This window comes from Pogona vitticeps, chromosome 5 (assembly GCF_051106095.1).
Source record: "Pogona vitticeps strain Pit_001003342236 chromosome 5, PviZW2.1, whole genome shotgun sequence".
NCBI classification, from domain to species: Eukaryota; Metazoa; Chordata; class Lepidosauria; order Squamata; family Agamidae; genus Pogona; species Pogona vitticeps.
This window is the reverse complement of record NC_135787.1, coordinates 193332501-193471864: the sequence shown is the minus strand read 5'-3', so window position 1 is coordinate 193471864 and position 139364 is coordinate 193332501. Positions and strand designations below refer to the sequence as shown.

Here is a 139364-nt window from a genome sequence, read left to right as displayed (position 1 = left end):
TGGGATGAGCTCCCCTTGGTTGCTGCGGCCTGCAAATGAACTGGGCCCTAAAGGCCATTAAAAGTGGAGTTTATGCCTTAATCTAGGCAAAATCCAAATAAATAAAACATTTTTTGAAAAGAGAAAAGCATGTGGGACTTATTTTAATGTGAGCTTCCATAGACACATCCACTTCATCAGACATATGGGGGGGGGGATTAAATGCTGGATGAAATACTGTACAAATTACCCAAGTACAGTAAAACATAATAAATATTTATTGTCTCTAAGAGTCTTGGGTTACACCTCCCGTTCAGCGATTCTGCCTGATAACGCTTGCACAGACGAATAGGGCTCCCTCAAAAAAGCAATTAGTAGACCATGGGAGGATTCTGGGAGTCGTAGTCCAAAGAAGGAATGCTCTTGGTCTCTGTTGTTGACCAAAAACGTGTAGTAGGGATCTGGGTGCGAGGGGCTCTGCTCTTACTTCGACATACTGTAAGACCCACTGAGCACTCTCAGATTTACTCCAGAAGTAAGCAGCTAGAGTAGGCAGTGGATCTGTGGTAGCAGGTCTACTCAGAGGTAAAGGCCTCCTGAATAGGATGGATTTGATTTGGATCAAATAAAGTCAAATCCTAAAATCTTCCTTCTACCCACCCGTAGGATGGCCGGGAACTTTTCTCTGGAATATTCTTCAGATGTGGTCCAATGGGGACCACGTTGGCCAAGACGGTGGATGTCTCAGTCCAGCCCGTCTGAAGGGCAGCGGAGGGGGAAAGCGCCTGGCTTGGCGCCTGGCAGAATACTCCTCCTAGTAAGCTCACCAATGTTAGCCTGTTGCGACAAATAAAAAAAAACCACCTTAAGCAAATTTTATTTGGCTTATTTATAAGGTGGTGTGTCGTGTAGGTCATTTCCTCAAATGTAGGGAGCGCAAGTAGCTGAAGAAGGGGACTATGGTGGAAGAAAAAGTTGGTCATCTTCAAGGTGGCACAAGACTCTTTGCTATTCCTTCTTCTCCATTGGCGGTTCACACCTGGCGCCTACTGGAAGATAGGTTGCTTCAGCTCTGTGGCATTAAACTGATCTGTGGAAATGAGCCATCATTTAATCCCACTTAGCCTGGAGAAAAGAGAACTGAACCCTGAAATGGCAGTCATCTTCCCATATTTGTGTTCTAGAGGGTTTTTTTTTCTTTTGTTAATTTCCACAAGCTAAACAGCAGAAGCGCAGGGATTCCCAGAACTAGGGTTGCCAGATACATGTGTACGAAAAGGAGGACATAGAAAGCCAAAAAGGAGGACAAAGGAGGACATATTGAGGGGACTCTGTGCACAGGGTGGGGTGGGGTGGGGGGCATGTCACTTTTGGAATTAGGTATCGGGGAGACTAGCTCTTTGATCATGGGGCAATACCATAACCATTCAACCTACTCGGTCCTGAAAGGTCAAGACTGGGAAAGTTACATTTTTTGGACTACAAAACTCAGAATCCACTGGCCACTGTGTTTTCGTGTTTTAAAAAATGTTTAAAAATAAAAACAAAACAAAGCAAATCTACATATACACATACTGGGCTCCCAGGACCAATGGAGACAATCTATTCCTTCCTTTAATGGAGACCCATCCCCCCTTGTTTTATATATTGATTTTTAAAATTTTAATAAAAGCATAATAAAGTGAAGTAAAAAGTTTAAAAAGTTGTGTGACAGATTTGAAACACTTTATAAAAACCAGGAAAGAAAACAGAAGGCGTGGATTTCTGTCAGCTTGAGAAATACAAAGGGTGGAGAAAATGGATGTGTGTGTACACACACACACACACACACACACACACACACACACACACACACACACACACACACACACACACACACACACACACACATACACACACACACACACACACAGAGCCATTTTCTCCACCCTTTGCAATTTCTCAAACTGAGAGAAATCCACTTGTGTGTGTGTATGTGTGTGTTCCAGCTCCCACAAGCATAGGGGATAACTCTGCATATGCTCCTGGACCTGGAAACGCACTCTGCACATGCCCCAGGGTCAGGGGGGTCAGGGCAGAAGGGGGGGATAAAAGTGCCTCCTATTCCCCGTCTTTAGGAGGAAGGAGGGATGGGACTGGCCCCTATTTCCCTGGCTTTGAATCACCACCCCCTTCAAACCCCAGACCAGCCTCCCCACCGGCAGGCAAGCAAGTGCACACTCTCACTTCACTCCTGTCCAGGTTTCCATCCATCCATCCATTTCTCTTGCACCTCCCTGCCTTATTCAGCTCCAGGCAGAAGCAGCCATCCACAAGCCGGGGATTGATTACCCAGGGCTGTCAGCCCTAAACAATCAAGCCACCTTATCTCCGATCTCTTTGAAAGAACCGGAGGATTTACAAGGGACTCAACCAAGGAAGTAACAGGGAGAGGTTCGGCTGCAGGGGGTGGGGGTGGGGGTGGAGATACAAAAGCCGGACATTTTGAAGTTTTTTAGTTTTGCCTGCCGGACAAAGGACATGATCCTGAAAAGTAGGACATGTCCTCCTTTTGCCGGACGTCTGGCAACCCTACGCAGAACAGAACATCTTCAAGTCCTCCAGTTTAGTCAACCTCTTTTTCTCATTAATTGGCACCTCTAGTCTCAGTAACTCACTCAGAGACATTTGTAAATGAAAGACTAAATGGTTTCACTTACTTACAGTCAAACAGATTAAACAGCAAACTAACAAACGTGACTGCTTTCAACAACAGAATTCAAAAGACTCACCGACTGCTTCCAACAGACAAGAGAAAGGAAAAAGACCTGAGCAGAGAGGCGGGCTCTCTTTGAATTCCAAGGCGGGAGGGAATGAATGGTTAGTGCTGGATTGATTGACATTTCCCCCAGCCCAGGAAAAGTCTCTCCCAGCCAAATCTACTAAAGGCAGCATGCGAGGTTGTAAATAGTCCAACAGTTTGTAGGGCTATGATTTGGATGGTGGAGCAAGCTTGCTTTCTGTAGCTTCAGGGGAGAATACAAAGTCATGAGTTCAAATTGCAAAGAAGGAGATTTCAGCTGAACATTAGAAAGAAGGTTATCGAGGTATTGAGGACAAGAACTGCTTGACAATAGAACAGATCACCCCAGAAGATTGTAGACTCTCTTTCTGTGGTGGTTCTTGAACAGTGGTTGAACAACGGTGTGTCCAGGTTGTGTCAAGTTGTGGATATCCTGTTTTGGAAGCGGGTTGGACTAGATGACCTTTGGGGTCCTTCCCAACTCTGCCATTCAGCGATTGAGTGGAAGAATTAAAAATGCCAGCCTGTCTGGCTGTCAGACCGTGTCTGAGCGGAGTTTCACCCAGGCCCTTGCTGGGCTTCTGCCTTCCACCTTGAGCTTTTTCCATGTTGATTTCCTGCCCAGGGAAGGGCACCCACGGGGTTTAGGCTCCTGTTCCATTTGTAGAGAACCCACAAAAGCCAAGGCAGGAAACAGTTGCGGCCCGCTTTGGAGATGGCCCTGCTCTTTCATCCCAGAAGCCTCTTGAAGCGTTAGGAAGGCCGAGTGCCGTAAGGTAGATCACTAAGCCAGACTTTGGCTTTCCCACCTCGCCGTTCGTCTTAGCCACAACAAAATCTAATCTGTTGGCTCCAGCTTTCTTCCCGTTGGCCACAAAACAACAACAACAATATGCCGTTGGAAGCCACCACCACCCCGCTCTCCCCCAGAACCACTCCGTTTCTCCTGAGTTGATCTCTACTGGTTTCCAACTACACCATTTTTTTATTCCAGCTGCCCCTTTTGTGCCCAACTGCACACTAAAAACCACCACCATCCTGGTTGGCTTGCTTAATTCGATCTCGCCACCCTGACCCTTTCAAGGGTTACCAGGTCTCAAGGCACTGAAGGCTCGGGGAATGAATGTGCTTCTCGGGGTCTCCATGCAGGGAGACAAATCTCAGGGTTAGTGGTTTGAAGTGTTTGCAACCTTGCATGCTGCCTCTATTAGGTGTGACTGGGAGGGACCTTTCTGGATTGGGCTGACTGTCAATCACTAACAGCACTAACCAATAGGTCCTTCCCTGCCTATGAATTCAAAGAGAGCCCCGCCTCTCTGCTAAGAACTCTTTCCCCCTCTTGAGTCTGTTGGCAGTCAGTTAGTCTGTTGAGGTCTGTTGCTCAAAGCGGCCATATTTTTCGCATGCTGTTATCTGTTCAAATTTAAGTAGACTTTTTTTAATTCTTTCTCTTACTGATGTCTCAGAGTAAGTTACTGAGGCTGTGACTGCCAAGTGATGAGAAAAAGGGGTGGTGTAATCTGGGGAACTATTCTACAGCTAATCGAGGCTAATTGATGAGGTGCTGTGGCATGTCTCAGTCATGTGTCTGGTCATGTGCCTGACTGCACAACTGAAAGGCACCTCACTGCAATTAATTCACTGCAATTAGCTGCAGGAAGTGGCACTTCAGGCACTAATAGGATTTTGGCTTCTTTGTGATAAAACATTTACTTATGATATGCATGGACCTGAACACCAACAGGATTCTGGCTAATAGGATTACAAGGGAAATTGAATAAAGCAATGCTTTTTCTCCCATTTGATGGGGGAAATAACACTTTTAATATGAATGCATAAATTTCAACATGGTATTTCCAAGGTTTCATTTAGAGCAAAGAAAATCATGGACAGAAGAAAGAGGTTATGCCTCGCTCCTCCACCACAGGGCTAAATCCCTAGATCGGTTGAAGTGGCCTCTCCACAGCTCCTTCACACAAAATAAAACTAAGCGTTACGCAACCCACAAATCCGTGGGAGAGCCTGCTGACGGCGGATCTCCTCCATCTTGTATAGCTGCGCCCTGAAAGTAAACTTTTTTTTGTCTGCCCAGGGATTAATGGTGTTCTCTATTTTAATTCAGGGGTGGGGAAATATTCCACCGCAACCACTGAAGCTGGAGGTGGGGACCCCCCCAGCTCTGGAAATGTTAGATCCGTCCATCTAAAATCCGAAAAGAAAAGCAGAATTGTGCAATAGCCATGCACAAAGAATGAGCGTGAGCTGCTTCTGGGTGGGGCCGGTGGAGAAAGCTGCTTAAAAAAAAGAGGGCAGGAGAGCCACAGCAGTGGCGACAAATTAATTGTGCTGAGCTAATGGGAAGCCCACGAAGACATGGAAATAGAGATTTTGTGTTACCTCGGTCCAATCATCCATCCAAATGGAGACTTCAGCCAAGAAATCAGAAGCAGACTTGAGACTCAGAAGGGCAGCAATCATGGAATTATAAATTAGAGTGTAAGGATGTGTCACTGGAGACCAAGATCATGTATTTTTTATTTTATTTATTTTATTTATTTGATTTTTATCCCACCCATCTAGACCAAGGGTCTATCATTCGCACACTTGTCCTTCAAATCACCGTGGATGGGTGTGAAATCCGGATAGTAACGAAAGCTGAGAAGGGAGGGGGGGGAAGTAAATTTGAAACGTGGTGCTGGAACAGAGCTTTGCGGATCCCCTGCTCTGCCAGAAAGAGGAACAAGTGGGTCCTAGGTCAAATCAAGCCTGAACTCTCTTTGGAGGCAAAAAATGTTGAAGCTGAGGCTGTTCTACTTTGGGCACATCTTGAGAAGGCAAGATTCTCTGGAAAAGACACTAATGCTGGGAAAAGTGGAAGGCAGCAGGAAAAGAGAAAGACCCAACATGAGATGGTCGGACTCCCTAAAGGAACCCACAGGCTTGGGTTGGCTGGAACTGAAAGGGGCTGTTGAGGACTAGACCTACTGGAGATCGCTCACTTATGAGGTCACCGCGAGTCACCGGTGAATTGATGGCAAGTAACAATGTACGGAATTTTTTCTGTGTATAAGATCCCCCAATGTATAAGATGACCCCCAATTTTGACCCATGTCGGAGGCGGAAGAGCTGCCACACTTGGCCACCCCTCGCAGGTGTCCCTTGACTGCTGCTGCCACCGGTACCACACAATCGCCTCCTCCAGCGCTGCTCATGGCAGGGGACAAGGCGGTGGCGTGAGCTAGAGGTGAGTCCCAATGCTGGCACTGGAGGAGGTGATTGGGTGGCGTTAACAGCCGTGAATGGGCAGCCACGAGGGACGGCCCAGCGCGGCTGCTCCTCCGCTTCTTTCTGTGTATAAGATGACCCTTGATTTTTCCTCTAATGATTTTAGGAAAAAATGTGTCATTTTATACACGGAAAAAATACGGTATCGTGGCCAAAGCAGACAGCGGGATTCTAAGACCAGCCATACTAGAAATAGCTTTTTGCAAACCTTTATAACAGTCTAATGCCTTGTGGCCAGTTCTGGTAAATACATTGTGAAAATACGTATTTTTATTTTTTTTTTCTTTTAATACTTTTAATATTTTTAGACTGCTGATCTGTGACACCGTGGCTACCCAGACCACGGATATGAGGATCCTACTGTACATTGTATTAACAGTCCAATCAAGAGACAACAGCAGGAGATGGTGGGAAGGAAATAATTTAATTGTCTTCACAACAAGCCAGTTTCATGAAATATCTTCAGCCTCTTTGAAAAGCTCACGGAGGCTTGGTTTCTTCGCAAGCTGCCATGCGTACGTCCCAGTTTGGTCCGGAGAATCCTGCAGCCCTGCCTGCAGGAGGATTTGCACGCAGGACGCATGCTGCCCGGCGCATGCCACGTGCAAGGCTGTTGGGAAAGGGGGGAGAGAGAAACAACAACAGATTAATATGGCCGTGGAGTTGAAAAAGGGTTTGGTGTTGGGTTGATTTACCATTTGTTCATTAAAGGCATGTATAAATTGCTTTTCCAATGGACAGAGTCGACCAAGTGATGTACCGCTTGGAACAAATAAATACAGTAACCTTGCCGCAAGTGAAAACAGCAACAATAGTGTGATGTAGAGTTATTGTGTAGAGTTGTCGCCGCCAGACTTTCCCTACAAATAAGATTTTCTGTTGAGACAACATGGATGTCCGAGGCTATGCCAGAAACATGCACACAACGGCTTGGGTCCCAATTTCACTCCGCCAGACGACAGAGCCGGAATCCCCCTCCCGATTCTTGCTTTCTTCAGCAACCTCCCCAGATCTGTTCTTGTGGGTTGGGAGCCCGCGGGCTTAGGAAGGGGACCTTTAGGGGATTAGCAGAGCTGCAGGCTAGCAATTTCAGCGTCATCTTAGAACGGCAGAGCTGGAAGGGGACCCTCGGGATCATCCAGTCCAGCCCTTATCAAGGAAGGCCCAGTGGGGGATTCAAACTCCCAACCTCTGGCCCTGCAGCCAGAGACCTAAACCTTTGAGCTATCCCATAGTGGGCCAGGCTGGGGCTTTGGTATCCTATTGGTTAAGCTGGCCTTAATGGGAAATTGGGATACATAGGAAGAGGATGGAGAAACAGGGCTGAAGCTCAGGGTCTCTCTATTTCGTGTTCCTCTCTGCCTGGCCAGGAATGGCTAGAGGAATGTTACGTTTTTAGTGTGGGATGCTGTGAGGTGTCTGTGTCCTTTCCAGCTACAAATTTTGGCACCCTATAAATGTTATCACCTGGGAACAAAGCTCTAATTGTCCTGCCCTAAATATAGCTCTGGAAATACGGTTTAAAGGGGGTGTAAATGGAACTCCCTCCCACTGGATACCTGGTCAGCCTCGTCTTTGTTGTCCTTCCGCAAGCAGGCAAAGATATTTCTCTTCAAGCAGGCTTCCTTTTAATGACTGGTGAACTAGTTTGTATTAGTTTTTTAAGAGACTACTATCTTACTGTTTTTCAATGTGTTTTTAATACTGCGTTTACTTACAAGTTTTAACGGGATCACTGTTTCATTCTTGTTTTAACTTTCAGCATTGTTTCTTTTAATAGTGTAAGCCACCTTGGGTCATTTAAGGAGAAAGGTGGCATATCAATATTTTAAAGACGAAAATGCTTGCCCAAAGAAGATCAGCGGAAGAACCTCAAGAGGCCGATCTTGAGCGTGGGTGCGACAGATTTTAACAAATGGCTTCCACAATCTCGTTAAGAAACAGGAAATAGAGAGTCTTTTTACCAGTTCGGTTTTTCCCATCCTTGGCGTTCAGATCAGCGCCGAGGGACAGAAGCGTCTCAATGGTGCTTGTGTGACCTTCCTGCATGAGGGACGAAAAGATGTCATTTGCGTGTCCCTTTTCCATTCTGCGGTTCCATCATCCCACAACCCAACACCCCTCCAGACGAGGTGGCCCTCCAGACCTGTAGTTTCCCAAACAGCATGGCAGGTTGCATGTGTTGTTGTTTAGTCATTAAATCATGTTTGACTCTTCGTGACCCCACGGACCAGAGCACACCAGGCCCTCCTGTCTTCCACTGCCTCCCGGAGTTGGGTCAAATTCATGTTGGTCGCTTCGATGACCCTGTCCAACCATCTCGTCCTCTGTCGTCCCTTTCTCCTCTTGCCCTCACACTTTCCCAACATCAGGGTCTTTCCAGGGAGTCTTCTCTTCTCATAAGATGGCCAAAGGATTTGAGCCTCATGATTGCGTGCATAGCAGACACTAAATCCCAAAAATGTCATTTCTGATCTCTCGCCTTAAAAGGGGTATTGAACAGAAAGGCTGTGGGGAAAACCTTCTGGGCAAAACATGAAGATCGGAAAACTCCTGAAAAAGGAACGCTCTAAACATCTTTGTGTGATGAATGAGGCTGGCAGGCAATTTAGTTTCATGCCCTTATGGATCTCTTGCAAACCACCTGCTGGCAGTTGAAGATGGATTGAGAGAATCACATCCCATTAAGATAAAAAGTTGATTTCTTAGCCATAAATCTGTTGGGGTTTTATCAAGCTACCATCAAGTCCAGATTAAAGCAGCTGGAGGCTCTGAGAGCTGCACCCACAATAGTGTCCCTTCTTTCTTCCACGGAACGGGATAAAAAAAAATTGTTGAGAAATTATTGTATATTTCAAGCACTGTTCTTTAGCTTTAAAATTTTTGACACTCCTTCCTTGTGTATCTCTGTAAATATACAGGGGAAATCTTGTACAGCACTGGCTTCCAACCTGGGGTCAGAATCCTCCGATGTCAGAATGAGGTCACAATCTGGCCTGTATCTCTGCAAAGTGAGAGGCAGTTAACAGTCAGGCTGAGCCTTCAACTGGTGAGGACAGATCTTCCTGTTAGGTCCAGATGAGGGGTGAAGGTGGGCTATATGACCTGTTGACAGATATGGTGTCATAGTGGATAGAGTGTCAGGCAGGAATTCAGGAGGCATTCAGCGAGGATACTAGAGTGGGCAGGAGCTTAAATAATAATTTTATTCTGAAAAGCGTTAAGGCCCCCTTGTACTAATAGTCAACTACCCATTTTCTTTAAAGATGCTCCTGAAATTATTACCTATTTTCAATTAAGCTGTTGACAGGGAAAATATGTCCTGTGACTGAGGATGTCACACTTCAGGTAATGAGTAATCCCAGGGTTTGGCATCTGTGTCTTTGCTTTTCTACTGGAAGCAGGCTTTCGGGTCACGCCAAAGTTTGCTTTGGGTATTGTTACAAAGGCTGTTTGTGGAGCAAGAGGTTGGGAGTTGGATTTCCCTCTGTGCCTTCAGGTAGGAAGAGCTGGCCTGTGTCACCTTGGGCAAGCTCATCACATGACAAGCAGATAAAGTTGCTTTCTTTGACTGCAGCTCCCACATTTCTCCTAACCATCCTAGCCATATGTCAAAATCCTCCGATGTCAGAATGAGGTCACAATCTGGTCTTTATCTCTGCAAACTGAGAGGCAGTTAACAGTCAGGCTGAGCCTTCAACTGGTCAGGATGGATCTTCCTGTTAGGTTGTGACCTGGCTAGGCTTGTTAGGAGAATGGTAGGAACTACAGTCAAAGAAAGCAACTATAGATATCAAAATACAGAGATTGTGGTTGGTTGCTAAGAAAGTCAGTGGGTCATTAACATTGTGGTCATAGTGTCTTTGATATGCAAATATTTAATTGAAACTTGTGACCGCGGAAGAATGGATGCTTTTGAATGGTGGTGATGGAGGAGACTCTTGAGAGTCCCCTGGACTGCAAGGAGAACACATCCTCTGGAGGACAGCCTTTCAAGCATTTGAAAAGTGCTCTCCTGTCTCCTATCCGTCGTCTTTTCTTAGGGCGAAACAGGCCTGGTTCTTTCCACTTTTCCTCCAAGGGCTTGGTTTCCAGACATCTATTGCCTTAAGAAAGCTTGGCTGGAAGGGACCTTTCTGGGCTGGGCCAAGTGTCCATCTATCCAGCACTAGCCCATCGCTCTTTCCCTGCCTCTGAATTCAAAAAGAGAGCCCTGCCTTTCTGCCGCGTGTCTTTTCCCCTTTCCCTGAATCTGCTGGCCGTCAGTGAGTTCTGTTGAAGCCTGTGGCTCTGGATCCTGGCCACCAGCCAAAGGAGAAGTGCCTGTTCGTATGAATTTGTCCTGCTGTTAAGCTAACACTTCCCTCAATCCTCTCTTAAGGAAAAAGGTGGGGTGACCATATTTTAAATAAAAACAAACAAATAAAACTTCTGCCCGTCTCCTCTCCTTCTTAGAATTGCTGAGCTAGAAGGTAACCGACGGATCATCAAGGCCAGCCACTGAGGAACTGAACTCCCAACCTATGGCTCCAAAGCCAGAGACCTCAACCATGGAGCTTACCCAGCAATTCTTCTGATATTGTGGATGACAATTCCCATCATCCCCAGTGAACAGGGCTCAAGCGGCCAGGCAGGGTGGGACTCATAGGTCCTGTAGTCAAAGAGAGCTGGAAATGCACCAGCTTGGAAAGAGGATTACATACTTAGTCACAGGGAGGATTCGACCGATGGATGTTTGCTTGCTGTCTCTGCACTCAGGAGAAAACGACGGAAGGAAATAAACTTCTCTTGGGAAAGGGACCTTGGGAATTAGCAAAACCCAGCTGACTGTCGAAGAATGGATGCTTTTGAATTGTGGGGCTGGAGGAGACTCTTGAGAGTCCCCTGGATTGCAAGGAGATCAAACCTATCCATTCTGAAGGAAATCAACCCTGAGTGCTCACTGGAAGGACTGATCCTGAAGCTGAAGCTCCAATCCTTTGGCCATCTCATGAGAAGAGAAGACTCCCTGGAAAAGACCCTGATGTTGGGAAGGTGTGAAGGCAAGAGGAGAAGGGGATGACAGAGGACGAGATGGTTGGACAGGGTCACCGAAGCTACCAACATGAATTTGACTCAACTCCGGGAGGCAGTGGGAGACAGGAGGGCCTGGCGTGCTTTGGTCCATGGTGTCACGAGGAGTCGGACGCGACTTAACAACTAAACAACAACAACAAGACCAGTGGCAAGCTTTGAGGGGGAAGCGGGAGGGAGAAGAGGAAGGCACCTTAGCAGCGTAATGCAGCACGCTAAGCTGCTGCGAGGTGGCTCTCGCGTTGACGTCAACTCCGAGCTCAGAAACGAGGAACCGAAGGGCATCATCCTGCGCCGTGACGGCCGCCTGGTGCAAGGGCTGAGCGCCGAGCAAGTCCCTGGCCATGGGACAGGCCTCAAGGGGAGAAAGACAAAGTCTGGTATGAGAAGCCTCCTAAAACTCTTGCATCACAGTCTGCTGGTAGAGGTTGGTAAAGGATCTTGTTTTGGACTACATGTCCCAGAATTCCCCAGCCAAGCCCGACCAAGGCACTCATGAGCTGAAGTCCAGCGTCAAGCACTGGGTTGGTTTTTTTGTTTTTTGTTTTGCAAAACTGTGGCTGAAACAACTGCCCCAGTTTATTCTTATAACAACAATAACAGTGTGCCACGAAATCCATTCTAAAGTTATGGTGAGCCTTTCCAGGCCAAATCTTTAACACAATTTCAAGAAATTGTGCCTAATAACAGGGCTGTACAAAATTATCCACAGCAGATAAAAGTAAAAATGTGTTGTCTTTAATGTGCTTTGAGTACAGTGGTGCCTCGCATAGCGACGTTAATCTGTGCAGCAAAAATCGCTCCAAAGCGATTTCGTCGCTATGCGATTTTTAAAAGCCCATAGGAATGCATTGAAACCCCTTCAATGCGTTCCTATGGGCAAAAAACTCACCTTAAAGCGAAGATCCTCCATACGGCGGCCATTTTCACTGCCCGGTAAGCGAGGAATCCGTCCCTAAACACAGCGGGCGGCCATTTTTTTTACACGGTGGCCATTTTGGAACTGCCGATCAGCTGTTGGAAAATCATCACTATGTGATGATCGGTAAGCGAAACAGCGAACCGATCATCGCAAAACGATTTTTCCCCATAGGGAATATCGCAATGCGATCGCTTTTGCGATCGCAAAATCTTCATCGCTATGCGGTTTCGTCGCTAAACGGAGCGCCCGTTAAGCAAGGTACCACTGTACTGCTTTTCATAGAATTATAGAATCAAGGAGCTGGAAGGGCTCTATAAGGCCATCAAGTCCAACCCCCCTGCTCAATACAGGAATCCAAATCAAAGCAGATCGGGCAGATGATTCTCAAATTTTCCCTTGAAGGCCTCCAGTGTGGGAGCAATCCCAACCTCCTGAGATCATTGATTCCATTGTCATACTGCTCTAACAGGAAGTTTTTCCTGGTATTCAACCGAAATCTGACTTCTTGTAACTTGAGCCTATTATTGTGTGTCCTGCACTCTGGGATGATCAAGAACAGCTCCCGCTCTTCCTCTGTAAGACTGACTACCTTTTGCTCCTAGTTTTTAATATTATATTTAATTCTTTTTAAAGGCTGAAATGATTTATTGTTTTTAGCTCTTACTTTTTAATACTGTAACCCATCTTGAGTCCTTTTTTTAGGAGAAAGGCGGGGTAAAATATCTTGAATAAACAAATTTTTTAAAAATCTACATTGGTGATTTTTAAAGGCACACCAGACCCTGGATATGCAAACATACCTTATGTTTTTCTAGAAGCAGTCGGGCGATATTGATATGCCCGCTCTGTACAGCATCCATAAACGGCGTGACTCCGCATTTGTCCACACTGTCTGGTTCATAGTTGCACCTTGGAATAGACAGAACACAGCTTTTTAAACCTCTTTGGACTAAAACTCCCTGAATCCCCACTGGCCACGATGGTTAGGGGATTCTGGGCATTGTTGTCCAGAAGGAAAAAGTTACTCAAGCTCTAGCAGAATGAGTTCTGGAACCAGCCAGCTTCGTTTTAACCAGCAAACAAATCTGGATGATACATAAGTGACAATAAAGGCCAATCCTTGCACACAAAATTGGGTGGCACATGGGTCCCATTTTACCAAAGCCAGTCCTCTTTTTGAAGGTCTGTTCTGTTCCCTCCAAACCTGCTTTAAGGATAGAACACCTATAGGAAGAAACTGCAGCCGAGAGCCAATGAACAGCAGTATGAGCTGGCACATGGGCCTCTTAGTCACAGTCCAAAATCCTGTAAGCAAGCTTTCTCTCGGTGTGATTTTTAGATGGACTGTTATGCATTAGTGCTCCGACTAGGTCTTTAGTACTACTTGTGTTTACCACCTCTCAGAGTGGTATCTGTTTGTTCCTTTTAAATATTTGTACAGTATACTGATTGTTTTTAGCTTTAATATTGCCTTTAAATGATGTAAGTCACCTTGGGACCTTTTTAAGGAGAAAGGCAGGGCAACAAGATTTTAAATAAACAAATACAATAAATATATCCCGCCACAAGTCAAAGGGTGGAACGCACAGCTACAAAACGCCGCTTGTTAAGTACAGTAGCTGATGCTTGCATTCCTTGTCTTACACCAGTCACGAGACTTGACCTATGATCAAGAATACAAGCATCAACCCCTTAAAAGCCATTTCCCACCACGATCTATGCTCCTTCACTTAGGCTAATACATGGAAGTAATAGGATTCTGGCCATAGTTTTCTTCCCTTCCTCTGGAGAACTGTAAGCTGCCTTGCATTTCCATTTAATTTGGAGTCATTACTGAACAGCTAGTGAGAGCCGATTCATAGGGGGAATGAGGAGAGGAAGTTGGTTTACCTTTCAAGAAGCATTTTCACTACCTCCAGGCACCCGTGCATCGCTGTGGGGTAAGAGCAGAAACGAAGAATGAACCATACTGATGCCCAAGAGAAACGCCCCCCCCCAAAGCAAATGCTGCATCCTGTTCTTTTGTTAATTTTTCTTCCTGTTGCTGCTTTGATCAGATATGAACGTTTTCAGTATTGTTAGTAATATGTGTTTCTCAGTGGCGCCCACTGCTCCGAGACACCCACTGATCTCTCACACCTCACTTTTGATTTGTGCCAACACAAAAAGAATAAATCAGAACTTCGAAGTGTGTTGAGCGGCAATGTATTGCTCTCTAGGGCTTTCTTAATCAGGTCCCACTTTTAGGATCCAAGATCGTCTGGACACATGGACTGAACTGGCTTATCGACCAGATGACTGGTCTATGGACTTGGTTACTGACCAGTGGAATGGCCAGCTTATGGAATGGCGTGGAGGAAATCTTTGGTTTGTTTCATAATCAGCACCATTGACTGTTTCCTGTTGGCCAAAGGGGCTTGAGGGTCCCTTCCAGCCTGGACGTTGGCATGATGGAATGAGCAGAAAAAGACAGACCCAGCTTTGCTGAGGCTCTGGCTGAGCCGGAAGACAAGGGAACCATGTGGAGAGGCTACCCAGGCTGGATCCGATCCTATCTGCGGCTCCAGGTCCAGCGTGTTCCCTGAATGAGATGCTACGATCACATCGTGGGCCGCAGGAGAAAGGGGCGGTTTACTTTCTGGGCATAAAGGAAGGTGGTGCAATCAACTTTGCGCTTTGCCATCAACCAAGGCAGAACTGAGTTTTAGGGGCAAAAGGAAGGAAGGAAGCCAATCAGAAGGCAGGGAAATGAGACGCACTGGAAGAACAGGAAACAACGGCCCTTTGGGTGAAAGGAGATCAAAGCCACCTTTGTTCCCATGCTAGTTCACTTTTTCTCTTGTAATCTTTACCTTTGCAGATATTGACTGCTCTGGGGCCTTTCGGCCTCAGTGTGTCTTGATTCTAAGAAAACAATAGTTTTTTTTTTTTTACAATAAGTTAGATTGCTTCTTCTGGTAGGTTCTATGCCTCCCTTATTGCTTCCATTTATTTATTCCTGTTACACACACACACACACACACACAGAGCGAAAGATGCACACATACAGTGATCTTACTATTTAATTTTACATTTTTTTCTTCTCTGATTTTTCCCCCCACCTGGATCAATTCTCATGCACATTCCCCGGAGTCTTCAGGAACCTGCTCCTTGAGACAGGTAGCTATACATCTTTCTCTCTCAATGCTTAAGGCAAAGGTTGCTGAACATTGTGAGCTTCAACTAGAGGGCTGGTAGAAGATCCAGAGCAAATACTGTGTTCCATAAAGGGCTAAACATGGCTGATTTTGCATAACTATAATTTTATCTAACACTTTCCTACAGGTTGTTCTGCTTTGCATTTTTCATTTCATCACTGCATTGCATTAGAGATCCACCAATTTTCCTTTGGCTTCTTTTATATGGTGTCCCGCACCTGGCAACTATAAAAAGTCTAAGAGCCCCATGGCACAGTGGTTCAACTGCAGTACTGCTGTCAAACCTCCACACATAGCCTGAGTTCGAACCCAACGGAGTCAGGTAGCTGGTTAAAGGCTGACTCGGCTTTCCACCCTTCTGAGGCTGGCAAATTGCACACCCAGCTTGCTGCAGGCAGGGAGGGCGACATGCAACCTGCAGAAATAAATTGTAAACCTTCCAGAGAGTGTTTCAAGCTCTATGGGGCAATCTATACGGAATACAGTGGTGCCTCGCAAGACAATGTTAATTCGTTCCGCAAAAAACGCTGTCTTGCAAAAACATCATCTTGTGAAACATAGTTAACTATTGGAATGCATTGAAATCTATTTAATGCATTCCAATGGAAAAAAACATCGTCTTGCAAAAATCGTCCATAGAAAACATCATCTTGCGGAATGCGGTTCCCCAATGAATGCATTGAAATCTACTTAATGCGTTCCAATGGGGAAAAATTGTCGTCTTGCGAAAATCGTCCATAAAAACATCGTCTTGCGAAGCGCAACAGCGATTGCAAAAACCAATCGTTTTGCAGATTAATCGTCCCGCGAGGCAATCGTCTGGCGAGGCACCACTGTACACTTTGCTTTTTTTTTAAAGATTGCCACCAATATTTTGGGTGGGCCAAAGTGGAGGGCCACCTAGGTGCTCAGAAGGAGGTGATGGGTCCCTCTCTGGATTTGGCACCACCTGGCGGTTCAGGAATCTCTCTACCTGCTGTATGGAGAGGCGTCCTTTTGATCTTGCTCTCCGTGTCCCAGATGCCAGGAGAGATCTCCAGCAAGTACTGGACGATGCCAGGATCCCCCTCCCGGCTGGCGATGTGGAAAGAGTTCCAGCCGTCTTTGTTCTTCAGCCGCGGGTCCGCGCCATGCTCGACCAGGGCTCGGATGATCTCCACGTTCTTCCTCGTACAAGCCATCATCAGCGGAGTCCTGGGGGAGAGATGAGCAGGGTGAAGCCTTTCCCCCCCAAAAAAACGTTTAAGGTGTCATATTCTGTGACAATGCTGTCTTGCAAAAAAAATATTTGTGTACCGGTTTATATTGGGAGGCATGATCGATGGCCAGGATCTGACCGGCAGTTATAGGTTGCGTGTGTACCAGCAAAGACAATTAAAAGAGTTGAGGGGGTGAGGTGATGCAATATTTGTCAAGGGAACGATGAGTGGATGGACTGAATTATTCCCAGCAGGTGTGGATGAGTGAGTTTGTGAAGGAAACATAAGAGCAGAGATATGAAAAAGATCAGGCACATTTGGAGCCAGAAAGGGAATTTTACGAGAAAGAGCTACGATTAAGGCGAGACGGGTTTGCGTAGTCTGGAAGAACCAGGCACAGAAATTTGAGCATCAGGAGAAAGAGTAAGAGAGCTGTGGAGTTAAAGAGATGAGAGAGTCTGTACTGGTAAGAAGCTATGGAAAAACAGCATGTTCTTGTTGGAACTTGTATAAAAGCAAGCATCCATTAAGCATACCTAATGGATCAAATGTGTTTAAATTATAGAGGAAACAAAAGTAAAAAAGGTATTTGACTGTATAATAACAGCTTGTCATTTTGAAACTGCTTATTCTTTTGTGTGTTTGTTTTAGATACAACATATTTGGGATTTACAAATCTGCTTTGCATTTTTGAAGGCTGCCGTCACAAGACATCACGTCCATTTGTACTGCTGGTCAGGGCTGATATACACGGTTTACGGAGTGTCACCAGAGTCACAAAGGAATTGCGTTGCAATTAATGCATGCTAACATTTTTTAACATTTAACATTTTTTATGGGGGGACGTGGTGGTGCTGTGGGCTAAACCGCAGAAGCCTGTGCTGCAGGGTCAGAAGACCAAGCAGTCGTAAGATCGAATCCACGCGACGGAGTGAGCGCCCGTTGCTTGTCCCAGCTCCCGCCAACCTAGCGGTTCGAAAGCATGCAAATGCAAGTAGATAAATAGGGACCACCTCGGTGGGAAGGTAACAGCGTTCCGTGTCTAAGTCGCACTGGCCATGTGACCACGGAAGATTGTCTTCGGACAAACGCTGGCTCTATGGCTTGAAGAGCGGGATGAGCGCCGCCCCCTAGAGTCAGACACGACTGGACAAAAATTGTCAAGGGAAACCTTTACCTTTAACATTTTTTAAAGGAATCTAACAGCGGTGAAAAGAGAGCACCAGCTGTTTGGTAGTAGAGATAATCCAGGAGAAGGATCCTAATTGACAAGTTCAAAGCTCAACCCCCAAATTAGCACAAGGGCTTTATGGCGGTTGTTATTAGATAACGTGGAGGCACGCACCAGCTGCAGAAGGTGGATGAGCACCAAAGATCCTCTGGCTAACAAGCAAACTTATTTTCTAGGTGAGGATGTTTACATGATCCTCACAATTATAGCAGACTCAAACGAACCCCAAGGTCTGCAGAAGTCCAGAAAACTCTAAGCAGCTCAAATACTGTACCGTACCCAAGACAGCTAATGAGGACTGGATGTGCTCAGTGAGCCCAGAATGCCGGCTACCACTTGGAGAGAGAAATTAATTAATTAACTGTAGGGCAGAAGTGAGGGCTTCCAGTGAGCACTCAACCCTGAATACTCCCTGGAAGGACAGATCCTGAAGTTGAGGCTCCAATACTTTGGCCATCTCATGAGAAGAGAAGACTCCCTGGAAAAGACCTTGATGTTAGGAAAGTGTGATGGCAAGAGGAGAAGGGGACGACTGAGGATGAGATGGCTGGACAGTGTCTGCGAAGCAACCGACATGAATTTGACCAAATTCCGGGAGGCAGTGGAACACAGGAGGGCCTGGCATGCTCTGCTCCATGGGGTCACGAAGAGTCGGACACGACTGAATGACTAAACAACAGCAAAGGGCATAAGGAGAGTAGAATGGAGTTTTCAAAACTCTGAATGGAAACACTCCATGCTGCAACATTTCGTTGCAGGCCTCTTTTGTAAACACTGAACAACATGAATGAGAATGACTGCTGGAGAACCACCACCCCCAACGCACCAGTCTGCTTTCTTCAGGCAGTCAACCGTAGCTCCTCTGTTCAGCAGATATAAGACGCAGTCCCGGTGACCCATGGAGGCTGCTTCATGGAGAGGCCGCTTGTAATCATTATTCAACAGTTCAATGTCCATTGGGAGGGTCTCAACTAAGTAGCGGAGGATGCTCAGCCGGCCGTGCCGGGCCGCGTAATGGAGCAACGTGTCCCCCGACCGGCCAAAGTGCTTCCTCGTCACATCCCTGCCGAGATCTTCTACGCTGGCAATCTCTTCCTTCAGAAGGGCAAGCTGTCCTTCCTGAATTAACCGGGGAAGCCATTTCTGGGATTCTCCTTCCCCCATCGCTTGAAGTGCAGTCAGATTTTGTGGTTCCTGTAAAAGGAGAAAAAAGAAATAAAAGAAAAAGAATTAGGAGGGAGAACAAATAGAGGTCCAGGAAGGAATATGGATACACAGATTATTTCAGTTCCAAGTGCTGGTTCTCACCTACAAAGCCCTAAATGTCTTGGGTTCAAAGTATCTCGAGGACCGCATCTCCCTTGATGACCCTGTTAAGGTCATTAAAGATATTTAAAATAAATAAACTGTAGTTTACCAAACAAACATAATAACTCACCAAAGAATAAACATACTGGCCAGAATAATATTATGTGTTTATGACAGCTTTAAGTGGTATTATGTAAATCCTGGTGGCAAATCGCCGCTAATAAATGAGTTGCCAGTTGGCATTCCTAGTTGCAAAGCCAGGAAAGCAAGCAGTGACTCAATAACTATTGGCAAATTGCAGGCAAGACGTCTGCAGTTCTGTTTATGCTGGTGCAAATCTGCAGTAGGATACTGGCCATGTTAGACTACACCACCCATCATTCTCAGCCAGATGGAAGGGGTAGTCGAACAGCACCAAAATGCTTCCAAGCAGCTTTCCCCGCTTGCACACGGGTTGGACTACACCACCCATCATTCTCAGCAAAATGGAAGGGGTAGTCCAACACGACCCAAACGCTTTCCCCGCTTGCGCACGGGTTGGACTACCTCTCCCATCCTCCCCAAGAGAGAAGGGGAAACTGTTCCCGTGCACGGCTCCCCCCCTCGGCCTTTCCCCGCCTCTTACCCCGCACATGGGGGGCGCCGAAGAGCTGCGATGGGAACCGGAAGTGAAAGCTGCGCGCAAGGCGCGGCACCTCTTCTCTTTCTTTCTTCCCCAGCCTCTGCGGCTTCCTTTGGGGAGGGGCGGGACGGGAAGACCCGTCAATCCTCCTCGAGAGGCCATGCCATTCGTCAACGTCAGCCAACGTCTTAAGCCACTGCGACCCACCTCGGGCTGACGATTAGCTAGCTGGCGCGTCCATCGTAGGAGGAGGAGGGCGGGCTTCCTCGACTAGGCTGGTAGTCAGGGTAGGTGGCGCCAGCAACGAAGTTTAGGTGGCGCGTGCAAAGAAGAAAGTGAAGCCGGTGGGGGGAGGGGAGCTTCCCGCCAACTCCCAGGATCACAGTAAGTAGGGGGGCGGGGTCATCCCAGCCCTAATTGGATGCTAATTAACAGCTAACGACCCCGAGGGTCCTTCTTTTGGGCACCTAAGGCAGAGCTCCCACGACGTGCTTCCAGATCAGGGGCTGGGCTCCTCCCAAAGGTATGGGACTCTGGTCCCCATCATCCTGCACCTTTAGGCGCAGGCAGATGGGAGTTGTCGTCCAACCGGAGGCGGAGGGCCGCAAGTGCCAGGTCTGAACGAGGAAGCCCTGGGCTTTTTTTTGGGGGGGGGGGGGGTTGGCTTTTCAAGACCAAGAAAGTTAGCAAAAGTTTTTTTTTGGGGGGTGGAGTTGGTCGGTCGATTACCTCGGTTTGCAATGGATCCCTTCTTGGCTGTAGATAGGGATCTCATTGCTCTCTCTCTTCCTTTGGCTGCAGCAGCAGCAGCTCACCCTCTTGCATCTCCCAGGAGTTAAGTCATTGGGTGCTTTTAAGGGCTGAAAGCCTGGGGGAAAATATATTTATTTTCTGTGCATGCTTTTTGGAAAAAAAATATATTTATTTTCTTTGCATGCTTCTTGGAAAAAAAATATTTTCTGTGCATGCTTTTTGTTTTCCGGGATGGGGGGCAACCTCGGGTCTCAAACAGGGCCAGAAAGAAAAGCTTGGATAATACAGGGTCGCTTGTGTGACCTTTGCTCTGGGGTGTGTGTGTGTGTGACCTGGATCATCCTCATCCTGATCATGATGATGTGTCCTTAAGTGAAGTCTCGCTGACGGCAACCCTTTTTCAAGGGGTTCCAGATAGAATCGGTTTCCCCTTCCCTCCTTCTGGTGTGCACAGTTTTGCCCAAGGCTCCCCAGGCTGGCTCCCCTCGAAAGAGGCACAGTCGGGAATCGAACTCCCAACCTCAGGTCTCCACAGGCAGAGACCTAAGCCACTGTGCTGTCAAGTCCATTCTGACTTAGGGAGACCTTTTTCCAGGGTTTTCCAAGTAGAGTTTATTCAGAATTGCATTACCATTCCCTTCCTCTAGGGGTGCCCTGGGACTGTGTGCCGCTGGCCCAAGGCTACCCAGGCTGGCTCTTCTCCATAGAGTCCCAATTGGGGGAATCAAACTTCCAACCTCCAACTTTGCAGACAGAGACCTAAGCCACCGAGCTGTCCAGCCAGCTTAATAATTGCATGCCATCAAGGTGATTCCATCTTGTGGCAACCCTTTCCAGTTTTTTTTAGGGCATGAAGACTCAGGAGTGGTTCCCCATCCACCCTAGGACTGTGCCGTTTGCCCAAGGCCACCCAGGCTGGCTCCTACTCCCAGGGAGCCCCGTGGAGAACGGAATTCCCAACCTCCGGCTCTGCAGCTGGGAATCATAAGCCATGTCTGTGTATCCTCTACCTAGAAAACCCCAGGAAAGGTTGCCGTAAATCAGAAATAAAGTCAGAATTGACCTGGAGAAGTTCTGAAAAATTTGTCTTTAGAGCCGCTATTTGGGTCTGAAAGTAAAACCTAGAAAAGCTATATAGCATTTATTTTGTCCTGTTTTTTTCTGCTGAAACCTCTATGGGCCTTAGGTTATATATTCCCTTTTCCATTTATCAAGTAGCCTATCCTATCCTATGAGTTCTTATCCTGTGCTTGTCTATTCTATACCTCTTTGCTAGGATAAACTGAATGCATCTCTCTGTTTGAGAAAAGGTATATGGTGATTTTTAAAAATGTGCATCACTAAACCCAACATGCATTCATGCGTGCTGCATGCTTTCATCTCGGAAGCTCCTGCTTTTCCTTGGTGGCCTTCCGTGTGCAGGATTTTAGACAGAAATATGTTCAGCAGAGAAGGCCTGTCGTTTTGCGATAATCAGTTAGCGAAACAGGGAACCGCTCATCACAAAGCGAAACAAGCACATAGGGAACATCGTTTTGCGATTGCAAAATCTTCAACGTTATGCAATTTCGTCGTCAAAAGAAGTGCTCGTCTTGTGAGGCACCACTGTAAATGCAATGAGTAAAAGATGCAAATTTAACTGGAGCTGCCTTAGCTCAGTGAGTTGGGGCATCTAGCTACGGAATGGCAGGCTGGGAGTTCAAATCCTTCTGTGCTTCCAAGGAGGGGGAGTCAGGTGTGGGCACCTAGAGCATATGTGGCTGATGGAGTTACATGCACTACTAGCTTACGTGGCGAGCTGACTAGGAATCTCAGTGCATGACTGGAAGGAGGGGCTGGAAAAGCACTTCTGAGTATTTCGTCCCCGGAATGATCTCCATAAGCTGGATGTGACGTTCTGGCACGTATTTAGTGTTCAGAATGCGGCTGGATATTCATTCGCCGGTGTGCCGGGCAATCACAGGAGTGGCTGTGTCTGATTCACCAAGTTCTGGTTGTAGGTCAAGAATATGTAAAATGACTCGTAAAAGAGATAAATAAAGTTTTGATAGATAGATAGATAGAAATATAGTATCTGGTGAACTCTGTACCTCGAGTATTTTATTTTTCTTTCTTCAGTCTTTGGTTTTGTTTTATGTTTTTTCCCTTTTCCTCTTTTTTATATGTGTTATCTATTCTGTTTTGAAGCAAATGAAACAAAATGAAGTGAGTTGTTAACAACAACATGCCTGATTACAGGCAGGGTGCCCAGGTTGCATGCACTCTATAACTTGTCTGTTAGCCACAGTAGTTCCTCTTGCATGCGTATAAGTGTCCTTAGGATTCTGTCTTTTATTATTAAGATTATCTGGGAGACGGACATCAGTCTCTTAGTCACTGCATCAATCTGAGGTTGAGAGGGTCAATTGTCTTTCATGCTCTGAGCTCATTCAAGGGAAAGTGAGAGATAAATATAAATGATTTTTCAAAAATCCACATGGGCCAGAATCCTATTGCTTATGAACTCTGGCCTAAGTGCAATGAAGTAATTCACGGAGGTAAATCATAGCTGGTTAAGGAGGTGCTTGTCCTATTCCTTGTGCAGCGGCCAGTCACACCACTGGCTCGAGACAAAGAATGCAAGCGCTAACTCTATCTAGTGGCAATTCACTATTGTGATTTGCCCTCACACCTGTAAGTTACAGGATTTTGGCCTCCCGTTTGAGCAAATGTTCTTTCACTTAGTGGACTTTCTTAAGGTGAAATAAGCTAAAGCAAAGTGCCATTTATTTCCTTTCGGTGGTGGCAGTGAGGCGCTTCAAGAAAGTCCACCTGACAGCCAGCGAATGCGAAGCTTTGAGCCAAAGCCAAGAAGGCATCGCGTCCTTGACACAGCCTTTCCGTCCGGGGCAAAGCGGCCGAAACAGCCACAGAAGCCTCTACCCCACGCCCAGGAGGAAGAAGCATCCAAGAGGCACATCAGGTATGTGTCTTACCTTCCCTGAAGCTGTGCGAGGTCTGACTGCAACAGCCGGGCTGTAACGACATCCTGGTCTGTCAAATTATCCCACCAATGTCCTGTTAGGTTTAAAATTCACATGGGCTCAATTGCCTATGCTGGTAAAATTAAAACCTAAAAAAATAACGGTGGCACTGTAAAGGTTTTGTTGCTGTGGTTTAGTCGTTTAGTCGTGTCCGACTCTTCGTGACCCCTTTATGGACCAGAGCATGCGAGGCCCTCCAGTCTTCCGCTGCCTCCCGGAGTTGGGTCAAATTCATGATGGTCGCTTCGGTGACCCTGTCCAACCGTCTTGTCCTCTGTCGTCCCCTTCTCCTCTTGCCCTCACACTTTCCCCACATCAGGGTCTTTTCCAGGGAGTCTTCTCTTCTCATGAGATGGCCAAAGGATTGGAGCCTCAGCTTCAGGATCTGTCCTTCCAGGGAGCACTCAGGGTTGATTTCCTTCAGAATGGATAGGTTTACTCTTATATCCATGTGACCTTTCTTGGGGACATCTGCTTCTTCAGACGTGAAGTCTTTAGAGTGTCCCCAGATGATGATGATGATTTTTATTTAGTTTTTTGTTTCTACTTTTGCTGTGCCATACTTTCAAGACGAACATGGCTACTTCTTTGAAAACCTTTAAATAACGGGTTGACCAAGGGATTTTTTTAAAAAGGGACCTTGTTATTCTGTGTTTTACTTGTGTTTTTAATTTTGTTCTTATTGTAAGTGTTAATACAATACTGGTTGAATGTTTTTTTAAATCTTGTAATCATTTGTTATTTTCGCTTTTTAATTTTATTTCTTTTAGGTGGCATATAAATATTGGAAGGAAGGAAAGAAGGGGAAGGGGAAGGGAAGGAAGGAAAAGTTGCAGCTTGGGAAAAGTTCTTTTTCTGGACTGTATACACCCAGAATCCCCCGACCCTTTCCTTATGGTCCGTGACTTCATGCAGGATTGCTGGGGTGGGGGAAAAAATTAAACCCTCTTCCCAGCTGGTACTTTTGTTTTGGTAACCCCATATGGGGGGGGCAGAGTCGGACCTTCCTTCCCCACCAATGTGTGGAGGTCTGTAGCCCTCCTGCCCCTCCTCCTGTGGACCCAGTTGTGCTCCTCTGGATTGAACATTTTCATAGAAGAGAATCGTAAAATAGGAGAGTTGGAAGGGGCTCCTAAAGCCATCGTGTCCAACCCCCTGCTCGCAGCAGGAATCCAAATCAAAGCAGACCTGACAAAGATGATTGTTCCATTTTGTCTTGAAGGCTTCCGGCAGTTGGAGCCCTCACCACCTCCTGAGGTCATGGGTTCCGTTGTCATACTGCTCTTAACAGTTAGGAAGTTTTCCCTGATCTTCATAGGAAATCTGGCTTCCTGTAGCTTGAGCCTATTATTACATGTCCTGCGCTCTGGGATGATCGAGAACGGATCCTGCCCCTTCTCTGTATGATCACCGTTCAAGGATTTGAAAAATGTGATCCTATCACCCCTCCGTTTTCTTTCCTCAAGGCTAAACAGACCCAATTCTTTCAGCCTTTCCCCATAAGGCTTGGTTTCCAGCCCCCTGGTCCTCCTTGTCGCCCTCCTCTAAACTTGTTCCAATTTGCTAGCATCCTTCTTGAAGTGTGGCGTCCTGAACTGGACACAACACTCAAGGTGAGGCCTAACCAGTGCTGAATGCAGGGGGACTAGCATCTCACGGGATTTGGAAACTAAACTTCGATTAATGCAGCCTAAAATGCCATTTGCCCTTTTGGCAGCCGCACAGTACTGTTGGCTCATCATATTCAGCTTGTGATCTACGACCGTTCCAAGATCCTCCCCATTTGTAGTACAGTGGTGCCTTGCATAGCGACGATAATTCGTTCCGCAGAAATCGCTGCAGAAAGAAAATGTCACTATGCGATATTAAAAAGCCCATAGGAAAGCATTGAAACCCCTTCAATGAGTTCCTATGGGCTTCAGACTCACCCTTAAGCGAAGATCCTCCATACGGCGGCCATTTTCGCTGCCTGGTAAGTGAGGAATCCGTCCCAGAAAACAGCGGGCGGCCATTTTTTTACCTGGTGGCCATTTTGAAACCGCCAATCAGCTGGGGGAAATCATCGCTTTGCAAGAATTGGTAAGTGAAACAGGGAACCGATCATCGCAAAGCGAAAAAAACCCATTAAGACCATCGCAAAAGCGATTGCAAAATCTTCGTCGCTATGCGATTTCGTCGTTAATCGGGGCGGCTGTTAAGCAAGGCACCACTGTATTACTGAGTCGAGTATCCCTCATTTTGTAACGTGCCGTTTTCCTCTCCCTAGGAGTAGAACTTGGCACTTATTCCCTGTGCAATTTCATTTGTGCCCCTCTGTTTTAGAACAAGGTTAGCAAATCCACTAGTATATTCTGTCGTCTCCTGGCTGGCGCTGTCTGCCATTTTCTTCCTTTCTGTCTCTGTTGGAGGAGCGGGCCGCCAAAGCTGCATCACCGACTACTTCAGACGCAGAAGCGCCTCCTCGAGATGCCTGCCTGACATGTCGAGAATCCGTAAAATCAAAGCCGAGGAGCCGCTGGAATCCTTCAGGCCTCAGGATGAGGAACTCTTGAGTGACGAGGATTCGTGCTCCCTTCTGGAAGGCTACGTGGCCCCGGAGACTTCTAGAAAACGGCCGTGTTTCTCCCCGAGAAACCACCACAGCCACACAGGCGATGGCCAATGGGACCCGAGAAATCAAGGCTTTTCGGAGTGCCTGCTGGGTGATGGAAATGTTCACCAGGAAGCTGACGGCGTGGATATTCACCCGCTTCCGGATGTATATTTTGGGCTCCTGGGAACGAAGAACTGGGACGTGCCCCGGGGATCCATGGACCAGCTGCCCGATGAAGTCCTTCAGGAAATCTTTGCCTTGATGCCCGTTGTGGATCTCTACCGGAGCCTTAGCCTGGTGTGTCATCGTTGGCATCGGATCATCTCGGACCCACAGGTAAGCTACCCCCTTCTCGACTTGTTCGTGGCTCGTGGCGTTGGGTGCTGAAGGAGCCCACAAATTCTATATGGGAGCATCAGCTTGCTTTGACAGGATGTTGCTTGTGGAAATCTGTTTCGGACTACAGCTCCCAGAATCCCTGAGGAGAGACCATGAGGGCTGGAGGATGCCGGGAGGTGTGGTCCAAAACGTGAATCATCCTAAGCCAGCCCTGTTCTAGATTTCCTGCAAAAACAACGTGTTGTACATAAAAATAGGTTAGATGCATTCCTACCTCTCTGGCAAATGAGATAAAGATAATGTGGCATCATGAATTAGTCACCTAGAGTGGTCGTATAGACCACCTGGGCGGGGTATAAATCAATCAATCAAATAAATAAATAAATAAATAAATAAAAGTGAAGAAACTGATGGTCATTCCTCTGTTCCCCTTAGACCCAAAGAAATGGAGAAGGCCGGGTTTGTGTGATCTGTTTACGTTTCTTGCATCCTAATTATTTTTCCCCTGCTGAAGAAAGAAGATGGAGCGCTCTGAAGGACTCTGGGGCTGGAGGCCAAAAATCATATTTTGGGAGAGGGCGTAATGGCCCCCTTGATACTGGAGGTTTTCTACGCTTGCCTTACATTTCACTGTTTTTTTTTTAAAAATCATGCCCCCCGTGCGGGAGGTATTCCAGATGAATTACATCCCTAAAAGAGATAATAGGTCCATTAAAAACAGTTTTCAAGGTAATGAATTTATTTGACATTTCAGTTCATTCCCTGGAAGAAACTGTACCATCAGTATACGAGGGAAGAGGCTGGGGCGGTTTCTAACGTCATGGCAATTCTGGAGCAATACGGCTTATGCCGAGTGCAGAATCAGCCCATTCTGGGATTTATACGGTGAGTCTTGGCTTCCTAAATAGTTGTATGACAAGATATTGGCTATGTTGTCTTGTTTATCCCATTAGTATCGTATTCTTGTGCTAGACAAAGGCAGCTCTTATTACCATATATACTCATCATTCTCTTTAAGGCATGCCAAATGGTTAGCCATCCCTTGCTAGGCTTTATTCTACCGATATACAATGGGTGTGTGGAATATAACCACCCTCTAGGTATTGCCGGACTGCATCTCCTGTCATTGTACAAAGCGGTGGTAAGGCCGCACCTGGAGTATTGCGTACAGTTCTGGTCGCTAACACCTCAAAAGAGACATGGTGGAACTGGAAAAGGTGCAGAAGAGAGCGACTCAAATGGAGACTGGGCTGGGGCACATTCCCTGATGAGGAAAGGCTACAGCGTTTGAGGCTCTTGAGTCTAGAGAAAAGGCCCCTGAGGAGGCACAGGATTGAGACGTCTAAAATGATGCAGGGGATGGAAATACAGTGGTGCCTCGCTTAACGATTGCTTCGTACAACGAAAAATTCACTTAACGATGGCTTTTTCAGAGTGATCTTGTGCTTCACTTAACGGTTTTCCCTATGGGCGATTTTCACTTAACGATTTCAGGACCATACTTCACTTAACGATGACAGTTTTAAGTCCCCTTGTTTCGCTTAACGTTTTTTTTACAGCCCCGTTTTTGCTATTTTTAAAATATTCTAAAATGTTTAAAAAATGTTTAAAATGCTTGGAATCGTTAGTGCACCTAATAAAACCTTCATTAACTTAATTTGACTTTGTTCTGAGTCTTTTTGAATTTTTTTGAATTTTTTTCCCCCATTGAAATAGGCTTCAATGCATTTCAATGGGTTTCACTTAACGTTTTTTCCTATGGGGATTTTCGCTTAAGGATGGTAATCCGTTCCAATTGGAACGGATTATCCGGTTTTCAATGCATCTCTATGGGAAATGGTGTTTCGCTTAACAATGTTTTCACATAGTGATTTTTTTTTGGAACCAATTAAAATTGTTAAGCGAGGCACCACTGTAAATTGGAGAGAGGGAAGCTCTTTTCCCTCTCACGCAATCCCAGAACCAGGGGACCTCCACTCCAATGGAGGGTTGGGAGAGGGAGGACAGACCAAAGAAAAGATTTCTTGATCCAGTGTGTTGTTAGTTTGTGGAACTCCTTGCCACAGGATGTGGGGACGGCATCTGGTCTAGATGCCTTTCAAAGGGGATTGGAAAGATTCCTGGAGGAAAAGTCCATTGCAGGTGACAAGCCATGATGGGGATGTATCATCTCCAGGCTTAAGAGGAAGGGACTTCAAAATGCCAGATGCAGGGGAAGGGGGACCAGGAGACGGGTCGCTCGTGTGCTCCTAGAGGCATCTGGTGGGGCCACCGTGAGATCCAGGAAGCTGGACTAGAGGGGCTGTTGGCCTGATCCAGCACAGGGCTCTTCTTAGGTCCTTATATTATCCCAGCCTGCATGGTGAAGGATGATGGGAATTGTAACCCAGTAACCTCTGGAAGGCCACAAGTTCCCCAGTCCTGTTATATAGGCGCAGTAACCTTTGAAGCATGGAACTAGGATAATTGGCCATTGTTGTTTCTCTTGAGATCGAAAGAGGGAACCGTTGGCTTCTCTCGCGTCCTCCTGGCCTGCTTGCACGTCGGCTGAATAGGGTTTGCAGAGGGTTTTGCATAAGTTCCAAAAACCTCCGAAGTCTATTGAACCCTGATCTTGGAAAAAGTTTCTTTTTGGATTATAACTCAGACGTTGGCTGTGTCTTCTGAGGCTGGCTGTTCAACAGAGTCGATTTTCCAAATCCTCGTTGGGCCAGGGGCAACCGTCGGACGTAAAAACAGGTCTTTTGGACCGTATCGGCCAGACGAAGCGAACAGACCCGGCGGTCTGTACCTCTTCCTCTAACCTCTGCTGATTTTCACACAGCTGTGTTGCGGCGTTGAAGAGCCAGCGCTGCCGGGACCCTGAAGCCATCCTCCAGTGTCTGAGAAGTCACTCTCTGTTTCCCATGGCAGAGCTCTGTGTGACCAGAAGGCTGCCCAACATGCAAAGTCCCCAGGTAAGAGTAAATGCAGCATCCTTTCCAGAGTGTCGCTTCGTACGTTCCCCTACGATCAAGAACCGGATAGAGGTCTGGTCTTCCACTCCTCCTCCTATGTAGGGTTGTATTTATTTATTTATTTATTTATTTTAGTTTTGGGGTGTCGCTGAAAATGCCTTTTTGAGTTGGAGGTGGTGCCATGGCCTGGCAATGCATAGCAACTCCCATGTGTGTGTGGGGGGGGAGAGGCCCAGATTTAGGTTGAATACCAGGAAAAACGTCCTAACCGTTAGAGCAGTACAGCAAGGGAACCCATGACCTCAAAGGGAGGTGGCGAACTTTTCAACGCTGGAGAGGCCTTCAAGAGAAAGGTGGACCAACACCGGTCAGATCTGCTTTCATTTGGGATTCCTGCCTTGAGCAGGGGGGCTGGACTGGATGGCCTTGGAGGCGCCTTCCAACCCAGTTATTCTAGGATTCCACGAATCTCTTCTGCAAACGGTCTGCGTTGTATTGCAAAACCTTGGAGGGGGGGGTTGGTTGTGAATAGGCAAGGAAGAGCCATTAGCTTTGCAAAAGACCGGGTTTTCATATGTGGATCAAGATCCACCCCTGCCTTGTTTGATTCTCCTTTTAAATTTACCCCTAAATTTACCCCTGCACTTTTAAATTTACCTCTGCTTCTGCCACTGGCATGTGGCTTCTACGACCTTTTGTGAAATTGATTTCCGCTGTTTTCCACCATGAAGGTATAAAGTGAATTGTGATGCACACCTTGTCCATGTTGAACTGAGCAGTTCATGGGATACAAGCCCTCCACTCACCGCCTCTCCTTGCCCGTCTGTGAAATGGGTAAATCGCAAAGCTTGTCGGCCCTTAGTAGCCGTGCCTTGGAATTCTCAAAAAGCTCCTTGGAGTTCCTTCTGCCGGAGGGTTCTTCCGCTCCGTGCTGGCACCAGCCGAATCTTGTTCCATTTTGTACAATCTGTCTCCAAAACCTTCTCTGCCCTAATTGGTGGAACGTCCTTTCCTTGCCCTTTCCAGGTGTCGTACGTTTGGGCCGTGATATCCACGATCGTGCTCTTATCCGGAAGTGTTCGGGAGATCCAGGAGCTGGCGGGTTGTCTTCAGAGCCCCAGCTCAGCTCTCTCGCCGAGGGACGTCATGGAAGCTTTGTATTGTATGGCCACCCTGCTTTTTGCCATGCGAGTGAAGGAGGTGCTCGTCAACAACCGGTAGGTCTCCAGAGCAGGGATGGGTGAGCAGAATGTGTAGCCCTTCCCAGGTGCTCTGTAAACTCTCCCTGCGTGACATCACTTCCCACCATACCTGCATGTCAGAACAGGAGGTGAACGTCCAACCCTCTCTGGCTTTGCTCCTTGTGGGTCTTGGAACTTACACATCTGTCTAGACTCTAGAGCAGTGGTTCCCAAGCTTGGGTCCCCCCGTATTCTTGGACTTTTGGACTTGGGCTTTTGCGACTAGCTGCGCTGGCCAGGATTTCTGGGAAATGCAGTTCAAGAACATCTGGTTACTCAAGGTCGGGAACCGCTGAGCTAGGCCGGTGGTTCTCAGCCTTGGGTCCCCAGATGTTCTCTGGAAGCATCTCAGAACAACCCCTGGAAATCCTGGCCGCCGCAGCTGGTGGTAAAGGCTTCTGCCCTTGCAACCAAAGTTATTTTAATTGTGTTTTTATTATTAATGTCTTGTAAGCTGCCCAGAGTAGATTCCCGATAGTATTGAGATAGGTGGGGTAAAAAAATGGAATAAATAAATAAATAAAACAAAAATTCTCGGAGTTGCAGTCCAGGACCCAGGGTTGGGAACCACTGATCTAAGCTACTGATAGAACACCTGATGACCTCCAGATGTTTGGACTACAGATCCCATTAGCCTTCAGCCAGGTAGCAATCATGGAAGCTGGAAACCTTCTTCCCCCTTAGTTCATTTTCAAGCAGAAATCTCAGCCACTTCGTTTGTGAGTCCAAACTGCCGGCTGCACCACTACAATATTTTGAGGGTTGCCTGATAGGAGACTCACACACACGCACCATGTTCCAGACCAATGCTAGGCATAGGTATGGCATGACCCCAGAGAGAGAGGGAGAGAGAGAGATTTGGCTTCATGGGAGAGTGTCCGCTTGGCATACAGACGATTCCTGGTGCCAACCCCTGGAGTTGGCAGGTGAGGAAAAGAATGCTAGGTTGCAGGACTGGAGAAATTGCTCAAAGTCCTGGAGAGCTACCATTGATCAAAAGAAATATTATTGGTTTTAAAGACCTAAACTCCTGACCTTTCTCTAGAAACACTGGCAAAGTCCTTCTCTGCAATTCCATAGGGTCGGCCTTTCCCCACTTCATTTAGAGCCCCGTTGTGTTGCCCTTTACCCAAAAAAATTACAGTGTTAGGAACCTATCGGGATTTATCCATTTTCTCTGTTCTTGCAGGATCCATTACAATATTTTCTACTGCCTGTATCTCCTGGAGAATTCGAACTGGAGCCCCGCGATCATAATGCCAGAATCATCCAATGCCATCTGTGAAAGACGCGCCAGGTCCTTTCTCTTTCTCTAATGATGGATGGAAATAACCAGGGCTGGCTGGCTGCATGCCTTCTGTTGATTAGCTGTGGCATCATGGAATGTTCAGAAATATTCTAACTGTGCAGGGCGATGTTAGAAGCAGAGGTCATTGTATGCCCTTTATACGAAGAGCGGGTTGGCACAACTCTTGCCTCCTCAACTGCTTGTGTGCCTTTCTGCACCCTTTGAAAGGACCACTTGCTGAAAGTGAGGTCTTTTTTACCCTTGTGGTTAGGAGGGCAGAACCAAAAAATGACACTAGGTCACTTGAAGGTACAATTAATGGGAAGATTTATTTACATTTGACACAGAGGACGGAGAGAGATCAGGACTGTCTTCTGCTAGTTCATTTTCAAGTAGAAATTGGAACAGCAACATTCCCTTAAGAAAACGATCACATTCACCAAAAAAATCAAGCCAGTTGTTGAATGGAGGAGTTTTCCCACGCAAAGCAAACTGTCATTCCATTTTTTCTAAAGCCGTTCGAATAAGTACAGGGCCAATCAAATGAAAGTACCCTGTTTCCCCGAAAATAAGATCTAACCTGAAAATAAGCCCTAGTATGGTTTTTCAGGATGCTCGTCATGTAAGCCCTACCCCAAAAATAAGCCCTAGTTAAGTGAAACCCCTGCCCTCCAACCTTGTGAAGCAACCGGAAGAAGATGACATGACTGTAAAATAAAACATCCCCCAAAAATGAGCCCCAGTGTTTTTTTGGAGCAAAAATGAATATAGGACCCTGTCTTACTTTCGGGGAAACATGGTAACTCTTTGAATAAAATTGTTGGCAGGCAAGATCTAGGAAAACAGCAGCTGCTAAAAATCCCAACTCTGTGGCCGCAAAGCTGGCAAACCGAAATATGATTCAAACAGAAGCTAGAATATAATATAGAATCAAAGAATCATGGAGTTGGGAGGGGCTCCTAAGGCCACTGAGTCCAAACTCCCCCCCCAAGGCAGGAATCTAAATCTAAAGCAGGTCAGACAGAGGGTTCTCCAATTTTGTCTTGAAGGCCTCCAAGTTTGGAGCAGTCCCAACCTCCTGAGATCATTGGTTCCGTCATCGTACTGCTTTAACAGTTAGGAAGTTTTTCCTGAGATCCAGCTTCAATCTGGCTCCCTGTTGCTTGAGCCCATCCTTAGCTATCCTGCACTCCGGGAGGATGAGGAACAGATCCTGTCCTTCCTCTCTCGATCTACCTAATCCAGTGCCAGGGTGTGGAGAGCTCATTCCCGTAGGTCCAGATCGGTGGGTCCCGCTCAGCCTCATTCTAGATCACAGGTAGAGGAGCTCGGAGAGGCTCAGGAGAGAGGTGGGTTTGAAGGGTGGGTAAGGGAGAGGGAAAGGCCTTCTCCATCAGAACGGGAAAGTGGCCCAGAACCGAGATAATTGGGAGAGAAGGTTGAGGGAAGAAAGCTGCTTCTCTCAGGGTGCGGTGGCGTTCTGTTCCATGGACACCCCTAAAGTTTCCTGCCCTTCAAGAGAAAATAGGACAACCGTCTGTCAGATCTAGATTCCTTCCTGCTTTCAGTGGGAGGGACAGGGAATGGACTCCATTATTCTGTGTTTCTGAACAATGCCGGCTACCGGCTGGCCAGCAGAGCCGGACGAGATGAAGAAAGCAGTAGCCACTTACTTTGCTTTGTTATGCTGGGAAGTCGTCCGAAGGAAGCCTGCAGAACACTTCTGTGTCTTCCTGGTTTGGGATGGAGGGGAGAGGGAGAAGGGGCTGAGGACCTTGGCCTTACCCCTCCGCCCAATATTACTTCCAGCCGAGGTTTTGGGACTTCAACTCCCAGAATCCCCAGCCAGCGTGACCACGGTCGAAGGGCGGTGAGCGGTGTCATCGGACAGCCATCTGGCCGGCTGTTCCTCATCTTGAAATTTGAGTGTAATCTACTGGATTAATTTGGGTTTCTCTTTAGCAGCCGGCCGGAGATACGTCCCACCTCGGAGCAGCAACAGATCTTGAACCATGCCATCAAACCGAAGCAGGTTGTGAAAATCATGGCGTTTGCAGGTAAGGCCTCTCTGAGGTGGGGCCGTCTTCGCAACTCAATCTGGGAAGGCGTATTTTTAAAAGGACCTTGCCTGTCTTTCAGCTGTGACCTTTTCTCTCCCACTCTAAAGAGTCAGGGTCAACACGAAGCCCGCTTGGATCTCTTAAGAAAACTCTCGTTCTAATTGTTGGGTTCTTTTAACACAAGGCACCCATTTTTTCACAGTTTTGCCTTTCTTTATGGAGGGTCAGCAGGTGTCTGCAAGTGGAGTGTGCAGACCCTGCAGCTTTGAAGGAATGAGGCTCAAGAGGGGCAACGTTGGATTACTTTCTGTAATCTCTCCTGTCGTTTAAAAACATCTTCTCTGCTCACGTTCCCTTAGAGACCCACCAGCCTGAAAATCTTTCCAAAACAGCTACGATTGGTGGTGGGCGTGATGTTGCTTATGAGCTACATGTGGCTTCCAGTGGCTCAAAGGTGCCCAATTAGTGGGCTCATTTTTAACATCCTCCAACTTAAAAAAATATTTTAATGGCCACTAGAGGGCACAATGCAGCTTTTTCAATTTAAAAAAATCCATTTTAGAGAGAAAAAATGGAGTTCAGGATAATGGGAGCAAGTGCCAGCCCTTCAGGGCCTTTGTGTGTGAGTGTGTGTGTGTTTTGGATTACGGAGATCACTTACACCTCCCCCAAGTTCTATGAGATGCCACCCCGTCTCCCACTTAGAAGGGAGTTTCCCAACCTGACACTTTCCGTGTGTGTTGGGCGATGGGTCCCATCGTCCCCTAGCCAGGTGACATGATAGAAGTTGTAGTCCAGTGACTCGGGAAGGCGCAATGTGGGCATCATAAGTTGCGTTACAAAGCCTGACCCAAAAGACTCGAGATTCTCCTCCTCTTCCTCCTCGCCCTAGGCACCGGGAAGACGTCCACTCTGATCAAGTATGCCGAAAAGTGGTCCAACCTCAAATTCCTCTACTTGGCGTTCAACAAGACCATTGCGGAGCAGGGGTTGCGTGCCTTCCCCCGGAACGTGACTTGCAAGACGGTCCACTCGTTGGCCTTTGCCGAAGTGGGCAGGAAGTAAGCTCCTGACTTTACTCCCTGTTTCCGAAGTATAGGGCCGAGGGCTGGTTTGTTATCCCTTCCTTCTCTCCCCTCCACCCGATTCTAGTTACCACGTTCAGCCAGAGGGATCGAAGAGCGTCCCGTCATCCCACGGAGGTGTAGGCAACCCATTTCCGCATTTAGAGCGTTAAGAGTGGGGTGGAGCCGGTCCAAGTTTTCTGACTTTGCCACCGTCTGGGACCTTCTAGACCCCCGAAAAGGCAGTAAAACCCAGAAGTGCTCAGAAATCAGGGTCTAAAAAAGGGACCCCTTATATCTGTTAGCGATCAGTTCCCTGCCCCTGCAGGTGCTGAAAAAGAATACTCTTTTGACAGCGAACACTATGCATAGCATGTCCTCTGGCTCTCTCTAGGGGGCCAGTTCTAGCGATTTCATTGTTAAAAATAGACGTTTGGGGTAGATTTTTCTTTTAATACAGTGGTGCCTCACTTAGCAAGGTTAATCCGTTCCGGAAAAACCCTCGCTGAGTGATTTCATCGCTATCTGGAAATGAAAAGCCCATAGGAACGTATTGAAACGGGTTTAATACGTTCCTATGGGCTTACAACTTACCTTTAAGCGAAAAATCTCTATTGCGGCGGCCATTTTGGGTGCCTCGTAAGTGAGGCAAAACAGCGGTCGCCATTTTGTTTTTGCAGTGGCCATTTTGGAACCGCCGATCAGCTGGGAAAAAATGGGGGCTTTGGGGGCAAAGCGATTTTTCGCCATAGGGGCCATTGCTAGACGATCCCTCCAGTGATGGCCCAAAACCCCTCGCTAAGCGGTTTCATCGCTCCACGGAGCGCTTGCTAAGTGGGGCACCACTGTATTTGTAAATGTTTTCAGATCATCTCTAACTGAATCAGCGGATAATCATCCTGTGGATAAGGAGGTGCTACTGTTTTTTTCTAGTGTAAAACTGTTGGGAGGCCTGTGGTCTATTTAAAAGATGAATCGGCACACCTTGAGGTTTTCAGGGGCACAAAAAAATTTCTTATCCTTGCTGGAGGACATAAATTTTTTTTTTTGGTATTTTTTATTTTTTATAAGGGATAACAAAAAGGAAAAGGGAATTGGGATTGATGAGGAAGAGGGGAGACAATAACATACTTTCATCCATTCTGTACCTATTGCCATATCAAGATTTTAAATTATTCTATTTACTCTTTTCTGCCTTCTAGATTCAGTTCTCCTTTCAGTATGTACTGTTCACAAGCTGCCTGTTGATTCTGTCCACTTGTTAAATAGATCCCATCTTTCTGTTGCCTTTTGCAAGGGATAGTCCTTCATGACTTCTGATAAAATGTCCATTTCGGCTATTTCTCTGGAGGACATAAATTTGTTGGGAGGGATCACATTAGCTTTTGCCTGACGAATTTCCGCTCTCTGATATCCTCCATGCCACAGACGGTAGGCAGACTGGGAAGCCTTGTTATTGTTTCACTGGCCAGAGAGAAGGTCAGTCCGTCTGGTTGATATTGGACCTGTTATTAAGCAGACCACGGAGCTGTATTTCCCCTGCATTCTTCCTCCGTGACGCCATGAGGAATAGATCTCCTGTTCTCGGCCAGACAAGGCCTGTTTTCATGTTTCCAAATGTGTTTATAAATCCCTTGATTGCTGTCAGGTTTCTCTCCTGACACCCGCGCCACCTGTTCGCCTCAGGCTTTCTGGTTGCAACTGATTATCCCCAGTGAAGCCCAGAAAAAAAACACACACTGGGAACTGGGCCTTTTCCGTGGTGGCTCCAAGGCTCTGGAAGGCTTTACCTGTATTAATGCACCAGGTTTCCTCTCTCCTTACCTTTAGAAAGCTCATAGAATTTGTTTTTTTTTTTTAAAGAGTCCCTTAAGAGCGTCCTGCCCTTTGGAAGGGGCTGGCTAATTTATTGTTCGATGTCATGTTTTTAAAAGTCATATACAGTGATGCCTCGCTTGACGAGGATAATTCGTTCCGTTCAAATCGCTGTTAAGCGAAATCCTCGTGAAGTGAAATTATAAAACCCATTGAAATGCATTGAAAACTGGTTCAATGTGTTCCAATGGGCTAAATACCTCAGCGTCCAGTGAAGATCATCCATAGGGCGGCCATTTTCCGGTGCATGTAAAGCGAGAATCCGTCCTAAAGCACAGCGGGGGGCCATTTTGCACAGCGGGCGGCCATTGTAGAGCCACCAATAAGCTGTTTTAAAATCGTCGTCTAGCGAAAAATCGGTTCCTGAAGCAGTTAAGTGAAGTAAGATAATCGTTAAGTGAATTTTCCCCATAGGAACATCATTTTGCAATCGCAATAGCGGTCACAAAAACTTCATCGTAAAGCGGTTTTGTCATTTAATGAGGCAATCGTTAAGTGAGGCATCACTGTATTCTACTTTTACAGCTGTCTTTTTTGTGGGGCCTGTTTGGTGTGTTGGTGGGTGCAGGGTGGGAGAGAATAAGATGTTATAGACCATCTGGGGATGGGGGTGGCTTGGCACTAAATCGGTGGTATATAAATGTATCCAGTGAATGAATGAATAAATAATACACAAAGATGCCTGTATCTGCAGGTGATCGGTTCCAAACCCCTTGTCCGTGGATGCTGAAAAACGTGGATGATAGTAAATGCTGTTTAATAGCAAATGCTATATATACTATGGTCTTTGGGCCCCTCTAGTGGTCAGATTTGATAATGACATGATGGAAATATATTTCTCTAGTTATGGTCTCTGGTTCCCTCTAGTGGCCAGTCCTGATAACGTCATCTTTAGAAATCTAGATTTGTAGGATTTTTCTTTTAATATTTTCAGACTGTAGATAAACGAATCAGCGGATACCGATCCCGCAGAGAATAGGGTCCTGCTGTGAATAATTAAATTAAAAAAATTACTGCTTTTTGTCTGTCTGTTTTCCCTGACACCCCATCCCCGTTTTTCAACCTCTTTCAGTTATAGACAAAAAGGCAAACTCAACTTAAGTTTGCTTTCTTCCTACTGGGTCAGTATGGCCCTCCAAAACCGGGAAGGGCAGTCGCTGTTCATAAGAGGCAAGACGGTCCTTCAGACGCTCAGCACCTTTTTTGCCTCTGCGGATGACGCCATCACTGAGGAGCACACGCCCCTCTGGTGTAAGAACACCAAAGGAGAACGAGTCCCTGTGGGGACGGAAGAGAAGAGGGTGAGTACCCGAGTGGGTGGGTTTAAACGGGGGCCGTTTCGGTCGGAAAGGCTTGAGAAAAGCAGGAGCCACAGAAGAACCTTATGGTTCCTCTAAAACTTACAGATTGATCTCAGGGTAAGCTTTGATTAGGGGACGTGGTGGCGCTGCAGGTTAAACTGCAGAAGCCTCTGGGCTGCAAGGTCAGAAGACCAGCCGTCGTAAGATCGAATCCATGCAACGGAGGGAGCTCCCGTCGCTTGTCCCAGCTCCTCCCCAACCTAGCAGTTCGAAAGCGTGTAAAAATGCGAGTCAATAAATAGGGACCACCTCAGTGGGAAGGTCACGGCGTTCCGTGTCTAGTCGCGCTGGCCACGTGACCACGGAAACAGTCTACGGACCAACGCTGGCTCTCTATGGCTTGGAAACGGAGTTGAGCACCGCGCCCTAGAGTCGGACACAACTGGACTAAAATATCAAAGGGAACCTTTGCCTTTACTTTTAAGCTTTGATTGATCACCATCCCCATCCTCAGACCTTCTTTACCTTGAAATAAATGTGAGGATCTTTAAAGGTGTGAAACCTCATTTCCTTTTCCTTTTTGTTATAGACGCTAGGTCAGTGAGTTAGGTCTCTGACTGCAGGGCCAGAGGTGGGGTGTTTAATTCACTGTGTCTCCTGGAGAGAAAAGCCAGCCTGGGTGGCCTTGGGCCAGCTGCACAATAGTCCCAGGGATTCCCCCCTCCCAGAAGAAGGGATGGGGTAAAACCACTTCTGAGTACTCTCTACCTGGAAAACCTGGAACACGGTCATCCTAAGTCAAAATTGGAGTTACAGCATGCAGATATTATTTAGCCAGCTGGATAGCTCAGTGGGTTAGGTCCTGGATTGCAGAACCAGAGGGTGGGGGGTTCGATTCCCCTCACGGTGCATCTCCAGAGAGAAGAGCCAGCCTGGGTAGCCTTGGGCCAGCTGCACACACAGTCCCAGGGCGCCCCTAGAGGAAGGGGATGGTAACACACCTCTGAATAGGCTCTACCTGAAACCCCCCGAAAAGGGGCCCCATAAGTCAGAACTAACTGAAGGGCAAAAGATGGTTGGAATGCAAAAACAAGCTAATGTGGCTACCTGTTTGGAAAAGAAATAGTTGATTTCAGCCTTAAAGTTTAAGGCCAAGTGTGCATTCTTGAATTTATTGTTATTATTATTGTTTCAAAGATCATTGTTGAAGAAGCAAGCTTATTATGGGACAATATGAAGAAGCTGACTGCAACCAGAGAGATGGCGTACAAGATGACCCATGATGGTAAGTGGCAAGGTTGTGTGTTTGTTAGAGAGAGTGTGTGTGTGAGAGTGTGTTTTTATGTGTGTATCTATTTTTAAAGTATTTTAAAACCCCTTTTCTGCCCACTAAGGTGCCCAAAGATGGCTGGATAGCTCAGTGAGTTAAATATCTGTCTGTGGAGCCAGAGGGTGAGGGTTCAATTCCCCCCCACGGTGCATCTCCAGAGAGAAGAGCCAGCCTGGGGGGCCTTGGGCCAGCTGCACACACAGTCCCAGGGATCCCCTCCCAGAAGAAGGGAATGGGGAACCCTTTTGGAGTTCTCTCTGCCTTGAACACCCTCCCAAAAAAGAGTCTTCATAAGTTGGAATTGACTTGATGACTCCCCCAAGTAATGTATACTAAAACATATATAAAATATGTGCTTAAAGATGGTTAAGAAAACCATTTTAAAAAAACACACCCCATATTCAGCAATTGGAACTGCAGCTCCCGGAAGCCTTCGCCACCTGCCGGGGTTTCTGGGAGTTGCAGTTCCAAGAACACTTGGTTGAGCCAAGGTTGGGAAGCCCTAGTCGAGAGGGTGTCGTAGCAGCATCTCTGGAGGAACTTGGGAATGGTCAGAAAAATTGGCAAGTGCGTTTGGGAACATCCAATCCTAGTTGGAAAAAAAAACACTTAGATTTTTGTTCGAATGCATTGTGCCTTTCTGTGCGTGCCTCCCTTCGGCAAAGAGTTTAAACATCTTGTTCTAGAGGAAAATCGCTCCTGGTCGACAGTATCAAGGCGTAGGTATATTCGCCGTTTTTGGGCACGGTAAAATAGCTTTGGGGATTCAAAGCAGAACTCAAAAGCTGCCAGCAATGGCCGTGCAGGGAGGAGAGCTCAGATTCCCACCTGTGGTTTAGCCCAGCCATCTCCAAAATTATGCCTTCCGGATGTATTATAGTTCAACTTAAAATCTGTCTCCCTTTGTGAGTTTTTGGGTTGGAATGCAGTAGAGAGGGTGGCCTTTTGAGAAGTCAGCTGGGCTATTTGTCTGTTGTCTTTTAAGCTTGATAGCATGAACCTATTCGGGGATGATAGGAAAGGATTGTACCACGGGAGGACCCCTGTATCTGCGGGGATCCATCCCAAGGGCCACCACTGTGGATGCCGAGAAACGCGGATGATAGCAAACACTATACCTAGTACGGTTTCTGTCTCCCTCTCTCGTGACCAGATCTGGTAAATTCATCATTCAAATTAGGTATTTCTAGGATTTTTCATTTCATGTTTTTAGACAGCGAGTGAGTGAATCAGTGGATACTGATTTTGTGGATAAGGGGAGTCCTACTGTATTTGTACTGATACATATTTTGCTGAGTAAAAAATGTTAAAAAATTAGAAAGACATGTTGTACTCCAAGGCCCATCATTTTGATCTAGCACCCATCTTCTGAAGCGAGGGGAATGCACTATGGGAGTTGTAGTTAGTGCAGAGATGTGCTTGACATCTGTCTCTCGTCATCGTTTTTGGTTTCAAACACTCCTTTAATCTCCTCTCTAGGGTATTTGAAGCTGTGGCAACTCCAGAAGCCTTCTCTTTCTGCCTACGACGCGATTTTTGTAGATGAAGCTCAAGACTGCACACCAGGTGAGTCATGGAAAAGGCTGGAGGGGGGGACGCTTAGGCCACCTGAAGCGAGCCGAAAGATGGCAAAGAGCTGCTTTAAATAGAATGTGATACAACTGCGCTAAAAAGAAGGGGTTGCGGCTTAGATCAGGACCGTCTCTGTCCCTGTAAAAAGGTTCCTTAATTGAAAAACGGGCCGAAAGGTTTAGCTCCTCTGAAAATAGTCAAAACTCTGTGTGAGCCTTAGGTCAATTGTTTCTGGGACAACACCCTCAAAATTCTTCCAGTCCAAAACAGTTGTACGGTAGGAACCCCCCCCCCCAAATATCTGTGAGGGATTGGTTCCAAACTGCCCCCCCCACAGAGGTTGAAAACTGCAGATAATAGCAAACGCTATACATAGCAGGGTTCAAAGGAAAAAATCCAGAAATTCATATTCTCGCTGTGTATGACCAGAGCTGAGCCCTTCAACTACAGTGGTACCTCGACTTACGAACTTAATCCGTATTGGAATGTGTTCGCAAGTCGAGAAGTTGGTAGGTTGAGGCACCATTTCCCATAGTAATGCATTGAAAACCGATTAATGCGTTCTGGGGGAAGAAAAAAATACAAAAAAAAATTTAAACTAAAATACTGCAAGTCCCACGCTGGGACTGCAAAAAATAAAATAAAATAAAAATTACAATTAAAAAAATAAAAACCAAAAAGACACAAATCCAAAAATAAACATTGGAGCAAGTCCCATGCTGGGACTGAAAAAACACACACACACACCAAAAACAAAACAACGAAGGACAGAAACATAACCCCCTCAGCTGAAACCCACCCTGTAAAAGCCACCCAGAACAGTTTAAAAAAAGAAAAAAGCAGCACTTACCAGTCTGAAACCTCCTGGGGGGTCCTCCACTGCCATGATCGGACCCCCAGGAGGCCTCCGGAGACCTCCTGGGGGTTCAATCACGGTGGCAGGGGACCCCCAGGAGGTCTCCGATCATAGCGGGGAAGCTGTGGGAGACCTCCCCGGGGACCCCTGCCGCCATCGGAGACCTCCTGGGGGTCCCTTTTCCTACCTGTAGGGGTGAAAGAGCAGCCTCTTCGCCACCAATGGTTTGAATGGAACAAAAAAAAAAGGCAGGGGAAATTAGAATTTCCCGCCCTTTTCCCCTGCCTTTTTTTCATTTGTGGGTCGAGGCTCCGTTTGCAAGTCGATACAAATTTTTGCGAACGGAACCGTTCGTAAGTCGAAATGTTCGTAGGTAGGGTCGTTCGTAAGTCGAGGTTTGACTGTACAAGAAGGTTCTGCGGCTCCCTCTAGTGCTCAGTTCTGGGAAATACATTTTGAAAATAGGTCTTTCCCCCCTTTTTTCTCTTTTCATATTTTTAATATTTCCAGACAATGGATAAATGAAATGGTGGACAACGATCCCACAGATATGGGGTGTGTGTCTTACTGTACTCCCGAAAAGAAACTTGTCCATATGGTCCTCTTGTTTAAATTCCTCGTATTGTTTCAGTGGGGACACGGTGCGCTGTACTGCCGTGGTTCCCAACCTTGGGTCACTCCGGGGTTCTTGAACTACAACTCCCAGAAATCCTGGCCAGCACAACGAGGGGTGAAGGCTTCTGGGAGTTGTAGTCCAAGAACATCTGGGTGACTTAAGGTTGGAAACCCCCTGCTGTGGTGGGAAAAGTATAGAACCCGGGAGAGCTGGGTTCGAATTGCAACTTGGCCATGATGCTCTGGGGACTGGCCGTGGGAAAATGACTCTTCCAGTATCTCATCCCTCAAAAAGAATGTTGATACAGTATATGCAAGAAGCCATTTGACAGGAGATCACAACCACGCAACCTGTTTTAGTGAACACACATCCTAGAAATTGTATTTTCGAAGGCTTTCACGGCCGGGATCCTAGAAATTGTTGTTTTGAAGTAGAAAGCTGGTCACCTTGCTTCTTTTTGCGGGGCGGGGGGAGGTGTGGAGCTCCGTTTTTGGAAGAAATCTGTTCTCTGCTTCCTGATTTAATAAACAGCATCTTCAGTGGGAAAAAATTTACAAAATGATCTCCACTGAAAACCAGGCGAGATTGGAATACAGTAGATATGGGGGGGGGACAGGTTTCAACCCCCCACCCCACCCCGCGGATGCTGAAAAAAGTGAATTACAGTGGTGCCTCGCTTAACGAGCGCACCGTTTAACGACTGATCCGCATAGCAACGTGTTTTTTGTGATCACTAATGCGATCGCATTGCGATGTTTTAGGTGGCAAAACGTCACATTGCGATGATTGGTAAGCGTTTCGCTTACCGATCTTCGCATTGCGATGTTTAGAAAAGAGCTGATCGGCAGTTCCAAAATGGCCACCGGTGCAGAAAATGGCCGCCCGCAGCGTTTTCGCGCCCTGCCCTCGCTTACCGAGGCGGCGAACATGGCGGCCGGATGGGGAATCTTCGCTTACCGGTGAGTTTTCCCCCCATAGGAACGCATTAAACGGAGTTTAATGCGTTCCTATGGGGTTTTACGTTCAGTATAGCGATGTTTCCGGATAGCGACGTTAATCCTGGAACGGATTAATGTTGCTATGCGGGGCACCACTGTATAGCGAATGCTATTTTAATAGCAGAATCCATATATATCACGGTCTCCGTTGCCCTCTAGTGACTAGATCTGGTAAAATCATCTTTGAAAATACTGTAATTTTTTTTAGACTGTGGATAAATGCATCAATGAATACTGATCCTGTGGATAATGGGGTCCTACAGTACATGTTGTCTTGTCAGGACGGTTAGCTTTGGGATTCTTGCAAAGGCAAAGTTCTGGTCTTTTATTCCCAACGTCTCATTCCTCTTTCTCTAGCAATTATGGACATTGTCCTCTCCCAACCGTGTGGCGTGATCTTGGTAGGCGACCCACACCAGCAGATCTACACTTTCCGGGGTGCTGTCAATGCCTTATCCGAAGTGCCTCATACCCACATTTTCTACCTTACCCAGGTGAGTCCGGGCATCCGCCTTCCTTTTAGACCAGGTGAGATCCTTCGGTCCTCTTTAAGGAGAACACCGGGGTAAAAAAATATTTCAAATAAACAAACAAAAATACTAGGCAGGTAGGTGCAATGCCGAGTTGATAGATATGAGATCCCAGAAGGAAGACTTGAATCTTCGCTTTCCTTTGTTTGAATTTGGAGCAGAACTTGGGGGGAAAAAAAATCTTTTTTCAGGGGACTCTTAGCAGCCCTTTAAAAAGCCACTTTTTCCAAGATCTGCAGCTGGCTTTCCCTTTTTCTGATTCTCCTTTTGAAATCTTGCCCTTGTGTTTCCCCTTCCTTCATTTCTTCAGAGTTTCCGATTCGGACCTGAAATCGCTTACGTCGGTGCCACCATCCTGGACGTCTGTAAAAAAGTCCGGAACAAGACATTAGTGGGCAGTAACCAGGAGGGTGAGAAGCTAAAAAAAAATCTATAGCATTCCCGTGACTTTTCTGAGCCTTCTTTCTGTCTTTATGTAATGCAGGGCTTTCTCTTGATTTTGTCTTCGTTTCCTTTTTTTTTTTTTTTTGGACAGGCGACGTCACTGGGGTTGGCGTGACAGGGAAGGTGGCTCGCTTGTCCAGGAATAACCAGACGGTCTTTGAGGATGCGGTCAGTGTTACAAACGAAGAGGTGCCAGTTAAAATCCACATTCTTGGGGTAAGTATGATGTGCAGCCAAGGAGGGTGGAGAAATAACCTGATCAGGTGAAATAAATTGGCTTTTTGGCCCCTTGATTCTGGTTTTGACAACTAGGCATGTGTCTGCATTATGCCGTTCCTGCAGTTTGCAACTACTCATAGGGAATTATCTTGTTTTTCTGTTTATCTTCTTTCTTTTCCATCCTGTCTCTCTCCCAAAAAAAAGGGACCCAATGTGGCTTACACAGGGCTGGGAACACAAAATTTTAAAATACAGTAGAACCCCCTATTCATGGGGGATTAGTTCTGTGCCCAAGCGGATGCTGAAAACCATGGATAATAGCGAACACAATGCATCGCATGGTAAAAGAAAAGAAAAGAAATCCAGAGAAAAGGATTTCTCCCCGGTTCCCTCACTTTGACAGCCATATAAAGAGTTAAGCAATTTTCCTGGGCCTCTCGGCGAAAGACTTCTGGTCCAGCCTGATTCGCTAATGCTGACGAATCATCCTTGACTCCACATTGTTCACTGTCCATGCTGTTATGTTAATTATTTTGTAGCATTGTGGCAGTCTGTGACATGAAGGACAAGTAACTTGTATTTTGCGATGTTGCATAATGAAACACGGCCGAATCCGCCATCCTGCCACGATGACCGATTTGGCAGTAAGTCAAAGCAAAGCCAGTCCACTATCCATGCGGTTATCTTGATCCTGCTTAGAAAGTCCAGCAGTGCAACTGGGTGCAAGATCCCTCCGTCGATGGCACAGAATTCTTCAGCGGAGCCGAGAAGTCTCTTAATGTCTTCTGTTTTTTTAGGGGCTTACTGCCTTTGGCCTGGAGAAGATACATGACGTCTGGAAGCTGCTCCACCCGGAAGGTGAGCCTCCTGCGCAGTCCGAGAACATCTGGGGACCCCAGGTTGGGAACGATCCGTTGAGCCGTCCGTAAATGGCCTCTTCTTCCCTCTTTGTTTTTCCGGACACTGTTGAGAGGAAGAGGGCTCTGGACTCTAGGTTGGCCGTTTCGGGCGCAGCCCCGTGTGGCTTCCCGCATTTTGTTCTGCCTTTGCTTTATCCCCCTCTGTGTGTGTGTGTTTGTGTTCTCAGAAAACCTGGAGGTGCAGGATCCCTTTTTCAGGAGGTGGGTCAAGAAGGGCTTCGGACGCCTCAAAGATTACGCCGTGAAGGCGGAAGACAAGCAGCTGGAGATGAAGATCGCGATTGTGGAGAAATACCGAGACCGCATTCCAGAGTTGGTGGAAAGGATCTCTCGGCACCACGTGCCTGGACAAGAGATGGCAGGCAAGGAAAATCGGGGCTCTGACTTGACCGGGAGGAAGAAAGGGGATCGGCGGTGTAACGGTGGAAGCATTGAGAGGACAGCTGGCCTTTCCAAGCTGCTTCTGGGCCATTTCCAACTCCAGAATTCTAGGACCATCTAGTTTTTTTTTTTACCTAGTCTATTGATTGGTCTGGAATTTCCATCCGTTTTTATCTTTTTTTTCATCCTGCGTTGATTTTCGTGGCTTGAGGGGTGAGGTGGGGAGGTTAGGGTTGGAGGGATGATGGATGATGAGATAGGTGGATAAATAGGTAGATGGGGAGGGAAATAATAGACATTTTAGATTTCGTCTCCTGGGACACGCAGCTGCTTCTGCTAACTAGGGAAGTAACTGTCAACTCACTGGGCTGTTCCCATAATTTGTGGAGTCAACGTCTGTCAGTCTCTTTACACCACTCTGCAAACACACCCCCTACAGTATTCTGTTTTGTGTGCTGCAGATTGCATCCTGGGTACTGTGCATAAGGCCAAGGGGCTGGAATTCGACACTGTCCAAGTCGCCGATGACTTCGTGAACGTCCCGTTTGCTCGGCACAACCTCAGAAGGCTGTCTGTCTTCCGGACGGGTGAGCCAGACCCCCCCCCCGCCTTACCCGGACCCCTTTACTCCTTCCTGCAGCCGGCATTGCATGGGGCTTAAGCTGGGCTTGGTAGCTTGGGTGGGGTGGGGATCCTGATCCATTCAGAGAGTGCCAGCGTCACCTGCAGCTCCCGAGAAGGTGCTTCGCTCTGCTTTGGCGCCGGGAAGAGCAGTATGGAGAACATGTTCCTCATGCTGGCAGGAGTCTGAGAAACGCAGCAAAAAAAAAAAAGAGAGAGAGAGAGGTTAAAGGATCTTCCCATCCCGTTTCCAACTAGGATCAGACCTTGGAGAAGTCCCTTCCCCCCCCCCCCCCAGCTTCCCGTCCTTCAGAGTTGAAATGTTTGGTCTCAGACTTACGGCAAACCCTGGTTTGTTGGTTTTATCTGAACCAAGGAACTGTGGCTTCTTCAAACGAGGTTTGCAAACTACCGTTTCCATTGTGGACCGAATACCCGTACAGACCTTAGATGGGCTTGGGGCCAATGTATATCCCACCAAACCACGTAAAAACAATTTTCCAAGTTATATAGCCTCTCCTTCGTAGATCACAAAATCTGCAGCAATGACCGTAGAGCTAATGGGTTTCCACATTCCTGTGCAGACAGAGGGGCTTTAATGGGAGTTACATGAACATCCAAAGTGTCAGGTGAAAATGTCCCTGGATTGTGTCCAGGGAAGCTTACAGCCATTCCTTGGGTTGCTGGTTTGCCCTTGAGGCTGTTTTAAGACCGAGGCTCATGGCTTCTCACTGGGAACGTCAGAGGAATTAAACAGAAACTTAGACAGCAGATCTCCTTTGATTTGGATCCCTGCCTCGAGCAGAGGGTTAGACTAGATGGCCTTAGAGGCCCCTTCCAACGTCACGGTTCTACAATGATTCTAGGAACATGCTGACAAAGATGGAAGCCCGCAGAAGAGAAGAGTCGGAAGCGGTCATCCGCTTTCTGAGCGGTCTCCTCCCTTCTCATCTTAGTTTCCCTCCTTCTCTAGAAAGGGTCCCGGAGGATGAATGGAACTTGTTGTATGTCGCCGTCACCCGGGCCAAGAGGCGTCTCATCATGCCCAAAGGTCTAACCCATCTCTTGACGTTGGCTGGGGTGAGTCGGCCGAATGGCCTCTTCTTGCGTCAACCTTGCGAGTGTCTTCCGAAAGGACCTGTCATGAACAGCCCTTCTCGAGTCCTGCGGAGTTAACAAAATGCAGCTCCCATGTTTTTTTGGTTTTTTTTTTTTTTTACAGTCCTGCATGTTGCCATTAGTAGGTTGGACTGGGAGGGAGATGGCTGAGCTAGGCTGGCTGTCAATCTGTCTGGCCCTGGCCAATCCCCTGTTCCTTCCTGCCTCTGATTCAAAGAGAGCCCTGCCTCTCTGCTTTTTTCCCCTCTCTGGAGGCAGTGAGCCTGGGGAGGCCTGTTGCTCAAAGCGGTCATGTTTTTGTAGGGCTTGTCTGCTGTTGGGTCTGTGCAGCTGTAAGTAAATGAAACATTCTTATGGTTTCTCCGACTAAAATCTCAGAGCGAATTACTGAAACTGCTAATGAGGAAAGGGGTGGACTGCTCTGGGGAACGTGAAGCTGATTCTACACTGTGAACCCCTGCACTTCTGCTGTGCAGCGAGAGAAATTGTATTGGAAGTTCAAAACACTGCAATATTCACAGCCCTGGCCACACTACTGGGGGAAAAATCACATTTATGTGACTTTCCCTCCAAAGAGCTTATTTATTAGATTATATATCTAATTTATTAGATTTATATACGGTTTACCATATTTTTCAGTGTATAAGACACCCTGATGTATAAGACGACCCCCCACTTTTCTAACCCCAAATTAGAAAATTTGATGGCTGCTTTGCCCGCCACTTCCTAAGCCCTGCGGGGCTTAGCAAAAGGAGGGGGGAAACAGCGAACAAAGCAATCCTGCAGCTCTTTGATCCCTGCTTTCCCCCTCCTTTTTGTTCTCTCCTCAGCTTACTTCTGTGTATAAGACTACCATCAATTTTTAGTCTAAAGATTTTAGACAAAAGTATTGTCTTATACATGGAAAAATACGGTAAATGCTGTACATAGGAATGTCTCTGGCTCCCTCTAGTGGCCTGTTCTGGTAATGTCATCATTAAAATACATATTTTTGGGGGGGCTATTTCTTTTAATAGTTCCAGACTGCGGATAAGTAGATCAGCAGATAGTGATCCTGTGGATAATGACACCCTACTCTCTCTCTCTCTCTCTATATATATATATATATAGACAGACAGACAGACAGACAGATAGATAGATAGTCAGTCAGTCCCAGGTTTTCCAACTGCTAATTGCTTTCACCTGCAGCCTTTACTTTTTGTCTTCTGAATCTTGGTTTATATTCCTAATGCCATTTGGGTACAGCCTTCTCTCGCTGCAAACGGACCCCATGTAGTTTATGGCATTAAGCGGTCAAGGAAGCCCACCTTTTTTTTTCTTCCTCTCTAGGAATATTATTTGCAACCTGAGCTAACAAGCAAGGTCTGTGCAGATGTGCCGGTCCAGTGCTCGGTGCGCGGCTGCTGTAACTCCATTCCGACCGAATCCTTCTTAACCATGAAGAAAAAGCCTTTTGTTTATGTAGGTATCCCTTTTGCTAAACCGAGCAGCGAAGCTTTGTACAGATACAACTTGATGTTTATTTTTCCCCTTTCATCCCTTCCTCTGTGGTTTGTGTCTCTGTAAAACCATTTCTAGTTCTGTTTAAAATATTGTCTGGAAAGCGTTGTTTCCCTTATGGTAGAGAATAACTGGTTTGTTCAGAAACTTTGTTTTCTTATTTTAGGGTCTGTTTTAGGATGGTTATCCATTGGGGATACTCACACTCGGTGAAGTTTATTCTGCTGCTTCCGTTATAATATAATATATATATATATATTAAGGCTGTATGAAGTGCTGTGGCACTACCTGGTGGCAGAACATAAGTATTACACCAGCACTAGATTCGCAATATCAGTGAGCAGCTACAGTGGTACCTCGCTAGACGATGATCGCGCTGTACAATGAATCCACAGGACTGTGACTTTTCCGATTGCTATAGCAATCGCAAAACGATGTTTCCTTTGGGGGATTTTCGTTTGACGACAATTAGGTCTGTGCTTTGTGAACTGTTTGTTCGCAAGACGACAATGTTTTCTGGCTCCGCAAAATGGCTGCCCTGTGTTTTCCGGACCCATGCTTCGCAGGGCAGCCATGTTAACAGCTGGTCAGTGCTTGGAAAATGGCTTCCCCTATGGGCGATCTTTACTGGACGACGAGGTAGTTTCCCCATTGGAACACATTAAATGGATTTCAATGCATTCCAATGGGGAAACTGTTTTCACTGGACGATGTTTTCGCTTAACAGCGATTTCAGGGGAAAGGATTGTTGTCGTGGTGCGGGGCACCACTGTATTTTGAATTCCGGATAACAATTGTGCATAGCGTCTGTTTTGGAAGATTATATGCAAACTGAAGCAACAAATATTAGGAAGAGAAAAAAAAAGATCATGTAAACCATAGTTCTCCACCTTGGAGCCCTGGATGTTCTTGGACTACAACTCCCAGAAGCCTTCACCACCAGCTACGCTGGCCAAGATTTCTGGGAATTGTAGGCCAAGAACTTCTGGGGACCCCAGGTGGGAAACCCCAGACACAGACTCAACTATGCCAGCCATGTCTTGCCTCCTCGTTGCAAGATGTTCAGGCTCTGACTCTGGTGACCCTCCGGCAGAAATACATTCTCAGCTTGAGGCAGAACCTGGAGGCGTTATTGCCGTTCCTTGTGGCTGGTTCCAGGATTCCCAATGGCAAAGGGCGTGACGGTTCCCAACCTGAGGTCCTCAGATGTTTTGTGGACTGCAGCTCCCAGAAGCCTTAACCCCTCCAGCTGTGCTGGTCAGGATTTCTGGGAGTTGCAGTTCAGTAAGATCTGGGGACCCCGGGCTGGGAAGCTCAGCTGTAAGAGAGCAACGTCCGCTGGAAGAGACGGGCATGAAGACGACTCATGAATCCCGCCTGCTTTCCATCTCGGTGGGTTAGGCCTCTGGCTGCAGAGCCAGAGGTTGCGAGTTCGATTCTCCCCACGGCCTCCTTGACAGGGGCTGGAGTGGATGATCCTTAGGGGTCCCTTCCAGCTCTGCCATTCTAAGAGGATGATGATGATTCATTGAGCTGTTGGCTGTGTGGGCTTAGATGTGATCCCGCCACTTAGAGAAAAAGGAAATGACTTTTCAGGATGGCAACTGGTGGAGTTTTCTTGCAGTCCCGTAAGAGAACCCTTCCCGAGCTGCAGAGGGGGAGGGTTCGTGGGAAGGTTTCCCTGCAAACGTCACGGTTTCTTCTCCGTCTTTTTCTGCCAGAGCGACGGCACCCGAGGCTCGGAGGGATTCCTTTGCCACGCCTGCGTGGAACAGCGCCTGGGCCCCCTGGTCGGCCTGACCGCCTCCCCTGAGGTGGTGCAAGGCATGGATTACGCCGAAGAAGCCCTGGACTTCCCACAGGTGGTCCTGTTCCTCCTTGAGCATTTTTGACTGGGGAGGAGGAGGCTGGGGTCTCTCTCCCCCGGCCCCCGCTTGCCCCCACCTCTGAAAAATGAGAGAAGTGCAACCGAGAGACTCAGGGAGCTAAGAGGGCATTGAGGCAGAAGAGCCACATACTAGGGAGCGGTGATCCGTCCTTGAGGAGAACGAGGAGAAGGCAGTCTTTACAAATACGAGGGGCTGGTGGTCTTTGTAGACCTTCCGGGAAAAGGAGAGGCGATTTTGGCCTCCGTCTCTCATGGAGTTCTCAGAGAGAAGCAGCTCCTGACGGTTCTTCTCTGCCAAGAGTCGGACATCCGTTTAGGGTGGCTTGAAGGGAATCTCCCTCCCCCAACGTCCCACGAGAGGAATGGTCTCCTTCTCCGTGGCCCAGATCTTGTGGTGGAGGCCCGGCCACAGTCTCATAACACTCCTAGGCTGAAGCCCCCCCTTCTGGCGGGTGGATTTCCCCGGGGGGGGTATCTCGGTCACGGAGTAGATTCAGAGACCCCCCCCCACATCTGAACCTTGGGTTCTCTAGCATTTTGAGGTGCATCGTTCCTTCTCTCCTCCCTTCCCCATCTGAGAAGGTGAGGAGAGAGGAGAGGTGGCTTCCCGGGGGTGGGAATCCTGGGCTCCTGGCCCCTTCTCCATTCAGGGGGTGGGTGGGAATAGGGGCTCGGGAGAAGGTTCTAGATCACTGAGCCTGGCCTCCTCCCTCCAGGTCTCCCAGCTGGACCGCCTGCTGGGCCCACGTCTGCGTGAATCTTAGGTGGGGGTGATGGACAGGCACCGTGCGTGGGCCGCTTTTTGGTTTTTCCGACGGCCATTCTTCCTGAACTCAGATCTTGTGCCCCCCCCCAAGGGCAGCGTTCAGGTTTCAGCTGCCTGTTGTGAAGAACTACCCCCCCCATCCCGGTTGTCTCAGGCCATGTCTTCTTGACCTTGAAGGAGAGTTATGGTTCACAAGAGTAACTTTTCCATACGTTGTCCTCTTCCCCACTGGTTCCAGCCTCTTCCTTGAGGGATCTGCCAACTTCTCCTGGGTTCTGACGTTGTGACAAAACAGCCCCCCCCTTCCTGTGTTATCTTTTGGGAGAAATTTTGTAAGAAGTGTATTTTGCAATAAACACATGCCATGTGCAATGTTAATGTGCCGTTGTTTCTGGTTTCGGCTGACCCTCATAGGGTTTTGAGGTATCTGGGATGTTCAAGGAGAGGTTTACCACGGCCACCCCCAATTCCCTGGTTAGTTTTCTTGGCCAAGCAAGGGATTCAAACCCAAATCTCCAAAGTCCTATCAAAAAATAGCTTCTGGTCGGAAAAGAAGCGGCAGTAACATTGGCTGTGTGGCGCCGAGCGGCCACCAGGTGGCAAAATAATAATGCAAATTATGGGCCGTCAAGTCGATTCTGACTTGCAGAGACCTGTCTCTGGTTTTTCCAGATAATTTTGACTACTCCAAAGGGGGTTGAAATTCCTTTCTTCCTGGGCAACTCTGGGATCTTGTCACTTGTTCCAAGCCCTCAAGGCCAGCTCTTCTCTGGGGAGGCACAGCGGGGAATCGAACTCCCTACCCACATAAGAACCTAGGAAGAGCTCTGCTGGATCAGGGCAAGGGCCCCTCTCGTTCAGCTCCCTGGATCTCACCGTGGCCCCACCAGATGCCTCTGGGAGCACACGAGACCACTAGACCCCTTGTTTTCCGATGCCCCTCCCCTGCATCTGGCATTTTGAAGTACTTTCCTTCAAAGCCTGGAGATGGTTCATTCCCATCATGACTGGTCACCTGCGATGGACTTTTCCTCCAGGAATCTTTCCAATCCCCCTTTTCAAGGCATCTAGGCCAGATGCCATCACCACTTCCTGTGGCGAGGAGTTCCACAGACTAACAACATGCTGGGTCAAGATATTTTCTTTGGTCTGTTCTCCCTCTCCCAACACTCCATTGGAGTGGAGGTCCCCTGGTTCTTGTCTTGCGTGAGAGCTTCCCTCTATCCACTTTATCCATCCCCTGCATAATTTTATACATCTCAATCATGCCCCCCCCCCGGTGCCTTTTCTCTAGATTCAGGAGCCCCAAACACTGTGTAGCCTTTCCTCGTCAGGGAGGTGCCCCAGCCCACTCATCCTTTGAGTTGCTCTCTTCTGCACCTTTTCCAGTTCCACGATGTCTCTTTTGAGGTGTGTACGCAATACTGCGGATGAGGCCTTACCAGCGTTTTGTACAATACCATTATAATGTTGGCTGTTTTATTTCTCAATCCCCTTTTTAATGATCCCTCGCATGGAATTGGCCTTCTTCACTGCCGCTGCACCCTGGGTTGACCCTTTCATCGAGCTGTCCACCAGCACACCGAGATCTCATATTCCAGAGGTTGAACTTTCCAGCCATCACTAGGCCTTCAAGAGAAAATTGGGACCACCGCCTGTCCGATCTGCTTTGATTTGGATTCCTGCACCGAGCAAGGGAGGGGGTTGGACTGGATGGCCTTTGAGGGCCCCTTCCAACTCTGCTGTGCCCTGATTTCTTATTCTTGCTGTGTCCAATCATCGTATGGCCCCTCGTGTATCTCCTTGCACTGCTGGTTCTGGCGTTTTGCCGGAGACCATCCCCTCCAAATCCTCCGTATTTAGGGGATGCCTTTATGAATGGTGCCTACCAGCCAGCAACCCCTCGGCTCTTCTGATTTTATTCAAAATACTGTATCTCAAAGCCCACCCACCCCGACCATTGGTTTATTCAATACTTTGGCGCAACGCGGAAAGAAATCACTTTGATGAAGCTGGTGCTTAAGTGTCCAGCATAGCCTGCTGACAAGGGCAGCATAAACTCACTAGTTGGACGGCAACACAAAACTTATTAAAACTAATTACAAAAATTACTATAAAGAGAGTTGACGGTGGGTAATATAAAAGGGTTTTATTTTGAGACGAGTGGGTAAGGAGAAGTGGAAGGGGGGGAGGGAACGAGTCCCTGTATATAAAAACAAAAATAACCTTCAGTTTGACAGTTCTTCACATTACATACACACACGCCACGCCAGACAGGCTACACTCTGCTACACAAATAAACACAACCACCCCCCCAAAAAATCAGCCTCTCAAACCAACTCCTCACATGCCTCGCCAGCCATGGATTCTCACTGATCTGCTGGCCTTGAGTAGGATACACTTTTATTTATTTATTTTATTTTAGGCACGGGGACACGAGTCGCGGGACTCATTGTGAAGTTAGACTTAAAAGTGGCACCACTGACTTCATTCGAACTCGACTCCGTTCCCCCCCAATGACTGGGACTTGACTTGCAACTAGGAATCCAGCCACTCCTCCCTTTTTTTCTGGAGAAAAGCTTATTTTTAACAGGGAGTCGGGACTTGGTACCATCAGACTCGAAACTCGCACTCCAGACTTGCTAGCATCCCTGATTTATTTTATTCCTTTGCCACTTTCCTCCCGGCGATGGGGCCCGAGAATGGGTCAAGGAGGAGCCTTCGAATTCCCTTCACTCAATCCTTCCAAGTATGCATGCAACCTTAACTTGTGTACATCCATGTAAACAACACACAAATATTAAATATTACATACACAAACAATACTTATACACACTGGAGTTGCTACAACTCGTACGTTGGGTCTCTGGTTTCACAGTTGGGCTCAGTGCCTTCCCTGTTCGAACCCTGCTGAAACCCGAGTGGGTTCACGACACGGGATCTCGAGGGACTCGGTGAATACTCCTGCGAATCTCCCATTGGTTTTTGGTGGAGTTCACAGAACACTTTTTTTCTTTGTCCTCCATCATGAAACAGATAGCAGGGCTGCGACCTCCTTGAAATCTGCCGAGGAAAACGGTCGGGACGGATTTTGTCTTCTCCCTCTGTTCCAGTCCAAAGGATGACCCCCACACAACACATCACAGGTCGTCCCCGCCGTGGCGACTCCGTCACCTTTGCTCCTTCGGAGGTCTTGGGCCAACATGGTGGACCTCGGGGTGGTTCTCCTCTCCGTCTTCGCAACACGCCTTTGTCACACTTTCCACCTGAAAGAGTCCCAGATAACGGACATTTTAACACCAAGCAGGAGACTCTAAGCTGGGTTTGCATGGTAGGTTCCCCCTTATCCGCGGGATTGGTATCCACTGATTCACTTATCCACTGTCTGAAAATATTAAAAGAATCCCCCCAATATATATTATTAACAGTGAAGTTGCCAGAACTGGCCACTAGACAGAGACAGAGACCATGCTGTCTATAGCATTTGCTATTATAACAGTGTTTGTTATAGTCCATGTTTGCGAGGGGAGGCTTGGAACCCATCTTCCATGGATATGGCGGGGTCCTACTGTATACGCACACAATTTCCATACATTTGTGAAAGGAGACCATGAAATAATCCATGAAGGCGTAAGTGGGCACAAATCCTTAAAACACCACCATACTTTCTTGCTACTACTCTGTGAAGAAGGAATTTTCACTGCTAAAAGCTTTTCATCACCCCGTAAGTCTAAGTGAATTTCCTGGAATGTCCCTCTTCTTTGATGGCATTTTAACAGATATGCCGCCCATCGTTTGTATTATTATTATTAGTTTTATTCATAGGCCGCATTTCTCCCAACAAGGGACCCAAAGTGGCTCACAACATTAAAATTCATGCCATTTAAAAGCACCTTAAGTTAAATCTTAAAAGATTAAATTAAACGATATATGATTTATAATAAAATGAAAAGATGAAAACATGGGGAAGATAAAAATTATCTGCTAAAACGGGGTTCAGGGATTCAGTTATAATAGTTAAAAGCCTTCCTGAAGAGATGGGTCTTTAGCTTTTTTGCAGAAGGATAACAGGGGAGGGGCCCTCCTGATCTCCCGAGGGAGAGCGTTCCATCGCCTGGGAGCTGCCCCCGAGAAGGCCCTCCTCTCCCGTGTCCCCATCAGCTGGGCTTGGGCTGGCAATGGGACCGAGAGGAGGGCCTCCTCTGCTGATCTCAATCACTGAGAAGGCGCCTATAGGGCGATACGGTCCTTCAGGTAGCCTGGACCCAAGCTGTAGAGGGCTTTAGAGTTAATGAATTGGGCCCGGAAACGGACGGGTAGCCAGTGTAGGTCTTGTGACAGGGGCGTTATAGGCTCCCTGTAGCTGGCCCCAGTCAGTCGTCTGGCTGCAGAATTTTGCACCAGCTGAAGTTTCTGAACCGTCTTCAAAGGCAGCCCCACATAGAGCGCATTACAGTAATCCAAACGAGATGTAATTAAGGCATGGATCACTGTAACCAGATCCAACATCTCAAGGAACGGGCACAGCTGGCGCACCAGTTTTAGGTGTGCAAACGCACTCCTGGGCACCAACGAGACTTGGGCATCGAAGCTTAGGGTTGAATCCAGGAGTAAAATCAAGCTGCAGACCTGAGTTTTGAGGGGGAGTGTAACCCCATCCAGCACAGGAAGAATCCCTACTCCCTCATCTGCCTTCCGACTGACCACAAGCACGTCTGTTTTGTCTGGATTAAGTTTCAGTAATGTTTGCCCTCATCCAGCCCATGACTGAGGCCAAGCACTGGTTTAGTCAAGACAGCTTCCCTGGAAAATTAAGCTACCTCATTTCTAAGCATATGTTGGAGGTACGATTCTGGACAGGAAAAGCGAAAGTAATGCAAATGAATGAAGGGGATAGAATTTCCACTGTGTTTGGTTTTGGGAGGCAGATCCATCCGATCACGCCTGAACTCTCTCTACGGGGCACAAACGATGAAACTGGCACTATGGTCTGTGGGTCACCTCATGAGAAGACAGGACTTGCTGGAAAAGACAGTCATGCTGGGAAAATCTGAAGGCAGCAGGAGAAGAGGAAAGCGGAGCATGAGATGGACGGATTCGATAAAGGAAGCCATTGGCCTTGAGTTCGCAAGACACATCGGCTGGCTTATCATTGATAGAATCTTCCTGAGTTTAATCATTCATGGGGTCGCCGTAAATCAAAAGCGACAGAAGGGTATAGAACAAGACCATTTCTCGGCTCACCTTTTCCTTGCTTTCGCTCCCAAATGCCAAACGGATCTCGAAGAGAAGACTCTGGCACTCCTCCGCCACATCCCGTTTTTCTTCCGATACGGTGTGTTTTTATTATTCACTGGAGAAGGATGATGCTCTCCGGAGGGGGGGGTCTTCTTCACCTCACTTTGTGGGTTCTTCTTCCTTGGCGCCCTCCTCTCTCGAATCTTGCACCCTCTGGCCCGTGGCAGGCAAAGGGGGCTGAGAGAGAGAGAGTTCAGGAGAGAAGGGAGTCCACACGGAGAGGCTCGCATGTCGTCGTTCTCAACCCTGGCCAGGAAAAACAGGAAATCCCAGCCAGGGCTGCAGCAGAAGTTAATTTCCCAGAATTATTTTTCCCCCCAGGGTTTCTCACCAAAAGAGAAGGGGTGCGATTCACAATCCTGACACAGGCTGCTGCCTTGTTTTTCAGCTGGGCTCCTAAGAACTGCCGTCCCCGTCTCCGTTCGCACTGGCTTGATGATGCGCCAAACTGGTGGGAGCGGCATGGTGGATCCGTAACATGGGAGCCCCTTCCCCAGAGGGCTCTGGATCGTCCAGGGGGCTGAAGGAAGAGCCTTCTTCTCTGGAGGTCACAGGGGCCATGGGGATGCTTTCTTCGGTATGGGGACCCACAACCGTTCTGAAGAAAAAGAAGAAGGAGAACTCGCATAAAAGCTCAAGGCGACATACCAGAAGAACGGCTTAATGAAAATTTCAACATCTAAGGATTACTTATAAGGCAAGTCCTTTGTCTCCAGACAAGAACAGGAGGACGAGCCTGGAGTAAGGACCCCTGTCTCTGTTGGGGATTCGTTCCAAGCCCACTCCCGGTGGATGCTGAAAAATGCAGATTATAGCAAACTATTATACAGTGGTGCCTCGCTTAACGATTGCCTTGTTAAACAACAAAACCGCTTGACGATGAAGTTTTTGCGAATGCAAAACAATGTTCCTATGGGGAAAATTCGCATAATGATGATTGGTTCCCTGCTTCAGGAACCGATTTTTCGCTAAACGACAATTTAGAAACAGCTGATTGGCGGTTCTAAAATGGCTGCCCACTGTGCAAAATGGCTCCTCGCTGTGTTTTCAGGACAGATTCCCCACTTTACAGGCAGTGAAAATAGCCGCCCCTATGGAGGATCTTCGCTGGACGGTGAGTTTTCAGCCCATTGGAACGTACTGAACTGGTTTCAATGCATTTCAATGGGCTTTTTTGTTTCACAAGACGATGTTTTCGTAAGACAGCGATTTTTGCGGAACAAATTAACATCGTCTTGCGAGGCACCACTGTACAGTAATACCAAACACAGCATGCTCTCTGCCTCCCTCTAATGGCCAGTTCTGGTAATTTCACCTTTAGAAATATCTATTTCTAGTATTTTTCTTTCAATGTTTCTAATATTATCAGACGGTGAGTAAGTGAATAAGAGAATACTGATCGGGCGGGTACCGGGGTCCTACTGTCCTGGCAAAAAGGTTCTGGACTACAAGTCCCATTGGCCACACCAATGATAGCCAGTGATGAAGCAGGATGGGAACTATTGTCCAAAATAACTTGGAAGGCTGCAAGGTTGGAGGCAGGAGGACCGAAAATTGTAATTCTTCCCTCATGCAGCTTCCTTTGATACGAAGCAAAACAAAGCAAAACTCACCCTTGTTTTCTTCTGTGGAGCCAACACAATAGGGAGCATAACATTACGATGAATCCGACTGGTAATAAAGAAGACAAATAAAAGTTCATAAATAGACGTACAAGTCTCTACATATCCATCTCTCTTGCCCTCAGGTTTGACCCAGTTAACTTGCCACACTTAAGAGAAATGTTGCTGTTTACTGGGAGAGGACCAGCAACGGAATGCTTACAAACAGTGCAACTTTCCCAGAGAAAGTGCGAGTTCCCCATGGAAAAACCCTCTTATGGAGTCCAGTCTCAGAGGCTTCAAGAGGCTTGGAAAATTCATGAGGGAAAAATCTCAGGCTGCCTGGAAGGATGTCTTGTTACCCCAAGATACCCACTAACGGTCTAGAAAAGTGACAGACGCTGCTTCCAGAGGGAATCTCAGCGCCACAGCCCACAAAACAGCTTTTCCAAGTTCTGGAACCCATACATAGAAAGAATAATGTGTTACCTAGAGCAGGGAATCCAATACTGAAGTAAAGGAAATCTATAAAAAGAAAAGGAAGGAACATTTTATATGTTAAAATCCATGGGTGGTGCATTGATTTGTACACTTCAGCTTAGCCTTATTCTGTCATCCAGAACAGCTGCAAACATCTGGCACGCTTCATACATGTAGGGATTGCAGCACGTCAGTCCCATCGGAGGAAAAAAAATGTTCCTAGGCTTCTTGGCTAAAGAATAGCTCTGAGAGAAGTGGAGAAATCAAGTCTCAAAGACAAAGAGGGATTTGGGGCTGTGGAAGCTGGGAGTGGTTCAAGATCTGTTTATAATCATTGATAGGACAAATTACTCCCCCCCCCCAATAAACAAAAGTAGAATTGTGCAAAACAAGCCAAGGCAAATGCATTTCAGTTTATCTTTAACTTGGCACCAGATGTCAGCTTTCCTTGGAGTAGAATGTATTTTTTTGGGGGGGGTCAAAACAACAAAAACAAACTTTTACTACTGCTGCCTGCCTCTGCCCCTCGATCTAGCGACTGGAGGAATATTTATTTATTTATTTATTTATTTATTTATTTTATTCCATTTAAACCTCACCTATCTGGTCAATTGTGATAACTCTAGGCGGCTTACAACACAAAATACAAAGCACAAAGCACAAAAACCATATAAAAATGAATTTTTACACAATTTGAAAATTCTTAAGATGGAAAGCAAACAAAATAAACCATAATAGAGAAAACAAGGGAGAGAGGGTTAGGGTTAGGGTTAGGAACTCTGGTGAATTCTTTTTTAGTTTGCAGAGCATAGAGTACAAGAACACAAACTGCTGTAGCACAGGGTAAACATTGTGAATAGCTAAAACTCCCACCTTCTAGCCAGCTCATTTGTTTTCACAATGAAACTCATCCTTTGCATATAAACATTGCTCTACAAGCAGCTTCAGTGGAAAATGAAAAGAAAAATATTTACTTACAGCTGATCTTCAGTTACAATCAGAAGAGTAAAAGGATAAAAAAGGGGGGGATGGATTTCTCAACCATATGAAAGAGGGAGAAATCCATGTGACTGCATGGCCTGAAGGTCAGGAAACAGAGAGAAACATGTCTGCTCTGGCTGAAGGTCAGAGAAGAAGAGAGAGCAAAACAAATGAGGCAACTGGAAGCAAAAGAGACAGGAAGAAGGGGCGGGGCTTGCCTCAAGCCCAGGAAAAAGGACTTTGGTCATTGGTTAGTGGCAGAAGATGGTCACCTTTTTTTGTGTGCAAAAAGCTCCTTCCTCCCAAGGAAAACCAGTGCCAGACTGCAGGCAAGATTGTTAATTTCTGGAACAAAATGTTCCAAACAGAGCATTTTTCACTGCAAGACCAAAAGCACACATTCAGACAAGAAGCTTGTGCCCTGTTTTTGGCTGGGAAGGTGTCCTATTCGAGAGGCCCAGCAGCCACAACCTCCAGAATGTGAGGGACAACACTGGCCACTGGCCCCCCCCTCCCCACGGAAGCTATACGAACTTCCCCAGAACAAGAGAGTGGATCATGGGACAGATTGTGGGCTGGAAAGTCTGGATGTTAATTTTGTTCTTAGCTTTTAAGGGGGTCGGGCTGATTGCTTGTCCGCTGTGTCCATGTATGATTGTGGAAAGGTCTAACACGGATAAAGTGCTACTAATACATTAGTATTAATGAAACATTTGTGTTCTTGGTAAACTAGTGATATACAGTTGCCGTTTAGTAACAATATGCATTTGTGTTTTGTATTGTTCAGAGTCTGGGAGCTTCCTGTTCCTGCCCCAGTGCTACCTGGGAGCTTTCTTTCGAAACAGGAAGCTAGGCCGAGCGCCTCAGAGACTTCCTGTTAAGGCCCTTCTCCCGGGTGAGCCATATTTAGGTGTCCGTTTGTCTGGCAGATCTCCCAGAATGGAGAGTCATGGGGTCTGCAGTCCAAGAAATTAAGAAAAATTCCCACCCCTCTCTGTTGCTGTTAGCAGCTGGGTGCTTTTATAGCCAGAAATTTAGATACCAGAATAATTCTCTAGGTCACAGTCCTTCTTTCTGTACAGTGGTGCCTCGCTTAACAACGATAATCCGTTCCAGGAAAATCGCCGTTAAGCGAAAACATCGTAAAGTGAAAACAAAAACCCCATTGAAATGCATTGAAACCCGTTCAATGTGTTCCAATGGGGTAAAAACTCACCGTCCAGCGAAGATCCTCCATACGGTGGCCATTTTTGTTGCCTGTATAGCGAGGAATCCGTCCCTAAACACAGCGGGGAACCATTTTATTCACCCGGCGGCCATTCTGAAACCGCTGATCAGCTGTTCGAAAAACGTTGTTTTGCGAAGATTCGGTTCCCGAAGCAGGGAACCGATCATCGCAAAGCGAAATTCCCCCATTCAGACCATTGTTTTGCGATCACAATTGTGACTGCAAAAAGATCGTCGTTAGGCGGTTTCGTCGTAATGCGGGGCAATCCTAAAGCAAGGTACCACTGTATTTCAAATTGGCCGCTACTTACGCTAAACTTCTTTCATTTGAACAGTATCACTGAAGGAGGGAAACAAGAGTCAGGTCCTTGGCTCAGTGCTCAACCCAGCGGGATCGAGAAGCGTCACATAGCAAATCACCCAGAGATCTATAGGTGGCTCCGAGTCAGGTCCCATCTGACTTCCGGTGATCCTAAGAGGATCTTTAAGGACTGTCGGAAGTCCAAGGAGTGGTTTCATATGGCCAAACCACCCCTGTGAATTTCCGTGACTGAGTCGAGATTTGAACCCAGCTCTTCCTGAATCCTAGTCCGGCATTCTTTCCACTACATTGCCGCCCAGAGTAGACACTCTGTCTAGATGGGCGGGGCATAAATCTAATAAAATAAATAATAAATAAATCACGCCAGCTTTTGTCTTGCTCTGAACATCGCCGGCCGATTCCACATGGTCAAGAACTGTCCACAGGAATCATCCAGATTTTGTCACAAAGCATCGTTCCCCAAATCTAGCTGAAGACACGGTTAGGCAGACGCGTGTAAAGAAGGCGGTAGCTACGGGCGGATTAGTTGCCAGCTGTGCCCCCTCCAGGGAGTGGCAGGGTGACCAACCTTTTCGGCTCTCTGGACCGGCTGGGTCGGATGCCCGAGTCGTATTTCCCACAGTTCCCTCGGAGGGGACGACGGTCGGGCTACTTCCTGCCGTGAGGGTCTTGCTAGTCCTGGCTCGTGAGACTGGGGTGGCACTTCCGTGGGACGGGGTTACCCTTTCCGTGGCCTCGCCAGGAGGAGTCCCCTCGCCATCTTCTGCAAAGCCTGCTGTCGCCGTGGTCGGCCCCGAGGTCATGCCAGCGGTGCCCGGAGGTGATGGGGAAGGGTCAGTCCTGCTTTCGTACGGATGTGCGGATGTCACTGATGGGTCCACCCCTGCAGCCTCTGGACTGTTGGGTGTGGAAGCTTCTGTTTCTATAACATGGGGAAGTACAGTGTCTTAGCCCTTCCGGATTACTACAAGCCATGATCTAGGGTGCGGCCCTTGGAGACGAGCCAGAAGATTCATCAAGAGCAACACACAGCAGCCACGCAGAACCCAGCGGCCCCGATTCCGGAAGAGCCCTGCCGACAGCCTGCTCACCTTCTGAGCCCCGTTTAAAAAAGAGTTACTTTTCAAACTCTACTCTCAAAGCTCATGCAGGACTACAGCTCCCACAATCCCCCAGAGATGGATGGAGAGGCGGGACAGGAAGGGACCCATAAGTATTGGGTGTCAACTCTGCAGAGAAGGGACAAATTGCTTTTGTGAACTACAATTCCCAGAATATTTACTTTTGGGGGGGTTGGGAATTGTAGTTCTGGTGCTACCTTTTCCCCGTGTTGGCTACAATGGGAGATTTTTCTCCCCCACGTACAGTTTGGTCATGCAGAAGGCGCACAATGGTCAGTGTACCAAGGCACTCCTTGTGGGTTGCTTTCTAATCAACTTAACAAAAACACAACCCAAATTTAAATTTTAAAAAGTCCCAACAAGTCTACGGATTCGACATGGAGAGGTGATTTTGCCTCACCCAATGCAACTTGCTGAAACAATAAAAAAATAAATAGTATTTCTAACAATATATCATGCCCTTTTTTTTGTTCCAATCACGACCCTTCTTAGCCAAAGCCACACTCTCTGCTTGTCTCATCAAGTTTGTACCATTCTAGTCAGAATTAATATCTCTACCTCAAACAGACTGCAATTCCCAAGAGGTAAAATAGAGACAGTCAGATAAAACAAAGGAAGCTCATTCACATACCTATTTGGTCGATCTAGATCAAAGGTTGAGTCCCCAGATGTTCTTGGACTACAACTCCCAGAATGCCTGGCTGGCACAGTGAGTGATGAAGGCTTCTGGGTGTTTTAGTCCAAGAACATCTGGGGACCCCAGGTTGGGGAACCACTGACCTAGCCCTATGTTGTCAATTCATCCAACGCGTCACACTGGATTCTTTCCCCAATTCTTCCCCAATTGTCTCCCATCCAAAGATCAACCTAGCCTGACTCGTGCTTAGCTTCTGAAACCACACATGCACTTTTCAAATGCTTGGAAGTACACATGGGTGATTTGTATTCGTATCTCCAGGGACGTGAATATGACCTGCGCCACGGCCCGATGAGATCCACCAGAACGGACCGGGCCAATCACCAGGCTCCACCAAACGGTGGGGCCTTTGGCCGTCATTGTGGCTCCCATCGTGGCAGGGGCCTGGGTCGCTTTGCCCTGCCTCCCCATGCAGCCGCTCGCTTTGTCAAGGAGGCGGGATGCGGAGTCTCTCCACTCAGCTGATCGGCGGTCGGCTGCGCAGGGTGTCAGGGAAAGCCACCTGGATTCCTGGCGGGGCTGGTGCTATGACAAAAGGATCCCAGGGCCGCTTGGAGTGGTCCGACCAGTTCTGGGGGACAGAATTAGGCCAACCATGGATTGTAGTTGTATCCCCAGAGACACTAATATGAATAGCCCGTATCTACTTGAAAGGCAGTCCTACAGAGGAGTGGCAGGATCTGTTCTCGGTCATCCCAGAGCGCAGGACACGCAACAATGGGCTCAAGTTGTAGGAAGCCAGATTTAGGCTGAAGATAGGAAAAACTTCTTAACTGTTAGAGCAGTGCGACAACGGAACCCATGACCACCGGAGGTGGTGAGCGCTCCAAGGTTGGAATCCTTCAAGAGAAAATTGGGCAGCCATCTGTCAGATTTGCTTTGATCGGGATCCTTGCCTTGAGCAGAGGTTGGACTCAATGGCCTCTGCGGCCCTTTCCCACGTCACTCTTCGAAGACCCTATGACTACAACTCCCTGTATGCCCCTGCTGACGTGCTGTCGTCCCCAAAAAAGTAGCTTTGGCAATCCCGAAGCCCCTAGACACAATCCTTTCCTGGGACCTCTTAGCTCACTTAAAACGAAAAAACAAAAAAACAAAAAACAACAAAAACAAAAAATTAAAACAATCTGAACAGAGCCTGCTAGCATTTACCCGAATCTGGGTCTGAATTAGAGATGGGCGTGTAACATCACTTTGACGATTCGTGCAAATTCGTTTTTTGGCCAGACAGCTGTTTGCCACTTCTCAGCGCTGCGTCCTCCAGCGGACGCCCACTCGGGGGCCGCGTCCTGGCTTCCCTGTCCTGCCTCCTCTGGGTGCTGCCTCTAAGTGGATGCCCACCAGAGGAGGCGGGGCTTTGAAGCACTAAACACGTGTCTGGCTGAAAAACGAACCGGCACGAACCACCGAATCGGCGGTTCAGGCCCATCTCTAGTCCGAATGGCTCTTTAAAAAGCCTCTTCTCTTTTAAGACGTCTCCGAAAATATTTAAGAAGCCTGGTTCCCTGCTGGAGCTGCCCTTCTTTAATCTGTCATGTCGTTTGCTTGTTCTGTTTGTCTGAGAGCTAACAGAAAGCTTCCAGCCGCTAAGATCTCCCTGGACATTCCCTCCTTCATTCCGCTTTTATACCGGGGTTGACAACGATAAAACGAATGCACACATAAACTGTCAAGAAAGTTATCATAGGAGGCTCCACAGTGATACAGTCTGGGCAGACATACTGCGTGGAAAGCTGCCTTGAGTCCCCTTATCAGGAGAAAGGTGGGCCAATCAATCAATCAATCAATCAATCAATCAATCAATCAATCAATCAATCAATCAATCAATCAATCAATCCTATTTTAAAAAAACCTTCAGGAGTGATGAAAAAGTGTGGAAAGCCATGGGAAAAGTCACTGTACTAAGCAAGGTGAGAGAAACGTCGTACGGATGGTAGGGAAAATATGGGTTACATCCGTACAGAACCCAAAATGCCTCTTAGGTGTGTCCCACGGCCACCGTTGTGGCTCAAGAGCTCTCCGTGCAAATCAAGGAGACCCCACTTACACCTCACAGGGAACGTTCTCCCAGACTGCCCCCCCCCGGTTGAAATAACCACATCTCCATGACATTCCAGCGCCAGAGACAAGTCTGGTGGAGGAAACAAGGTAGGTTTTCTGAGATGAGGCCCCATGAACAAATATCAGTGTTTCCAGTGTTTAAGGGTTAGTCGTTCTTATATATACTTCTAAAGGAGAGCACAACAGATCCTGGAATAGCTCTTTGTCTGGATTACAGCTGCAGGAACCTCCAGATAACAAAAACACGGGCTGTGCTAAGCAGAGAGAATTAGGGGCACCACAATTTTTTAAACCACATTTCCAGGTTTCCCGGACAGAAAGCCTTTCAGTGGGTTGCTTCGGAGAAAGCAAAATGGAGTTTTCTGGAGTCCCAACTTTTGAGACCCTCAAGAAAGATCTCCATCAATTTCCTTGCGATGGTCCAAAATGGAAAGCGTACATTCTTAACTGAGCATCCTCCAGACATGATAAGCTAGAACTCTCATTGTCCTCCACCAACATGGGCCATGCTGTGTCTGGGGATTGTGGGAGCTGTAGTCCAGCTGATCTGCAGGCAGAGAAAATGCCACTTTCAATCCCTCTGAAACCCAGGAGAGCTGCCGCCAAGCCACGTGAACCGGGAACCAGGGAGCATGTGACCCCCTACATTCTGCTGAACTGCTTCTCCCCAAATGCCTCTCCCTGGGCTGTGCTAGCTGTAGCTGATGGGAGCTGTAGTTGTAAAACCACTGGAGGGCAGCAAGGAGCCCAGCCTTGGTGCAAATCACACTAAGCAGTGGACTCATCCATAACAAAGCCACTTCCGTCCATTTTGCGAATTTTTGGCTCTGATTTGGTAAAATGCTGAGAAAATGCACCCGAAACAGGATGGAAAGATATAAAAAGCTTTCTTTTAAAAAGGCAACAGATTGGAGAGATGCACCTATTGCTGATGATTGGCAGGTCACTATTATTTACATTCATGTCCTGAGCTGTATATTGTATTTGAAACACGATTAAGGGACACCCGGGGCTTGAACTATTCCAAAATACGTCTGGTTCTTGTTCCCTACCTCTCCCGGAGTCTTCTGTGGCGGTTTCGTGTTCTGGAGGCAGCGAGGGGTCTCCTTTTTTTTTTTGAGAAACAAAGGAAAAAAAGAGGGACTCGTCAGTTATCAGAACCGGTCCAAGAGAAGGAAGCTGCACAGAGTATACCAACACCAAGGCCTGTTGAGTTCTGAATGCTGGAAAGACTGGCTTGGATTAAAGACACAAAGAATAACGGTTAAATCCTTCATTGAATCCTTCCGTTTGTTCATTTATTTATGTAAATAAGTAGGAGCTCCATATCCACGGAGATTCGGTTCCAAGGCCCCCCCCCCCCGAACAGATGGTGAAAAATATGCATTATAGAAAACACTATTTTAATAGTGAACACCATACATACCGTGTTTCCCCGAATAAGGTCTTATATTAATTTTTGCTCAAAAAACCCCTATTAGGTCTTATTTTGGGGGGATTTTTTTTTCAAGTACAACCATCTCCATTTATTCAAATACCATCATCATTTAGTTTATTTATTATTATTAATTCCCGTTCTCTTTCCCCTTATTTCAACACCCCTGGTGCCACTTCCTCCAGGGGCGCCTCCTTTGTCAGCGCTGCCAGGAGGCGCCATGACGGTGGCTCGGGTTCCCCAGTGAATCCCTGGTGGAGGGCAGGTTTTTACTTAACTAAGGCTTATTTTTGGGGTAGGGCTTATATTACAATCATCTCGAAAAATCATACTAGGGCTTATTTTTGGGGAAATACGGTAGCCTGGTGTCTTCCTCCCTCTAGTGGCCAATTCTGGGAATGACATCGTTGAAATATTTAATTCTAGCATTTTTCTTTTTAATATTTTTAGAGTGTGGATGTGAACCACCAGATACTTGCTCCCTTGCATAAGGGATCCTACTGAATTAATTAAAAATTAATTAATTGTATTTATATACTGCCTGTCTAGTTTCAAGCCACCACTCTGGACCTGTTATAACAGTTAAAAGCACCTCCCACGGCAGATTAAAAAGTACAGATAATAATAAGAAAATCCTCCAGAGGCGACAGCTGAAAATGTACACACGATAGATCAAAAAATCTCTCACAGAGGGTGGATGTCCCTGAAAGCTTCTTTTAAAAACCCAGGTTTTGAAAGGAGCACCAACCAGATAAAGTTGGAAATTTTGCTTTGGGATCCCTGCCTTGAGCTGGGGGTTGGACTCAATGGCCTTAGAGGCCCCCTTCCAACATCATGATTCAGTGATCAATGAAACTCCCTCAAAACATTTCGGACACCAATTGTGCCCAGTAGGTCCATGATGAGGACCATCCTAATAAGTTCAGTTCCCCCCCCCCCAATGGAGGGGGACAGTCCAAACTTTAGCCGATAATGATCTGTCCATGACAGGGTGGGAATTTTGAGGTCCACGACCCTCAGATCATCATCTCCCAGCCAGTCATAAACGTCAGGTTGAGCATATGGCCCGCCACACAAGTTGACGTGTTGGGACAGGCCCATGGATGTCAATCCATGAACTCCCAGGGACGATTTAGGGTGTTTGGACTTGATGAGATGCCTCCATCATTTTTCAAGAGGTCCCTTGCCGGGAAACCAAGAGCACCCTTTTCGCTCATCCCTGTCTCCAAAAATTTGTGCACATTCGCTCTGCGTAAAGTTCGCGTTACCTGGGAAGCCGAGCACGAGACGCTCTCACGCACAGCAAGCCCAACGGCCCGGCTGCCCGTTCGGAAACGTCCACATGACTCCCTCCCCCTCTTCTAACCCTTCAAGATTCCTACAGCAAAAAAGTGCAATCGTTTTGCTTGGGCTTATGTTTGGGTGACATTCGTGCAATTTGTTCAAAGTCCACAACTGCTCTCATTCTCTTCTGTTTTCCATGGGATGAGACACATAATTTTGTGGCTTCTCGTTCCCTTCGCACGTGAGGAGGAGACCAAGAAGGATTTACATCCCTCGCTCGGACCCAACTCCAATTCCCCATGCCATCGTATTTGGCCCTAAAAGCTACATCTGGGGCATAGCTATGGAAAAAATGACTTTTCTGGACCACATCTCCTAGAATCATCTAGTTATTTCCCCAAGCTCCATCTAACATCAGCTGGGAAGGCTGCATGTGTACACACACATATATATGCAGTTATATACGTACAGAGAAGAGGTGGAGGAAGATCAAGAGAGAAAAGCACAGGGAGAAGGGTTGAGGGTGAGGGATCACGGGACATGTTTTAACTTATCCGCATCTCATCCGTCCTGTGACATCAAGCTATCAAGTAGATGCAGGGAAGGATGTGGTACCAGAGAGTGACGTGGGAGCTACGAAACAGGCCAGTGGGGGGGGGGAACATGCAGCCCACGGGACACGGGGGGGGCATGATCATCAAACAGACTGAAAGTTTGCCAATCCTTTAATTTTTAAAACCAAACTTATTTGGAGGTGTTTCCAGGGAAGGTTGCAAAATGGCACTGCCATGGTGGAAAAGAAATTGGAAGAGTTAATTTTAGGGAGGACAGCTTCCAGAACACCCCACGTGGAATGCCCACGACCGGCCATAGCTGGAGATGAAATCCAGAAAGTTATAGAGTTCCTCAAGTTCGACTCTGAGGAGTCTGAATAACGGTGCTGTTCATGGCCAGTGATGGACCAGGTACTAGCCAATAGATGCTGGCTGTGCTCATGCAAACCCAGTCCCATCAAGAGAATTCAATATACTCAAATTAACATGGGCTGCTTCACGTTCCCTTGCACACCTGAATTATCCCCTAGTTGGCATCTAAACTCTTGAATGAGGCTGTCAAAGAGGCGGTCAAGTGAACCTCCTTAGCAAGAAGCTTCACAGCTTGAGAACGGCAATCAGAAACGCCATCGCTCTTCTCCCACTCAGAGATCTCGGAAGATCTCTCTCAAAGCCTGGAAAAGTCCCTTTGGATGACTACAATTCCCAACATCCACGCTAACCATGCTAGTGGGGGATTCTGGGAACGAGCGTCCCCCCCAAGGAACCTTTCCAAGCGATGGCCTTTGTGGATGTCCAGGATCATTTACATCCCTATTCAGGTCTTACAACCCAAAAGTTGTGGTTCCTTCATGGAGCCAATCCACCTCCCGTTTGGTCTTCCTCTTTTCCTACTACCTTCGACTTCTCCCACACGATTGACTTTTCAAATGAAGCTCATTTTCTCTCCAAAGTACAACAGCCACATTTTGGTCATTTGCTAGGAAAAATAAATAAATAAATCCAGGTTTCATGAGAACTAGCACCCACTTATTTGATCTAATATGAGCAGCGGCTTACTGATGCAGTTTATATTCGGCCGTGTCCATTCGGGCTTCTTCGACATTTCGTTGTACTTGCACACAACGAGGCTGGAGGTGCCCGCTTGGCGCTTGTAATTCTTCGTGCACGAGTAACGCAAGCGGGTGCCGGTGGCCCCTTCGGCGATGTGCGCATTGGCCATCGGTGGGGGGCTGCCGCACTGCCCTGATGGGAAAACGAAAGGAACCAATCAGCTGTTACAGAACGGGCACACCTTCCGATTGTGATGCCTTTTGCACCTTGGGTTGGAAAGGGAAAACGGAAATATAGCAGGCAAGGGGGTGGGTGGGGGAAGAAGCAGGCCAGGGCGATGGTGATGGGCAGCCCGCCCAGATGTAACTCGTCTCGTCTAAGGCGGCTGGCGGGCATCTCCATGAACCCCTCTGCTCCTTTCGCTGGGAAGACAAGCATCAGCACAAGCTGTGCTAGACAAGACTATATGAGTGTTGCACGCCAGGTGGCTTTCTAGCCTACACATCTATTTCCACACTTTTGCAGCTGGCGCCGGTATCTACGGTGGCATTAGCAGCCTCATCACTCTACTCCCTAACCACCCCGGTCCACCATCACGAAGATCAATGCCTGCAACCCAATTCTGGTGCACGTGCATTGGCTTCCTGTTTGCTTCCGTGCCGAATTTAAAGTGCCTGCGCTAACGGGTAAGGCCCGTAAATGGTTTGGGACCTTGCCGCCTGTCGGAGCCCTTCTCCTTAAGATCGTCTACTCAGTCTGCCCAGGGTTCACCTTTGCAGGCGAAGCCTGGAAAACGACCCCCCGGGGACAGGGCATTCTTGGTGGTGGCCGCTAGGTTAGGGAGGGCATTGCTTGTTGAGATATGCCGAGGTGGCGTTCCCCCCCCCGTTGCCCCTGCTTGTTTCACCAAATCCAGAGCTCACGACGGTATCCCAACACGCCCTTTAACACGCTGCCACCCATTGATCTCTTTATCAACCTATATTTCCTATGAAAGACAGAGGCCCATTCAGGAGGTAACTTTTAAACAGAAACAGGTTTATTGATTACACATTATTTTAGGAATAGTTCTTAAGTATCTTCTTAAAGTTACAACAAGCTTCAGTATTTTACTTTTAACCATTTCTATCTTAATTAATACAGGTCACACTCTGACTAATCACTCCTTAAACACTTTCTCTCTGCCTTGAACCCCAAACTTTCTTCTCTTCCCTGTCCCTGACTCAGTTCCCTAGACTCTGACTCGCCCCTCCCTTCTCGTTTCTCTGGCTCCGCCTCCCGACAGCTCTCATCGGTAGATGCGGGTGATGGCTACAGCCGGGCTCCCTCCTTCTGGACCTTTTGAAATCTGAGATTTAGCTAGGCCGGGCTCTAGGCGAGGAGAAAGTTCCCAGCTAGCACTGGGGCAGGAACAGGAAGTTGAGGTGGAGCTAGGCCGAGCTCAGCCGCAAAACCTTCCAGTTTTAATACGACGGAAATGCGGTTTGGACAAGAGACACAGATGTATATAAAAGAAAAAAGTGGGAAGGTTTTGAGCAAGCTTTTCAAGGACACAATTGCAAAACCAAAGCAAGCAAACAAACAAAAAAAAAAACACGCCAACAATCAGATATGAGATAACAGGTCTTAAACCATCATCTTCAGCACAAATTCAGGCATGAAAGTTACATTTTGAAAATTATTTGCAAAATTTTTTATGGGGGGGCCTGCAGATGCCCCCCCTTTTACCAATATGTTGACAGACTTTATTTAAAAAAAAATTTGAATGACCCCTGCAGAACATTTCAATGGAATTAATGCATGGCTAGCTAATCTATCTGTATTAACTGAACATAGATAGATTAGTTAATCATTTTTGTTTGTTGTTTATTTGTTCCCAATTTTGAAACCATCAGTTGTTCACATTCAGTTCTAACTGTTGCTTCCTGTCCTGCATATACGTTTCTCAGGAGATGGATAAGGTGGTCAGGCACTCCCATTTCTTTAAGGACTTGCCATAGTTTGCTGTGGTCCACACAGTCAAAGGCTTTTGCATAGTCAATGAAGCAGAAGTAGATGTTTATCTGGAACTCTCTGGCTTTCTCCATAATCCAGCGCATGTTAGCAATTTGGTCTCGAGTTCCTCTGCCTCCTCGGAATCCCGCTTGTACTTCTGGGAGTTCTCGGTCCACATACTGCTGAAGCCTACCTTGGAGGATTTTGAGCATAACTTTGCTAGCGTGTGAAATGAGTGCAATTGTACGGTAGTTGGAGCATTCTTTGGCACTGCCTTTCTTTGGTATTGGGATGTAGACTGATCTTTTCCAATCCTCTGGCCACTGTTGAGTTTTCCAAACTTGCTGGCATATTGAATGTAGCACCTTAACAGCACCATCTTTCAAGATTTTAAATAGTTCAACTGGAATGCCATCACCTCCACTGGCCTTGTTGTTAGCCAGGCTTTCTAAGGCCCACTTGACTTCACTCTCCAGGATGTCTGGCTCTAGGTCAGCAATCACACTATCTGGGTTGTGCAGGACATCCAGATCTTTCAGGTGTAATTCCTTTGTGTATTCTTGCCACTTCTTCTTGATATCTTTTGCTTCCTTTAATATCTCCAATTTTCTTTAACAGATCTCTGGTTTTCCCCTCTCTATTATTTTCCTCTATTTCTTTGCATTGTTCTTTTAAGGCCCTCTTGTCTCTCCTTGCTATTCTTTGGAAGTCTGCATTCCATTTTCTGTAACTTTCCCTATCTCCCTTGCATTTTGTTCCCCTTCTCTTCTCTGCTATTTGTAAGGCCTCGTTGGACAGCCACTTTGCTGTCTTGCATTGCCTTTTCTTATGGGGTGGTTTTTGTTGCTGCCTCCTGTACAATATTACGAGCCTCCATCCATAGTTCTTCAGGCACTCTGTCCACCAAATCGAGTTCCTTAAATCTGTTCTTCACTTCCACTGTGTATTCATAAGGGATTTGGTTTAGATAATACCTGACTAGCCCAGTGGTTTTTCCTACTCTCTTCAGTTTAAGCTTGAGTTTTGCTATGAGAAGCTGATGATCAGAGCCACAATCAGCTCCAGGTTTTGTTTTTGCTGACTGTATAGAGCTTCTCCATCTTTGGCTGCAGAGAATATACGGTAATGAAACTGATTTCGGTATTGCCCATCTGATGATGTCCATGTGTAGAGTCACCTCTAGTGTTGTTAGAAAAGAGTGTTTGTGATGACCAGCTTGTTCTCTTGACAAAACTCTATTAGCCTTTGCCCTGCTTCGTTCTGAACTCCAAGGCCAAACTTCCCTGTTGTTCCTTTTATCTCTTGGCTCCCTACCTTAGCATTCCAGTCCCCTAGAATGAGAAGAACATCCTTCTTCGGTGTCAGTTCTAGAAGGTGTTGTAAATCTTCATAGAATTGTTCAATTTCAGTCTTCTCAGCAATGGCGGTTGGTGCATAAACTTGGATTACTGTGGAAGTTCCTTATTAAATATCCCTTTGTGATTCCATTTTTCTCCAGGGATCATTTTAAGTTCTAGCAAATTGGGAAGTTACAGGATGCAAACGTAACCCCCTCCCACAGAATTATTGCCTATGTTAAAAATGCTAATGAGACTATTAAACTTTTTTTTTACAACTCCACAGTTCACAGACAAGATCTAGTTTTAAATGCATTTGACGTTATTATGACAGTTTTACAAGTGAATTTTGAAATACCTCTTTTTAAGTATATGTGATTTAACTCAGCAGTGTCTAGGTCTCTATAGCTTCAATCGGGATTTATGGTGGTTATAAGAGCTATTAGGTTTGGTCACCAGACTTGGCAGCAATACGAATAAATATTGGCTTTGTGGTTTATTTGTATTTTCTGTAAAACGTGTGTCGAACCTGATTTGGTGGTAAACAATACAAACCACTTTCTCTCAATGACTGGCTGGCTGAGAGGGCTTCGTAAATGTGCCTTACTGCTTTGGATTTGCTTTTGCTGTTGATTGTGTTTATCATTTTTTTGGTGTGGTAATTTCTATACGTGCTGTTTTTAGTTTTAGAATATTGTCTTTGAAGGCGGTAAGCCGCCTTGAGTCATTTCAAAGGAGACAGTCGGGGTGAAAATCTTTTAAACTTTTGGACTTTTCTATGCCTGCAACCAGCTTTAAATGCACCTTAAGAGGATGATGCCTGCCTATCTTTGCCATGTATTTTCGGGACATCTATAGTTTTTTTTCCCTGCAGTAGTCCCTGGTGTTTGCCTGACGGAGCCGTTGTTTTCCTTCCACGAAAGCTGGTGCGAATTGTTTGCTTTTTCGTGTTTGGATAGAAGTGGCACATTCTTTTACAGTTCTGTCATTCAAGGACGTAGTGCCCCCCCAACTGAAGAGTGGAAACGTCTGCTATCTTTCTGCTATTCCAATTCAGACCAACACCATGGAAAAGGTATTCCTTCGGCCTTCAGGTCCTAGACCTCACCAGCCCATATGGACCGTGGTCAAGGATTTTGCAAGCGCTGATCCAAAAATGTAGCTTTCTCACAGAAGACCAAAAATAAGAGCTGAAGAATTATAGGTGGCGCCACAAATAGAGGAGATTTTATCCACTCTCTGAATGTTCAATCCCATACATATTCAATCCTACACAAATGCAGCAGCAGAAAACAGGCTAAGAAAAAGCAGCCATAACAAAGATGCCACTAATTCCCTGGATTTCCTGAATATTTCTATTGTTTGTTGTTTTCTGTTGACCTGTCACAAACCGTCTTCGTTTATTGAGACTCCGACATAAAAATGACAAATAGGTAGCCTTGAAAATAATTTGATGGTCTGCCCCTGGACCTCCTTAAATTCCGTCCCTGAAGAAGAGAGAACAGAAAGGGAGCAGAAAAAGAGAGAAAGAGCAAGACAGAGAATATATTTTCCAACAACCATGGAGTGTAGCCCAGTGTTACCTCCATAGGTAAAGGTAAAAGGTTCCCGTTGACATTAAGTCCAGTTGTGTCCGACTCTAGAGCGCGGTGCTCATCCCAGTCTCCAAGCCATAGAGCGAGCATTTGTCCGTAGGCTGCTTCCATGGTCACGTGGCCAGCGCGACTAGACACAGAACGCCGTGACTTTCCCACCGAGGTGGTCCCTATTTACCGACTCGCATTTTTACATGCTTTCACACTGCTAGTTTGGCAGGAGCTGGGACGAGCGACGGGAGCTCACTCCGTCGCATGGATTAGATCTTAGGACGGCTGGTTTTCTGACCTTGCAGCACAGAGGCTTCTGCAGTTTAACCCGCAGCACCACCACCTCCCTTTACCACGTCTCTTTACCTCTATAGCACCGAGGAAAGGAAAGTATGAATAACTTATGACTGTTCTCTAGGAATCTCATTATCATCATAATCTGAGAACTGCACAACTGGAAGGGACCCTACCCTATGGATCATCAATTTCAGCTCTTTTCGAGGAGGCCCTGTGAGGAATTGATGTCCCAAACTTTGGCTCCAGAGCCTGAGACCTAATATCTCTATTGAGGTGGACATGCCCGAGGCAGATCAGATTCCTGAAGGTTCAAAGAACCTTAAACAGTTGTTATGTGGTTGACAAACATATTGTTTAGAAATCCAAGGGAAGGATGTTATATCTGGAGGAATAGGAGCTACCAAAATGTATTTTTTTGTTGCCAAATTTTATTTGCCAAATACTGGGAAAAAGGACACACCAACAATCCAGGAGTTAATAGAAAACGTTTTTGAAGCAGGAGAGATGGATATTTTTAACTGAAGTACTAAAGGACAAAGAAATTGTTGAGGCAATAAAAAAAATGGGAACCTTTGTATAACTGGATAAGAGATGAAAACATGAATGGGTTACGATTATAAGAAAGAAGACTTAAGATATAAATGTAAATCTTAAAGGCTTAGGAAAAAATGGGCAAGATTAGTGTGGAGTAAGGTTAGTAAGCCCCCTCACGGATGGCTGCCTTGTCGTGGCGAAGGGGCTTGAGTCATTCAGAAAGGCTATGCCGTGCAGGGACACCCAAGACGGACAGGACTTAGTGGAGAGTTCCGACTAAACACGATCCACCTGGAGCAGGAACTGGCAATGCCACTCCAGTATCTTTGCCAAGAAAACTCCATGGACAGAAACAAAAGGCTAAAAGATATGATGCTGGAAGATGAACCTCTCAGGTCAGAAGGCGTCCAATATGCTACTGAGGAAGAGCGGAGGACAAGGACAAGTAGCTTCAGAGCTAATGAAGTGGTTGGGCCAAAGCCGAAAGGACGCTCAGCTGTGGACGTGCCTGGAAGTGAAAGGAAAGTCCGATGCTGCAAAGAAAAATACTGCATAGGAACCTGGAATGCAAGATCTATGAATATTGGGGAAATGGATGTGGTCAAACAGGAGATGGCAAGAATAAACATTGACATCCTATCAGTGAACTAAAACGGACAGGAATGGGCAAATTCAAGTCAAACGATTATCATATCTACTATTGTGGTCAAGAATCCCGTAGAAGGAATGGATAAGCCCTCATAGTCAACAAAAGAGTGGGAAAAGCTGTACTGTGATAGATACAATCTCAAAAATGATAAAACAATTTCAATACGAATCCAAGGCAGACCTTTCAACATCACAGTAATCCAAGTTTATGCACCAACCACCAATGCTGAAGAGGCTGAAATTGACCAATTCAGCCATGAAATTAAAAGACGCCTGCTTCTTGGGAGGAGAGCGATGACAAACCTAGAAAACATCTTAAAAAGCGGAGACATCACCTTGCCGACAAAGGTGTGCATAGTCAAAGCTATGGTTTTTCCAGCAGCGATGTATGGAAGTGAGAATTGGACCATAAGGAAGGCTGACCACCGAAAAATTGATGCTTTTGAATTGTGGTGGTGGAGGAGGCTCTTGAGAGTCCCCTGGACTGCAAGGAGAACAAACCTATCCGTTCTGAAGGAAATCAACCCTGAGTGCTCCCTGGAAGGACAGATCCTGAAGCTGTGGCTCCAATACTATGGCCATCTCATGAGAAGAGAAGACTCCCTGGAAAAGACTCTGATGTTGGGAAAGTGTGAAGGCAAGAGGAGAAGGGGACGACAGAGGACGGGATGGTTGGACAGGGTCACTGAAGCGACCAACATGAATTTGAACCAAATCCGGGAGGCCGTGGAAGACAGGAGGGCCTGGCGTGCTCTGGTCCATGGGGTCATGAAGAGTCAGACATGACTTAACAACTGAACAACAACAACAAAGGTTAGTAAGAAGCCATATAGGTAGAAGTGATAATGACACAAATTACTCTTTGCCACATTCTGTATTTTTTAACCTAGTTCCAAATCCTTTTTCCTACGACCCTCCCTGACCCAATGCAGAATGAATTTAAAAATTAAACCAAAAGAGAGAGAAAACTTTGAAGGTTACTCCCTGCTCTCTCCTGGCAATGCCAGGACGTGGTGGCGCTGCGGGCTAAACCGCAGAAGCCTGTGCTGCAGGGTCAGAAGACCAGCAGTCGTAAGATCGAATCCACGTGACGTAGTGAGCTCCCGTCGCTTCGTCCCAGCTCCCGCCAACCTAGCGGTTCGAAAGCATACAAATGCAAGTAGATAAATAGGGACCACCTCGGTGAGAAGGTAACAGCATTCCGTGTCTAAGTCGCACTGGCCATGTGACCACGGAAGATTGTCTTTGGACAAAAACGCTGGCTCTATGGCTTGGAAACGGGGATGAGCACCGCCCCCTAGAGTCGAACACGACTGGACAAAAATTGTCAGGGGAACCTTTACCTTTACCTTGGGCACTGTGGATACACACACAGTGGATATAAAAAGTCTACACACCCCTGTTAAAATGTCAAGTGTCTGTGATGTAAAAAAAATAGAAAAAGAGAAATCATTTCTGGACTTTTTCCACCTTTAATGAGACCTATGAACTGTATAACACAGTTGAACAAGAGACTGAAATCTTTTAGGGAGAAGGAAGTAAAAATAAAAAACTGAAATAATATGGTTGCATCTGTGCGCTCACCCTAAACTAATACTTTGTCGAAGCACCTTTTGATTTTATTATTACAGCACTCAGCCTTTTGGGGTATGAGTTGATTAGGATGGCACATCTTGGCAATATTTGCTCACTCTTCTTTGCTAAACGCTCCAATTCTGTCAGATTGCAAGGGTGTCTCCTGTCGACAGCCCTCTTCAGATCACCCCACAGATATTCAATCGGATTCAGGTCTGGCCTCTGGCTGGGCCATTCCAAAACGTTAGTCTTCTTCTGATAAAGCCATTCCTTTGCTGATTTGGATGTATGCTTTGGGTCGTTGTCATGCCGAAAGACGACGTCCCTCCTCACGTTCAGCTTTCTAGCAGAAGCCTGGAGGTTTTGTGCTAATACTGACTGAGATTTGGAACTGTTCATAATTCCCTCTAGCTTGACTAAGGTCCCTGTCCCAGCTGAAGAAAAACAAACCCAATGTATGATACTGCCACCACCATGCTTCACTGTGGGTATGGTGTTCTTTTGGCAATGCGCAGTGTTGTTTTTGCGCCAAACTTATCTTTTGGAATTAGGGCTGAAAAGTTCAACCTTGGTTTCGTCAGACCATAACACTTCCCACATGCTTTTGGGAGACTTCGGGTGTGTTTTTGCAAAATTTACCCAGGCTTGGATGTTCTTCTTCGTAAGAAAAGGCTTCCGTCTTGCCGCCCTATCCCACAGCCCAGACCTATGAAGAATACGGGAGATGGTTGTCACATGTACCACACAGCCAGTACTTGCCAGATGTTCCTGCAGCTGTTTTAATGTTGCTGTGGGCCTCTTGGCAGCCTCCCTGACCCATTTTCTTCTAGTCTTTTCATCAATTTTGCAGGAATGTCCAAGTCTTGGGAATGTCACTGTTGTGCCATATTTTCTCCACTTGAGGATGACTGTCTTCACTGTATTCCATGGTATATCTAATGCCTTGGAAATTCTTTTGTACCCTTCTCCTGACTGATCCCTTTTAACAATGAGATCAGATGCTTTGGAAGCTCTCTGTGGACCATGGTTTCTGCTGTAGGATGTGACTAAGAAAATGTCAGGAAAGACCTACTAGCACAGCTGATCTTTATTTGGGATTCCTCAGAAGCACTTTAATTGATGGCCGGGTGTACTGAATGTGTTTACTGCTGAACGCAGCAACGTTCCCCAGAGAACACAGATGCAACCATATTATTTCCATTTTTACTTCCCTCCTCCTTAAAGATTTCAGTTTGTTGTTCAACTGTGTTGTACAGTCCATAGGTCTCATTAAAGGTGGAAAAAGTTCTGAAATGATTTCTCTTTGTCTCATCTTTTTTTTTTTTTTTTACATCACAGACACTCGGCATTTTTACAGGGGTGTGTAAACTTTTTATATCCCCTGTCATTTAGAATATAAACCTAAAGAATTATCACCATCCAGTCTGTTAAAGTTTTGTTCATTGGGTCATGTTAATAAATTGCAAATGATCCGCCTCGAGAATGTTCTCATCTTTCTGAAATGTCTGACAGCGGTCTTTTACACGGCTGTAGTGATGTGGTGTATGTATGGTTGTATGGGATACACCACTCTGAAACAGAATATGATAAAGGTCAATGTCACTATGATCAAGGTCAATATGATAAAAAGGCCAAGTTACCTAGTTTAAGGAATAAAATAAAATTCACATGCAAATGATTGTGTTTCTTTTTACGTCTCTCCGATTCCTGTGGGTCACACTTTTGGAGTAGAAACAGAAACAAATTTAGTGTTAAGCTTTTCTAAATGTGTGATCAATAGAATCATGAAATTGGAAGGGGCTTATTGAGTCCAATGCCTCACTCCGTGCAGAAATAGAAATCAAAGGGTATCTGATAGTTGTTCAATTTTCCTTTGAATGCCTCCAGCATTGGAGCGCTCACACCTCTCAAAGGTCCTGGGTTCTGTTGTCGTACTGCTCTAACAGATAGGAAGTTTTTTCCTGATATCCAAACGAAATCTGGCTTCCTATCGCTTGAGCCCATTCTTTCATGTCCTGCACTCTGGGATGATCAAGAACAGATCCTGGCCTTCCTCTTTAGGACTACCTTTAAAGAATTTGATAGTGCGATCCTGTCTCCTCTCGGTCTCCTTTTCCCAAGGCTAAACAGGCCCAGTTTTTTTTTCCCAGTCTTTCCTCACAGGGCTTGTTTTCCAGTCCCCTCATCATCTTCCTTGCCCTTCTCTGAACTTGTTCCAGTTTATCAGCATCCTCCTTAAAGGGTGATTCCCAGAGACAGAAACAGGACTCAAGATGAGGCCTAAACAGTATTACGATCACCAGAGAAAAACCCTGTTTGGCTTCTTTCCTCATTTCACCTTTGGATGAAGCAAGAACTCTGTTTTGCATCTGGAAGAAGCTGATCTCGTCCAGCCTACACCACACACCCTGTCCACTCAAGGATTTCATCAACAACACACTGTTTTTTTCTCACTGCTCCCGACCCACCGTTAGGTCTCACATCCAACCAGGAGAAAAGTCTTCCTGGACTTGGAAACATGCCCGCAGTCATGTGGCATCTGGCGGGGTAGGCCTGTGCACTTGACTACAGGCAGCTGCCTAGCTTAAAACAGTCTGCCATTTAAAAATGCCACACTGCAACATGGAATGAAGTAGCGCCTGAAACTGAGAAAGAGATGGCAGAACAACAACCTTGCAGTGTAGCGCTATGTCTTTATTATCCGAAATTGAATGACCAGGAGTACCTTGAAGGGTTGATAAAAATCTATGGTTTTTAAAAATCAAACTGATTTGAATCATGATTTAAATCTTTTTAAAAATCATTTTTAAAATGCAGATTGTAAAAAAAAAATCTGTTTTTAAAAAACAAAATTAAACGGTGGTTTAAACCAATCTGATTTAAATCAAACCCACCCTGGTACCTTAGTAAGAGTCTAATGGACCTGGAGGAGAGTGGAAGGTTCGATACAGTTACTTAAAGAAATTAAAGAAACAGAAAGAAAGAACGGCACTTATTTTTATTTTATTTTATTTATTTCATTTATATCCCGCCTATCTGGTCGTGTCAGGACCACTCTAGGCGGCTAACAACATTAAAAGATAATACAATAAATATACGTATAAACAATTTTACATAACAGAAATACTGAACAGAATGGGAGAGCTGAAGGAGAGGGGGAAAAAAAAAGAGGGCATCAGGAATTATCTGGTGGGAAGGCCTTGCCTAAACATCCATGTTTTTAATTGATTCTTAAAAATACCCAGCGAGGGAGCCACGCGAATGTCAGGGGGAAGGTTATTCCAGAGACGAGGAGCCACCGCCGAGAAGGCCCAATTTCTTGTCTTTTCTTTCCGGGCCTCCCTCAGCGTTAGGCTCCCCAGCCTCACCTCCTGACTCGCGCGAGTGACATGGTAGAACTTGGTGGAAGTAGGCGTTCCGCCAAGTATCGAGGCCCTAAACCGTTTAGGGCTTTATACGTAAGCATCAACACTTTGAAGTCGATGCGGAAGCGGATGGGCAGCCAATGCAATGCGGCCAGAGTGGGTGAGATGTGTTGGTATTTTTTCACACCACTAAGGAGTCTGGCCGCCACATTCTGCACCACCTGTAGTTTCCTCAGCAGCCTCAAAGGCAGCCCCACGTAGAGCGCACTGCAGTGGTCTAATCTTGAGATTACGAACGCATGCACCAAAGTGGTGAGCGCCCCAACATCGAGATAGGGCCGCAGCTGGGCTATCCGCCTAAGATGAAAAAAGGCGGTGCGGACCACAGACGCCACCTGGGATTCCATAGTGAGCGCTGGGTCCAGATGGATCCCCAAGCTGTGGACCCCATCCCTGGCGGGCAGGGTCACCCCCCCCAAAAGAGAGGGAGTTTCCCAAATCTCCAATTGTCGGGGCGCCCACCCTTAGTACCCACTTGAAACAGCTCTGCAGCTATTATGCTACACAGCATGGATTAGAGAGAAAATAGCTTTTTCTAACTGCAACGTAGCTTTTTACAGCCCTGCAAAGCAGTCCACTGGATGCTGCGGGGCAGAAACTTAAGAGGTGGGCTTAAGGGGAGGGGAAGGCTTTCATACCGAGGAAGGGACAGGATCCGTTCTCGATCCTCCCAGAGTGCAGGACACACAACCGTGGGCTCAAGCGGCAGGAAGTCAGATTTCGGCTGAAGACCAGGAAAAACTTCCTAACTGTTAGAGCAGTACCACAATGGGACCCGTGACCTCGGGAGGTGGTGAGGGCTCCAAGGCTGGAGGTCTTGAAGAGAAAACGGGACAACTCAGATCTGTTTCGGCTTGGATTCCTGCCTCAGGCAGGGGGTTGGACTCAATGACCTTAGGGATCCCTTCCAACTTCACTAGTCTATGGTTTTTGGATTGGCAGTTTGAGAAGCATTATACTATTCTTCCCGCAGGAAGCAGGGAACAGGATGACGGACGGGCCTCCAACAGCCCTGCACTGTAGTCCATCGCCTTGCGGTGCAGTGGTTACAAAGTGCAGGGCTGCGGTGAAGACTCTGCTCACCACCTGTGCTTGATCCCGATAGGTTGGGGTTGACCCATCCTTCTGAGGTCCGTAGGATGAGCACCCAGCTTGCTATGGGTGAGGACAACATGCACCCGACACACCATTCAACGGCACACCTCCCAGAGGGTGATTTTTAAGCACTAAAAGGGCTGTAGAGTATATCAGTCGCACACTTTGCTCTGCTTTGATTTCTAACCATTCCCTCCTTTTTATTCTTCGCCTGACATTTATGCCTGGCTTTTCTCCCCAGGAGCGCAAGGCCAGCCTGTACCGCTTTCCTTTATTCTCACCTCGATCCTGCAAGGTAGGACAATCAGGGAAAGGGACCGGGGGGGGGGGGAGAAGAAGGGAGCGCGCCCGTAAATTGAAATCTGGACCTCCTTGTCTACGACTTAGACCCGCATCTCCTTTCAGACGCGGCGGGATTCGCATCCTCCGCCTGTTGCGACGGCTGCCCCCTGGCGGGCGTTGAGAGTCACGCTCCCCGCCCCCCTCTTTGGCAGCCCCCACCGGAGAAAGAGAGAGACATGTGTGCGGGCGGTCGTGTGAACGGGTGTGTGCCCGATCTTCCACCCCCCCGCCTCCTCCTTTCTTCCCCTTCTACCCCCCCATCCATCCCCCATCCACCCCCCCACCCCGCAGCGCTGCAGCCCCGCGACTGCCCCCAAAGTGTCGGCGCAGGGGGGGGGCGACCTCGGCGCAAGGCGATCCCCGGCGGGGCGCTCACTCACCCTCCGGGGGCGGCGGCGGGGGCGGCGGGGCGCTGGGCGATGCCGCCTCGGCTGCGCGGCACGGAAGGAGCCCGAGCAGGGCGCTCAGCAGCAGGAGGAGGAAGAGCCGCCACCACTTCGGTCGCCCTGCCGGGGGGCTGCCCGCCTTCAGCCCTGGGGGGGAGCGGCGGCGGCGGCGAGGGCGGCCCATGGCCCCCGGGGCGAAGTTCGAACTCGCGGCCCGGCCGCCGCTCTCCTCCTCCTCCTCCTCCCACCTCCGGCTCTTTTTCACTTTCACTTTCCGCAGGAAACCTTTTCAAGGACTTCGCCAAAGGGTGGCGGTCCCCCCCCCAAAAAAACCTGGGAATAGCAACGGCAAGGCGTGTATATGTATACGTGTGTATGTGTTGGGGGGGAGGGAGATGCGTGTCTGAACGTGTGAATGGGACGAGGTCGGGGGGGTGGCCGCGTCCTTTTCGCCCCATACGTGTGCATGTGTTGGGGAGAGGGAGATGCGTGTCTGAAGGTATGAATGGGATGAGGTGGGGGGGGCGGCCGCATCCTTTTCGCCCCATTCGTGTGCATGTGTTGGGGAGAGGAGATGCATGTCTGAACGTGTAAATGGGACGAGGTCAGGGGGTGGCTGCGTCCTTGTCGCCCCCGCCCCTTCCCTATCAGGAGCAAGAATGAGGACTGCCGCCCCCACTGTTAGGGATGCATATGCGTGAGGTCGCTCACAGCGCTGGGGCATGGGTTTTTCGACTCCAAGGCCCAGCATCCCTTGCCCAGTGCATTCTGGGAGTTGTAGTCCCAACCCCCCAAAAAGCAAGGTTTCCCTGCCCAGTAAGGACTGACAGAACTCGTTACTGCTCGGGGGAAATGATGACACTGGGCAGGGGTGCTGCTTGGGGGATGCTGGGACATGTAGTCCAGAAATGGGACACCTTCCAGGCGCCTGGATAATAAATGCAGGGTTATTGACCTCCTTTTACCTCCTTTCAGCAGGTTCACAAACCAGATTAGCACAAAGATTAATAAATAAAGTGTTGGAATGTCATAAAAGATAAAAAAGTGCTGTTCTAAGATGATGATGGCGGTGATTCTTCATGAACTACCAGATAGGTTAGGGGTTTGCCAGCCACAGAGACGGGCGAAATGTTAGGAAGAACAACCTTCAGAACACGGCCAAAGAGCCCGAAAAACCCACAACGACCCACATCATTTGTCAGAATAATCACACCCTTCGTCATCTTTACACCCTTATCAAAGTCAGTGGTGTTTACACGGCAATTGCTGGTTCCGTGAATATCAAATGTTTTTCTTATTTATCCAGCATCCAGAGTTGATACGATTTTGAGCTTTATGTGGCACAATTTTGATTAGCTCTTAATCCGCCTGCAGGATCCCTCAGGTTTCCCTTCCCCTTCCAGCTACTCCTTTTGCCTTAACTGAGAATCCTGTGATATTTAGAATCGTAGAAGGATGGAGTTGGAAGGGACCTATAAAGGCATCAAGTCCAACCACCTGATCCACGCAGGAATATAAAAGCAGATCTTGAAGGCCTACAGCATTGGAGCGCTCACCACCTCCCTCTGAGGTCATTTGTCCTGTTGTCGTACTGCTCTAACAGTTAAGAAGTTTATCTGGATAATCCGCCAAAATCTGGCTTCTTGTAGCTTGAGCCCATTGTTGCGGGTCCTGCGCTCTGGGATGATCGAGAACAGGTCCTGCCCCTCTCCTCTGTAGGACTACCTTTCAAGAATTTGAAAAGTGCTGTCCTATCTCCTCTCAGTCTCCTTTTCTCAAGGTTCCCTTCACGGATGGCTGCCTTGTTGTGGCGAAGGCGCTTGAGTCATTCATAGAAGCGATGGGCTATGCTGTGCAGGGACACCCAAGACGGACAGGTCATAGTGAAGAGCTCGGACTCAACGCAATCCACCTGGAGCAAGAACTGGCAATGCCACTCCAGTATCTTTGCCAAGAAAGCCCCATGGACAGAAACAAAAGGCTAAAAGATATGACGCTGGAAGATGGGCCCCTCAGATCGGAAGGCATCCAACATGTTACTGAAGAAGAGCAGAGGACAAGGACAAGTAGCTCCAGAGCTAATGAAGTGGTTGGGCCAAAGCCGAAAGGACGCTCAGCTGTGGACGTGCCTGGAAGTGAAAGGAAAATCCAATGCTGTAAAGAAGAATACTGCATAGGAACCTGGAATGTAAGATCTATGAACGTTGGGAAGCTGGAGGTGGTCAAACAGGAGATGGCAAGAATAAACATCAACATCCTGGGCATCAGTGAACTAAAATGGACAGGAATGGGCAAATTCAGCTCAGATGATTATCATATCTACTATTGTGGGCAAGAATCCCATAGAAGGAATGGAGTAGCCCTTGCAGTCAACAAAAGAGTGGGAAAAGTTGTACTGGGATAAAATGTAGTTGCTGACCTAGAGCCAGACATCCTGGAGAGTGAAGTCAAGTTGGCCTTAGAAAGCCTGGCTAACAACAAGGCCAGTGAAGATGATGGCATTCCAGCTGAACTATTTAAAATCTTAAAAGACGATGCTGTTAAGGTGCTACATTCAATATGCCAGCAAGTTTGGAAAACTCAACAGTGGCCAGAGGATTGGAAAAGATCAGTCTACATCCCAATCCCAAAGAAAGGCAGTGCCAAAGAATGCTCGAACTACCGCACAATTGCACTCATTTCACACGCTAGCAAGGTTATGCTCAAAATCCTACAAGGTAGGCTTCAGCAGTATATGGACCGAGAACTCCCAGAAGTACAAGCGGGATTTCGGAGGGGCAGAGGAACTCGAGACCAAATTGCCAACATGCGCTGGATTATGGAGAAAGCCAGAGAGTTCCAGAGAAAGATCTACTTCTGCTTCATTGACTATGCGAAAGCCTTCAACTGTGTGGACCACAGCAAACTATAGCAAGTCCTAAAAGAAATGGGAGTGCCTGACCACCTTATCTGTCTCCTGAGAAATCTTTATGTGGGACAGGAAGCAACAGTTAGAACTGGATGTGGAACAACTGATTGGTTCAAAATTGAGAAAGGAGTATGACAAGGCTGTATATTGTCCCCCAGCTTATTTAATTTATATGCAGAATACATCATGCGGAAGGCTGGACTGGAGGAATCCCAAGCCGGAATTAAGATTGCCGGAAGAAATATCAACAACCTCCGATGTGCAGATGATCCTACTCTGATGGCAGAAAGTGAGGAAGACCTCCTCTTAATGAGGGTGAAAGAGGAGAGCACCAAAAATGGTCTGATGCTCAACATCAAAAAAACTAAGATCATGGCTGCTGGTCCCTTCACCTCCTGGCAAATAGAAAGGGAAGATACAGAGGTGGTGACAGATTTTACTTTCTGGAAGATGGTGACAGCAGCCAGAAAATTAAAAGACGCCTGCTTCTTGTGAGGAGAACGATGACAAACCTAGACAGCATCCTAAAAAGCAGAGACATCACCTTCCCAACAAAAGTCCGAATAGTCAAAGCTATGGTTTTTCCAGTAGTGATGTATGGAAGTGAGAGCTGGACCATAAAGAAGGCTGACCGCCAAAGAATTGATGCTTTTGAGTTGTAGTGGTGGAGGAGGCTCTTGAGAGTCCCCTGGACTGCAGGGAGAACAAACCTATCCATTCTGAAGGAAATCAACCCTGAGTGCTCACCGGAAGGACAGATCCTGAAGCTGAGGCTCCAGTACTTTGGCCATCTCATGAGAAGAGGAGACTCCCTGGAAAAGACCCTGATGTTGGGAAAGTGTGATGGCAAGAGGAGAAGGGGACGACCGAGGATGAGATGGACAGGGTCATTGAAACAACCAACATGACTTTGACTGAACTCCGGGAGGCAGCACTGTGGTCCATGGGGTCACGAAGAGTCAGACACGACTTAATTACTAAACAAGGGAAAAGAAGGCATGTTCTTACTTGAGATCATGACATTGTTCTTGTCGAAAAAGGTGGAACATTCAAGAACTTCCTTGTTAAAAGCATGAGATGCTGAGTGCCTCTGTTTCATCAGAGAGGTCATGACTCACTGGAAGGGTTTTTAAACCGTTTTGGCAGGGAGAAAAGAGTGATCTGTTTCGAGCTGTTCCTATTACACCCTGTATTCCAGAAGAGCTTCCCAAAGCTTGAGTGTCATGGGCCTAGTTTCTGTGGGGCTCAGTCAGAAGCAGACAAAGAAAAGAATAGGAAAATAAAAGCAGAGGCCGAAAAAGAAAAATAACAATTTATTATTGTATGGGTTTCTAGGTTTGAAGGGTTAGTCTTGTCTATATTCAGAGATGTTACAGTAAGAAGACCACTTACAGTAAGAAGTCCGCTGTCTCTTGGAGGTCATCAATCCATCAATTGCAGCTTTCACTAGAGAATGTGGGCTGCGTTCTTACTCTCTTTCTTCCCTCTTCCCCATGTTTGCACATGGCATTTGGCTTCAGAGTATAAATCACCCTGGGCTTCTGTAGAAGCATAGGACATACCATATTTTTCCATGTATAAGACTATACTTTTGTCTAAAATCTTTAGACTAAAAATTGAGGGTCATCTTATACACGGAAGTAAGCTGAGGAGAGAGAAAAACAAGTGGAGGGGAAAGCAGGGATCAAAGTGATCCTGCAGGGCTTTGATCCCTTTCCCCCTACACTTAAGCCCCACTTAGATTTCTTAATTTTGGGTTAGAAAAGTGGGGGGCGTCTTATACATGGAAAATACGGCACTTATGTGGGTGAGGCAGACCTCAAGGAACTAGCAACAAACAGCTTGCCGCAAATGTGTAAAATAAAATGTACATAAAGAGTGGTTAATATAAAGTGAAAGTGAAACTAGACAGCCCTGGCAGCAATTGTGGACTTGGCTAGGCAGCTAAATTTAAACGGACTGGGTTTTGTTAAAAAACACAAGCATGTGGCTTACATACTGTCCCGTGTTACTTAAAGCACTTTCTGGGTGGTTTACAACTGAATCATGCAAAGTATACGTAACACCCCCCCCCCCCGCTCCAGCAACAATGCCCAGAAGGCTGAGTGAGCCTTGAGCCGGCTACCTGAATCTGTTAGGATCAAACTCAGGTCATGAGCTGAGACTTGACTGCCGTACTGCAGTTTAACCACTGTCCCACGAGGCTCCTTAGTGTCACTTTAAATCACTACGAGCTGCAATATGCCATTTTGTATGATCCTTGCATCCACATGCATAGATTAGATGGCTTTGAGTCAGGAAACCGCACTGCACCTCCAGCGACCCTATTTGGGCCAGCTTTATTTAAAAAGAAAAGAGTAAAAAGAAAGAAAAAAAAATCTCCCCTGCCCGTTTTCATGTCCTCCTGTCTCCTCCTCTTCTTGGGATTAAGCTTTCCATATATAATTTTTTTTCCTTAAAAGCTAAGGGCCTGAGTGTTGTCCTAAGTAAACTTTTTGAAAAAGTCAACCCTTGCATCCCTTCTCTCCCCATCCACAAAGGAGCAGAGGAAGTTTTCAAGTGCTGCTTTCAATTTCCCAATTGACAGCTTAAGCTCTCTGCATAAGCCACTTAATGATATTGGGAAATTGAAGACAACAGGCCAAGCACTTTGGTTCAATCCCCAGTGAGCGCTCCTGCTAGAAACATACCAAAACAGAGCAGTCCTGTTTCAGATTGGTTCCAATTTATGGCAACCCCATGGATTAGTGACCTCCAAAAAGTCGTATCATTAACACTCCTGCTCAACTTTTAGATACTCAAGGCTATGGCTTCGGTTACTGAGTTGATTCATCTTGTATTTGTTCGTATTTTATTCCATGTCCCTCAGCTTTATTGTCTTCCCCGGTGAGTCCAGGCTTCTCATGGTGTGCCAAAGCAGGATAGCCTCCGTTTGGTCCTTCTTGTTCCTAGAGAGTTTCACAAATACATAAGGACAAGCATAAAAACACGCCACAGGGTTTGGTTGTTCCCGCGGTGCTTTTGCCATGTGCTGTCAACTGCACCTTTGAAGGGCAGTTCTGGGAAATCACAGCTTTAACTGTGGAAGCCTGTCCTCAAAGTTGGAAATAACTTTAAGCCCTTCTCCCACTTCCACTTCCAGTTTGTGTCGATCACCCTGACTCTGAGCTCTCATTCCCGTCTGGACTTCCAAGGCTTTAGAAGGAATGAAATAAACACCACCGAGGAGTAATGACACCCAGAGCATCTGCCTCGAGGGAATTGTGGAAGTGTGCACCTGTCCTCGCACTTGGCATGCGTCTACCGCCCATTTCATAACAGATAGAAACAGTTAATTTACAGGATTTTCAGCCACTGCAACTCGTTGATTCGGTTGTGGTTCCGAGAGGGGAACGCTTCCATCCATGAAAGCAAGAAACAGATCAACAGTAGCAAGAGGTTCCCAAAAATGAAAAGAAAGGAAAAAGAAAGAAAGAGAGAGAGAAACACTCTCCTCAAAGTAACCTGAAATGCAGTTGGTGTCAAAAAAGGTGTCATCCTTCAGTCTCAAGAGACTATGGTAATGAGGACACTCTCCAAGTCCTCTGTATATGTCCTCTCCAGAGCAGGAAGCCTGGGTAAAATAATATGGAGGATAGGCTGTTACCCAAGCAGCAAATCCCCCCTCTCCACGTCACTGAAATGGTCCAATGGAAAGGCAAGAGCCAATACAACTGGTTCCAGAGACGTCGCAGGAGTTGCCAGAACGACACAAACTGCCTTCCGGGACTCCAGCTCCGGATTTTGCCTCGAGGTTAACTCCTGAAGCCTTTTCCATAACTGGATAAAGCCACAAGGCAGTGGAGGTTTGAAATCGGAGTTTTCCTTCTCCTAGATGGGCTGCCCTCCAAGGCTGATGAGCCCCACCTACCCGGCAGAAAGGGAGAGGAAAGGCGTTATGCCTTATGACAACCCCAGGAATGAGCCATCTCCAAAAGGTCCTGTCCTCAACAGCCCTACTCGGCTCTTGTAGGCTGAAGCCTGTGGGTTCCTTTAGGGAGTCAGTCCATCTTGTATCCGGTCTTCCTCTTTTCCTGCTCCCTTCCACCTTTCCTAACATTACTGTCTTTTCCAGAGAATCCTGTCTTATCAGGAGGTGCCCAAAGTAGGACAAGCCTCAGTTTCAACATTGTTGCCTCCAGAGAGATAGTTCAGGCTTGATTTGATCTAGGACCCACTTGTTTGTCTTTCTGGCGGTCTGGGGGATCCGGAAAGCTCTCCTCCGGCACAACAGTTCAAATGAATCAATTTTTTTCCTGTTAGCTTTTTTTATAAGCTGCCCAGCTTTCACATCCAACCATGATGACTGGAATTACAAGAGTGTGGATGATCTTGGTACTCATCTCCAGCGAAACATCCTTTCATTCCAGAAAGAGCAGATAGAAACAAAAACCATACCAAAGCTGGTACCCTAGAGTAGAGGGCTTAGCCATCAGGGTCCAAGCAGGGGAATGCCTGGAAAGAACTCAGAACTGGCCATGAGTTCACTTCCATTTTTGAGAAATAGCCGTCCAGGGATGTTAAAGGATGCAAGGCAGCTGTGGCCAGAACCCGCAGGTCATCTTTTTAGCCAGAAAGAAAAGAGGCCGAAGAAGGGATTAGGGCAGAAGTACAGCTGTTGTACTGCAGATGGCAACAGCAGCCACAAAATTAAAAGGCCCCTGCTTCTTGGGAGGAAAGCAATGACAAACCTCAACAGCATCTTAAAAAGCAGAGACCTCACCTTGCCGACAAAGGTCCGCATAGTCAAAGCTATGGGTTTTCCATTAGCGATGTATGGACGTGAGAGTTGGACCATAAAGAAGGCTGATTGCTGAAGAATTTATGCTTTTGAATGGTGGTGCTGGAGGAGGCTCTTGAGAGTCCCCTGGACCGCAAGGAGAATAGATCTATCCGTTCTGAAGGAAATCAACCCTGAGTGCTCACTGGAAGGACAGATCCTGAAGCTGCGGCTCCAATATTTTGGCCATCTCATGAGAAGAGAAGACTCCCTGGAAAAGACCCTGATGTTGGGAAAATGTGAAATCAAGAGGAGAAGGGAACGACAGAGGGCGAGATGGTTGGACAGTGTCACTGAAGCGACCAATGTGAATCTGACCCAACTCCGGGAGGGAGTGGAAGACAGGAAGGCCTGGTGTGCTCTGGTCCAGGGGGTCACGAAGAGTTGGACACGACTGAACGACCAACAGCATAGCTGTTGTGGGTTGCATAAATTCCTGGACTCTATTCAGTACTGGTTAGGCATCATCTCAAGTAGGGTGATCAGTTCTGGATACCGCACTTGAAGAAGGATGCTGACCAAATGGGACATGTTCTGAAAAGGGCGACAAGGATGAGCGGGGGACTGGAAGCCCGAAGAGGAAAGACTGAAAGAACTGGGCATGTTTAGCTTTTAGAAAAGAAGACTGAGGGTAAAAGGATGGCACTCTTCATTTACTTGAATGGTAGTCCTTCAGAGGAGGGGCAGGATCATCCCCGAACGCAGGACATGCAACCATGGGCTCATGTTCCAGGAAGCCAGATTTCGGTGGACTATCAGAAAAAACTTATCATCTGTTAGAGCCGTACGACAACAGAACCCATGACCTCGAGAGGTGTTGAGCGCTCCAACGCTGGAGGCCTTCAAGAGAAAATGGGACAGTCATCTTTCTGATCTGCTTTGATTTGGATTCCTGCCTTGAGCAAGGGGTTGGACTCGATGGATAGTCTCCTTCCAGCTCCATTGTTCGATGTTGGCTTCCCATCGCTTCCAGTGTCAGAGGCAGTGTGCTGTTGGCAACCGGTTGGCCGCTGGGTGAACCGAGAACTGGAACGCCGGGCCTTTTGTCTGTGCCAATGTTTGTCTTATGTTATTTCGGTGGAGTCAGAAATTATCTCAGGAGAAGCTTTTCCCAACACAGCCAAACCAGAGGAGCGAGCTCACGTTCCCTCATCGTTTCCGTTCTCCGTGCATTCAGGGAACATAAAAAGATTCCTGTTCCGTCTGCAGAATCTGTTCTTTGTAACTGCCTCAACTGCCTCTACTGGCTCTGGGTGGGACGCTGCACAGAGTTTGGGGGGGGATGTCCAGATGTGGCGTCAGGTGTCTGCTGGCGAGCCGTCTTTCGGGCTGAGCTTTTCGAAGCACACCGATTCCGAGAATGCCTGAGGAGGCATGCCAACAGCAGCCGTTGACACCTCCCGAACGTTTCCAACAATCCGCACAGTGTTCTTATTGTTCTCTCTAGTGAGACCGCCCGGCGGCAGGTGGCTGTGACTCACCTCCCATATTTCCAGGTGACTTTTCCTTGTTTGAGGTTGAGGACGATGAGGACTGAGACTCCACCTTGTGGTTTGTAGGGATGGGATTGTCAGATTTTTCTGGACTACAAATAGCATCATTCTTCATTCTTGGACATCTGCAAGCGAGATCTGAAGGCCTTAGGAATAGACCTCGATGGGAAACCCTGACATCTGAGCGTTCAGCCTGGAGGCAGGCATTGCATCACGGCCTCTCCCAATTTGAAGAGACCCTTGTCCAGCAGGCCGAGGCAAAGAGGCAGTCCCGGAAGCAGCCAAACCAGGGAGATGGACGGGGACAGATTGTATCTGTCTTCAGTGTGGAAGGGATTGTCACTCTCGAATTGGCCTCCTCAGCCACACTAGACGCTGTTCCAAGTCCTCCATACAGAGCACGTTACCCTAGTCTTTCGAGACTGAAGGATGCCTAACTCATTCTTGGAATCCTACCTCCCTTACAGATACCTCCATGTGAGGCACCTGGGAAAAAAAGGCCTGGATTGGAAAGCTTTGCGACTTAGCTAGGCCTAGCTTTTTACCCTGATCAGAAAGAAAGTTCCCAGCTAGCACTGGAGCAGGAACAGGAAGTTTGAAGGGAGCTAGGCCTAGCTAGGCCTCAAAATCTTCTAATATAGTTCTTTCTCCCAGGTGCATCATCTTTAGGTGTTTAAAATTTAAAACGTGCTCATAAAGTCGGAAGAACTCCCAGAATGGAGAATTATGGTATTTATAGTCCAGAAAATCTGAAATTCTTGTCCTTGATTGTTTGTTGCTGAGGTTAGCTAGGCCTACATCTTGGCGTTAGCCGGATAGGGGATGACTAGAGTTTCCATAGGAAATGTTCTCAGTTTTGCTAAAGGATCAGTGCAGTTAGTATTGGAATCTGGGGAAAAGAACTAGTTATAAAACTAGTTACAAAATAATTATTTGCCTGTAATTCACTCCTTTTCCTAATAACAGCATTTATCTCTGTTCCATCACAACACTAACTTAACGAGGGCTAACTTTTCTCCCAGGATGCCCAGCGGGGGAATCGAACTTCCAACCTCTGGCTCCGCATTGAGGTCACTAACATACTAACGGTCGGAATTAGGCCCAGAGTTGGACATCTGCCTAGTTAAATGGGAGTCTTGGGAAGAAAGTGATGACAAACCTAGACAGCATCTTAAAAAGCAGAAATCTCACCTTGCTGACAAAGATCTGCATAGTCAAAGCTATGGTTTTTCCAGTAGCGATGTACGGAAATGAAAGCTGGACCATAAAGAAGGCTGACCGCCAAAGAATTGAAGCTTTTGAATTGTGGTGCTGGAGGAGACTCTTGAGAGTCCCCTGGACTGCAAGGAGAACAAAGCTATCCATTCTGAAGGAGATCAACCCTGAGTGCTCCTTGGAAGGACAGATCCTGAAGCTGAGGCTCCAAAACTTTGGCCATCGCATGAGAAGAGGAGACTCCCTGGAAAAGACCCTGATGTTGGGAAAGTGTGAAGGCAAGCGGAGAAGGGGACGACCAAGGATGAGATGGGTGGACAGTGTCATCGAGGCAACCAACATGAATTTGACACAACTCTGGGAGGCAGTAGAAGATAGGAGGGCCTGGCGTGCTCTGGTCCATGGGGTCACGAAGAGTCGGACATGACTAAACGACTAAACAACAACAAACTGTCATCTAGTGACTAGAGTGATGGACAAGGACTCAGAAAACCTGGATTCAAATTCTTGCTTGCCCATGGAAAGTCCGTGAGGTGAGATCAGTAAGAGTGAAACCATGGCTTAAATATCTCACGTATTTTGATGGTTCTATTATGGTGACCCTCCATTGGATGCAACTTGATGGCACATAATGTCATGTGGGTACTTCATGCTCAGCTTGAGTCATGTGACCTTTCACTTTGAATTTTCCTGAGTTTGTGACCACAGATGTTGACTAAACGTGACCAGTGATGCTGTCATAATCCCCAGAGCAATCAACTCTCTCAAAATTCCAGATCTCCAGGTAACCAGCTTGCCCTGTGGTTGCCTGTGTTATTCACTGCTTTGGGAAGTGATGACCAGATTTGTTGCCCAGGAAACTAGATATCAATGGCCATGTGTTTTAAGCAACAGGGTCATTCAACGGCCCTGAGATTCTCATGTCAGATCTGTTGATGTTCTTCAAGGATATTTTTTTTGCCCTGAAACGTGCTGGAAGGGGAGGTGGTGGGTTAGTAAAGCCTATCTCAGCTTAACTGCAGAGTAACCAAGTGTCCAGAGAAATGGCACCATTTCTTGGTAAGAGGTTTCTGACTGACCACCTTTTGGGGAAGAAGCCGTAGTATTCTTTTACAGGTGTACAGAACCTAAATGGGTGAACCTAAATGGTGATGTCTTGTGAAAGGAAACATGTCCATCTCTAGATCAATGGTTCCCAGCCTTGGGTCCCCAGATGTTCTTGGATGACAACTCCCAGAATTCATGACCAGCACCGCAAAAATGCATTAGGGCTTATTTTTAGGGGATGTTTTATTTTATTTTTTTCATGCACAACCATCTACATTTATTGAAATACAGTCATGTCGTCTTTTTCTGGTTGCTGTACAAGGGTGGAGGGTGGGGTTTTACTTAACTGGGGCTTATTTTGGGGTCAGGGCCTATATTACGAGCATCCTGAAAAATGATACTAGGGCTTATTTTCAGGTTAGGTATTATTTTGGGGGAAACGGTATCTCCAGCCAGGGCTTGGTAAGAATTCTTTCCGAAACCTAGAAAGCTGTTAGAATAATAGAATAATGAGGTTGGAAGGGGCCTCATCGAGTCCAGCCTCCCTGCTCAAGGCAGGAATCCAAATCAAAGCCGATCTGGCAGATGTTTTTCTAAATTCCTCTTGAATGCCTCCAGTGTTGGAGCACTCACCACCTCCTGAGGTATTTGGGTCCGTTGTCGTACTGCTCTAACAGTTAGGAAGTTTTTCCTGATATTCAACCAAAATCTGGCTTCCTGGAACTTGAGCCCATGGTTGCATGCCCTGCACTTGGGGATGATGGAGAACAGATCCTGCCCCTCCTCTGTATGACAGTCATCAGAGCTGGCCACAATGGCCTACCGTAAATGGATCAAAGGTCTCACTCAACATAAAGCAGCTTCCTCAATTCTTAGAACCTGAACCCAATCTTTAATGGCAATTCTAGAAAGACTTTTAGGTAGCAGATTTGCGTTCTGTATGTAAGATTCCACAATCAGCACTGGAACCAATGACCTCGAGAGATGGTGAGTGCTCCAACACTGGAGGCATGCAAGAGAAACGTAGACAAACACCTGACAGATCTCCTTTGATTTGGATTCCTGCCTTGAGCAGAGGGTTGGGCTTCATGGCCTTGTCGGCCCCTTCCAATGTCACTCTTCTATGATTCTATGAACTGGGTCTGTGTTCACAGGGTCTTCAACAGACAGCTGGTCTCTAGACCTTTCTTGCAGTTGGGATCCCATGAATCCGGGACAAAGTATAGTCTTCATTCTAAGAATGCCCGAGTGTACCTTCTAAGGGGCAAATGTTACTGAGGGCCATCCTCCTCCTTGGCCAGTTGCAACGACTTGCCCTGCTGCCTGGAGTGGATGCGTCTTGAGAGAAACTCTGATGGAAGGGACGTTGACGCTGAGCAAGGGAACTGTTGCTTCCCCCAAGCTGTTTGAATCCTCTGAGGAGGCATCTACAACATCTTGTGGGCCTCCCCTATAACCTAAAAAAGTCTCCATGGTTCCCTGGAGAAAGGGTAGCTCATGAGCTTCATGTAGCTCCTCCAGTGAGTATGTTCTGCCGGATCCCTTTCCCATAAATGTTTGGCAAAACCAAACCAAACCCTCCATTTTGGGCTCCTGGTTTTGCAACAGAATGACATTGAGAACTCCCCACCCCACCCCACCCCACCCCACCCCAAAAAACCCCCTACACATTCCTCTCAAAACCCTCAAGACAGGACTAGCAATGAACATCTAGACCTTTTATGTAATAATTCTTGTTTTTTTTTTTTTTTTTTTTTTTTTTTTTTTTTTTGCTGTTATGTCGTATTGGAAGCCGCCTAGAGTGGTCATAGGACCAAATGGGCAGGGTACAAATAAAATAAAATGAATGAACGAACGAACGAACGAACGAACGAACAAACAAACAAACAAACAAACAAACAAACAAACAAACAAACAAACAAACAAACAAACAAATAAATTAAAAAAATAGACCTTTCCAGATTCATTGGCCAGAGTTCCACTGGCATTTGTGCGCAGTTTGCATAACTTACTGCAGCTAATGCGGCTAATTGTTAAGGTGGCACTTCGGTCAAATGCTTGGTCACGTTCCTGATCACACAGCGGGAGATTATGGCCCATCATCTCCTCGGTTAGCTGTAGCCTATGATACAAACCTTGGGTGGACACCAATAACTTCCTGGCTGTTTCATTTGGGTTTACCTGGAAAGTTGGTTTCACCACATCTCTAGAGCTAGCATGGCCCACAGTGGATCTTTTTGTGTGTGTGTGTGTGTGTGTGTAAATGTATCTCGCAGACCTCCAAAGCTGCTCACATCCTCCTTACTTGGGGGGGGGGCGGCATCTTTCTGCCCAAGGAATTTCAGAAAACTGCATGTCTCTGTTTTTACTTCCAGGTGGATTTTGTACACGATGCACAATCATTTCCAACTGAAGCATGAGGCGCTTTACTCGCACCACCCTAACCTGGTAAGTGAGAGGGGTCAGGGTCCTTTTTCTGAACTGATTAATGCTCGAGGACAGCATGCAAAAGGAACAGGCTACAAGTAGTAGTTGTTTGTTTAATAGATTTTTATGCCACCCCGTTAGTGCAAGGCAGTGAACAGTAGCTAAAATCGAACAGACATAACAATAGAGCGAACAATAGCAATGATAACATAGAAAGAGCAAACTAGGTGTGGGTTCTAGCCACGAAGGGTATTCCCCCCCCCTCGCCATCAGTACTAAAATTAGTATCTCTTTGACTACCGGTTGTTCCAGAAAATAATCAAGAAAGTTCTTATGGACTTAAGGACTTCATTGTGGGCTACCCAGAGTCCCCTGGCTGACCTCCCTTCATTGGCAAGGCTGCTTTCTACTTGTTAAAGTGGCTTTAGGGGAGGGCCAGGATCTGTTCCCGATCATCTCAGAGTGCAGGACATGTAATAATGGGCTCGAGCAATAGAAAACCAGATTTAGGCTGAATGTCAGGAAAAACTTCTTAACTGTTAGAGCAGTACGACAAGGGAACCTGTGACTTTGGGAGGTGGCGAGCAAGCTTCAATGCTGGAGGCTTTCAAGAGTAATTGGACTGTTGTCTGTCAGACCTGCTTTGATTTGGATTCCTGTATTGAGCAGGGCGTTGGACTCGATCGCCTTCGAGGCCCCTTCTGACTCCATCATTTTGTGATTTCTCGGAGGTTTGCTTGGCCCATCACCCAGTCTAATCGGGTGTTCTGCTTATGTTCAGTTTCCTCCCAAGGGTCAGTCTGGATCACCTTGGCAGCCTGATGTCACTATTGCTTTGGTTCACCCACTGCCTATAATCACAAAGCCACACCCTCTGTGACTGGGTCAGCAGATGGGACCCATCTCGGTGGCCCATGACAGATTCGGAGCGGAAGGGACAAGGGATGCTGTCCTTGTCGTCAACATCACCGCCGACAAAGACAGGAGGCTGAGTGTAGGCTAGGTTTTCTCTTGCAGCAAACACCTTGAAAATTCAGAAGGATGGTGCTGAGGGTAAACCATGATGGGAACTGAAGGTTTTGTAAGGAGCACAGGAAAACCACACAGCAGGCAACGTTGAGAGTTTAGGACGTTGGGTAAGAGCTCTTCCACCAAGCCCATCTTTCGGATTCACTCTATTCAAAAGGATCCAGCCAAAAAGGTTCTAGTATAACTCCAGTTGGAAAAAAAAAGCCTCATCAAGAGCAATGGTTCTTAACCTTTGTTACTTGGATGTTTTTGAACTGCAACTCCCAGAAACCCCAGCCAGCACAGTTGGTGGTGAATGCTTCTGGGAGTTGCAGTCCAAAACTCCTGAGTAACCCAAGGTTAAGAACCAGTGATCTAGAGCAGTGGTCCTCAACCTTGGGCCTCCAGGTGTTCTTGGACTACAACTCCCAGAGGCCTTCACTACCACCTCTGCTGGCCAGGATTTCTGGGAGTTGAAGTCCAAGAACATCTGGAGGCCCAAGGTTGGGGACCACTGATCTAGAGGACAGTCTCCTGTTCTGGATTCAACACTTTTATGAAAGATGCCAACCAGCTAGAGCAATTTCAGAGGAGGGCCACAAGCAGAATCAGGGAACTGGAAACCAAGCCCTAAAGAGGAAAGACTGAAAGAACTGGGCATGTTTAGCTTAGAGAAAAGAAGACAGAGGGGTAATTAGGACACCACGTTTCAAATACTTGAAAGAGAGTCCTGCAGAGAAAGGGCAGGATCTGTTCTTGATCACCCCAGAGTGCAGGACCCATAAGAATGGGCTCAAGTTCCAGGGAGCCAGATTTCGGCTGAATATCAGGAAAAAAAATTCTTAACTGTTAGAGCAGTATGACAATGGAACTCATGACCTCGAGAGGTGGTGAGCGCTCCAACGCTGGAGAAATTCAAGAGAAAGTTGGACCACCACCTAGCCGATCTGCTTTGAATTATATTCTTGCCTTCAGTGGGGGGGGGGTTTGGACTCGATGGTCTTAGAGGCCCCTTCCCACTCCATGATTCTACGAGTCCATTTTATGATTCTAAGCAGAGCGTATTTTGATCCCGACTCTCTGCGATTCATGGGCACAAAGAGGCCAACCTGTGGACCTCCATGGATCCTTCTCTTTCCCCCTTTTCCAGGCTTTGAGGTGACCAAAAATAGAGAAACACGAGGGGGCAGAACAATCTTGAGGGCCCTCTTTTTGGAACCGAAGCCTGATGTTTTCCTGTTTCGCCTTTCCGTTCGTTTCAGGCCCAGTACTTCGTCCCCGTCACCGATGTTGAATTTCGACAACGGCTGGAGCGCCATCGGGGTGAAATTGCCATCATGTTGAGATCTGTGGAGTTCAATCAAGACAAAACGACCTTGATTGTGACTAACAACCCACTGCCGCTGCTCATTACCGGTCAACATCTTTCGTCCCCTTTCCAGTATTTCCCAAAGGACTTGTTTGGAAGGGTAGGTGGTTTAATTCTTGCTAAGAAGTTATTTCTCTACCACGTCCTCCACAACCCTAAACTGAGGAGAGGGCCAGGCCATGGAGAGTTTCAGCTCAGCCCCTGAACTCAGCCCACAACATAGGTTCAGCTCCTTAGAGGACTCATTTAATGTTTGGATCAAAATCCGGAGCAAATTTGCTGCTCCTGGAAAATTAGAGTCACTTACTTCCATTGAGCGAAGCGGTAAATTCTGAGGTGTAATACCTGATGATGTTCTTTCTCCTTGCTAGTTTAACATGTATATTACCCGGGTCTTGGAAATGTTACTTTCTGGCTGAGGATTCTGGGATTTGTAGTATGAAAATTAACATTTCCGAGGTCTGGCGTTGCCTTAAGGCAGTTGTATTTTTTTGACTCCTGAGAAATGTTAGATATTCCTATTTTCTGGAATATAAATACCCTGTTCCCCCTAAAATAAGACCTAACCTGAAAATAAGCCCTAGTATAATTTTGCAGGATGGTCGTAATATAAGCCCTACCCCAAAATAAGCCCTAGTTAAGCGAAACCCTGCTCTCCATCCTTGTGCACCCACCAGAAGAAGATGACAGGACTGTATTTGAATAAACGTTGATTGTTGTACATGAAAAAAATAAAGCATCCCCTGAAAATTTATTTATTTTTTATTTATTTTATTTTATTTATATCCTGCCTATCTGGTCGGTTAAGACCACTCTAGGCGGCTAACAGCATAAAATAGTATAAAAATTTTTAAATAGAAGAAACCTTAGGAGAGGGAGGAAACAATAGGAGAGGGAGAGGAGAGGGCCTAATGCATTTTTTGGAGCAAAATTTAATATAAGACCCTGTCTTATTTTCGGGGAAACACGGTATAAGTAATCTTCAATTACATCTTCGAGAAAGCAACGTCTGAGTCACGATTTACAAATTAAACTTACATCTACCCATTGTTTCCGACACCTTACATATCATGCTTTTGGATGTTCACATCTTACACAATATTTTTCCTCACAAACTGATCAAGTTTCTACTTATATGCTCCTTGTTGCTCAGAGGCCTTGTTGCTCAGAGAAGACTTTGACTTAATAACTGACCTGTTTTAGCATTCCACACTATTTCTTTGGCTAGAGTCCAGGTGTCACAATGAGGTTTTATAAGCTATCTAGAATTCATTATGGTGTTGCTTGAGTCGCTGCATGTATACATCATTTTTTGCTTTAAAAGGCAAGAGAGGGCTATTTCCATTTAAAAACTTTTTTTTAATTTAAAAGAAAAATATTTCTGGGTTCACTTTTTTCAAAAAATTAACTCAGGGGCCTTGAATTTTTGATTTATGCCAAAACCAACCAACCAACCAACCAACCCACCCACCCACCCACCCACCCACCCACCGTCCGTCCGTCCGTCCGTCCATCCATCCCATGCACCCACCCCTCCCCAATTTGTGGCATATCACTAAGAACCTCATGCTGGAGCGTGGAAAAACCCCACTGAAGAAGATAACAGTGGTTACCAAGGCCATATTGCTTGTTGTAAAGCCGCCCCCCCCGGTAACAGTTCAAGCTTCAGCATCTCCAAAAATGTAGGCCCACCACTTCACAGGCTAGAGACGTCTGCCATTGATCATCTATTTTTCTTTTAAAGGGTTGGGATTATGCAGAATCAGAATGGTCCTGGGTTCAAGTCCTGGCTCACCAATAGATTGGTACCCATCCATTCAATGCTGGGGGTTGTTATATTGTGATAACCCAAGATGGCAGGATCGGTATGCTTGCAAAGAAGATCTGTTGACTTTTTCTTTCCTGACTATCCCATAGAGTGCAATCCGTCATGAACCATCTGGCCTGCCCCCACTAAAAACACCACAAAAGCAGCTAACAGCTGCACCCACAAGGAAATGGAAGAAACCGGTACAATTCAGGTAAAGCTGAGGCTGCCGTTTCTCAAAAATTTATTTTCTTATGGAATTTTGAAGTACAGTCATACCTTGGTTTATGAACACCTCAAATTTGCTCAAATTGCTTCTGCGCAAAGCTAGTGACTTTTCCATTTGCGAAGGAAAGCAGACCCCTAACAAACATGGAAAGTCTGGCTGATGGCTCAAAAAGCTGCAAAGAACCCATCCGGAGCTAGTCATTCCTAAAACTCCTACTGTGGGGCAGTAGCGGTTGTAAGGTAGCGATGCCATACCTGCAGTGACAATGGCTGCTGCTTCTACCCTTGTCGTTCTTACAGAGGCTAAAATGCACACTGGGTGTAAATAATCACACTCTCTGGCAGGCGGGAAGGAATCGCTTTTTGCGTTCTTCTCATTTTGGTGCCCCAAAATGAGAAGAGCGGAGAGGCGAGCCCGCCATTCCCAACGAGCAAATTTCTTCTGTCCCGCCAGCAGGTATGCGGCGGACAAAGATTTCAAGAGTGAAGCTCAGTTTTCAAGAGCTTATGCCGAGAGACGCCTACAGAGACTCTATCCAAGCTTGCGAGCGCATTCAAGGCCGGGTAAGCAAAACGACCGCAATACTTGGAACGCGTGCTCCTTCAGAGCGCAGCTCTCAGCATCCCGAAACCGGGAGACGTGGCTCTCGATTATGGCCAGCATCTGGGAAGATTCCTTTCTGTGTCTGCTGGGGATGGGCCTTCGGGATGTCTCGGATCCCTGCTCGCAGAATTCGCACAGAATCCCTCCCAGGGAGTGGGAGAGCAAAAACAGAAGGCAGCAGAGAGGTATCCCTGCTCTGCTCCACGTGTTTCTGCTCTGAAGAAGGAAATCCCCCAATTGGGAGTTGCAGTTTTCCCCGTGTGACACCGCAGTGCTTCATGGGATGCGTAGTTCTACGAGAGGCTCGTTCTATAAAGTGTAATGGGTAGTGAGACTGCCCTTCCCATGAGTCCTCGTGTCAACACCCACAGGAAGCACTGTGACTCCCAGGGAGCGCCGGGTGGCTACAACTCCCCAAATCCTCCAGGCAGCCATGCTATTTTGGAAATGTATCCACTCCCCAATGTTTGGTTCTCCAGGTTTGTGGAACTGCAACTCCCATCGACTCTCAGCTAAATGAAACTGTTCAGAGATGGGCCACATGTGGCCTCACTATGCTTCCGTGGACCCCCTGAAGTGGGCTTCCAACCATTTCTGGTTTGGGTAGAAGAAGATAGTGGTGGTTTGGGCTGGGTGGTAAAAGACTGGACCACAGATCAGTGAAGGCGCCTACCCAAGAACTAATGGTCCGATGCAGGATTCCAAGGAACTATAACTCCCATAGCGCTTTGACTTGGCCCCAGGCAGGACTAGTGGTCAACCTTAGGTCAACGGCTTCTGGAGGGCCACCAGCAACTCGCCCTGGTCTGACGGTCTACGTAATTGCTGGCACTAGGATGGTTTGGAAGACAGGAAACGGACAACAGGAAGTGAGCTGTGAACCTCTTCTGTTCTTTTCCCTTGCAAGGGGAAAAGATGGATCTAGAAAGTTCTAGTTTTTTGGTTTTCTAAGCGTTCAGTTCTTATCAAAGGATTCCGGGAAGAAGCTTCTCCAAAGAAAACCTCAGCTGAGCCATACACTCTAGTCACAGTTATATGCGACGGTTGCCGGGCGTGTGGTTTTCTGTTCATCTTCTCCTGCCGTCTAAGACCTTTTCCTGCAGGCCAGTTTCACTAGCATTGTTTATTCTCTTTGGCTCGCAGACCAACAGAAAACAGAAGCCCTCCCCAGCATTCAAGGCGTTGCAGCCCGAACACCCCAGTGGGAGCCGCTGACCATTTCCTGTCTGACCGAAACCAAGCCCACCATTGCTGTGCCTGGAGAAGATGGGTTTCGGTACGGAAAAGCCCCTCTCTGGATCGTGAACAGTTCTGTTGTATCCAAAAATGGCAAATAAAAGGCCTTGTGAAGCGTCGTTGTATTTCGACTCTCGACGCCAAGTGCTTCCACCGTGTACAGTGATAGCAGTTGGATTCCACTTTAGTCGCCGGGCGTCTGTCCTGTGGAATCCTGGGATCTGTAGTTTTGGCAGGTCCCGTAGAATTCCCTCCTATAGTTCAGGAAAAAATGTGCTACGGTTCCTTCTCCAAAGTAAAAATCTCATTCCATAGAACAGTGGTTCCCCCACCTTGGGTCCCCAGATGTTCTTGGACTACAACTCCCAGAAGCCCTGCCAGCACAGCTCATGGCGAAGGCCTCTGGGAGTTTTAGGAATACGTTTAGGCAGAGATTTGGGGTGGCCATGAAACACTCCGGGTTGCCAAAGGCTAGTCCATGTTCTCTCGTAGCCTAACCTCTTTTAGAGGGTTGTCGTGAGATTACAATCCGGCAATGTGGATGCCGTGCATACTATTTAGATTGGCCGGCAGGACAAGTGGGATTAAAAAGGAAGACATGGTGGGTTCAGAATCTTAGAACTGCAAGGCTGGAAGGGACTCTATGGGTCTCCAGCCCCTGTCTGGAAGGGCCAGGGAGGAATCGAACTCCCAACCTTTGGCTTCTCAGCCAGAGACCTAAAACTGAGTGGTCCACACAACCTATCTGCTCATCTTTAAGAAGTGGCTCCACTCCCCATCGATTCAGATTGGGCGGGACGTACAGGAAGGTGCGAGAGGGGAGGGAGGGAATGTGGTGTGGAAGTTCAAATAGGAAGAATCCAAGTTACAGTCAAGGAAAGATTAAACCAGGCATCGAAGCTTGGGGTGAGTGATTCTGTATGTATTGGGGGGGAATGGAGCCACATCCCCAAGTCACCTCAATCCAAGCCACACCCCTCTCGGGGACGAGCCCTCACCCTCATCATCCCTAGCCATGATGGCTTGGAGTAAAGGTTTGCAGGAGAGCTTCGGGCCACAGTAGTTCAACTGCAGGACTGCAGTCAAGACTCTGCACACAACCTGGGTTTGATCCAATCGGGCTCAGGTAGCCAACTCGAGGTTGACTCTGCCTTCTTTCCATCCTTCTGAGGTTGGTAAACTGAGTATCCAGCTTACCGGTGTGTGCGCATGCATACATGCAGATGTGCAGTAAGGTGGCCTATAAGCAGCACACTTTAATTTTTGCTTAATCAAGTACATCTTAAGGGTCAACGTTCCTCCATCCATTGTGCATAGAGACCCCCAACCCTTCCAGAATGGTTGGATGCTGCTTGATTAAGGATCTAAATCACCAATGGGTAGTCCTTCTGCTTCTTCTAAACTGAGATTCAGTTTATTTCTTCTCTCTGGAGTCTCATCCACTCCTTTATGACTGCCACAACCTCTTAGAAAAGGTTTTGGTTTTGTGTGTGTGTGTGTGTGTTTTTGAGGGGGGACTACCTCTTCCAAAAGGTGCCCTATGTTGGCTGAGAGATTCTGAGATGCCTTATCGACTTCAATGAGAAGCGCCTGTGTGTCTCATCTGCCTGAGGATTATCGCCAACCAAATATCTCAGTGAGGTTATGGGGCTGCTTTGCTAAATGTTCGAAAGAGCGGGAGATAGAAGAGAATCCAGCAGATTGTATCAAGGCCAAAGGGTTGTCCAGAAAGCCCATCTGGAGAAGATGCTCCACCTATTAGTGGGACCCCCTGGAAAAAGGTACCTTCATTCACCAACAGGATAGACTTTGTATCAAAAGAGGTTCTGGACCACCAGCACAAGTGGTCTAAGGTCTAACCTCTTCTGTCCCCTTTCTGCATTTATTGGCACGTGCAAATTCCCTACGCAGGTTGATCCATCTTAAAGCAGAAAACAAAACTGAACAAAATAGAAAATTCTAATCCAGTCATTTTTTCCCAAGGTTATGTGAATCAAGAGACCTGAAAGTACAGAGGATGCAGACCTCCGAAGATCCATCGATTCATTCTCCAGTTTCCACCTACCTCTCTGCTTCTATTAATAATAATCTTAGAATGGCAGAGCTAGAAGGGATCCTATAGATCATCCAGTCCAGCCCCGGTCAAGGAAGCCCCAGTAGGGGAATTGAACTCCCAACCTTTGGCTCCGTAGCCAGAGTCCTAAATCCCCAAGGTACTTTTTAGCCCAATTTCTGGCACTGTGCACGGTTCAAAGCCTCTTGTGCTGACTGGTAGAAAACTAGTCAACAACTTCCCCGCTTCTCAGCCCCTATTTAGAAATTAAAGTAGAACCTGTCTACAGCACAACGTCCACACGGTGGGCTTCTTTAGTTCTTTCATGTTTTATTTTGTGACGGTTTGTTAAGTGTTTTGCAAAACAGGACCAGGAAGCTGAGGACAATAAAGTGTATGGTGAGAAACCAGGACACCCAGCAACTGTGTTGTGTGCAGGCAGAGCCGTTCAGACTCTGAACTGGTGGCGTTAAAAGTTTGTTTTCTTGCACTGGGGGTGCTTAATATTCTTGGTCCTCCTCTGCATCAGACCCAGGATCCCCAGAATCTTGCCCTACTTCCTCATAATCCTTCTCCAGGGCAGCCAGGTCCTCCCGGGCTTCGGAGAACTCGCCTTCCTCCATGCCTTCCCCTACGTACCAGTGGACAAAGGCCCGCTTGGCGTACATGAGGTCAAACTTGTGATTCAGCCGGGCCCAGGCCTCCGCAATGGCCGTGGTGTTGCTCAGCATGCAGACGGCCCGTTGCACCTTGGCCAGGTCCCCTCCGGGCACCACCGTGGGCGGCTGGTAGTTGATGCCCACCTTGAAGCCCGTGGGGCACCAGTCTACAAACTGGATGGACCTCCGGGTTTTAATGGCTGCAATGGCCGCGTTGACATCCTTGGGCACCACATCGCCCCGGTAGAGGAGGCAGCAAGCCATGTATTTGCCCCGGCGGGGGTCGCATTTCACCATCTGGTTGGAGAACTCAAAGCAGGCGTTGGTGATCTCTGGCACAGAGAGCTGCTCGTGGAAGGCCCTTTCCGCCGAGATGATGGGGGCGTACGTGGTCAGAGGGAAGTGGATACGCGGGTAAGGCACCAGGTTGGTCTGGAATTCCGCCAGGTCGACATTCAAAGCCCCGTCAAACCTCAAAGAAGCCGTGATGGACGACACAATTTGCCCAATCAGCCGGTTGAGGTTGATGTAGGTTGGGCGTTCAACGTTGAGGTTACGGTTACAGATGTCGTAGATGGCTTCGTTGTCCACCATGAAGGAGCAGTCGGAGTGCTCCAAGGTGGTGTGGGTGGTCAGGATGGAGTTGTAGGGCTCCACCACCGCCGTGGAGATCCGTGGTGCAGGATATACAGAAAACTCCAGCTTGGCTTTCTTACCAAAGTCAACCGAGAGCCGTTCCATCAAAAGGGAGGTGAAGCCTGACCCTGTGCCTCCACCAAAGCTGTGGAAGAGCAGAAAACCTTGGAGACCACTGCATTGCTCAGCCTGAGAAAGATGGAAAGAAATAGAGGTTGGCGTTAGTACTGCAACACTACGAGCAAGGAGGATCTTGGAATTGTGGTTAGGGTTGCCAGATGTCTGGCAAAAGGAGGACATGTCCTCCTTTTTAGCCTGACGTCCTCCGTTTGGCAGACAAAGATAAAAACCTTTAAAATGTCAGGCTATTTTATGCTATAATTTTGGATGGGAGGGGGAGAGGTGGAAGGACCCCCCCCCCCGTCTTTCTGTGGGTTTGGGTACAATTGGCTGTTTAAACAATGTTTTTTGGTATTTTGAAACAAAAAGCCTCAATTGAATTTATTTTTATTTTTTAACCTGACTGTTTTTTGGTCGGTTCACTAAGACACATTTATTGGCAGCTATTGTAATAAAATTGTATTGATTGCGGGTTTAATCCAGAATGATTCAAATGAAACATTCAATACATCCTCTTTTGTCCTCTTTTTTGTCTATGTCCTCCTTTTGGTGCCCATGTATCTGGCAACCCTAACTGTGGTAGATCATAAGCTAAATAGGAGCCAACAGTGTGATGTGGCATCAAAAAAGGCCAATGTGATTTTTAGGCTACATGAACAGAAGTAGACTCTCTAAATCCTGCAAGATACTGGTCCTCCTCTATTCGGCACTGGTTAGTCCTCATCTCGAGTCCCGTTTCCAGCCCTGGATGTCACACATTGAATAGGATGTTGACAAATTGGAACAAGTTCAGAGGAGGGCTGGAGACCAAGCCGTAGGAAGGAAGACTGAAAGAACTAGGCATGTTTAGCTTGAGAAAAGAAGACCGGGGGCACTTTTCATTTACCTGAAATATCATCATACAGAGGAGGGGCAGGATCTGTTTCTGACCATCCCAGAGTGCAAGACATGCAACAATGGGCTCAAGCAACAGGAAGCCAGATTTAGGCGGACTATCAGGAAAAACGTCTTAACTGTTAGAGCAGTATGACAAGGGAACCCATGACCTCGAGGGGAGGTGGTGAGTGCCCTAACCCTGTTAGACAGCCATCTGTCAGATCTGCTTTGAGCTGGATTCCCGCACTGAGCAGGGGTTAGACTCAATGGCCTTAGAGGTCCCCTTGATTGTTACGATTCTCTTATTGTTTCTGGGAGGCGAAGTCAAAGGATGATTACACTTGGAACCGTTTATAAGAAGAAATGGGCACGTTTGGACAAGGTACAGAGGTAGGATCGCCAACTTTTCATTTCAAATTTATGGGATCATCTATAGAGGATTTATGAGAATAGCAGGGCAGGGCAGGCTTGTTTTCAAGGGCAGAATTTGGAAATCGACTGCTTTTTGGACTCCTAGAATCTCCCAGCCAGGAGAGGCAAGTGCTGTTTGGGGGATTATGGGTATTATTGTCCAACACAGGAGCTTTCCCGCCACCAGCCACTTGCCATTTTGCGGATCCTGTCCAGCACCGTGTCGATGATTTCCTTCCCGATGGTGTAGTGGCCGCGGGCATAATTGTTGGCCGCGTCTTCTTTGCCGTTGATCAACTGCTCCGGATGAAAGAGGGAACGATACGTCCCGGTGCGGATTTCATCTACAAGAGACGACAGACAGGGGCAGATAAAACTGAGCTTTCGGACAGCATATGGCCCACAAGCTATGGTATAGCCCTTGGGTTGGTGGCAGACGTTGTTGTGACATATGTGGGAGAAACTGCTCAAGGAACACCATCATCTTTCTGGTACACACCAGAGATTGCGATTTTTGCACCTGCAACCACTCCCAGTTCTAGCATTACACCGACGTAGCGGTGCAAAAGGACTTTGGCTAATCCAGGGCACTTGACCAGGTCCCGTGGATTTTCCGTTCCTTTCAACCCGGCCTCAATAGCGTGAATTACCTATGACGGAAGGCTCCAGGTCAATGAAGACCGCTCGGGGAACATGCTTCCCAGCTCCCGTCTTGCAGAAGAAGGTCTCGAAAGAAGAATCCATTTGGCTGTCCAGGTGGGAGTTGGGGATCTTTCCGTCCGGCTGGATACCATGCTCCAGGCAGTAGAGTTCCCAGCATGCGTTGCCCATTTGGACGCCAGCCTGGCCCACGTGGATGGAAAGGCACTCTCTCTGGAAGGAAGCCATAAGACAAAGCAAGAGTGATACAGAAGCCACTGGATAGCTCAGGGAGTTAAGTATTTGGCTGCAGGCAGAGAGAGAGGTTTGGAGTCCGAAGAGTGAATCGAGCCGTGTTTACCTTCTAGCAACCAACAAAGTACACTGAATGTAAACTGTACCTGAGAAAGGAGATGCTCTGATGGACAGGCCACAGGGAGGGGCCATGACCCTCCCAAACATTGCAAACATATTACCTACATTTACCCTTATAGAGTCTGTAAGTTCCACTATTGGAGCATAGCTGGTTGCTGCAGCTTTAACCCCTTTCACCCCTCTCCCCACACCCACAAGCCTTGGAAATTTTAATTTTGGACTCTGAAATTTTTAATTTTTCAGACTCTCCCACCCCTAGCCAGGGATCCTGGCAGCAACATCCTCTCTAAAAAAAAGGAACTTTTGCAAACTTTGCATGCCCTTCCCAACAAGTTCTGGGGATTTCCTTGGAATAAATCGTTCCCAACCCCATCCAAAATGGCTAAGAGTAGAAAGGTCACAAGCCAAATATACTATTCAAAACAAGCTCAACTTTAACTTACTGCAGGTGCCTTAGGGTTTTAAATGAAAAACGGCCACCATTTCTCCTCCAAAGCTTTTAATGCCTTCTGGCCTCATCCCAGACCGTTAAAAAAGCAAACAAAATAAAACCCCAAACCAACCACTGGGAAAAAAAAAATCCCAAATCAACTGCAATAAATTCCCACTACATACCATTGTGATACAGGCTGTCAATGTTGTAGAAACTTGCAAGAACTTAAAACCAGCCCACCCTCATTGTTTCCTGGACCTTTATAGTGTGGTTAAAAATGGGTGCAGCTGAAGAGAGCAAAACCTGCTCCTGGCTTAAGGACGCAGGCTTGTTTCCTTGATCGAGGCTGTCCTGGGAGAAACACCCGTTCAGAGCAATGAGATGTCTTCCAAGCATGTCTGCCTACAATGGTGGCAGAGACGCCAGAAAAAAAAATTGCCTCCCTGTGTAAACCGCTGCAGGACATGAAACTGCTTTTCAGCATGTATCCTTCGAAGGAAAGTCCATCACGTCCAGTGAGACTTTTGGCCGAAGCCAGTATCAAGCAAATCCCACCCTGATGGAAATGATCTCATAGAATCGTAAAGTCGGAAGGGGCCTCTTGAGGCCATCCAGTCCAACCCCCTGCTCAAGGCAGGAATCCAAAGCAAAGCAGATCTGACAGATGGATGCCCAATCTTCTCTTGAAGGCCTCCAGCGTTAGAGCGCTCACCACCTCCCAAGGTCATAGGTTCCATTGTTGTACTGCTCTAACAGTTAGGAAGTTTTTCCTGGTATTCAACCGAAATCTGGCTTCCTGTAGCTTGAGTCCATTCTGATGTGTCCATCGCTCTGGGATTTCCTCCCTAGGGGAGAGCATTCGGTTGGCTGGATAGCCCAATGAGTCAGGTATCCGGCTGTGGAACCACAGGGAGGGAGTTCCGACTCCCTGCCCAGAGTCCCAGGAGAAAAACCAGCCTGTGTAGCCTTGGGCAAGCTGTCCAGTCTCATGGGATGTTCAGAGGAAGGGAATGAGCACTCTTTACCTAGAAAACCCTGGACAGAGTCATCATAAGTTGGAATGGATGTGGCAGCCTGTAATTATGTTATTAAAGGAGCCTGATTTTTACATTTGGCCTGATGGTGACCTAGCAGGAGGTCACCCGTCCATGGGTTACTCTTTGGTGGAACTGAGTCAGATGTTCTTCAGAGTCTACACGCAGAGAGGTGGGTTGCCAGCCTCCAATTCTTCCCAGAGAGGTTGGCACATCTTTGGCTCCTCCAAGTCCCCAGTTTGAGTCTTTGGTATTAAGTCCCAAGTCCCTATTAAAAAACAAGCTTTTCCCCCCCAGAAAAAAAGGGAAGGGTGGGTGGGTTCCGAGCTGCAAATCAAATCTAGGTCATTGCAAAAAACTGGGCGTTTCTGTGAATATTTTACAGCCTGGTACAGCTTGAATCTCACTGTGACTTACTCAAAGGTAAGCTCACTGACCTCCATGGGGCTTACATCCTTGTAAATAGATGTACAGGAGAAACTGGAGCTGGGCAGGCCAGTCCCGCACCTGTGGATTCAGAGATTGGAGGATAAAGCAAGCAGGGTGTTAATTGGGTGACTGCAATTAATGTCTGGTTTTCTTCCAAATTTCAATAGCCCTAATCGGTGCTCTTTGTTGGGACCGTGGGAGACAGGGGGGGGGATTTTAACCCCCTCCCCTGCAGCCCCTCCCAAACGCCCATTGATTCCAGGCAGAAAGCTTCTGTTGCATTCTAGTCTGAGCTTCGGCCACACTGTGTTGGTTGGGCCTTACTCCCAAGAAAGCCTCTACAGGATTAGGGCCACCCTACCTATTCTACTACACAGTCAGTGGCTTAAAATCCCGGCCCTTCTCCTCCTTCTTCAGAGATACACTTTGAGCATCCCATGAGAAGCTGGTTGTGCTTACTCTTCACACCCACAGCTTGGTGATGCTATTTTTTGGGAGGGGGCTACAACTCCCAGAATCCTCAAGCCGGGGTGAAGAGGCAAGCCTTTGGCTGCCAATGCTGAGGATGAGCCAAAAAAAGCAGCTGTGGAGTCTTGAAGGCTAGAGCAAAGGGTCCCAGCCAACCACACAAGGTGGAGACTGGTCTCTGTTTTAAATTTCCCAACAGAGTGAATAAAAGAATAAAATACAGTAGGACCTCCCTATCCGCGGCATCAGGTATCCGCTGATTCACTTATCCACTGCTTTGCTTATCTGCTGCCTGAAAATACTAAATAGCATATACTGTATGTATTTATATATATTTACAGAGTGTATTGTGCAGAACTGGCCACTGGAAGGAGCCAGAAGCCACACAATGTATAGTGTTTGATACTTCTGCATTTTTCGGCATCTCGGGGGGGGGGCACAGTGGCTTGGAAGCAATCACAGATACTGCAGTCTTACTCTAATTGCCTTTTGTTGTATTGGTGGGGTGGCCACTTATACGCCTGACTGAAAAAGGACAAGGCACGTAACCAGGAAGTGAGACAAATGTGGCTTGTATCAAAAGAGGATCATTCAGAGATGTGTAAAGGTTCAGATACGGCCAAATGGTTGCCATTTGAGTGGAGAACATGGGACGTCTCACCTGAGTGAGGAAGATAGTGACCAGGTGAGCTGTGGGTCTCCTGCTCAGCTTGCCAGCCAGGTCCTGTTGAGGTTGGGGGTCACCTATGCGCCGAACTTGCATTTCTGGGCCGCTTGTGGCAAAGTCTGGCACTCCAGCGATTACGCGGCATGCAGACCATCTCGCTCCATCCTGACCTGCCATCCAGGCCCAAGCTGAACCTTTTGTGGGGCTGGCCTGGAGTGACTCTCCAACAGATGGATGGGTTGCTTTAAGGCAAAGCCACCCTTTCTGGTGGGATTTCGTAGAATCATAGCATCATGGAGCTGGAAAGGGCCTCTAAGGCCATTGAGTCCAACCCCCTGCTCAGGGCAAGAATACACATCAAAGGATATGTACCAGGTGGTCTAAATTTCTCTTGAAGGCTTCCAGCCTTGGAGCGCTCACCACCTCCTGAGCACATGGGCTCCATTGTCGTACTGCTCTAACAGTTACGAAGTTTTTCTTGACATCCAGCTCAAATCTTTCTGTAACTTCCTGAAACTTCAGCCCTTTCTTACGTGTCCTGCACTCTGGAACAATCGGGAACAGATCCTGCCCTTCCTCTGTAGGACAGCCTTTCAAGTATTAGAAAAGTGCTCTCCTTTCTCCCCTCAGTCTTCTTTTACCAAGGCTAGATTTCTGTCTTTCTTCCTCGGCCTTGGTTTCCAGTCCCCTGACCATCCTTGTTGCCCTCCTCTGAACTGGTTCCAGTTTGTCAGCATCCTTCTTGAAGTGTAAAGTCCAGAACTGGACGCACAGTGCTCAAGGGAAAGCCTAACCAGTGCTGAATAGAGAACTAGTACTTCAGGCAAGAGGAGAAGGGGATGACAGAGGACGAGATGGCTGGACAGTGTCTGCGAAGCCACCAACATGAATCTGATGCAACTCCGGGAGGCAGTGGAAGACAGGAGGGCCTGGCGTGCTCTGGTCCATGGGGTCACGAAGAGTCGGACATGACTAAACGACTAAACAACAACAAAGTACCTCATGCTTTCCTGGATTGTAACTCTCATCATCTCTCACTATGGGCTATGCTGGTGGAGGATGATGGGAGATGCTGTCCATGACGCATGCTTTCTCAGTAGGTACCCGTGAACCCCCTATTCTTTCTCTCCCTCTCTACTAACAAATCTTCAGAAATGGGACCACAGCTCATTCTTTATGGATTACAACTCCCAGTATTCTTTTCCCTACCGGGAAGTCGTGAGCAGCCACCGTCGGCCATCCGAGCTCTGCTCTGGCACGAAGGCGTACGAGGGCTCAAGAGGACATGCGGGGTTCTTCGTGGTCTTGCAAGTTTTGACGTTCAGACCTGGGATTTTCGTGGCATGGGTCTCTTGGAGAAACGGGAGCTTGTCCTTTGCCAGTTCCCTCTGGCTTTCGCTCTGCTGAGGTGCTACACTTCTCTTGTGTCCCCAATGCTGCTGTGCTGAGTAATATGGCAAGGACCTTACTGCGAGGCAGAATAGTAGAGTGGTTAGAGTGCCCGGCTACAAAGCAGGACATCAACTCCAGTCCCTGCCTCTGGGTGGGGAGAAGCCAAAGGAGTGATATGTTGATGGTTAGAGGGTCAGCCTCATAGGCTCAAAACCATGGGCCAAATCTGCATGGCTGTGAAGTTCTGGTAATGTTCTTGGAATAATCCTGTTTACCCAGTCTATCCTACGTCACAGCATTGTGAAAAGAAACAAGCCACCCATCAAGCCAATCCATTTCCTTGTGATTAGGAGTGCCACGAATCTCCTTCCGTGAGGGAGTCACGATCACCAGAGAATTTGGATTTTTTTCTGCGATGGCTTTTAAAAATGCTAATTAATTTTTTAAAAAATAGAAACATGGATAAGATGACAAGCCTGTGGGCAGCCCCGCTCTTCAAATCACAGCATCCTAGAACAGTAAAGCGGGAAGGGACCCGAAAGGTCATCTAGTCCAACCCGCTTCCCAAATAAAGAAACCAATACCTAACAGCAAGGACGCCACCCAAACTTAGCTTAAAACCGTCCAGGGAAGGGAAACCCAATCCCTTTCCCTGGAGGTTTGTTAAACTGTCAGATGAGTTCTTCCAGTAAGGAAGGCCTTCCTAAAAAAATATTTTGAAAAATATTTGTACAACACTAACTGGTTTTAGGCGAGGCACGGCGTGCTCTGGCTAATGCCACACTCGGCTGGCGAGTGCCTGCAGGAAAGTAAAACATATTCAGAAGGGGAAAGACGGTCAATTGCTTCTCAACCTAAGAAACAGCTCGCTAATGAATCATAACCGTAAAGATAATAAGGATTAAGGTCTATCGTAGGCGACCGAACACATCGGGAAGAGCTCCCTTTGGCATTTTTTTGTCCCGGCTGGGAAGGGGTGAAGCAGATCATTTTGAGATGATCTGATTCCAAGAACTCAGTTTATCGTTTTGCTGTCTCCCTATCTTAAGCGTGTTCTGTCTCCTTTTCCATGTTACCCAAAGACCTTCGGGAGGGTTAACAATCAGCATGAAAAGTCATATGCATGTTTGTTAAAAGTACAGGGGTGCCTCGCTAGACAGTTACCCCGCATGACAGTTTTTTCGCTAGACATTGACTTTTTGCGATCGCAAAACAGTGATTCCTATGGGGGAATTTCGCTGGACAATGTTTGGTCCCTGCTTCACAAACCGATTTTCACTAGATGATGATTTTGACAGCTCCCGCCGCGCTCGCAAAATGGGGGTTTTTGGGACCTAAGCTTCGCAAGACAGCGATTTAAACAGCTGATCAGTGGTTCGCAAAGTGGCTTTCCTATGGCCGATCTTCGCTAGACAACGGCGATTCTTCCCCATTGGAACATATTAAACAGGTTTCAATGCATTCCAATGGGGAAATGCTTTTTGCTAGACAATGATTTCGCTAAACAGCGATTTCAGTGGAACGGATTATCATTGTCTAGTGAGGCACCACTGTACATCTTTTGTGTGTGCACGTTTGTGTAGCATACACATTTTTTCCAAGCCGTTCTCCATAATGTAATGGGTTTTTTAAAAAAATTCAGGATAGAAACTCGCTTGAAGTGATGAACAGCAGCAGACCTCCCATCTTGTAGGTGCCTCAGACTACAACTCCCATCATTCCAGGACAAGGGAGGGTGATGGGAGTTGTGGTGCACCGCCTCTTCAGAGCACAGGGTGTAGGACAACGGACAGGGTGCTGCGGTTCAACTTCAGTATGGCAGTGAAGACTCTGCTCAAAACCTGAGTTCAATCCCAGGTAGCTGATTGAAGGTTGACTCCACCTTGCATCCTTCCACGGTCAATAAATTGAGAACCCAGGTCAACCGGGGCAGGCGGACAATGTGTAACCTGCATCATTAACTTGTAAACTGCCAGAAAGTCCCTTAAGCCCTATAGGGTAGCAGTTAAGCAGCACACTTTATATAAAGCAGCACACTTTTAATGACTATGTATTTGCGTTCCACGATTCTGTTTGATTTCCCTTGATCTGCAGAGTTTGGGGCACCATTTTGCTTTGTATGTACATTTTTGCAAGCCTTAAAATAATGACCTATTAAAAATATCCTTACAAATGTAAATATTTTAGTGGTCGATTTCCCCTTGTACACACTCTCCTTTTTTGCGCTCATTTTGAGCTGCATCACAACATTCAGAATTGTGCGAATCTAAAAAAAATTGTGTCCCATTCCACCCGTTGGTTCGGGACGGGCAGATTCGTGACCGTCTTCTCAAAATTCGAATCAAACGAATTTCATCCCCACAAACATCTTGGAAACTCACTTTCCCTCCCCACCCCCGTCTCCTCACACTTTTCTGTCTCCAGTTTGTGGAGGCCAACCCGACCGACATGGCACAGTTGACGGTGATGAGCAGGAAGGAAAGTACCGAAATAAAAAGAATTAGAAACTTGAGACAATTTGCTTTAATCGGGGCTGGCATCGGGGAAACAAAAAAGGGGCAATCTCTCTCCCTCATTTAGTTTCATAAAGATCTCACAAGTTAATTCCATTTAGAAGGGGGGGGGGAAAGAAAAGAAGGAAATGAATTAGAAAGGTTACGCAGCTTTGAGGGTCGGCAACTATACAATATGGGCAGGTACGACACTTGTGTAATATAGTACAGCAGACAGTTCCATCTCTCCGGGGCCGTCTGGAGGGAAGGCAGGCCCAAAGCACACTCTCTCCCTCGGTGGGGGGGGGACACCCAACCCTGCCTCGGCCATCACCCCTTTCCCCCTTCCCTCCTTCCCACCCTTGACCAGCTTCCGGTCACTTCCTCCGGCCAATCTGGGCCATCAGCTGAGCGTTGGCGGCCGCCTTTGCCCGCAGATTCTTGGCCTTGGCGATGTTAAAGAGGATGTTCATGAGGTTGGTGGGGACATCCAGGGAGAGGGTGAACTTGGTGCGCCGGTCACTTTGGGTCTGGCCCGTGGCCACTGACCCCTTGCTCTTGCCTGGCACCTGGGCCATGGATTTATAGCGGGTGACCGTGGCCGGGAACGTCCTTTTCTCCTTTTCTTCCAGGGAGCCAACGTCGTCGTCATCTTTCTCATCCTCAGAGGAGATGTCCTCACCTCCTGCCTGGAACACGAAGCTCCTCTTTTCCAACGGAGAGTTCTCCCCGCTGAGGCCCTTGTTGATGTCCGAGAGAGCAGCGTCGATGCAGCCGTACAGGGATTCGGCTTTGTACAGCTTGACGGAGAAGCCCGTCCCGGCTGCCAGCCCGACCAGGAGGAAGACCAAGAGCTTGGGCGGATGAGCCATCTTCCCTTCCACCTTGCGTTGGCAGAGAAGAAGAGAGAAAGAGGTTAAGTCTGGCGGGAAGGAGGGACTCCGCGCACAAAGGGTTAAACATAGTTGCATTTTATTATGCTTGCTGTGTTGTATTTGATTTTATTAGTGCTGATTCTTAGATGTTTTGCTTATTGGTTTCTCTTGGTTATAAACCACCCAGAGCAGTCTTTAGTTAGATTGGTGGCATATAAATTAAGTAAGTAAGTAAGTAAGTAAGTAAGTAAGTAAGTAAGTAAGTAAGTAAGTAAGTAAGTAAGTAAGTAAGTAAGTAAGTAAGTAAGTAAGTAAGTAAGTAAGTAAGTAAGTAAGTAAGTAACAAACAAACAAACAAACAGAGAGAGAGAGAGAGAGAGAGAGAGAGAGAGATGATGTACAACATACAGGGACCCCAGTGCACAGAGACAAGATATTTAATTTCTTTCTTTCTTTCTTTCTTTCTTTCTTTCTTTCTTTCTTTCTTTCTTTCTTTCTTCCTTCCTTCCTTCCTTCCTTCCTTCCTTCCTTCCTTCCTTCCTTCCTTCCTTCCTTCCTTCCTTCCTTCCTTCCTTCCTTCCTTCCTTCCTTCCTTCCTTCCTTCCTTCCCAAAATTTTTATCCTTAAAGGGGACCCAAGGTTGCTGTCTTCATTAAAAGACAATATTTAAAACTAAAAAATATTTAAAACTAAAAAAAAGAGTAATTATAAAAATATTCAAAAGGACCAGACAAATACCACACAACAGTCCATTAAAAAAAAAAAAACCCACTCAGGCAGCTGGTCACTAAGGGAAAGCCGGCCTGGAGAGAAAAGTCTATTTGCCTGCTTGTGGAAGGACAGCCTGGCTTCCAGTGGGAGGGAGTTCCACAGTCTAAAGGAGCAGCCACCGAGAAGGCCCTCCTCTCCCGTGGCCCCACCAAACACGCACCTGTGGAGGTGGTGGTGGTGGGTGAGAGAATAGGAATGAGCCATTGCTGGGCCATCTATTATCAGTTCTGTTTTAAAGTATGGCAAAAAGAGAGAGAGAGAGAGAAACAAAAGCCATCACAATATGAAATAGCAAGTTAGAACAACACATTTTTGGATTTACATATCTCAGTTCAACAGAGCAACAAAGCTCCCACATAAGAGTTGGATTTTAAGTGCATACATTATCGCATTATCTGTAGAAGTGGGAAGTAGTTCTGTATTTCCATTAAGCTTCGAATTGCAATAAATCTGAAGGAGGCATGAAAGCTTTCTGAGCGTTCATCCTCTGGTAAATTTCTCCTTTGCTGAGTGGTCTGATGAGGCTGGTGGCTATTTGGTTCCACCTTGTGTCTGAAGTTATGCACAACATGACAGGCCAGGGAGTTATTTTTAAAAAGAAGACGGTATACCCCTTTTCCGAGAAATGTCGAATTCTGTAGCAGACCAGTCTCATTTAGGCTGATCTGCAGGAGGTCCATGTTGGCGTTATTTTGGTTCTGGGGCCAAACCAAGTGAATTTACAGACTAATTCACATCTGGAGATTTCAAACAGAATCAGAGAGGGTGCAATTGGTTTCTGTCTACTAAGTTCAGCCCCTGAAAAGCAAAATGTAAAGGTGTCTAGTAGACAAGTCTTTAATGCTCTCTGTCTGAAACATGGCAAGGTTCTTGACTTCTGTAAGGTCTTGTCTCTAAATGCATGCACATCAGCGTGCTACTTCCCTCAAAAAAGGGGTAGCTGTTTTGGTTTCTCAGTTTACTGATTTCATACATGCTGCTGTTCTGTGCTGTCAAGCCCCCCTCGACTTACGGAGAGCCCACGAATGAGTGATCTCCAGTGTCGTATCGTCAACAGCCTTACTCAGCTCTTCCAAACTCAAGCTTATGGGCTGCTTAAAAGCGGCTTGTAAAATGGCTTCATGTCAGCTTTGAACCTGAACACCACGTGCCACCTCATGAGTGTGGACACCTTAATTCAAATTAAACTGAGGGGAGACAGGAGAGCCGTCTTCCAATATCTGAAGGGTTGCCCCAGGGAAGAGGGCATCGATTCTCCATGGCGCCTGAAGGTAGGAAAGAACCAAGGGGTGGAAACTCGTCAGAGGGAGATCCAACCTGGAAATAACAAGGAATTTCCTGATGGTGAGAACCAGGAACCAATGAAATAGCTTGCCTCCCGATGTGATGGGTGCCCCATTGTTGGAGATTTTCAAGAAAAGATTGGCCGGCCATCGGTCCGGGATGGTAGGAGGTCCCCTGCCTTGGGCGCAGGGGGTTAGACTAGAAGACCTTCAAGATCCCTCCCAACCCTACGATGCTTCTATGAAACTAAAAGTCTTTCTAGCCCAGTATTCTGTTGGCACAGTGGGCAAGCTAAGACGGCAGTTGTCGGAATATCTTCTGGCAGTGGGTTCCACAGCTTTACCATGTGATGTGGGAGGAGGAAAGTCCTTAAAAAAATCTGTCCTGAATCTCTGTGGCCGGAAGATGCCCATGGCCACAGAGACTGGCGAAACCTTAGGAACAACAACCTTCGGAACACGGCCAAAGAGCCCGAAAAACCCACAACAACCATTAGCTCCCAGCCGTGAAAGCCTTCGCGAATACATTGTCCTGAATCTGTTTATGTGGCTGACCCCAAGGGGGGCCACTTCTGAATTTCTTCTCTCGCTCACACAGAGATTTCCCTTGTGCATCAAAGCAAAGCCTGTATGTGTGTGTGTGTGTGTGTGGCCAGGGGACTCCCCCACTCCTCTAGAAAGCAAGCTGCTTAAGATGGATGAACAGAAGTACCGTCTCTGGATCTCGTCTCCCTCTCTGTTGGACATGGGTTAAGCCTCCCCTTGAGTATTGTGTCCAGTTGTGGACACCCCACTTCAAGAAGGATGCTGGCAAACTGGAACAGGTCCAGAGGAGAAGAACAAGGAGGGTCAGGGGACTAGGAGGAAAGACTGAAAGAGCCGGGCCTGTTTAGCCTTGAGGAAACAAGAGCAGATAGGAGAGCCCTTTTCAAATCCTTGAAAGGCAGCCCTACAGAGGAGGGGCAGGATCTGTTCTCCATCATCCCTGAGTGCAGGACACGTAACAATGGGCTCAAGCAACAGAGAGACAGATGTAGTGTGAAGCTCTGGAAAAACTTCCTAACTGTTAGAGCAGTACAACAATGGAACCCATTAAGGTGCTGAGTGCTCCAGTGCAAGAGGCCCTCAAGAGAAAATTGGACAACTCTGTGTCAGATCTGATTTAAATTTCTCCCTTGAGCAGGGGGTTGGACTTGATGGCCTTCGGGGCCCCTTCCAACTCCATCATTCTAGGATTTTGTGTTTCAAGGTGGGAGAGGGGAGAGAGTCTGCCGGCAAGCTTTACTTACCATGCTCTGTGAGTGAGAGAATTTTGTCAACCCATCTGGGGGCTCCTTCTCAAGTCTGTCTTCAGGGGGGAAGTCGCACAAACCAATTAAAGTTCCTGCTGTTGCACTTCCAGCTCATTTCTAACTGTTAACTCATTGTGCTTAAGTTGAAATAAACTTCAAATGGAAGTTTACCCTAAAGTTTACCCTTCCGTTACCCCCCCCCCAGCAGTTTCTGTTCTTTTGGCTCTCTGAACTATCCTACCATTATCTGTGTTTTGCAAGCTTGGCCCTGTTGCTTTGAAAACCTGCAAGATCTGTTTGACCAGAATATAACGCCGGAACCTAAACAGCCACTGCTACGACTACTAATCCGAGAGACAAAAACTGCAATATTAGGAACAGCGTAAATGCTGCATCAATGTTTAAAAGATCCTTAGGTTTTTGGGTAAAGCTTGTCTTTCTTATATAATGCCAGTCAATGCTTTTATAATTTTGATGGACTGTTCCTGGTGTTTCAACAACGACAACAACAACAAGGACAAGGACAACAACAACAACAACAACAATACTAACAATACTAACAATAACCATAACAACAAGGGGACGACGACACGACGATGGCGATGACGACAATGACGACAATGACGACGACGACGACGCCGACAACGACGACGACGATGACGATGATGATGATGATGATAATAATAATAATAATTAATAATAATAATAATAATAATAATAATAATAATAATAATAATAATAATAATAATAATAATAATAATAATAATAATAATAATAATAGCGAGTGTACCACGTGCATGAGTGTACCACGAGAAATTTTGGAGACCTGTCATGTACTCTCGGTTGTCTTCAAACTAAGCAAGAACAGTGAGGGAAACTGCAAAATATTTTTGAAGAAGAATGACTAGATGTTGCCTGTGGGAAAATAATCATCCGTGGGTTCCTGGTGCCTATTTCATTTAACTTTGTATTGGGCTCCTGCATCTGGGAAGCCGGCGACAGCCCTTGCTTGTGCCAAATAAAACAGCTTTGTCCTGAGGGTGCCACAAAATTCTTTGTTACGAACATCTCTCTGTTGAGTGGAGGAGCACAATGTCTTTTTCACCTGTGCTTGAAGGCATCTCAGGTGCTTTGGGTACCTGGAAAAGAAGGAGCACTTGCAGCCTGCCCAGACGCACCTTCTCCTCTCTCCTGAATTCTCTTCCACCTGTATGGAGCACCAGCTTTTCCGAGCCGGGCGCTCCCTGGCTGGCTGCTTTCGTGCAGCTCCGATTTATTTTCGTATGGATTTAGAACCGGGGATCTTCCCACCAAACGCTGTTCGAAACATCCCCCATTGAGTCTCTCACTCTCAACACCCTCCTGTCAGGGCTTTCATATTGCTTCTTCATCCTCCCTCCTCCTAAGGGGATGGTGAGGATGGTTCTCTCTGCCTCCTCAAGGAGGATCAAAATAATTTCCTCGAGCTTCTTTTTAAAACAGAAAAAGAAACTGAACTTTTTCGCAAGCGACTTTCACCCCACGTTCTTTGATCTCACAATTGCTGTCTTTGGGGTCTTTCTCATCCTTCAAAACTCTTTTTCCCCCTGTTCTTTGCCATTCATTCCCTTTCTCGCTTCCAAAGAAGTTGTTGAGGGTGTTGATGATGATGATGATGACAATTCCAAGTCCAGAAGCAACTTATAGCCGACACCCCAGACAGACCATTTTGGCCACTCCAGAAACTTCAGGTCATTGAACTACTTGGAATCCTTTGAAAATAAAATTATTTCCAGTATTTAAGCCCACAAATATATATATATTTAACCAGTTTGGCACCTCTTTATCTCTAAGAAATGCTGGAATATTTAGGATTCTCTTCTCACCCCCCCCCCCTTTCCTTTCCCCCCTTCCTTTTCTGGCAAGCAGGAAAAAAATCTGGCTATTCCCTTTCCATAAAAAAACAGGTTAAAAAAAATCCACTTACCTGTGATTCTGCAGTGAAGCCAGAAGTGTGAGCTCTCACTTCAGCTTTGAAAAACTAGCCTCTCTCTTCCCCTCCCTCCCTCCCTCTCTCAATCTCTCCCCCCACCAACTCTCAAGATAAGGAGAAAGCGATCAGGTGCATTTTTTAAAAAAATTCCTTGCCTTTGATTCTTGCTAAAGAATCCCTGGTGATAACAGGGTGGGTTTTTCTCCCCTATTTCCTTATGTTTTTCTTAATGCAAACACTCTTTCTTCTGCTCTTTCCCCACTGGACTTCATATATATATATATATGGAGGTGGATCCTAGGGCTTCAAGCGTAAATCCACGGAGGTAGGGATCTTATTAGGATGTGATTTTGTTTGAATGAAGTCAGACAGGCTGAAAACGTCACAGAAGAGAAACATATATACTGTATCTCTTTCTTCCCCCATCCGCCAGGTATTTGGTTTTCATTTTGGGTGGTGGCCGTGGTTGTTATAGCCTCTTGCATCAATGGCTTTCCATCAGAAGTAACTTTTAACCCCACCCTGAAGAAACAGGGCCCTCTTTCATTGATTTTTTGTGATTCTATCTATCTATCTATCTATCTATCTATCTATCTATCTATCTATCTATCTATCTATCTATCTATCTATCTATCTATCTATCTATCTATCTATCTATCTATCTATCTATCTATCTATCTATCTATCTATCTATCTATCTATCTATCTATCTATCCCATATTCTTTCTTTCTTATCTATCTAATCCATTTCTTTCTTTCTTTCTTTCTTTCTTTCTTTCTTTCTTTCTTTCTTTCTTTCTTTCTTTCTTTCTTTCTTTCTTTCTTTCTTTCTTTCTTTCTTTCTTTCTTTCTTTCTTATATAATCCATATTCTTCCTTCCTTCCCTATCTAATCCATATTCATTCTCTCTCTCTCTCTCACTCACTCACTGGTATATTACTGCACACTGTCTATAAGCTGGCCTTACAGTAGGGAAAGTGAGGCAGCTGCCTCAGGTGGCTGATGCTTGGGGCAGTAACAACCCAGTCTTTCCTCGGCCCCCTAAAAATGGCCTCTGGTGTGGTGGAAGATCCAGCCAGCCCTTCATTCTCTCTCTGGCTCTCAACCAAAAGCTTCGAAGGACTAGAATGCCAAAAAGTGCTTGCTATAATAAACACAGTCGTCTTTAAGGTGCCACTGGATTCTTGGCTGGTTCTGAAACGATTCAAGAGGACCAGCACCTTTCCTGTGGAGAAAGGCAAAATGGTTTGGAGCTGTTCTGTGGGAGGAACATGAGGCAATGCGTGGCTTTCCAAATTATAAACGGGTGCGAGAGATTGGATAGTGAAATTCCGTCCTTTCCAGACATCATGCAAGACAGTGCAAATTCAAAAAGCTCCTTTTTTCACTGCAGATCCCCAAACCCTGTAGCCAAGACTTGAAATGTAGTCCTATGGAGGAAGGGCGGGATCTGTCCCCAATCATCCCAGAGTGCAGGACATGTAAGTATGGGCTCAGGTTAAAGGAAGCCAGATTTCGACTGAATGTCAGGAAAAACTTCCTAACTGTTAGAGTAGTACAACGGTGGAACCATTTACCTCGGGAGTTGGTGAGTGCTCCAACATTGGAGGCATTCAAGAAAAACATAGATAATCACCTGGAAGATCTGCTTTGATTGTATTCCTTCCTTGAGCAGGGGGTTGGACTTGATGGCCTTGTAGGCCCCTTCCAACTTCACTTTTCTATGATTTCTATGATTTCTGAGCCCCTGAAGCAGTTCTGCGCTCCGTTCTCCCTTTTGCCTGCCATACTTTCATGGCCGTGCAAATATCTAGCTCTCCCATCACAACAAAAGGGCCTGATTCAGGCCTCTAACATTGGCCCAGATCTCCGTCTCAGACAGTGGGCTGTGGCTGACTGGGCAAACCCAATACTAGATCCACTTCAAGAAAGATGCCTGGTGCCCACGCCGGCGAGGAGATTCTGGACTCTAAATTTGAAGCAATCTGTCTAGGCATCATACATGACACCTTGCTGAGCTTTGCTCCTCCCGTCAATAGGAGAACGACTATTTCCTACCTTTCGATGATATCGTGTTTATTCACATCCATTATATTTATTTACTTAGGGTGTGAAAGCTAGACAGTCAAGAAAGCTGAGAGGGAAAAAATCGATTTGTTGGAAATGTGGTACGGGAGGAGAGCTCTGTGGATAACCGGGAAAGAGAAGTGGGTCTCAGACCAAATCAAGCCTGAGCTTTCTCTGGAGGCAAAAATGTCAAAACTGAGGTTGTCCTCCTTTAGGCACCTCCTGAGAAGGCAGGATTCTCTGGAAAATACCATCATGCTGCGAAAGATGGAAAGCAGGAGGAAAAGAGGAAGACTCAATGTGAGATGGACGGACTCCCTAAAAGAAACCGTAGGCTTGAGTTTGCAAGAGCTGAGCAGGGAACTTTGCTCCGTCATAGGGTCGGGTGCAACTTGACAGCATTTCAACCACCTCGATCCACTGCCTTTAGCTCTTGAAGCGAAGAATACATTTCTTTGCAAATAGTATTTGTGCCCTTTAACTAATAGGATGTCATAAAATGGATCTCTTCTTATGTGCCATCAAGGAATTTCCAACGTCATAAAAAGCAGGGACCTCACCTGGCCGACAAAAGTCCGCATACTCAAAGCTATGTTTTTTCCAGTAGCGATGTATGGAAGTGAGAGCTGGACCATAAAGAAAGCTGACCGCCGAAGAATTGATGCTTTTGAATTGTGGTGCTGGAGGAGACTCTTGAGAGTCCCCTGGATTGCAAAGAGAACAAACCTATCCATTTTGAAGGGAATCAACCCCGAGTGCTCACTGGAAGGACAGATCCTGAAGCTGAGGCTCCAGTACTTTGGCCATCTCATGAGAAGAGAAGACTCCCTGGAAAAGACCCAGTGACTTTCCATGGTGATGCGGAGATTTGAACCCAGGTTTCTTTATTCCCGTGTCCAACATCTCTCCCCTACGTCACACTGTCTCTCTCATGACATGCGCATGTTTTACTCACTTTCATAGGAGTGACGTAACAAATCTGACACAATGTGCTGCTCTTGAATTGATCCTGTGAGAATTTCCCTTTAGGAAATAAGTACAAAGAGGGTATTTTCAGGTGCCGGACGCAATGGTTTCGGCTCAGAGATGATTTTGTTAAAGTGACGTCAGAACAGGCGGTGATAGGCTATTTTTTAAACATATAATAAAAAAGAGGTGGGTACCCATCATCTCTCTCTTATCTCCCCCAATCAGTGTGAAGTGTAAATGGGAAATAGATTATGCACTCTGTTTGAAGTAGCCCTTAAACATGTTGGCAATTCAACCAAAAGATTTTTTAAATCCATTTTACAAAAAGCACCAATGACTTGTTACTGTTTGCACATGCGACACAGGGATGTTTTGCTCAAAGAAATACAGCTCGAACCCATCACCATTTCGGAAGCTCTTTGCTAATTCTCTCCGGAGGCGAGAGATCTCTGTCTATCTCCAGCTGAGTTAGGATCTGGAGAAACCCTCTACTTGGGGGCGAGACTATCTCAATCCCGAACCCACAGACAGGAACCCCATGGGCTCAAAGCTGTGTGGAACAGCAGTCCAGAAAACTGATGAAAATGCAGACTGGATTCACAGGGGCCCCCCAAAATTGGAATCGTCAACACCCACTGCAGCTCGCGCTGTTGGCAAACTCGGTCATGCAGCTCAGTACACAACGAGGAGCAAGAGAAATGGCTATGTGGCTTCCCTTCTGCTCTGCATTGAGGGAGCAGTTTATTAGCTAAAGATAGTGCATTTGTTTTTGACTTAATCAATCTCACTGCCCTGCATAAATCCTTTTATGATCTCTCCCTGCTACGGGCTTCTGATGCAGCTGGAAAACACCTCATTGGACTGTAATAACAATGGAGCATAGTTCGGGTGGCCTGCTTCCTTTTCTGCCTGACAGAAGCCGGGAGACTCTCTAGCCTTCTTCCACGGAGGAGGGGGTCCTTTGCTTCTCTCCTTCCCAGCGCAATCCGAGTGCACGCTATGCGTGCTACAGATCTGGAGTGCAACCTCCCAGATTCTCTAGCTGAAGCGCGAGCAGGCCATGCAAAGCCTCCAGGTCACGAACAGTCCCTGGGGAATTTCTGTGGCTCCTTTTGTCTCTTACTGAACATTGCTTGTTGCGAAAAGGATATTTTCTGACCCAGGAAGCCTCTGGGGGGGGTCGCGATTTAGCTACCAAGTGGGGCGTACATCTCCCCAACCTCTTCGCCGCCCAATGGGAAATGGCCTGCCCGCCACGTCTTGCTTCGTATTTTGTCGTTTATGCTCATGGGGTGGGGGGAATTGAGGCGGCGTTTGAAAACCAAACAGACCCTTGGAATCTGCCCCCTCTGAGTTAAAGGGGCCTCCATTAGTAAAAGAGGGAAACTTGGGTAGCCAGATTAGGCTGTTTCTAATCTATGCTGGTTTTGCAGATACTCATTTTAAACCTGTACCAATTTTCCGTTTTTTAACAATTAGAAATGTACAAAAGGAGATTTTGTGAAACCCCGATGCCTACGCTGGCCCGGGCATGTCGTGAGAATGGCTGATGGTCAGATTCCAGAGGATCTCCTGTATGGAGAATGAGTGCAGGGAAATCGCCCCAGAAGGAGATCATAGCTGCGATACAAGGATATCTGCAAGAGGGATCTGAAGGCCTTAGGAATAGACCTCAACCGATGGGAAACCTAGACCTCTGAGCACTCAGCCTGGAGGCAGGCGGTGCATCATGGCCTCTTCCAATTTGATGAGACCCTTGTCCAGCAGGCCGAGGTGAAGAAGCAGAACTGAAACCAGCAAAATCAGGGAGCTGGACAGGGGACAGATTGTATTTGTCTTCTGCGTGGAAGGGACGTTCACTCTCAAATTGGCCTTCTCAGCGACACTAGATGCTGTTCCAAGACCTCCATACAGAGCACACGACCCTCGTCTCTCGAGACAGAAGGATGCCTAATCAAATCTAAATCTAATCTACAAAAGGAGATGGGCCAGATTTCTCTTTATGTGCATTGTGCATGTAATGTTCCTAGAAATCTTTCAGTTGAAAGGTGAAATCTGGAGACATACAGAACCTTAAAGAGAGATATACAGTAGGACCTTATCCATGGGATTAGTATCCACTGATTCACTTATCCGGTGGCTGAAAATGCTAAATTAAAAAAACCCAGTGTATTTAACACAAGGGGCCACTAGATGGAGCGAGAGACCATGCCGGGTATAGCATTCGCTATGTCCCTGTTTTTCAGCATCCGCGGGAGTGGGACTTGGTTCCAATCTGCCGTGAATCCTGCAGTCCTACTGTATATCAGCCAGACAGCAAATTGCTTTTGAATGAGAAGGGTAAATGATCCAGCTGTAGTGGACAGGAAGAAAGTGAACAAACAGAAGCTTAATCCTGGCAAGACAGAGGTGCTCCTGGTCAGTTGTGAAGCAGATCAGAGAAGCAGGGTGCAAACTATGTCCGATGAGATTCCACTCCCCTTGAAGACTCACGTTTGCAATCTGTATTCAGCCCTGGGCCGAGATGCCCAGGTTTGCCGAGTTGGATGTGATGGACCATTCCTGGAAATGCCTGATTTAACCCTGCTAGCCAGTGCTGGGTTTGCATCCTGCCTAGACTACTGTGGCACCCTCTGCCTGGGGCTGCCTTTGGAATGAACTTGGGCGCTTCACCGGGGGCTGAATGGGGCAACCAAACCGTGAACTGGGAGAGATTATGGGGAACATAAGACAATGTCATTGACGACTGCCTGTCCACTTTGGGCGCTGCAGGGCTCAGTTCAGAGTGCAGGATAGTACCTGAAAAGACCTAGACAATTGGATTCCTGGCATTCTGAAGAGCCATGTGACCTGCCCAGGCTTTGAGGCTTTTTCTTTGTCTTGCATGTTCAGGGAGGATACAGGAACAGACCTGCCTCCCTCCCTCGCTCCCTGTTATCAGTCTGCCAGAAAGAAAGGATCCTTCCAGTCTGGAAGGCTTTGGAGAGCTTAACTGATTTTCAAAAAGAGAACCTTTGCATGGAGGGAAAAGGCTTCTTCCCCCCCCCCCAAACAAAACAAAACAAAACAAATATGCTTTCAAATTGTTTAAAATCTACTTTTTGGAATAACTTAGCTGTATCATGTTATGTGGCGCAGTGGTTAAACCGCTGTACTACAGCCAAAACTGTGCTCACGACCTGGGGTTCAAATCCCAGGTAGCCGGCTCAAGGTTGACTCAGCCTTCCATCCTTCTGAGGTTGGTAAAATGAGTACCCAGCTTGCTGGGGGGGGCAATGTGTAGCCTGCATAATTAAACTGTAAACTGCCCAGAGAGTGCTTGAAGCACTATGGGGCGGTATATAAGCAGCATGCTTTGCTTTATGTGCTGTTAAGTTGCTTCTGACCTACAGTGACCTTATGAATCAGTGACTTCCAAAATGTCATTAATGGCTCTGCTCAGGACTTGCATACTAAAGACCATGGCTTCCTTTATGGAGTCAATGCATCTCACATTTGGGCTTCCTCTTTTCCTCCTGTTTTCAACTTTTCCTAAACTTATTGTCCTTCCTTCCTTCCTTCCTTCCTTCCTTCCTTCCTTCCTTCCTTCCTTCCTTCCTTCCTTCCTTCCTTCCTTCCTTCTTTCCTTCCTTCCTTCCTTCCTTCCTTCCATTTCATGTTCAGAACCATCCTGAGACTCAGGAGAAAGGTGGGATATAAAACATAGGAAACAATATAGTATCGTATAGTACAATATACTGTAGTATGGATCTATTTTTTGTACAGTTTTAAGAAAAGGCAGAAATAAGAAAGGACAGATAGCAGGCAGGCAATCCTGGATGTACGCAGACGATCCCATGCCAAGTGCGAATGCGTCTTCTGACTGACAAGAGAAAATGAATTGTTTGAGACCAAGTCCCCAACAGCTTGATGGGGTAATTTGAGAATGACCCAATGAGAGTCGCAGCAGGCAAGGTTCTGAAATACAGCTGAGACGAGGTGGTGGTTCTGCCAGGCGGAGACGGAACAAGACACGATGACACCCACTCGTCTCACCCTCCAAAGTAGATCATTAACCTCTTTGCTGCTGATTCAAAGCAGATCCAGACCCCTAGGATGAGCGACTCTTTGCACATGAGGCGGGAGCGAAGGCTGGGAAGGAGTCCCATTACATCGCTTCTTCCTGGGCAGAAGGTGAAGGCAGCTGGCGGGATAAGGAATTGGAAACGTGATGGTGCGGAATGGGGGGGCGCACACTGAAATCCTTTCTCTGCATTCCCCATTTCAGCCTGCTGCCAATGGCCACACAGGCTGGTGGATTCTGGGGTTTGTAGTTTCCTGAAATAGCCTCCTTCCCAGCCAAATCTGCCAGTTCTCCATGATCTGTCCAGGGTCCTGAAAGGTCTGTCCTGGTTTGTCTGGCATCTTGTTGCACCCTGAGATATCATGGAGCCAAACTCTGGGTCAGAGATAATCCATCCTGACAAGTATAACCCTGTTCCAGAGACATGGAAGGCTCTCTTGTCTAAGGGAGCAGGTTTGCAAACAAAGAACACCCCTGATACATTTAAGACCCATCACAGCCGAAAAGCAAGGTAGCTTGCTTAGGCTGACGAACCAAGAAAACGTTCCCCTGCAAAGTCCGCCCTTCTTATAGCACCTTTCCCCCTGAACGTGATATGTTCAGAACATTGGATTACAATTCCCAGAATCCCCCAGTCATCTAATGGGAGTTGTAGTCCGAGAACTCTGGAGCACACCATGTTGAGTCACGCTGCTCAACAGCAGCGCAGAGAGGAAACAAAGGCCATGGGCAAAATCTTTACTCCACGAATGGCATAAAGGCACAGATTTTGTCGGACTCTTTTAAGAGGCACACGTGATATCCTGAAATATCTACGGAATCAAAATCTTCTCTAAAGAGAAGAACTTCTCCGTGATGCAAATAGGGAACTTGCCTAAGGGCCCCCTGATTGTTCTATCAGGCAATCCAATAAGCCAAAGAAACTCATTTATAGCAGACTGACATTTCCAAAGAAACATGATCATGGAGGGCCTGGCACACAACTTCCTATAATCCTTTGGCTTTGCCAGCGCGATAATCAATCAGTACTATAAACATTGTGCATTAGATGTATTTCTCATAGATCAGGGTTACAGGGTTCACTTTCCAGAGGGACTTGTTGAAAACGTGGGCGTTTAAAAGATCAGGAATGAAGCTGGCCTGAGCGGTGAGAGTAGAATAAGTAAGTAAACCCAAGGAGGAAATCAGTTCTTAAGGGGGTGGGTACAAACCTGCCTACCTGCAGAGCTGGTATAGCATAACAGCTGGGTGTATATGTGCACAAGAGATCTGAGTTCTATCCCTCAATGTTTTTTAAAAAAATAGGTATTATGTATTACATAATACCCATGGGTATTAAAATAGCCCCAAGCAGGTAAATTTTGAGTCCTGCAGGACTCTGCTTCTAGGTGAGCATCACAGAATTTAGAGGTGTGTATTGGTCAAGTGGAGAGAAACTCCAAAGTCCAAAAACAGATGCTGACTATATGTTGATGCTTAGGGTTAGCGCTAGTGTTTGGGTTAAGATCTGTATTCAGACCCAAAATGGCGACTGCAAACTTTAAATTAAGCTGGAGATGTATTAAACCCATCGTCAATGACCTGGACACAGGGATAAGCCGTGGGGTGGCCAAGTTTGCAGAGGACATGAAATTTTTTTTCCGGTTGGTGAAGACCAGAAGGGATGGTGAAGAGCTCCAGAAGGATCTCTCCAAACTGGGAGAATGGGTGGAAATGGCAAATGTGTTTCAATATAAGAAAATATAAAGTAATGTGCATTGGGGGGAAAATTTCAAAACTTTAGGTATCAGCTTATGGGTTCTGAGCTGTCCATGATGGATCAGGAAAGAAATCTTGGTGCGCTGGTGGACAGCTCAATGAAAGGGTCAACTTCACAAACACCCAGTGTGCGGTGTTAGTGAAGAAGGCCAGTTGCATGCTAGGGATCATTTTTAAAGGGGGTTGGAAATAAAACAGCAAATGTTATAATGCCATTGTACAAAACACTGGTACCTGAGTATTGCATACAGTTCTGGTCGCTGCACCTCAAAAAAGACATTGTGGAACTGGAAAAGAGGCAGAAGAGAGCGACTCAAATGATGACTGGGCTGGGACACCTCCCTGACAAGGAAAGGCTACACAGTGTTTGGGGCTCTTTAGTCTAAAGAAAAGGCGCCTGAAGGGGGACCTCATTGAGACATATAAAATTATAAAGGGGATGGATAAGGTGGATAGAGGGAAGCTCTTCTCTCTCACACACAATACCAGAACCAGGGGACATCCACTTCAATGGAGGGTTGGGAGAGTGAGAACAGACTAAAGGTAAAGATTTCTTGACCCAGCGTGTTGTTAGTCTGTGGAACTCCTTGCCACAAGATGTGGGGATGGCCTCTGGCCTAGAGGCTTTTCAAAGGAGACTGGCCAGATTCCTGGAGGAAAAGTCCATCACAGGTTATAAGCCATGATGGGGATGTATCATCTCCAGGCTTAAAAGGATGGTAACGCAAAAAGGGGAATCAGGAGACAGGTATCGAGTTGTCTCGTGTGCTCCCAGCGGCATCTGGTGGGGCCACGGTGAGACACAGGGAGCTGGACTTTAGATGGGCCCTTGGCCTGATCCAGCACAGGACTCTTTGTATGTTCTTCTGTTCTTATGTAATGTCAAGCTTCGCATGGCTTTGACAAATAATAATTGTGTGCCATCGTGTCAGTTCTAAAAGGTGACCCTTTCCAGGGTTTTTGAGGGAGAGCTACTCCCCTTCTCTTGGGACTCTGCCGCTGTCCCAAGGCCACCCAGGCTGGCTCTTCTCCCAGGGAGGCCCAGGGAGGAATCGAACCCCCAACCTCTGGCACTGCAGTCAGAGACCTAAACCTGTGAGACAACCAGCCACTTGCTTTGACAAAACCCAATGGAAAATTCTATGAGTGGCTGGCAGCCCTTTGTTGGATAGAAAGAGAGAATCCTGAGCGACTCAATATCGCTAAAGTTGAAAAATTTTGGATTTCATGTAAGAATCCCTTGACTTGTGGTTTGACAATAAATCAAGTAAAGCCAAGACACCCCCCTTTTCCAGCAAATTTATTTTCACATAGGCTAAATTCCTTTGTTCACAGAACAGGTAAGTCCCAACCCCACCACAAATTCCAGCTTTTATTTGCCTTCTGTACAGTCTTGGAGATGGCCGGATTCTGCCTCTTTTCAGCACCACCTCTTTGCTCTTGAAGCAGTTACCTCCCTGGATAGATTTCCAGATGCAAAGGGAAAAACAAAACAAAACAAAGAAAGAATCAGATAAAGAAGGGGATTTGGGAAGAGAGACGTACACTGTTTTTCTTGTTTTGGCCCCCTTCAGCTGGTGGGATCATTCAAGGTCCAACTTGAATAACAAGGACTGAGATTCAGGAGAAACAAGAGAAACACACGATATTTAACTCGCTTTGTGGGATCCACATTGCAGTAAGATGCTCCAGGAATCACCTGTGGTTTTGAGAGTATGAAACAAGGATCAAGGTGGATTCGTAGTGGACAAGAGGTCTGCCGAAGAGACAAGGCTGGTACCCTTTTTCCTAAACCCAGCTCGTCCTTACCTTCATCAACTCAGCAAACTTTTTAACTGTTATAGCAGTATGACAATGGAACCCATGATCTTGGGAGGAGGTAAGAAAACGGGACCACCCCCTATCCGATCTCCTTTGGTTTGGATTGCCGCTTTGAGCTGGGGGTTGGACTGGATGGCCCTTTGAAGCCCCTTCCAACTCTGTTATGGTAGGATTCTATTATCTTTTCCTTCTCACCCACGGCATGATTCCTTCTGCAGTCCTCTCATTGACAAAGGAGCGGCCACTGGGATGCAGAAGCTGCCTGGGTCCTGTGGGTTGTGACCTGTCCTACATCTGACCCCGATGCTGCTTTCCCCTATGATTCACTCTGGTGCCTTTGATTTCACAAAGTGCGGCTCACTGAGCAGCGCAGAATGAAAGCTCACGACAGAATGGACGAGTGAAGGTTTCGCTGGGACTGAATGGCTTCAAGCTTGAGTTACTGGCATGAATAGGGGTGACTCCCCTCTGCCGAAAGACTGCTCTGTGGCTCATCTTAGTTTAGGCTCCGAGCTTGGAGTTACATTTGGGGGCCAAAGATGTTGAATGCATCGCTCCCTCGAATGCATCGCACCCTCATAGGATGCCTTTGAGAAGTTTGGGCTTGGAGGGAGCAGCTGTGAGTGTCAGTCAACCCAGTAACAGCCAATCATCCCTTCTCGATCTCAGATTCTTTTCCAGACTTTTTACAGTCAGTCAGGATTAAGTTAGCATTCCATTAGAGTGATGGTGTCAGACGTAAACAGTTAAGAGTGTGCGTTCTGTCAGCTATGTGAACGGACAGTTAGTCAGTAATGAAGCAAATCAACCAGTTAAGCTCAGTAATGTAACAAATTAACATTTCCTCTCTATGTGTGTGTCTGTATACACATATATACACACACACATATATGAACTGTATATGAACATATATATGAAGAACTGTGAGTAAACAGAAGCCTTTTATTCTATCTAATTTACCAGAGTCTGTGAGTGAATGTATTGAAACAAACTAGTTACAGCTGAGGTAAACAAACAAATAAGGGATAGGGGAGAATGAAGTTCAATCTGCTCTGTAGGTTCCTGACTGAAACATTTCCCCCCATTATGTAATGGGTGGAAGGTATTATTATTAAGTAAGGGCTACCTTTAGTTTCCTCACACCAAACTCTGACATCCACCCATACCCCAAAGCCTAATTCAATACAGAAGGCTTACCGCTGTATTCTGAGCCTCCGAGGCAGGACCTCAGGGACCATGAAAAGGGTCAGCGTACCTCTGGAGTCTCCTGCTCGTCCTCACCTGCCGTTCTCTTGCACCACCACTCACACTTCCGCTTGGAGGGAAATTGGTTGGCGTTCCCACCGCAACCACCGAAGATAAATGGCCGGCAGTTGTTGTCCTCCTGGTGGTAATACCAGAGCACTGTGTACCTCAGGCAGGAGCCCTCGTCCATCGGTAGGACACACGGATCTGGAAGAGGACACAACCCCACCAGATAACTCAGGGATGCGAGGGACGTAATAGCCACCTTGAGCGCCACTCGGTCCAAAGGCAAAGGACACATGTAACACATTCTTTTACAATTTAAATTTACTCAGAAGAGAGACTACGAAGAAGTACTTGGGCCCACTCAGTTATTCTTCTGTCTATGTCACTTCGATCTCAGTACAAGTTCCTTGTGACATATGTCATGTGCACTTCACAAGACTCTACAGAAGTGTTCTTGAGTTGCACATGTAAGGGGAACAGAAACCAGAAGTCTTGCAGCACCTTAAAGACTAACTAGATTTTTATTGTTCACAAGCTTTCGTGTGCCCAAGCACTCTTCACTGGAGTGTCTGTGTCTGTGGGGGGAGTTTATAACTGTTGGCAGGGAAAGTCTGTCAGGGGAGGACAACAATAGGAGGTGACACCTCAGTCTTTAGGGTGAAGAAGGTCTTTGAAAGACAAGAGGCTGTGATTCATTCTGTCCCAGGCGGCTTGCTCTCTTGTCTAAGGAACTCAAAAGATTCTGCTCCCCAAGGAATGAACCTTACCTCAGGGGCAAGCCATTGGCTCTGCCTACAAGGCTCAGATTTACTCCCAAGTATATCCAGTAAAAAGCATCAACGGATCTCCAGCAGAGATCCTGGCAAACAGCTGACTATACTGGACAGGGCAGAGCAATGTCAAGGAGACACAGAGTTTGGGTGACCACCCTCCCGCGCATTCTGTTCCAAAGTGGTTTTCCAGTCTGTCCTGCTGATAGTGCTCTGGAATGGCCATGCATACAGGATGATGCACCCTGACGCAGGGTGCATCATCCTATCAGCCGTACACACTCCAGGTGACCCTGCACCTCACCCAAACTGGTATGGCCTAGCATTTCCCCCGCCCCCAAGGAGACACCTCTATCTGGACCCTCTGGACATCACTTCATAGGCTTTGAAATGAAGCAGGAAGATCTAAGAATAACCAAGCAAAATGAGTCTACTTGTACAAAGGACAATTTCTCTGTGACTGTGGAGAAATTCAAATCATGCAGCACTTATGTGCATACAATTGATGCTCCATCCTGTGTACAAAAGAAGATCAGCAAACGGCTGAAATAATGCTCTTTAACTAGTCTGCTTCTGGTCAAAAATAGTCTAGTTATTCTTAACATTTTTTTCACCTTAGCTGTCTTTCATATAAGTAGAGATCACAAGTCTGATCTCTCTCTGGGGGCAAAAAAAAATGTTGAAATTCGGGCTGTTCTACTTTGGACACATCATGAGAAAGCAGGATTCCCGGGAAAAGACGATCATGCTGGGAAAGGTGGAAGGCAGCAGGACAAGAGGAAGACCCAATAATACGAGATGGACCAACTCGCTAAAGGAAACCACAGGCTTGCGTCTGCAGGAGATCAGCAGGGCACTTGAGAAAAGACAATTTTAGAGATCGCTCATTAGTAGGGACGGAATACATTTAAGGTGACCTGATGACACACAACAACCACATTTCGTATACGCTCATAATTCTTGTGCAACGCTCCGATACGAAGGAAGGAAGGAAGGAAGGAAGGAAGGAAGGAAGGAAGGAAGGAAGGAAGGAAGACAATGTGGCCCAAACCCATTCACCGCTGGCGGCAAAGGCTTCTGGGAATTGCAGTCCAAGAACACCGCGGTGACCCAAGGCTGGGAACCATGCCCTAGGATTCTGGAAAGGTTTTATCATCAAAAAAGGAACTTTTCTTAAGCTCTGTCCAGGGGGTTGATGCAATTTCCTCTCTCCTGCCCACCGTGCACCTACAGCAAAGCTGCTGAGCGCTATAACTCCCAAATGCAACTTTTCCAAACTTTGCTTCAGCCATGGCTACGTCAGCTGGGGGATTCTGGGAGGCGTAGTCTGGAACAAAGCGACATCCTCAAACTCTGGTTTATTCTCAAGGAGGGCCAGAAGCCTTTTGTGCAAAACCAGCTGTTCTACATGAAGAAGGACGGGTGAGGCTATTCCCCCCCCGCCCCTTGGCATTTCTCCGCACAAGCGCCCGTATCGAAGCTCGAGAGAGAGAAAGTGACTCTCTTGAATGCCATTTAATTCATCCCATAATGGACTGGAAGCCTTATCCCTGCTTTTGCCGAGCGACGGGCCCATTATCGGCTTATGCCTTTGGCGCTGCCCTTGCGATGGCAAATGGAAACCGGCTGCTAATAAGGGCGTGCAAATAAATTAGCGGCGATTTAAATATCGATCCTTCTGCTGGGCTGACCCAGTCTGTTCTTTCTTGCCTAACCCTCCCCTCTCCGACACAGATGTACCAGAACCTCTTGATAAAAATGTCACACGGAAAACGATCTGCCGGGTGGCGGAAGGAGCGGCGGCAATAAAAAAGAAGATTTAATGGCTTTTAACAACTTTGGCCAAAAAAAGGTTGGCTGTTAGTCAGAGAGAAGAGGATGATGATGATGATGTGTCAATTTGGAGCAGGCCTGAAAACAAGGAATAAGAGGTCCCATCCTTCCGAGGGTTTTTTGGTCTGGCTGGGAGAGAATCCTGTTATCATTGAGATCTGGTGGCTGTGGTCCTCTCTGAAACTGAATGATTTGTAAGTCTGGCCACCCTTCAGACCATGACGAGGCTGCCGGTGGGATGTGCCAGTTGGCATCTGTGATTCGGTCTTCTTTGTAAGAAAGCCAGCTATGGCCCAGTCAGCTTTCAGGGCTCAAGGAACAGGCCTTGTAAGATCATGAGGAAGAGATGCACCTTTGGGGACCTGATCAAAAGTGTCACATGCCACTAATCGCATCATGAAAGAGCCAGGATGTCTGCAGGGATTTTTCCCACAGGGCCATAGCGGCACAGCGATAGACTAGCATAACTCATGCTACGCTATGGCACAACCGCTACACCCCAGTGCGCCTGCCTGCGGATAGTAAGTGGCAGTCAACGAAATTTGCCTGGACCCTTCACTGGGAATCTTCAAACAACCTTTGAAAACATGGCTGTTCAGACGGGCTTTCCCGGAGCTTACATCAGCATAGCACAGTGTGGTTTCAGCATTTATATTACCCATTCTGCCACCTTGACTTTTAAATTATTCTTAATTCATGTTATGTTGCTTTATATGTACGTGGATTGATGTCTAATTTTGGTATCATATAGTTGTTACGTGTAGTGCTTTAAAGCAGAGATCCCCAACCTCTGGTCCGTGGTCCGGTGCTGGTCCGTGGCCTGAGCTGGATCAGGCCATGGAGACATACCTCTCCCCTGCACGGACTCCCCCTGCGCAGACTGTTTGCACTTGTTCGTGTGCACCTGCAGCCACATGAGTGCTCCACCACCCCTTCGTGCATGCGAACGAGTGCCCCCGAGCACCTCACCGCCCTTTGCGCATGAGCGCATGAGCACCCACATGAGTGCTGCACCACCCTTTGCGCATATGCACGAGCAGGGGGGTGCCCTGCCTTCCCCAGCCGGTCCGTGGGGCTAAAAAGGTCGGGGATCGCTGTTTTAAAGTATCTGTTATTATGTTGTGAACTGTCTGGAGCAGCCTTGCCAGCTAAATGGGCAGTATCAAAGTTTAATAAATCAATAAAATAGATAAATACAATTATGGGCAGAATCCCATAGGGAAAAATGCACAGACACAGGACAAAAAAAAAGGAGATCAATTTGCATTAGGTTGCCTATGCTCATATATAGGATCAAACTGGCTGGATAGCTCAGTGATTTAGATTTCTGGCTGTGGAACCAGAGGTTGGGAGTTCGATTCCTCACTGGGGCCTCCTGGGAGTCGAGCCAGTCTGGGTGACCTTGGGCAAGCTGCACACAGTCCCAGGGCAACCCCAGAAGAAGAGAACGGTCAGCCATTTCTGAGTCTTCTCTACCTGGAAAACTCTAAAAAGGGGTCACCAAGAGTCAGAACTGACTTTGGGGGGCACATGATTATTACAGTCCACTCTCCACTTACAATCGCCCTACATACGAACTTTCGATTTACGAACGGCTCCGTTTGCAAAAATTGGCATCGACGTGCGAACGAGGTCGAGGCTCTGTTTGCAAGTCAATGTCATTTTTTGGGAACGGAGCCATTCGTCGCCTTCGGAGGTCTCAAAGGGCTCCCCCCCCCCGACATCGGAGGAAGCCCTTTGAGACCTCCGAAGGCAAAAAGCCAGGGAGGAAGGGTTGGAAATCTGAATTTCCCGGCCTTTCTCCCTGCCTTTTTGCCTTCAGAGCTCTCAAACGGCTTCCTCCGATGTCAGGCGGAAAGCCCTTTGAGACCTCTGAAGGTAATTTTTTGAAATGCTGGAACGGATTAATTCCGTTCCCATGCATTTCAATGGAAAATGGTACTTCGACTTATGAACTTTTCGACATACAAACGACGTTCCAAAAAGGATTAAGTTTGCAAGTTGAGGTACCACTATAGGGTCAGGTGCAAAATTGGGGGGGGGGGCGGACAGATTGAGAAGGGATCTCACTCAAGCAAGGAGAAGACGGTGGCTGGATGATCCATGTGCCTGCCTACAGCAGAGTCATTGACTGTTCAGAGACGTGTAACTTTTAGGTCTCTGAACTCAAAACCTCCTTATTGCTGAATCTCAACAGTGCTACTAATCTATGGAGAAGGGAAGCCGATGACCTTTTCCCTCTGGATCGTGGCCCCTGCAGGGTTGCGTTCCTCCTCTTTTCTTGGAGGTCTGCGGGGGACCCTGTTTCTTCTGACTGGGGATGAAGGACTTGGCTTTCCATTTTGGGGGCTCAGCGGCAGGCTGTGGATCACAGTCCAGGCAGTCTCTCCTCCCGAAACCCGAAGGAAGCGGCCGACATCTTGCTGGGGGGAGACAGCCGGCCCTTAACCTTATTTGAAGTCTTTTGTGAGTTCCCAGTATACGCCCTCTCTTCCCTACAAATGACATTTGAATCGAAACGCAATGGGATTTCCTGCACCTGCAGCAGTTCGGGTTGTGGGTTTTAAAGAAACGGGAAGTCTGGAAATAGAATCAGAGAAATGGGGTC

General features: G+C 47.0%; 7 protein-coding genes across 14 annotated transcripts in view; 2 read left to right on the top strand and 5 right to left on the bottom strand.

The window, feature by feature from the left end:
• Positions 1-6451: 6451 nt before the first annotated feature.
• Positions 6452-19775, bottom strand: ANKRD16 (ankyrin repeat domain 16). 3 transcript variants are annotated; one of them, XM_073002457.2, is made up of 8 exons: positions 19602-19775; positions 18495-18862; positions 16212-16432; positions 13932-13974; positions 12842-12950; positions 11313-11474; positions 8011-8089; positions 6452-6656 (listed from the first exon to the last, which is right to left on the bottom strand). In XM_073002457.2, the coding sequence occupies exons 1-8, from the start codon at positions 19758-19760 to the stop codon at positions 6496-6498; spliced, it is 1302 nt and encodes a 433-aa protein (XP_072858558.2). In that variant the 5' UTR covers positions 19761-19775; the 3' UTR covers positions 6452-6495. The 3 variants fall into 3 exon arrangements, with proteins under 3 accessions (XP_072858558.2, XP_072858557.2, XP_072858559.2); XM_073002456.2 differs by having other exon boundaries at positions 19523-19634; XM_073002458.2 differs by lacking the exon at positions 19602-19775 and adding an exon at positions 18977-19051.
• An 83-nt stretch (positions 19776-19858) lies between these two features.
• FBH1 (F-box DNA helicase 1) lies at positions 19859-51230 on the top strand. 4 transcript variants are annotated; one of them, XM_073002454.2, is made up of 21 exons: positions 19859-19982; positions 23140-23313; positions 25786-26303; positions 27061-27191; positions 29131-29263; positions 30290-30480; positions 31694-31801; positions 33755-33849; positions 34745-34913; positions 37864-38092; positions 39290-39377; positions 40902-40988; positions 43822-43958; positions 44305-44404; positions 44530-44654; positions 45455-45515; positions 45745-45939; positions 46420-46545; positions 47553-47659; positions 49028-49159; positions 50920-51230. In XM_073002454.2, coding segments are annotated over exons 1-21 (3078 nt in total). In that variant the 5' UTR covers positions 19859-19981; the 3' UTR covers positions 51091-51230. The 4 variants fall into 4 exon arrangements, with proteins under 4 accessions (XP_072858555.2, XP_072858554.2, XP_072858553.2 ...); XM_073002453.2 differs by having other exon boundaries at positions 25783-26303; positions 33758-33849; XM_073002452.2 differs by having other exon boundaries at positions 25783-26303.
• A 2751-nt stretch (positions 51231-53981) lies between these two features.
• Positions 53982-83446, bottom strand: IL15RA (interleukin 15 receptor subunit alpha). The gene is made up of 8 exons (XM_078376521.1): positions 83181-83446; positions 69973-70158; positions 66693-66746; positions 62330-62683; positions 59241-59276; positions 58764-58821; positions 57097-57748; positions 53982-55118 (listed from the first exon to the last, which is right to left on the bottom strand). The coding sequence occupies exons 1-7, from the start codon at positions 83368-83370 to the stop codon at positions 57547-57549; spliced, it is 1080 nt and encodes a 359-aa protein (XP_078232647.1). The 5' UTR covers positions 83371-83446; the 3' UTR covers positions 53982-55118; positions 57097-57546.
• TSGA13 (testis specific 13) lies at positions 83439-103472 on the top strand. Of its 3 annotated transcripts, none has more exons than XM_078376522.1 (6): positions 83439-83534; positions 97044-97116; positions 99366-99572; positions 101390-101493; positions 101965-102071; positions 103255-103472. In XM_078376522.1, the coding sequence occupies exons 2-6, from the start codon at positions 97060-97062 to the stop codon at positions 103446-103448; spliced, it is 669 nt and encodes a 222-aa protein (XP_078232648.1). In that variant the 5' UTR covers positions 83439-83534; positions 97044-97059; the 3' UTR covers positions 103449-103472. The 3 variants fall into 3 exon arrangements, with proteins under 3 accessions (XP_078232648.1, XP_072858561.2, XP_072858562.2); XM_073002460.2 differs by lacking the exon at positions 83439-83534 and adding an exon at positions 94005-94154; XM_073002461.2 differs by lacking the exon at positions 83439-83534 and adding an exon at positions 94230-94405.
• Positions 103473-104850: 1378 nt separating this feature from the next.
• Positions 104851-109839, bottom strand: LOC110070601 (tubulin alpha-1 chain). The gene is made up of 4 exons (XM_020778286.3): positions 109732-109839; positions 108753-108975; positions 108298-108446; positions 104851-106884 (listed from the first exon to the last, which is right to left on the bottom strand). Exons 1-4 carry the CDS (start codon positions 109732-109734, stop codon positions 105901-105903), a joined length of 1359 nt encoding a protein of 452 aa, XP_020633945.1. The 5' UTR covers positions 109735-109839; the 3' UTR covers positions 104851-105900.
• A 6210-nt stretch (positions 109840-116049) lies between these two features.
• On the bottom strand, positions 116050-122288 carry UCN3 (urocortin 3). Its single transcript, XM_020778288.3, has 2 exons — positions 122219-122288; positions 116050-116915 (listed from the first exon to the last, which is right to left on the bottom strand). Exon 2 carries the CDS (start codon positions 116901-116903, stop codon positions 116409-116411), a length of 495 nt encoding a protein of 164 aa, XP_020633947.3. The 5' UTR covers positions 116904-116915; positions 122219-122288; the 3' UTR covers positions 116050-116408.
• A 10078-nt stretch (positions 122289-132366) lies between these two features.
• Positions 132367-139364, bottom strand: part of LOC110082618 (uncharacterized) — a 113959-nt gene continuing 106961 nt past the window's right edge. Inside the window, exons 52-53 of the mRNA XM_073002465.2 lie at positions 134184-134354; positions 132367-132538 (exon numbers count right to left, since the gene is read on the bottom strand). The gene's annotated coding sequence lies outside the window, so the exon portion shown is untranslated. The remainder of the gene's footprint in view (positions 132539-134183; positions 134355-139364) is intronic.

Coding starts and splice junctions, on each gene's coding strand:
- IL15RA (XM_078376521.1), bottom strand. CDS start 83,370: ATGGGCCGCCCTCGCCGCCGCCGCCGCTCCCCCCCAGGGCTGAAGGCG. Junction 59,277..62,329: donor CGGTCCAGAGAGCCGAAAAG/GTTGGTCACCCT, acceptor TTCTTTTTATAG/ATTTCCTTTACTTCAGTATT. Junction 57,749..58,763: donor CTCCACAGAAGAAAACAAGG/GTGAGTTTTGCT, acceptor CTTTTTCTTCAG/AACGGTTGTGGGTCCCCATA.
- ANKRD16 (XM_073002457.2), bottom strand. CDS start 19,760: ATGGCCTCTCGAGGAGGATTGACGGGTCTTCCCGTCCCGCCCCTCCCC. Junction 12,951..13,931: donor GTGAAAATGCTTCTTGAAAG/GTAAACCAACTT, acceptor GTCTATTCCAAG/GTGCAACTATGAACCAGACA. Junction 6,657..8,010: donor GGATGGGAAAAACCGAACTG/GTAAAAAGACTC, acceptor CTTTCCCAACAG/CCTTGCACGTGGCATGCGCC.
- UCN3 (XM_020778288.3), bottom strand. CDS start 116,903: ATGGCTCATCCGCCCAAGCTCTTGGTCTTCCTCCTGGTCGGGCTGGCA.
- TSGA13 (XM_078376522.1), top strand. CDS start 97,060: ATGCACAATCATTTCCAACTGAAGCATGAGGCGCTTTACTCGCACCAC. Junction 97,117..99,365: donor ACTCGCACCACCCTAACCTG/GTAAGTGAGAGG, acceptor CGTTCGTTTCAG/GCCCAGTACTTCGTCCCCGT. Junction 101,494..101,964: donor AAGAAACCGGTACAATTCAG/GTAAAGCTGAGG, acceptor TCCCGCCAGCAG/GTATGCGGCGGACAAAGATT.
- LOC110070601 (XM_020778286.3), bottom strand. Junction 108,447..108,752: donor CCTGGAGCCTTCCGTCATAG/GTAATTCACGCT, acceptor CGTCTCTTGTAG/ATGAAATCCGCACCGGGACG. Junction 106,885..108,297: donor TGGACAGGATCCGCAAAATG/GCAAGTGGCTGG, acceptor CATCTTTCTCAG/GCTGAGCAATGCAGTGGTCT.
- FBH1 (XM_073002452.2), top strand. Junction 33,850..34,744: donor GAAAATCATGGCGTTTGCAG/GTAAGGCCTCTC, acceptor TCCTCGCCCTAG/GCACCGGGAAGACGTCCACT. Junction 46,546..47,552: donor GCTGTCTGTCTTCCGGACGG/GTGAGCCAGACC, acceptor CTCCTTCTCTAG/AAAGGGTCCCGGAGGATGAA.